Raw genomic sequence first — 130,000 nt, forward strand, 5'->3', positions numbered from 1 at the left:
TGGTGTTTGACTTTGGGTATACCTGCATACTGCCATGCTTTAGTGGACAATGGGAAGAAACTGAAAAACCTAGAGGACACTCAGAACACAGAAACAGTCATACTCCTCAGGAATACTCATCATTCCATTACTCACAAGCAAAGAATGCAGACATTTTCATTTGTCAGTTTATTTAAGATGAAAATAGATCTTTTCATATATTTGCTATAACAGGGAATTATATCTAACAATAACGGAAGAGAGGCACAAATGCTTTAGGCTTCCAACCCGTGATTTCAAAACGGAGCCCTCAACAAGAATAAAGACAAAAGATACTGAAGGTACAGGTTAGTAAGCAAGAACTTCAGTTCATGTATTTAAAGCCTAGTTGTCTTTGCGACAGATTAAAAATAAAGCTATTTTATTTTTGGTGGTTAATATGCAACAAATGGAAAAAAAAAAAAAAAAAAAATTCATAATAATTTGGTGACATTTGAATTTGCAGCTTAATACCTCATTGAAATACCTTACGGAATGAGAGACAGCGAGACCATCTGTCCCTCCCCAGATTGTCCTCAGAAGTATTACAACATAAAAATGTATGCATGCTTCCACAAGGCACTTTGTTACAAGGAAGAAAAAAAAGAACTAATTTTCTCTGTGCTGAATAAACACCCACTAAAAAAAAAAAAACCCACTAAAAGGTGGTAGAGTGAACTCAGGAAGAGAAATGGCTCGGGAATAATGTCTCTGTTATAGAAATGGAGCCGGTTTAATTAAAGCTGAATAATAAAAAGTTATCTAATGAGAAAAAAATCAAAAGAACAACATAAAAGGTTTGCTACAGAAGTTTGATCCTGATATGAAGCCAGTCTTGTAGTGTCTCGTATAAAATGCAGACAAGCAAAGATAATACTAGATACAGCCCAGACGTGGAACTTGTATATAAACCCAGATTCATGCTCTGGCTTTAAACGAGGCACTTGTATGTTTGAAGAAAGTGCAGGTGAAAAACCCTGAAACAAATTCATGCACACTTTTCTGAACCATTTGTTGTACATTCTCACACACAAACACTTGCACAGCAGGAAACATTAAAAAAAAAAAAAGAATTGTATAATGTCATCAAATAGGTCAAACATTGGTCTACAGTTACAGCTTACACTGGCACTGACTCGTACCGCAAGCAGACAGGAAGAACCGAAAGTAACACAATGCGGCTCGAATTCAAAGAGGATGTTACAATAGATTGATTTCCCTTTACGAAAACATTATATACCTTACAAGTTTCATATTACAGAGATGGACAAATCAGTCACCTGTTATTTGTAGATGTTCAATGGACAAGAACAAAATAGAAAAGAAACAATTCTACTTCTTTACTGAAATCAGGTCTCCTCACACCTCACAAAAAAAGCGAACACATGCGACAACCAACCATCCTCATCTTTTCAAACCAACAGGACAGTGGAACAGAGCTATCCGCCCTCTTACACATACATGAGCTCACAGGTGCGAGACCAACTATGGCATCTCTCCCATTGAAACCGAACAATCACATTTGCTAACACGTCTCTGAAAAAACTCCACAGCATTGTAAAACTCTATACTGTTGCACCACTAGGGGGCCTGAGGTGTAACTATGTGTAAAAAATGCGCTGTATGATGGAATACATTATATGGACAAATGTATGGGGACACCTCACTTTTGAAGCCATATGTGGTTCCCCTCCCAAACTGTTACCACAAAACTAGAGCCAACCAATTGTCTAAGATGCCTTTGGATGCAAAAGCATGAAATCTTCCCCTCACTTGAACATGACTATGCCTTTGTGCACACAGCCAGGTCTATGAAAATGAGGTTTTGCAGTGGAAGATCATAAGTGGACTGATCTAAAGCTCTGACCTCACCCCTATTGAACACCTTTGGGACCCCAGGCCTCCTCAACCTGCATCATTACCTAACTTAACGAACACCCCTGCGACTGAATGAGAACAAATTGAGCACATTGTGGGCACGCCAATGTGTTTGAGTTGTCCACCTCTGTATCATTTTTTGCATAAAGGTTCTTGATAGACGAACGTTTAGAACAGAAGAAAAGCTACTAGGAGAGTTTTTATGCATACTGCAAAGACTAAGCTAAAAATGTTCTTACAACATTACACTCATTAACACTCCAAACACTTCTTCCAAATCAAGTGCGGTGTGCTGTAAACATTACCAAGAAGCAGAGTCACAATTTATGGATTAATTGTGAATGTTTTTTCCTAATCATTTCTCCTAACCGGCTAGAGAAATGCTCAAGTGTCATTAGTCAGGGTCGCAGAGCAAGTCTAGAAAACTACAGGAATGTCTGAACACCACATTTCTCGAATAAACACAATCTGTAGCCCGATAATAAAAGCTCACGATGTAAGTGAATCCTACTAAAATGCTACCGATTTGGTACAAATAAGAGCAGAAGAAATCAAAATCAGACTCAGACTGCTAGGAGAATGTTGCTGGTGTGGTACAATGGCACAGCCACTAGGGGGCAGAGAGCACAAAAAAATTATGAGGTCGTGTTGATTGAAAAAAAGGACAGACAGAAGAAACTGCAGATGTACATGATTAAAAAAAAAGAAGAAAAACACAGATAATGATCTCTCGTGGCTCAGTCGCTCCAATAGGAGGGAAGGGCAGGAAATTAGGGTATGATAGTGTTTTAGAGACCCACCTCTAATGGCTGACTGAAGGGACATACTGGAAAAAGTGCACAGGAAAGAACAGAATATTTTGCATCTCATGGCGTAGTTCATATTCATACACTGCTCCAAGTCTCAAGCTTTTGCTGCTTTAAAAAAAAAAAATCCCTAATCTCTTTCTCTCTTTATCTATTCATCGTTTCTCCAGTCAGTGTGCCTCAGCGAGAAAGTGGTACCACCACCTCCACGTAGTTGCAGGGGAAGTAGCCGGCTTGGCCATGCAGCGTGCCCTCGTACCAGTTCTCATCGATTTGGCTAGTCAGAGTGATGATGTCCCCCTCACGGAAAGCCAGCTCTCCCTCATTCTCTGGCTCAAAGTCATACAGGGCTTTGCAGCAAGGCTGCTCCATTGCTACAGGTGAGACGGAGAGGAAGTGAGACGCAGACATACAAACATGATCCGATACAGATAAAACAGACACACAGATTCATGAATACAGATGCAGATAAAACAGAGAGAGGAGAGACACACAGAAATAGACCAAAATAGAGAGAGGAGAGACATATTACAGATACAGAGACATACAGTAAAAAGAAAGAGAGAGGAGAGACATATAGAGATAAAGAGAGGCAGAGAGAGACGTACAGACAGAAGACATACAAATGCAGATATAACAGACATACAGAAAAAATACAGAGAAAGAGAAGAGAGACATACAAATAATGAGAGAGAGAGAGAGAGAGATACAGACAGACAAAGACATACAAAGGCAGACAAAACAGATAGATACACAGGAAAAGATATTGGGGGGTCAAATTCAAAAGCGAATGCATTTAAAGACGTTTCAGCATTACTGAATATATATATATATATATATATATATATATATATATATATATATATATATATATATATATATATATATATATATATATGTTTTTTTCCTCGCTACAATCAGGTTTTAAAAAACTCGATCAAAACAGTGCATTTATGTGACATCAGTGAGACTTTTGCTTTCTAATGTTTTCTCCTTTAATTTTTTCAACTATTAAAAGGATTAGGTTGATCATTATATTAAAAAGAGTCTCATAGCTTCAGCACAAAACTAATAAAAAATAAAAAAGTGTTGAACATACACGTTTTAGCAGATTAACTACAGTCAGTGTGCGTGTCGGAGACTGTACAGTTGTGTGTGTGTGTGTGTGTGTGTGTGTGTGTGTGTGTTAGAGACTCACACTGGCGTTTCTGGCGTACAGAGGTTCGGTTCGGCAGAGCAGGTGCTGCAAAAATAAAGAAAACAACATCGGTGCACTCAGTAAACACAATTATTAGTCTCGCCTTCACTCCTTTTTTCTCCCTCTTCTTCTTCAATATAACAATAAATAAAAGCAGCTTGTCATAATGTAAGTAATTAAGACATAGCATCTGACTGGAGAACTCAGGACAGCACTGAGCACTGTGGTATTAAATGTGATTGAGTCATTCTGAATTAGACCCATGATGAGACTCAGTGGAGGAGGGCAAAGGGACAAGTTCAGGAGGTAAAGTGAAGCTCACCTGCGTTAAAGTTTGCGGGAACTGCAGGAGGACTGAAACTCCCGTTAGAAGACTCTGAGCAGTCCGAGTCGAAGCTGGGCATCGGTTTGGGCATTCGCTTCTGACGTGGATGAGCCTGGGCACGGTTCACTCTGAGACATGTCCACAAACACACAGACACACACAGGCATGTAAGACAAAGAAAAGAGATTTAGGGGTCTAAAATTCTGGAGCAGTGAATAATTAAACATAATTCTTGCTTGCTGCCTTGTGTTCTTTATTTACTTTTATTATTCCTTTCTTTGCTTCATTCAAGATAGAAGAAGACAATAAAAAAAGAATGCAAAAAATCAAATGGGAAAAAAAAAAAAAGACAATTTGAAATGGTGGCAATGGAGAAAGAGAGATAGGTGATGAGGGAGGTGATGACCTAACAACAGAGAATAGGAGAGGACTGAAGAAGAGGGAAGGGATTCATACCGGTCTCTCATATTCTCGGCCAGTTCTTCCAGCACCTGCACTGACTGTTTGTGAAACTGCAGCTGAGACTCCACCAGAGCAGAAAGCTGGCTCACCTGTTCCACCTACACACACACACACACACACACACACACACACACACACACACACACACACACTTTTGTGATCAAAAGAAATTGAACCACACCTGTACTCTCTACCCAAGTTCTGAACATTACTAAATTTCAGTGCAGGCTTTAAATGCAAACAACGCTGTGTTTGAGTAAGCAGTAAATCCAGTGCTTTTTTGAGACTCAGAAGTTATAAACTTAGCAGTTTCCTCTAAAAACTATAGACAAATTAAAATAAGCACAGCACGCGTTATTGGCTGTGAAAAATCAAATGTGGTCACAGGTACAGATGTCCAGTCCAAATTATGGAGAGACGTATTTTACCAAAGAAACGGTAAATATCTTATGCAATACTAAATAAAGTGTAAAAAAAAATAACGTTATTGGCCATTTCATCACAGCATTAGTACTAAAATGACATATATACACATATATATACATATATATATACACACACACACACTTGGACGCAAGTATAGTATGTATGTATGAGCATTGCATTTCACATTTTGTCCCAATTCTCTCTTATCATTCCCTCCAATCTTCTGGGAACATGTTCCACTACATTTTTGGAGTGTGCTTGTAGACATTTGTGTTTATTAGCCACATGTGTATTGATAAAGGCAGGTATTGATGCAATTGAGGCCTTGGGTGCAGTCAGACTCCAATTCATTCCAAAAGGTTTAGTAGAGTTGAAATCAGAGCTTCATAGCAGGCCATTCAAGATCATCCACTCCAACCCATGGAATCTATTTCTTCATAGAGCTTGTGTTGTGCACTGGGGCATTGTCATGCTCAAACAGGTTTGAGTTTCATTGTTCAAGTGAAAGGAAAATTAAATGCTACTGCATCCAGACAGCATATTTAATTGTGTGCCTCCAACAGCTGGATAAGTGTTGCACTGTTACATGCTGTAGATGTGTGTATAGTGATTTATTTTTATTTGCTTTGTTCTTTCTCTCCTTTCCATCTTATTTTTTTTAAATAAAAGGTGTCATTTCTATTCATTTGATCATGTAGAATTGCTGCACCGAACAGGGATGCTGACATACCAAAAAAAGGTGGGGCTTCCAGGACTAAAGCACCGCCGCAGAAGAGGAAAGGGAGCGTTCTCTTATTGTCAATCCCTGTTTGTACATGTGATTTTTGTTCCATGCTGGGTGCTTATTACTGCTTTCTCAAGTATATTCCCCTCACCACTCGATACCACTGCCATTAGTCTGCTGTTCATACTGTTCCCAAATGAGCACAGGGAGTTTTGGCGTACCTCGACATTAATTCATACAGACACACTCAGGTTAGAGGAGAGCACCACCTGTGTATTTTTTGAGCGTCTAGCTTGTATATATTAGGCAGGAAATTTGTTTTGTTCTTTTCTTTGATTTGGCACCATTTTAGAGTCCACCTCCACTATTCACCTCTGTACTGCTCAAATTTCATTAATCCTAGTTGCTGATTGTTTCGTCCCCGTTTCTAATTCTATATAGACTTGATTCTTTTCATTTGTATAATACATGTGTGAAAGTAAATAGCATCTTAAACCACTACTGGGTTTCGTCTAGTTTCTTTTTATTAGTGGTTTTCTTCTAGATACCATCACAAATTCATATAGTCAAACACTGAGCCCTAAGTATTAGTATTGTACTATAAAAATGCACATCCCTTTTTTCCATTTTGTGCAATATGTGATTTTTGCATAAAACTACACTTCCTCTAGTCACACACATCATGCTCTGTAATTCTCATCCCATCTTCATCTCAGCTAGCAAAATGGCTCTGACTAAAGCATTGCTGTAAGCAAGCTATAGAGTCATGTAAAATAAAGAATAAATAAATACATTAAAAACTTCAGAAAGGAACATTTCATTGTGCTTGGTAGATTCTATCTGGATACATAAGCCATGCTTCCTCCTTATAATAAAGCAAGTGAGGAAATGACGCGTGGGTCAAATAATACATCTTAAGCTAAAATGTGAAATGTTGACATAGAAAAACAGACTGTAGAGGATGAATGTTCTATTAATACAGGTATAATACAAAAGAGACTACTTTTTTTGTGTGTGTGTGTTGGCACATTTTTGGTTATTTAATGTTTGTACACTTGTGCTTTTGATTTCCAGTAGCATTTTTGTTTTTGTTGCAATGATTTTTGTCTAGTATTCTCTTCTGTATCTCTGATTTTATAGCATTTTTGTACTCGGTTATATTTTTCACTCACTTATTAATGATTAATCACTTGGTCGATTTCACCTGGGGATTCTAATAAATCCGCTGGATTTAACTTACACCTACACTCTCACTCAAGCATGCTAAATACATATAACACGGGGAAAAAAAAGAGAGACTTATTTAAAGGGTGGAGTACGTCTACCCAAATTCCCTCCAGTGTCTGAAACATATGCTAATTACAAGCAGATGGAGAGGGCTGCTGGGTAATTGGCTGCGAGTGAAAATGTCCCTTGATATTTGCTTGAATCCCATGAGAGTCGTTATTTTAGAAAGGAGGGTGAGGAAAAGCCCATTGATCATTCAGCTGAATCTGCATTCCTGCCTTTAACAATTCAAACACACAGAGTTCAGTACTAAACGTTATATATCTTTATTGAGCCACTTTGGGGGAATTTTGTTCGATAATCATTTATACTCACGTCAGTTTCTAGGAGATTGTGCATGCTGATCTCTGCAGCCTCTTTGGACTCGTGGAACTTCTCCAGAGACATGCGCAGCTCCTCGTCTGGAATCTTTCCATGCCTTTTCTTCTTGTAGTCGTAATCCAACCTCCGGCCTTCCACCTTCTTCAACTGATGCTGTTGGGGGAAAAGAAAAAATTTAATGAAGAGACAAAGAGATGGATAAATGAGTTTGCTAGAGAAAAGGGTAAAACGGAGACTTAAATCTTTCCTCTAATGTGGGGTGGATTATCATAATGCCGATGAAATGCCAGCCCAAAAGAGAGGAAAAAAAACAACAAAAAATAAATAAATAAACTGTGCTTTACCTGTAAATGGAACAATTAAATCAGGGACAAAAAATATCCTCTTAAAATCCTACCTGGATGTCCTTGAGATCCTTGTCTACGATGGTCTGGAAAGGGTCGATGAAGTTCTGCTTCACGTCAATATCCAGGGAATCCTTGACTTCAGCCAGCCTCTTCATAGACTCCCCCATCTCAACAAGAGCGCCACCTACACAGAACACATTTTACTCAAGCAATGTTTTAGGTCATCTTAATTTTTTTAATTAAAATTTTTACCAACAAACATAGTAGAATAAAGCCCCTAATCTGGAATTTATTTGTACATGCTCATGAGAGAGCAAAAATTAAATTTAATGACAAACTTGCCAAAGGCAAGTGTTATTGCATCAGAAAAGATCACATTTTGTCGGCTGTACGTTTACAATTTGCAATTAAGTCAATCTAATTTCTTGATTAAGGTAAAAGTGTATTAGCAAAAAAAAAAAAATTAAATTTTGTATTAGAAAAGGCTTGGATATGTTGTTTTGGATACAAAATGTGGGTATTTATTCAGTTCTCACAAGTGAAATTTAAACTCATTCAGTCTACCATTCGACTGACATTTATTCATTGCAAAACAAGTTTCCCTTATTCACAATTTCAAAATCTTCCAGTACATGCCCATAGCTGTATTTTTGTGAGCCGTCACCTCTACTAATACATACACACCGAAAATCACACACACATACCGAAGTTGGTGTCTTCCCCCATCTCACGGCCATATCTGGCCATGCACTCCCCCAGAACTCCCTCTGCCTGTGGATAGCCGGTACTCTTGACCTGCCCACGAATCTTCGAAACAGAGTTCAACATGGACAGTTTGGCCCGAGAAGCTTAAAACATAAGAGCAGAAAACACACATTCAGTGAGGAAAAGATGCAAATTTGGGGTTGAAAATGTTTGATGCGTTTCCAGATACACAAACTAAAATCATCTGTAATGACTTTCAGCTATTCAAAGAAATTCTCCAACATGCTTTAATGTTTTCATGCCTGGGATTTTCCCACAGTTGACGAGAAACCTTGAATAAATAGCGAAACCCCCCCAAAGGTTGTAACACAAGTCTGGTCATGCTTGCCAGATTAGTTGCTTTTACTTTAGATCTAGTGATTTGGTCAAACAAAGTCTTTTCTGTGCTAATCTCAAAAGATTCAAAAAAATGTGAAAGGTCAGCAATTTCACTCTGAAGGTAGTCTGGCTATCACAGCTTTTCTCTTCATGCTACTTACCTGGGTTGGGCTGCAGATACTCTGATGTCCTGGATAACACTTCCACTATAGCCTTACTGGTGATATCAGCCTTCTGTAAAACACACAAAGGGAAATGGGAAGGGTGGTGTGAGAGACAGGACTTAAGAATTGTGGCTGGTGACACTCAGTATATCTGCACCTCACTCTATTAGACAACAATAGGCAGGAATTATAATTAGAGGTGTGCATTGGGACTGACTGGGATTCCATGGCAGCAGGAGGTCATATCTGAAGCTTGAGAGAAAAAAAGGTCATGTTCATTAAGAATAGAGCTTTGGATATGACTGGCTGGTGTGTTCATTTGTTCATTTTACATGAATGTTTTATTCGGGTCAGAATCACTGTGGTCTGATCATTAGTTTATATTTTAAAAAATGACTCAAACTAGAAAATATTGTCAGATACAAGCAAAAGTAACCACAGGAATGAAGAGGATGGTCAAAATGTTTAAGGAGGCAATGGGTTTGGTCAAACTTTGGTTGTTAAACTTTCTACAAGAGCAGGCAGGACTGAACAAAATGTTTGTTGTGAGGGAGAAATGGTCAAGCTTCATTCAGGAGCTAAAGGGATTGGTCAAAGTTCCTACAGATGCAGAAGGGATTGGCTGAAATGTTTGCATAAATGGGTGGGACTGGTGGAACCTTTTCCAGGAAGAAGTTTTTTTTTTCCTACACTTTCTGGGGGAGTAGGCAGAATGTTAGATTTTTGTTTTTTGTAGGAACAGACAGGATTGGTCATAATGTTTTGAGAAATGGGTGGGATTTGTTTAACTTTCTACAAGAGTGGGTGGAATTGGCTCCAAAATTTGTGTCAGTCGGTGGGATTGGGCAGGCAAGTTGGATTAGTCGAGATATTTGCAGGGAAAAGAAGGATTGGTAAAAAATGTGATAAATTTTCTGCTGGAGTTGAAGGGACTGATCAAACCTACTACAGGAGAGGGTGAGACCGATCTAGCCTCAATGTGGGAGCAGCAAGACTGGTGGGAATATTTGCAGTAGTGGGTGGGATTGGTCACATTTTATGCAGGAGTGGCTGAGATTTGTTCCAAGAAGCAAATGAAAGCTTTAGGAAGGAGTGAGCACACAACATTTCGGAAGTTTACAATTTATATACAGTGTGAATCGGAATTTCTTGATGAGGGTAAAGGCGTAGCGGTCTTGGAAATGGTAGTGGTAAAATCTTTTAAAGGACAGTGGATTTTTGAGCAAACTTGTAGGACCGAGAGGGCTTGAAATGTTCTACGTGGAATAAGGGAGATTGGTTTAATGTTTAAGACATGATGGAATTGTTTAAACTTGCAGCAGGACAAGTTGGAATTGACTATTTGTCTTTTTTTTAGCAGTCAGAACTGGTCAAATTTCTAAAGGACACATTTTTTAATTCAGAATATTACATCTCGACTCACGTTTGCTTAGACTGTCTTACAATAAATTGCTTTTGCTGCTTTGCTGTTTCGGTTTGTCAGCTATTTTATATGTGACATGTTCTGGAGCTCTTGGGTTTGAAAAGCCAAATAAATAAAACATATCCCGATTTACCCTTTCTAGATCCTTGAAGTCTTCATCCAGCTTAGTACCTTCTGCTCCTCCTACTTTCTCGCTCACCATCTAAAAAATAAATACACATGTAAGCATATACATAAATGCAGATATATTTTATGCATTTAAGACGCACACGTACACAATATGTTGAGTAGGGAAATTGGAAGACACTAAGAGAAAACAAAGCGAAGACAAAAGAGAGGCTGAGAGAAAGAGATATTCAATATACAGCATGATAATAATCTGTACAGGTCCTGTCCCTAATCCCATTTGCAGCACATGGGCTATTTATTACACTATACATCATGAACCAGACACCTTTATTATGCACTGTTTCCAGGATCTCCCGGAATGCATAAACACCAAACCTAACATGAAGGGACTCGTCCACTAAGGCAAAGCATATGAGGTTTTTATGATAAACAAAATTAACTTTACTGCAGGGACAAAATCAGAAATTGGGGCATGTTACAGTGAAAATGTCACTTGAGTAAAGACCTAATAAGTAACGGTAATGATAGGTTTGTGATGCTTTTGAGTGTGTAACATGTCAACATTGAGGCCTATGATGGCTTCAATGTTGACAAAAAAGAAAAATGAGTGTAGTGTTACAAGATTCCCATTTCCATGTCACTTTATCCTCCGGGCTTTAGTTTTTCAAGTGTATGTCCATAGTTTGCCAGAATGATTTACATGTGTAACCAAATTGTTAGATATGACATTTAAAAGTGATCATGACAGCATCTTGATAAAGTTTTAAACAAATGCATTTGCAGACTGAAACTGAATTGTACTTGAACTGCAAACAGCTTTATGAACAAAAAGGTTGCTTTACTTTGGACATCTGGTCCCCGAGTTGATGGTGGTTTGACAATTTTTCGATCTTATGAAGACGATACAACAAAATGTACAATTTGTCCAGCAGGCAAACGAAGCAGCTGACGCTCTGCCCTTCACTCAGTGAAATCTAAAATTCTGTCTCATAACAAAGTATATAAAGCACAGTTGCCTTTACAATGGTGCAAGCAATGGTTTGTGTCTCTCTCTCTCTCTCTCTCTCTCTCTCTCTCTCTCACACACACACACACACACACACACACACACACACACACACACACACCCCCCCTCCTTACAAACGAGTTACGTTCCGAACGACCATTTGTACTATGAATTTGTTCGTAAGTTGTTACTGTGTTCGTTATTGACTATGTATATCTCCTAATGATGTAAGAGCTATAAATACTATCAAATAAACTATAAAATATACTAAAACAAATCGAAATACTGTATACAATATTTTGTATTAAGTAATAAATACATAAAAAAAATAAAATAAAAAAAGATAAAATGTATATAAAAAAAAATTTCGCTCTAGTCCAGTGCGCATCATGTAGACTCGCTCCTCCGTTTTGAATTTTTGACTCCAAACAAATTTCACTTTGAGGACTGGTTTGTTCGTATCTGCAAAAGTTCGTAAAGTGGGGGGCATCTGTATATATTCAGATAGACAGACAGATAGACAAAGAGAGAGAGAGAGAGAGAGAGAGAGAGAGAGAGAGAGAGAGAGAGAGAGACACACTTACACACTATATAGTTTATACAGTATGGTACTAAAATTGCATCGTTTTGCTAAATTATGTAATGTAATTTGTTAAATTATTAACAAATCACAGTATACTACCCCAAACTAATCACCATTGTTCAAGACTTCTGAGTAAGTTAGGCCATGTCTCAACTTCCGATATATCAAGTTACGATAGGGTTATTGGAACGCATCTCCATTGTGAGTCGGTGACTACCTGTATATCATATATAAAATTTTTTTTCCAATTGTGTGTTTTGGCCGTCAAATGTGACTTGGAGGAATATAATATATACAGACATTGTTAAAATGTGCTGCAAACCTCTTCAAATGATTTAGAATGGAAATGGAAAAACAGACATTTCTCTACATTTCTTTGCTCTGACAACAAGGGCACTGTGGTGCACAGGTATTTCTTATCTATAGATATTCTTATTATGACCCTGAATAGTCTGAGATTCGATCCTGCAGTTTCGAAAGGAAGAGTCTGATTTAACTACTAATCTCATAGTGGAATCTTTGCAGAGGTGTTAAAATACCATTTAAGTTATATGAGGTGCTCAATGTTTAATCAGTTTTCTGTAAGTTAATATACAGCCCTTTATGATAATGCTGTAAATAAAAATGTGAAAAGAAAGAAGCTTTATGATTAAATCCACCCCCATGAGAGATTTAAGTTTCACTTTCTACGATCGACACGGGAGCATGTTCGCGGCAGGAATTTAAAAGTGTGACAATGTATAGGATATTCCGTGAAGGTATTTTCTGTTCTAATATAATTCTGTAAAATTATTTTGGATTGTTTTTGTACTTAGTGTGCGTCAATATGTTAAGATAAATTGTTTTACAACTACCTAGTGTCGTCATCGGCCACCCCCGCCCAACACACACACGCGAACAATGTGACCAAGTCAACTACATGCAAGACTCGAGAACACTGATTCGACTATTAAAATCCTTAGTTGGGGACACCACCAGATTTCATAATCACTCAATTCCTTTCTCAGTCCTTGCAGCCCATCATAAATACTCAGTGTGCATTAGTTTGTAGAAAAATCTTGCAATAAATGTAAAATATTTGCTATAAAAAAAATACAAAAAAAAGCTTAGAATGGAGCACTTTCCTATCCACTCAAAACATTCTTAAAGCAAACCCAAGGCAGCATGATACCTGCCCCAATGGGCCTGTTTTTAATGTAGTTCCCACTCTGTCTCACTGAGACCTGGATTAAACCAGGTGATTATATGGGTCTAAGCAGTCGACACCGTCAGGATATGTTTATAAGCATGAGCCCGTCAGACTGGTCGTGGGGGTGTAGGAACCATTTATACTGCTTCTCTTAATGTTAGTCAGATGTTAGGATTCAGCTTTAAATCATTTGAAGTGCTCGTTCTTAAAGTTGTACTTTCAGACATACATAGAAAACTCGCTCTGGTCACCGTGTACAGACCCCAGGACCCTACGCTGATTTTCTTCAAGAGTTTGCTTGTTTTCTATCAGATCTCTTGATCAATTTTGATAAAGTGCTGCTTGTAGGAGATTTTAATATTCATGTAGATGATGTAAACGATGCTCTAGGATTATCATTTGTTGACTTATTAAACTCTTTTGGGGTTAAACAAAACGTCACCAGACCAACTCATCGCTTTAACCACACACTAGACTTAATAATATCCCACGGAGCAGACGTCACTGATATAGATATTTTACCTCAGAGTGATGACATCACAGACCATTACCTCATACTGTACACACTACCGGTAGAGCAGATTAGCCGTGTTGCACCACGTTATCGACCTGGTAGGACTATTGTTCCAACCACTAAGGACAGATTCATAAATAACCTGCCTGATTTATCTCAATTTCTCACTAAACCCATAACTACTAATAATCTTGATGAGATAACTAAGAACATAGACCTTATCCTCACTAGCACATTAGACACCGTTGCCCCTATCCGGTTAAAAAAGGTTAGAGAACAAGCACCTGCATCTTGGTATAATAGTCATACACATGCCCTCAAGAGAACAGCCCGTAATCTGGAGAGAAAATGGAGGAAAACTAAATTGGAGGTATTTAGAATCGTATAAAGACAGTATGCTCAGCTACAGGCAGGCGCTAAAAGCTGCTAGAGCTGAACACCTGAGCAAACTTATAGAAAACAACAAAAACAATCCCAGGTTCCTTTTCAGTACAGTAGCTAAACTAACTACAAATCAGGGCTCTGAAAATTGTGTTCCATCACAGTTTAGTAGTGAGGACTTTATGATTTTCTTCACTGAAAAAATAGATAACATTAGAAAAACAATTGTGGCAGTTCAACCTCTGACAGCATCTCCTGAGACAGTGTTACCTTCAACTCCACAACTCCACTGTTTTACATGTATAGGACAGGAAGAGCTGTATAATGTTATTGCCAAAGCTAAATCGACAACATGTCAGTTAGATCCAATTCCTACTAAATTACTGAAGGAAGTGTTATATACAACTGGTGAACCTCTTCTAAATATTATTAACTCCTCACTATCTTTAGGTCACGTCCCTAAATCCCTCAAGTTAGCAGTTATTAAGCCCCTCATTAAAAACCTAATCTGGATCCAAACACGTTATCAAATTACAGACCAATTTCAAATCTCCCATTTATGTCTAAGATTTTAGAAAAGATTGTCGCTGCACAGTTATGTTCCTACCTGCAAGAGAACAATATCTTTGAAGAATTTCAGTCAGGTTTTAGGCCCCATCATAGCACAGAAACTGCTCTAGTTAAAATAACTAATGACCTGTTTTTAGCTTCAGACCAAGGCTTCATTTCGCTGTTGGTTTTACTAGATCTTAGTGCTGCATTCGACACTATAGACCATGATCTCCTCCTAGATCGCTTACAAAATTACATCGGCATTCAGGGACAGGCATTAAGCTGGTTTAAATCCTACCTGTCCGATCGTTACCATTTCGTAGATTTAAATGGAGAGCTATCCAGGCTAATGCAAGTAAATTATGGCGTGCCTCAAGGTTCAGTTCTAGGACCCCTGCTCTTCACAATATACATGCTTCCGTTAGGAAATATTATTAGAAGGCATGGAATTAGCTTCCATTGTTATGCTGATGATACTCAGCTATATATCTCATCTAAACCAGGCGATACAGCTCAATTAACCCGGATAACTGAGTGTGTTAAGGAAATAAGAGATTGGATGACCCATAACTTTCTACTTTTAAATTCTGATAAGACTGAGATTTTGCTCATCGCCCAAAAACTAGTATACAGACGCTCCAGCATCTCAACCTGCATTTAGACGGATGTTCTGTAACCACTAGTTCAACGGTAAAAGACCTGGGTGTTATTTTAGACAGCGACTTGTCTTTCAAAAATCACATCAATCAAGTTACAAAAACAGCCTTCTTTCACCTTAGAAATATTTCTAAGCTAAGAAATATGTTGTCTATATCCGATGCAGAGAAGCTCGTCCATGCGTTCATGACCTCCAGAATAGACTACTGTAATGCGTTACTAGGTGGATGTCCTGCATCATTAATAAACAAGCTTCAGTTAGTCCAGAATGCAGCAGCCAGAGTTCTTACAAGGTCAAAAAAATATGATCACATAACCCCGATCTTATCGTCCCTACATTGGCTTCCTGTTAAGTTTCGAATAGACTACAAACTATTACTTCTCACTTATAAAGCACTAAATGGTTTGGCTCCCATGTATCTATCCAGTCTTTTAACACGCTACAATCCGCCACGCTCCCTGAGATCTCAAAACTCTGGGCTTCTAGTAGTTCCTAGAATAGCAAAGTCCACTAAAGGTGGTAGAGCATTTTCACATTTAGCTCCTAAACTCTGGAATAGTCTTCCTGACGGTGTTCGGGGCTCAGATACACTCTCCCAGTTTAAGTGTAGATTAAAAACATATCTTTTTAGCAAAGCCTACACATAACATACGTCTCACATCATAACCTTGTGCTCCAGAACATCTGATCACATGCACATTATCAACTTGTGCTGTTAATATCATGAACAGCAGCTACGCTAATTCCTCTCCACTGCTTCTCTTTCTCTCCCATCCCGAGACACCCTGAGGTTTGGCCAGCTCCAGTCACCTCCCACCTCGTGATGATTACGGACCTTTGAAGAAGTAGATGCCGAACTCACAAACATCCCGAACCATCTAGAGACGTACCAGTGCCATTTGGATCCCGCTACATGTGTGGAGTTTTGACATTGGACCTCCTGGAGTGTTTAAAGGCTCTGGCATGGAGAAGCTGATGCTGGATCTGTGGTGATCACAAATGCTGAGCTCATAAAACTCGGAGCTACTAACCATATAGACTGTATAAGACTGCAGAAAGAACATCACTTATAATCTTATACTCCAGTAATCATGTTAGTTCTCACTGTCCAGTGTTCTTTATTGTTGAAAGATTTATGATCAAACTCTTGATGTCACCCAGATGAGGATGGGTTCCCTTTTTGAGTCTGGTTCCTCTCAAGGTTTCTTCCTCATAACATCTAAGGGAGTTTTTCCTTGCCACAGTCGCCACGGCTTGCTCATCAGGGACAAATTCACACCATTCACCATCACTGTTGATTTGTGTAAAGCTGCTTTGAGACAATGTCTGTTGTGAAAAGCGCTATACAAATAAACTTGACTTGACTTGACTATTTCCCATGTATTAGTAACTCTATAGAGCTGAGATTGGCAGTAAGACTTCTCCATGATTGTATGGCATCTAGTAAAGTTTACATAGGTCATCATTTTTAAAATCCAGAAACATTCAAAAGAAGGCATTTCAAATTTTAGTGGAATTTAAGAAGGGATAAAGTTGTGAATGAGGACTTTAAGAATGCTTGATCTATATGATGTCCCTATGGATGAAAAACCACTGACTGATGATCAAGATTCATGAACAAATAAGCAACAAACATAACCTACCTTTCAACCCTAGAGTTTATTTTTAATGTTTGCTAAAACAAAAAGGACAACGTTCTTGGCATAACAAACACGGCAAAGCAAATACATTCATTGTTTAAAAATGGCAAGAGTTACTTTTCCAATCACTGCCTTTATGATCTCTTGCATCTAAGAGCTTTAAGTCTTAGGTTTAAATGTTCTACATGTAAAGACCTGGTAGTCCATTATTTATTCATTCTAACCACAATTTTCTTTTTTTTTCTTTTTCTACAAGTACACTTTATGCAGGTGATGAAATGGTGACCTTTCAGTGCTGCTATTTATGGCTAATCATCTGCGGTGGTGTACATCAGGACATATGCTGACCTAAAAACCTTGCAAAGCCTGCACTCTGACATGCACACATTCAAGTCAGAAGGAGAGGTCTCTTGTTGAAGAACAGCACATCAGACAGTCTATAGTTCATAAAACAGTGCCACATTCAGACCCTGAAAATAACAAAGAATGTTTACTCAGTTCTGACACACCCAATTGAGCTCCTTACAGACTTTGTAGAGAAGATGAATAAGTTAGACTCCCGTTTCAACACTTGAGACAGCACTCCCATCTAACTGTTTTAGTTAACATACCGAGTCAGCACATTTATCCAACTGTCTGATCTAACCTCTGGATTCAGCACACCCAATACAACTATCAGAACTAATAATCGAAATCAGCAGTTCCAAATCAGCACTCTTATACAAATGTCTGATCCAACCTACTGATTTAGCACTACCATCCAAATGTCTGATCTAACCTCTCAATTCAGCATTCCCAACTTATCACAGATTTATTCTTGTCTGATCTAAGAATTTAGTTTAACAGTTCCAACTCAGCAGTTCTACCCAACTGTTTGATCCAACATCCAGGTTCTGCCTTTCCAACTCAGACTTCTTGTCCAACATAGCGATTAAAGTGCCATCCAACTGTCTGATTACCATCCAACTTACTGAGCCAACAACCTGATTCAGCACTTCCAACTCAGCACTGTTCTCCAACTTCTCAAACAAAAGGAACATGTTTGTGCATACAATATTGTCTCTTGCTATATTTGAGCTTTCCACATTCACAGAACACATTTTTCTACAAATTATTGTTAGAACAAAATTATTACTCAATTTTTTGCCGATTCAGGCTTGACCACTGGATAATGAAATGAATACAATGGTTATGGGAATAGAAAAAGCTTAAACCTCTGGATGAAAGTGCGTTTCAAGGACTTAATTTGACCACAATACCTCAGTAGTGCATTGTGGGATTTTGTGAGCACTCTGGGCATTAGACATCACAAGCCAAACTTTACTTATTTGCCATAGAAGCAGTGAAATGATGGCCTTTAATATGAACCTCAGGCGACCAACACAAGTGACGAGTGTCGCACGTCACAAATTCTCAGCTATGCCTGTCTGAATGTGTTTGGTTTGCTGCTAAACAATGGCTCAGCCATGTTTGCTTCCTCTGTGTTATTAGCATGAGTGACTAACGCTTATGTGTTTATCAAGAGTCTGCTTAACCCAGCTTCATCTGATTCAGCTGCTAAAACACTAACTGAGCTGGTCAGTCTGGTGTGTGTGTGTGTGTGTGTGTGTGTGTGTGTGTGTGTGTGTGTGTGTGCCAGCTGTTATTTTCAAGCTTCACCATAACTAAAATATTCCAGATTTTTTAACTGCTTCACTGATGTGTTGTCTTGTTAAAACACCGTATTAAAGCAGTACTTGTTATTCATTAACACCTTCATCATGCCAGCTTGTTTTTCCTGCAAAAGTCAAACTTGCTGAAGGTAAGCAAAGTCAACTCTCAACAACAGCAGCAGGTCTTTGAACGTTGGTTATGCAGTCTGACCGGCAGGGTGATTTTTCAGGTTAAATGCGATATGATGACGCATTGCTTTTGTTAGTAACGTTTTAATAGTGCTGCTGAATAGTATGCGAAGCTGGAGGCACACAAGAGTGTAAGATTTCTGAAGAAGTGAAAGCATGTTTTTCCTTCACTTGACTTCCACTAGAGGGGGAAGATCTTAAGTGACCTGCTATAAAGCACTGACCTCAACCCTATTGAACACCTTTTGGATGAATTGGAGAACTGACTGCACCCCAGACCTCTTAACTCAACATCAGTACCTGATTTTACTAACACACTTGTGGCTGAAGGAGCACAAATCTCCACAAGCACACTCCAAACATCTCCAGAAGAGTGGAGCTTATGTAAACAGCAAATGCAAACTAAATATGGAATGGGAAAGTTTGTGTACAGTCTGACCCCGACCAACGACCATTTGACTTACGACATTTCGGAGATACGACTATCACCTCCAATGTAACCCTTCCATTAGGGTTGCACAAGCCAGTGCACTCTTAGTGCCGGTCCCAAGCCCGGATAAATAGGGAGTGTTGCGTTAGGAAGGGCATCCAACGTAAAAAACATGTGCCAAATCGAACATGCTGATCACGAATACGAATAATCCGCTGTGGGAGAAGCCGAAAGAATGTTTATTTACTTCTTATTTTTTAATTTACTTTATTTGTACTATGTAAAAAAAAATTTACATATGTGTTTGCACTGCCTCTTTATGTCTGCGCTGGAACACATCGTAGAGTCTTCTCGAATTAAGACCTTATCTTCGTCGTAAGTTGGGGTCTACCTGTATAGTGTGTGTACATTTTTTTATATAAATGCTAGTGAGCTACTTTTTTAGAGTGCTGCTCAGAATACAGCCTTTAGACGCTGAGAGGAAATCAGCAATAAAGGAGTTTGATCCCGAGAATGAACACTGAAGAGCTGTCCATACTGCATGATCTTAAATTGTCCCAAAAGTGGGACCAGTTTTGCCTTTATATTATATGGCTAATTCTAACTGGTCCTGCTCACTCAAGCTCTTTACAATCATTAGGTGTCCTTCCATCCTTTCAGATTAATAATTGCCTTATATGTTTACATTTGCTCATGTATGGAACCCACATTTCTGCAAATAAATAAATAAATAAATAAGAAGAATGGCAGGCAGAAAAGAGAGAGTTTTTTTTTTAATCTATTAAACCATTATAATACAAGTACATATGCAGAAAGATTCACTGGCTCTCAGGAAGCCAGAGCTACGCACAACTGACACAAGTGAACACAACATTAAGACGTTTCATCACAATGAAAAAAAAAAAAATGACAGAGCCTCGTGTTATATTAAAGACCATGCATTTTCTGGGTGGCTGAGTTGGTTGCTGAGTAAGGCATGTTACAAAAAGTGTTCAGATGTTTTGGATCCGCGTTGCACTCTGACATTTGGCTGTCAAAAATAACGTCATATATTGTGGTTAAAGGTTAAACCACGTCCGCCGCGTGGCCGAGCGCCGAGTGATCCGACAGAGCGTGTAGCTTTGTCATACCCGCCTAAACACACACAATAAAATGATTCATCGCGGTGATTCATCGGACTACATTCGACGAGAACGAGGGTGCGAAAGTGAGACACTGAGGGAGGAGATAAAAAATAAAAAAAAAATGAGGAGAGAAAATGATCCTGACCAGTCGAACTACATAACTCAGCCCGTTTTTTTCACAGCAGCCATGAACTACAATCAGACTGCTGTGCAACACAACACTTCAAATGCCACGTTTTGTGTAATAACGAAGCCCCTGGGTGTTGGCTCCAACAATATCTGCCAAGTCACACAAACTCACAGCATTTCATTGCTGGGGCCTGATTTATTGTCCAATTAATGACCTGCTTACAGAATCTGGGACTAACAGAAAACAGGATCCTGCTTAGAAATGCTATGTGCCATGGGAATGTTCAGCAAAGACGTTACACCAGAACTGAAGGTTTTACCATTATGATGGGAAGACATGCTTAATGCGTCAGCCTGCATAACAAATTCGTTAACTTATTTAAATAAACAAAAAAATATAATCTTTAAGTAGTATTTCAGGTAGAAGTTGGGCGATATGACAATATCATGTCGCTATTCCCAAATAAAAAAATGTTTTTTTTTTTATTAAAATGAATGTCCACATGGAGAAATCTGCAAAAACATGCTCATGTTGTACAAACCTAAAACGCTCCAAACGAATTATAAATGCAGTCATGCGACACATTCAACTCAAAACAAGATGGTGGTCAAGTTGTTGTGCACTAAAATGTAATGCTCTAATTTATCCAAAGATGTTCAAAGATCTCTATATAATCTTATTTTCCGGACTATAAGCCGCTACTTTTTTCCCACGCTTTGAACCCCGTGGCTTAAACAACGACGCTGCTAATTTATGGACTTTTTATGGAGTTTTTCCCGGTTTCACAAGCTTCAAAGCCAAAAAACTGAGACCCATTACATTAGACCAATGAAACTCTTTATATTAAATCAGATGCGCTCCCACCACATCATAAATATGGATGAGGTTCCTCTGACGTTTGACCTGCCGCTCACTCAGACTGTCAACAGGAAAGGCGAATCATTCGTGAATATACATCATTCGTCACGCTGAAAACAATCGGGCATGAAAAAACACACTTCACCTGTGTCCTGAGCTGCACAGCATCGGGAGAAAAGCTTCTCCGATGATGATTTTTAAACGCATGACGATGCCAAAAGATAAACTCTCGAGAGAAATAGTTGTGAAAGGAAGGAGGAAGACAGTGAACAATGACTTTCTTGGTAGGCTACTGTTTAGATACAAGTTGTGTAATAGAAGCCTACCAAGAAAGTCATTGTTTAGATACAAGTTGTGTAACAGACACTGTCTTTCGTTAAAGCCTGTGTAAAGTTCATTAATTTGCGGCTTATTTATGTTCAAAATAAAAATCTTTGTTAATTTTTCAGTGGGTGCGTCGTATATTTGGGTGCGCTTAATAGTCCGGAAATTACGGTATATAAATATAAAATCATGCAAATCCCATCAGCACTGTGAGATGATATTTTTGCATGATGTAGGGCATGTATATCCTGGAGTAGGGATTAGATAGACACATATAGATACCAAGCTCACACACACTGGTTTTTACCAAACACTCAAGACATAATAGCTACAACAAGAGGACAATGTTTTACAGGAACACAACGTGGAACAGCGAAACCATTATATCCGCATGGTCATGTGACTGCAAATTCATTCACAATTGTTCAACAAGGTCTGAATTTTTCAAGTGCAAAGGAGCAGGGTTGGTTCTTTCTGTTTTGTGGTCAGTGATTTCATTCATGAAATTCAGACATATTTTACGCTCGTGTTAATGTGAGGTTGGGGGACACGCCCCGATCCATGACCTTTTCCTCAGGAATTACAAGAATTCACCACCGGTCGTGTTGAACAGCCTTCGTTGGCACTTTGTGTTTTGTTGGGATTGAAACAAAACCTCAGATGGAAGTAGAACAAAAGGATGATAAGAGATTATCAGATGTTCTCGTTCCTTCCGTTGATCTGAAGTTCTGGTTTGGGCGAATGGTGCTAATGCTAATTTTTCTGGACCATGAAGATATCGGTTTTGCAATCAAGTGTCCAACAAACAACTGACAACCTCAACAATGAATGGGACTATAGCAAATAGACTTTCTGTGTCACATTAAAATGGGTCCTCTTTGGAGTCTGGTTCCTCCCAAAGTACCTTCGTCATAATCTCAGGGAGTTTTTTCCTTGAAGCCATCACCGCTTGCTTGCTTATCAGGGATAAATTTAGATGTTATAAATACATAGATGTGTCATTATATCCACAATCTTTATTTCTGTAAAGCTGTTTTGGGACAATGTCCATTATTAAAAGCGCAATACAAATCAAATTGAATTAGTTGTGACGCTTAAACCCTGTATTACATGTCAATCTTACATGCAACAGGTTTAAAATTTTAATACAGCAGGATCCTATTTGATGTGAAAATAAAAAAAATAATCCACATAGATATATCTATTTAAAATATGTATGAAAATAAGGCACTGAGAGCAGAACAAGCAGCACTTTGATTTGAATCTGTTTTAAGTAGGCAAAGTTACAATTCTGTGTACGTGTTGTTCTGAGAGTGCTAGTCAATGCTTAATAGTTAATAATCAATAGAATGGAAGGAACCAGACTACACTTCTTAACCACGCCCACTTCTCAGCTGCTCAGCTGCTCTCCTGTTGTACAACACTTCGCTCGAGTCTAGGCTTGCGCAAAATAATGAACCGATTGAGTACATTGTCCTTACATGATGGTACACTGTAACGTTACTCTGATTGGCACCAAAAAGAGCTGAATTTTTTTTCCCACCTTTTCCTATGAAATAGGAGTAAATCTGAAAAGCTTGACGTAGGTGGTTTTAAAACTACAGAAGGTGCCTGAAAGCCCCAACCTTCTCATGTACTCTTAAATGAACTCAAAGCTCCTGCATGAGACTTTATTTTTACACAATCAGTTTTAAAGCAATAGCCATTTTGTCAACTGCTGGATGCATTCGAAAACATTTTCTCAAATTCTCAACTGGTTCCTGAATCGATAGCTGGAAACAAGTAACAAACCAGAATTTCATGTTTACTAGCAAATAAAACTTGTCACAAGGCAGCTTTACATGAATATATACATTTCAGATATGAACATTTCTTTTATAATTGCATACTATACAGTCAATTGTTCTACCATGAACATATCAATGTATGAGCAACAAAATTATTTTGGAAGTCATTACAGATTTAATCTCCATTATACAGTAATTTACATTGAACTATGTGCACTAAAGCAAAACTCTTCTCAGCTACTTCAATCATCAGACTATCCAAAGAACAGCCATCTTCATTTTCTTTCCAGCACAAACAATATATGAACAAAAATAATGGGACACCTCACTATTCCAGCCTTTGTGGTTCTTTCGCAAAAACGTTCACCACAAAGTTGAAGTCACACAATTGTCTTTGGATGTGGTAGCATTACCTTTAACATTCATTCGAACCAGGGGGCCCCAAACCAAATGCCAGCTCCAGGAAGATATGGTTTACATGGTTTGGAGTGGAAGATCTTGAGTGGTGGCCTGCTATCATATCTTTAGGATGAACTGGAATGCTAATTGCACCCCAGGCGTTCTCACCTTACATCAGTGCCTGACATTACTAAAATCTCCACAAGCACACTACAAAATCTAGTGTAACATCTTCCCATCGGGAGTTTATTATGAGAGCAATTAGGGACTAAATGTGGAATGAGATGTTCAAAAAGCACATACAAATCTTATAATCAGGTGTCCACAAACATTTGTAATTTTAGTGTATACTCAGCCCAACTTAAATACCAACAACAGGAAAGATCCAATCTACACTTCTAAAAAATGTACTACGATCCCACATAATCTTTTGCCCACACTTTAATAAAATTCCAGCATTTACATGCTGGCACCAAACTACATCAAATATTTATTTAACATTATTTTTTTTTTAATTGATCTATTTTCACATTGATTAATATGAACGTAAGGAACAGGAACATGAGCTCCTGGAGTCACCTTCAGCAGAGCTTCATTCCTTTATTCCATCTGTTTCTCTTACCTCCTTATCTGTACACTTCATTTTAAAGACAACAGCATCACCCATGCCACCGGGATCATCGCTACCTAGCCAAGTTCCTGCCACAGTTTAATGCAAATATGTTGTGCAGCTGCAATGCATGTTGGATCTTTGACTCCACTGCATGCCGCCTCTGCCACTATACTGAATTTCTCATTAACGTGAATATACAGATTGAATGTTTGAAAATTGCAAAAATAAAAATAAAAACTATTTTAATAAAGTTTATTTGAATAGGTTTTTCCCCTCCTTTTTAACCCAATCGTTTCTCCCTGTGATGTCATCACGGCCCACAACAACTTGTTTCTCAAACAAGCAATGAAAATACAACACCAGGAAATAAATGTTTGCTTGGCCCCTTTACATTTAATGACTGGAATACAAATATATTAAATGTTGTTAAAGGTGGAGTTTTAAAGTGGCTAAGCAAAAGAAAAGACTAGAAAATTAAAATGAGAATCCTGGGCTGTGGTGTCAAACATGAAGGACGTAATTAAGCAAAACAAAGTCAGGCAGGTATATGGAAGCATCCAAACACACAGTCAAAGCCCAATCCTTAAATACCCATCTTTTTTATTTTCCAAATATTACCTAATCAGCCACCAATATCTCTGAATAACTACATTTTTTTCTCCAATTTAATAAAACAATGGTGGCAAAACACTTTTCTTTTTTTCCTTTAAGTAACATCCCAACTAACTCTAACAATTAACTAACACCCAACCACCTCAAATCCTGACCATCTCTTCTTCTGGCTCATTTATACCTCTTGACAAATCACCTGTTTAGAAGTTAAGAGCAACAGACTGTGCTCTCTGATGTTTCAAATATGCTGATTCTAATCTCACACGAATCACTTGCTTTGAATTTACTGATCTGTAATACATGATAGAAATATATAATAAAAACTAGTTAAAAAAAAAAAGCAGCAAAATATATTCCTTAAAAATTCAGGAAAAATGTGTTCCTCATTACTTGCCATTGAGCAGTAAGTGGTGAAGGTATGTGGTTTAATAATTTGTCCTCGATTTAAACCCTGGTCCATTCCACCAGCTGGACCAAGCTGAATTTCTAAGGACATCATTTCATCAGTTTTATTTCACATCTTTCGAAATAATATTTTTTTTCTGAAAACTGTTGCCCTTGCTTTATTTATGTATTTACTTAATTTTGTTTTCTTGCAAATGTGGGTTTCTTTACACGTTTCTGTAATGTTTTGGTGATAAAAAGTAATATTTGGAAATAAAAAACGACTTAATCATTCATATATATAGACACACATATCTTGGTCCAAAAGGTGCTGAAGATATGTTTTATATTTCAGCATTATCACTCATCCAAAGTGATTCTATTATAAACTGTAACTCAGAAAAAGAAACACTATTTCGTTTCTTAAAGCACATAATTTTGTTTTTCACATGTTGTTACAAAGAGATGAATTGTTATGAGATTCTAACCTTATTGTTATAAAAGGTCCACTAGATGTTTTCCAGCTTCCTCATTACCAACTCAACTCAACTCAACTCAACTCAACTCAACAATGTCGTTGCTACGGACCAAAGTTGCATAGACAGTGAACAGTAAGAGTAAACATTAGACATAAATAAAGAATAAACAAAATACATAGTGAAGTTAAATGCCATATCCAGTGTGTACTAGTATTTGAAGGGTTTTCTAATGAGTTTTATTACTTCTTAAGTTTTTATTTCGTTTATTTTAACAACTTATCTTCGATCTAAACCATGATCCAGTCCCCCATCTGGACCAGATCGACCTGGGCTGATCGAGCAGGCATTCCAGCAGGGGGTTGGTTGAAAGCTACAGTTCCAGGTTGGATCTCCCTGAACTTCGCGATCAAAACCATCATGACACGCTGAACACCAAGCCTTTCCCCCCTCACACTTATATCCTGTATCGTTAGGATCCATTTTAGATGCATTGTACAGAAACAGGGGTTCCTGCACCGCTGGAGTCCAGCTCGACAGCTCTACAGATTGTTCAGAGGAGTTGAAAAAGTTTCACACTCACCTGACTCGCTTTATAAAACTGTTTCTTCAAGCCAGCGACAGACATTTTTGCGTTGGCTGGTCACACGATACGCCAGGAGGAAACTCGAAATTCGTTTCTCTGTCTAAACAGGCGAAACCCTGCCAGCACTTCTTCCTGCACCACCACCTTTAAAAAAAAACCCACCCGCTGGCAGTTTTACCCTTTTTCTCCTATCCGTTTTCTAAAAATCCCACCCCTTGCATCCTGATTGGATAACTCTTCAGAGTGACAAGTAAAGTCACCAATGAAAGCGTGTGAAACGGAAATATTGATGGGAACGAAGCCAATAATAAAACAGAAGGCGGGATTTCTTGTTAAAATGAAGAACGCGGAGGCATTTCCTGTTCACGGAACATTACTTTATTTCCTTTTAATTTTTCCCTTTTTTTTAAAACAAACAAACAACCAAAAAAAAAAAAAAAACAGTTTGCCAAATGTTACACTATTTGCAACTATCGTTTAAACAGACATTTAAATATCACATGCCACATTTAAATGTATTTCAAAAAAAATATTTTACGTTTAAAGAAATCTGAAACGGTTTTAGGGATTTTGACAGTCAACAACAGAGTTATTTAAGTCTACAATTTAAATAAAGGTTCCTCTATGCTCTTATGCGCTGCATCCCTTATGAAGTGCACAATATTTACAAATGGGAGCAAACGTGGCAAAGCCAAGGCAACAGGTAACTTCCGGGATGTTTTAGAAGGCCACGTAGAGACCACGCCCGTCGCGCGACCACTCCCATTGCGTGCCCATTACATGACCACGCCCCCTGTCTTCCTTCTCCTGCATGTGAAATCTACAATTTTGTGTAATAACAAAGCATATAAAGCACAGGTGCCTTTATAATGGTGCAAGCATTATTAACTGTGCGATAATAACAATAACAAAGTATATATATATATATATATATATATATATATATATATATATATATAAAATTGTTATTATCGCACAGTTAAACAGTAATTACAGTGTGTATTATGGTGACTGGTTCACTGGGAGCAGCTTTGATTGTAAAGTCTAATAGCAGCAGGGAGAAAAGACCTTTTGTATCGCTCCTTCAGACACTTAGGATGTAACAGTCTGTCACTAAAGGAGCTGCTCAACGATGAAACTATTTCAGGGGGTGAGAGTCGTTCTCCAGCAATGATGATAGTTTTGCTACCATCCTCCTTTCTCCCACCTCCTGTGCAGTGTCCAGAGGAATCCCCAGAGCCTTCCTGATCAGGTTGTCTAGTCTCTTCCTGTCTGCAGTGAAAATTCACTCCAAAAGACCTTAGTCTCCTCAGCAGAAAGAGTCTGCTCTGTCCATTCTTATAAATTGCCTCAGTATTGCCTGTCCAGTCCAGTTTGCTGTTCAGATGAACACCCAGGTATTTGTAAGAGTCCACTCTCACAATGTCCTTTCCTGAATATATATATATATATATATATATATATATATATATATATATATATATATATATATATATATATATATATATATATATATATATAAGGGCTGTCCAAATTAACGCATTCATTACGTGTTAACGCAAAATTAATTTTAACTGCATTAATTTTTATTAGCACCAGATGATTGCATCGTGCAGTTCAGTTAGAAAAAAATAAATATATAAAAGAGGTGAAATCAAAGCCGTTAAAGCAACAAATTTTTCACAATGTCCTTTCTTTACTCAGATATAAAATAAACAAATAAATTCCTGATGCCTGTTTTACTGAAGTCTCAAATCAAGCACCAAAATCTGCGATGATGCACACATCCGGCAACTGAAATTGTAATTACTTTCATTTACAAAAATAATTTGTTTTCATGCTCTATATTGAGTACTGTTTCACTAATAATAAACATACTTTTGCATAAAGCATCTGCAACAACTCTGGCTGCAATACCACCGCTGCCACTCCAGAGGGAGACGTCACCCAAATTTTGAAGACTTTTGGGAAAAGGGACACTTCCGTTATTAGCCTTTATAAAAAATGTTAACGCTAGTAGCTCTGTGAAGAATTACAGTTTCCTTGCTTACCGAGCCGGCTTGTTATAGTTTTTTCTCTGTGCTATGATTTTTGCTACGTTTCTATGACTACGTCTTTTGTTCATTGTGTACCTTTGGCTTTGTTTGCACTGCTAATGGAACTTAACTCTTCTCAGTCCTCAAAGATTCGGGGGGCCGCCATAAATCTCAACTACCACCAAGTAATTAAACAGCTCAAGATTCCCACCATCCCATGAGTCACACCTCTAAGAATCACCACGGTGGATAATCGACCAATTGGGGACAGCTACATTACCAACCGAACTGTTCCAATAACTCTTCAAGTGGGACTATTCTATGTAGAAAAAATCTGTCATATATAATCTTTAAAATATAGAGCTATCATAATCCTTCACAAATATGTCATCTCTTACCTGGCTAACCCCATCATTTTAGGATTTCCATGGCCCCAAATCCACACACCAACGATTTCTTGGCAACACAAAGAGCTAAGTCAATGGTATTCAAACTGCCTAGAAACATGTATGAACAAATAAACTTAATCTATCCTCCGGGGCCACATTCAGTAAAAGTTCCTAAGGAATACCGTGACCTAAAGGAGGTTTTAAAAAAGAAGTACTACCCCCACAGTACTACCTGCACAGGAACCATGGGACCGCACCATAGAACTGTTTCTTAATGTGTATCCACCAAGATGCCTGCTGTATCCCCACTCAACACCTGAAACCAAGGCTATGGAGGAAAATGAATAGGAGACGCTCACAGCCGGGTTTATCTGCACCTCCCCAGCAGCAGCCAGATTCTTCTTTTTGGAGAAGAAAGACGGAAGACTAAGACCCTGTATCGATTACAGGGGCCTGAACGTTATCACGTTATTAATATGCTACCTCTACCCGCTCTCTTTGGTACCATCTGCCCTTGCTGCCCTTATTAACTTGTCCATAGACAATATCCTGATATATTCTAAGACACATAACCTTCATATACAGCATGTGCGCACGGTACTACTCCGCCTATGACAACACCAATTAGTTGTCGAAGCAGAGTTTGAATTTCACCAGGACTCGACTATCTTTCTGGGGTATGTCATCAGCCATCAGATGGATGGAGATGGATACTTAAATGATGAACACAGTGACATCATGGCCTACACCATCAACCATCAATGATTACAAAGGATTGTGTTTGCTAACTTTTACCATCACTTCATCAGAAACTATAGTGCGATTGTCTTCCCACTAACTGTCTTGCTACAAGGAAACCCCAAGAAAATCCAGTGGTCCAGGGATGCCCAGATCCTATGACAATATTCCCATTGTTGTAAAGGTGGACACCTCCAGTTGCGGGATAGGGGGGTACTCTTCCAGCGTCATGGCAACCTGGGCAAGCTCTTCCCCTATACCTAATTTCCAAGGAAGCTAACCCTACTGAAATAATTACGATGTGGCCAACTGGGAACTACTGTTCAAAAAGAAAGCATGGAGACACTGACTGGATGGAGCATACCACCCGTTTCCAAGTCATCACTGACCACCATTACCTATAATACATGAGGTATGCCATGCGCTTAAACCCCTGTCAGGCCATATGAGCTCTGTTTTTTAAGCGGTTTCATTTCACTGTCACCTACTAACCAGGCACCCAGAACAGCAAAGCTGACGCCCTCCTATGCTGCCATGATCCCACAGACAAACCCCTTTTGCCAGAACCTGTCCTAATACCATCCATCATCATATAGTCGTCATCCAGTTCGGTGGGACATAATGGAGGATATACAGCGAGCCCAAGCCAACAAGCCAATCACACCAGGAGTTCCACCAAACACAGTATGTTCCCACCATCTATGACCCAGAGTCATGGAGTGGGTCCACACTTCCTTTAGCACCAGAGCATTAACAAACTTGTCCAGCATGCATTCTGGTGGCCATCACTGATTAACATATTAAACAGTTCACTGAGGGTTGCATGGTATGAGCCCAAGTAAGAACCCCACATCAGCTCCCCTACGGGATGCTGGAACTTCTCCCCATACCACATTGACCCTGGGCACACATTGCAGTGGATTTCATCACCGATCTTCCAAACTCACAGGCTCACGCTAATGCTAGTAGCCATGCAAAATATTGCAGTTTCCTTGCTTACCGAGCCGTTCTTTTTATGGTTTTTCTCCGTGTCATGACCATTGCCACGTTTCTTTGACTACGTCTTTTGTTTATTGTGTACCTTTGGCTCTGCCCTTTTGGTTATTGGACTGCCTTGCCTGTTTCTTGACACTGCATTTGGATCACCCATTGCATTCTTGGAATTTTTTAACCTGTGCGCTTTTAATAAAATGCATATGGATTCCAAACATGATTTTGCCTTAATGTCACAGCATCCATATATGTCTATGCCCATGATGATTAGACCAATGGTTCCCAACCTTTTTTTCCATTGACCATCTTTAACACCCACATGTCCCCCAATTAAAAAACACTAGTAGACACATTTTGTTTAATGTAACAGTCAGATGTATACGTTGTTTAAAAAGAATGCAAAAACAACAGAATGCAAACAACTAACTATGCGTAAGTTTTTTTTTTTTCCTAAACATGATGAACAAATAACAGCAGCACATTTTGATCTGTTCAAGTAAATATCAAACAAATTATTTCACTTAAAATATAATATAAAGTAATAAATAAAAAAATAAAAAATCAAGAGTGCCATTGGTGACCCCTTACAAAATCTATTAGCGACTCTTAGTGGGGGTCAAGGCCCCTGGGTTGGGAACCACTGGAATAGAGTATTAAAAACTTGAAAAAAAAAAGAATTATTTTAAGATACAATTAGAACAGAACAAATAGACAATTAAGTTGCGATTAATTATGAGTTAAATTACTCTGAATATGTTGTGTGACAAATTAGAAGTCTCACATACAATTTAATCAATTTTTAGGGAAATAATTTTGTAAGATTTATTTCACATCTTTAAATAACTGCTATGGTTACGACTGTTGAACTTGCTTTTTTTCCTATTTGCATACGAAAACCCAGCAGACTTCATTAAGCTATAATGCATTATGCAATGTAGCTTTCCTTACACATTTCTGTGATGCTTTAGTTATTGAAAAGTATTATTTGGAAATAAATAATGATAATGCACATCATCTTTGTCTTATTTTAAAATAAGGTACCTAAGACCCAAAAGGTTTTTTTTTTTTCCCCCAATTGAAACTCATCAGTAGTAGAAAAAACACTTTATTACATTCCTTAAAGCACGTAATTTTTTATATGGTGTTACAACGAGTTAAGTTGTTATGAGATTTTAACCTTTTTGTTATAAAACATCCAATAGATGTGACAGGAACAAAAAGGAGTATAGCCATTTCTATTGTGTTGAAACAGACCATGAAACAAACAAGACAGGTTTGGTGGACACACAGTTATAAATGGACAAAACAGCTACAGTCCAAACAAACTAGCTCACATTAAAAAAAAAACATACATCAATCAATAAAATGTATTTATCTTCATTTTTCTTTTAACAAAAAAATAGTTTATAGACTAAACCTAATATAATTCCGACTGAAAAATCATATTGTTTAACATTAGAAGAAAGAGGAAAGGTCTCTGACACTTTGTGCTTGACATTCACAAAAATAGATATTGTATAATATATATATATATATATATATATATATATATATATATATATATATATATATATATATATATATATATATATAGCTACAGGACACAGTGATTGAGGATTCTAGTCTCTTGTTCGGTGCAAAAAAGTGGGGTGCCTTTATATACAGTATCTTACAAATGTGAGTACAACCCTTACATTTCAGCAACCATTTTATTATATATTCTCAAGGGACACTACTATAGAATTAAAAATTGGATATATTTGAGATGTGCACCTTGTATAGCAGTACAGATTTACTGTCCTCTAAAAACATACAGCCATTATTGTCTAAATAACTGGCAACAAAAATGAGTACACCCTAAGTGAACATGTCAATATTTTGTGCGAGCACCATTGTTATCTAGCACTGCCTTAATCCTCCTGGGTATGGAATTCACCAGAGCTGCACAGATTGTTACTGGGATCCTCTTCCACTCCTTCATAATGACATCACAGAGCTGTTGGCTGTTAGACGCATGGTGCTTTTCCACCTTGCGCTTGAGGATGCCCCACAGCTGTGCTTGTTGTCATTATCATGTTGAAAAATTGCAGTTCGGTCCAGTTTCTGAAGGGAGGGAATCAAGTTCTGCTTCAGAATGTCACAGTACATGTTGGAATCCATGTTTCAAATAGTTATTTGCCATGAGATTCCATGTTGAACATCCAGTGTTCAGTATGAGAGAATTGTACTCAAAGCACCAAATATTAACTGCTAATGCAAGATATACAAATTTCTATGGTCCTGTCAAGCAGACAAAAAATATGATGAATGGGACATGTGCCTTTGCATGGTTAAGCGACATACAGCTGTTATCACTTATGATGTACCCACTTTTGTTGCCAGTTATTTTGACAACAATGTCTGTATTTTAAGTTATTATCTGTACTGCTATACAAGCTGCACAGTGACTACTCTAAAACAGAGTGCTGAAATGTGAGGGGTGTACTCACTGTTGTGAGATACTGTATGTGCATAAGTGTGTATGTGTGTGTGTATTTTGTGTCCAGTTGGCAAAGCTAGGAGACTGGTTAAACACAGAGACCAGCTAGCTCCCTGAGTGATTTCTATAAAATGCTTGTTTTTGTAGATGGAAAACAAAATGTTTTTTTCTCTCTTGTGTTCAATAACCAGAGCAAACAAAGAACATGGAGAGAGATGAGTCTGCTTTGGGATGCACATGTAACTTTAAGATTATGACATAACACAAACCAAAAATTTTATGAATTTTATGGTATGAAGTTTGTTTATATTATATATATATATATATATATATATATATATATATATATATATATATATATATATATATATATATATATATAAACAAACTTCATACCCTAGCTTAAAGCTCTAGTTACTGTGTAAACCCTAGTTAGTGTCAATGACTCATTCATTTTTCATTAGGGAAAGACTTCTTGTATGCTTTAGACTGCTCAGCATTTGCAAAGACCAAGATCTAGGACAGAGATACCCAAACCAGCTTGCCATATATGAGTAGGGCAAATAAAGGAGGGGAAAAATGCCACTGTCTGCATTAGGCATTAATCTCTATAGTCTTTTATACATATAAGTTTACTGAATCAGAACTATGAAAATAAAACTGCATTAGTGAAGCAGATTGCAGAATAACATTTTCTGTCCATTTATTAATTAATTATTATTAAAGCATACATTTCCAATTTTAATAGAATGTTTGGTATGATGTATGATGCATTTATTTTTGGCCCATGGCCCTTAATCAAGTTGGATTTTTGGCCCTTCATAGTGGAAAGTTTGGTTTGGGCACCTCCGAACTAGGAGGTAGAGCCGGACTCGATACAACTCCTATATGCCAAAATTTAGGTTATTAAATACAAACAATAAAAACAATTTCCATTTAAATAGACTTAGGTCCAGCTGGATCTAGTCCGACTCCACCACCTTGATATATTTCCTCAGCGAAGGATGCTTGAAGATTAATGTGGAATTTTGAGCATAATTTTTTTTAAAGTAGTATCTAAGAATTATTTAAGTGTTTTTGAAAGGTAAAGACGACACTAATCCCTTGCTCAGGAGGAATGCTAAAAACTCTGCTTTGTCTTTCAGCATGCTGAAGTGCATAAACAGGAAGAGAGGTGCGGAGAAACAGGAAGTGGGACACTGAAACAGGTCAAAGAATGACACAATTTACAAAATAATACAGCGAACAAATCTGAACATGACCTGACCTCGGCCTGGCCCTGTATGTTTGTGCATGAATGTGGGCGTGTGTGTGTCATACACTGACAGTCATCTTTTTATCAGTAATAGTCTACGCATCGGCACTCAAAACAATTCATTCAGATACTTGTCAGACCATCAGCCACGAGAAAGGATTCTCGAATGTCCTGCAGGTCCCTGAATATGTCCTTTTGCACCGCAGGCTCAGAAAAAAACACATATTCCAGAGTGTCATCGTGAGAGCTTGTAATAAGAGTCCTTTCTTGTTGAGTGTTGTGAAGCAGTTCATGACGCGAGGCGCTCAAAAAATTCGGAAAGTACGTGGAATATCTGATTACAAATAGAAAGTTCCTTGTTTGCACCGTTTACTTCCTGTCTGCAGTTAATTGATCCTGGCCAAAAAGGAATACCCAAATCCAGGCTCTGCTGTTTCTTTAAAGCTCTCTTCTCTATTCCTCTTACTTCCTCTTGCCCCTCATGTCTCTCAGCTCATATACATATACAGTATATATCTATTTATACATATCCCTAAATATCTATGAACAAATGCAGGAATTGAAAAGAAACCTAAGATCCTCACACTATTTTTAAGTGCCGTTTACAAAGAAAGATGGACTTTTACTGAGGTTTTTTCATTGCATTTAATATAATAAACACAAAAAGTTAACTTAAGAGAAGCACCAAAATACTGTCTGAACACTAGTGCCTGAGGAAGTGTGAGCTTGTACAAGCCTTCTTTTCCAGATGTGCTACTTTTTTGTTTTTGTTATTGCACACTAGACTCTATGCCAGCTTGCAGGGTTGGGCGATTTGGCAAATGTATGATGCTTTAGCCGTATCACGATACACAATATGGCCAAAGGTTTTTGGACACCTGACCAAAGATTCATACTTGCTTTTTGAACATCCTATTCCACATTTAATCTGCATGTGCTGTTATGATAATCTTCGCTCTTCTGAGAATGTGTTCTGTTTGAATTTTGAGTGTGCTTGTGGAGATTTGCGGTCATTCAGCCACAAATAGTGTGAAGTGAGGAGCCCTAGGGTGCAGCCAGTGTTCCAATTCATCCCAAAGGTGTTCAGGAGGTTTGAGGTCAGAACTCTATAGCAGGCCATTCAAGTTCTTCAACCGCAACCTGTGTAAACTATATCTTCATGGAGCTGGCTTCCGGCACATTGTCATTCTAGAACAGGTTTGTCCTAGTCCTAGTGTTTCCTAGTTCAAATGAATGGAAACTTCAACACGATGCCATTTAAAGACATCCTATACAACTGTGTGCCTCTAACATTTGTGGTAACAGTGTGGGGAACAAACCAAATATGGCTGGAAAAGTCAAGTGTCCCAAAACTTTAGGTTATACAGTGTATTTAGAATTGCTAGATGGTGCTATACACAGCCTCCTAATGAAAACAATCGAATACGATGGTGTCATGATGAGATACATTTTCGATGCAGCAAAAACCGGCATTGTGTGTACATCTGCTTTAGGTTTTCATTCTGAGTTGATTCATGTGCTCGTCATTGTAAAAACATGATTACTATAATGATTATATAAAGATCACGATCAATAATGACGAGGGCAATTGTGTGAGTAGCAGCGTATATCCTCTCAGAATCAAGCAGTTCTCTGTAGCCCTAGATGTGTTGCCACTATTAAATATGAATTTACCAATTATCATTAAGTTTATTTTTAGCTTGGGTTAACTCAAAGATACAGTACCAGCCTAAAGTTAGTATGCCAGCATGTTAATGTGAGAAATCCAGCACACAACTCCAACAGGTTTGCAATAGAGAGGTAGTTACATTTCCAGTCAGAGTGTGAGCTTCATTTTTCATTATTACAGCTCATGTGATATACAGTAAGCAGACATTTATGATGAATAGTCTACTAAACTTGAATAATTTGAATGTAAAAATGTATTTAACTGAAATCGCATCGTGACACACTCGTAACCAAACTCTCAAACGATGTGTGCGACTAGAAAAATAAACGCTTTGTACCTTAATACAGTTCTGATATTCAGAACGCCATAATCAGACAGAATTCATCATGATATCAAACTTATATCATCATATCGCCCAGCCCTACCAGCACACGCATGAGTTAATATTGGAGGTTGGTCCTTTTACACTACTTAACATCTTCTTATTCTCGATTGTCACATCACGTGTAACCGACCTGGGTTTTGGTAACGCGTTTCTGCGAACCAAAGTGCAGTATGTACATTCGGTCAAATGGCAAGTGCTGTTCTAGGGACATACATTCATAATTCACATACATACTTCACAGAGTTTTGCGTAAAGGGGGGAAAGAACTTTGTTTTTGTTCCAGATGTTACCGCACCTGAGCTGGGTGATCACAATAATCTGGAGACATTGAGAAAACAATTAGAATTTAAAACTGCCAGAGGATCCCTGAGAACGGGATTATGAACCTCTGTCGTAGTAGATATTCCTAAGTAATACAAAAGTGCTTTCAGGTGTCATACTAATGGCCTTTTTTTTTTTTTAAAGGAGTGTGTCATGTGTGTAGAGAGGAGTAATTTGTGGTACTCTTTGTACACGTGTACTAAAAACTAAAAACGCCTGATTGTCTGGGCTGCTAAGAGCTCTTTTTTTTTTTTTTTTCAGGTTTCGATTTCTTTTTTACACTGTAAGGTTTTCACACCTCAGGCCTCCACTGCTCTTTAAATTCCTCCTCTCTTTCACACATCTTTTTTTTCTGCACCAGTCAGCTAGCTCTTCCTCTTTCGCAACATCTATACCCCCCTTTCTTTCTCTCTCTCTTTTTCTCCTCCTTTAACTGTCAGTGGAGTCCGGGAAATTGATCTCACTACCAAACACTTCCCTGTAAAGAGGAGGGAAGCTGTAGGCCGTTTCAGGGTGAACTATCCGAAAGAACTCCAGCTTGTCGACGTGGAGGTTACAGATTGACTTCATCTGTGGCAGCTTGGATGCCATCTACAAAAAAGAAAATAGAAAAATGCTTATGAAATATTTTGATCAAAGACATGATTCTATAAAGAGTTTTCATTATCAGGGTCTCAAAGATATTTATGTCCAGCAGGGGGTGCTAGTGAAAAACTGCACGACACTGGCACAATGCTAATTCAACTCTAACTTCTTTACATGTATGGCTCCGCCTACAACACTTTTATTCTCACTGGTATTTCCCTAAAGTAACCTGCTTAACAAATAGTTACATAACATTCCTAGCAAATGAACCGCTTTACATTTCAAACTCGGCCAAGATATTCACAAATAACCCACATTTTTTTCCCAAAGTGATCAAAAATGCTGATGATTACCACCATACATTACAATTAACCAATTCAATTTCAATTACCGTTGAATACTCTGCTGCTGCAGTTTTTCTACCAAACAATAATCTGTACACTGTAAATAACAAATTCTTGTTTTTGCAGTAAAACCGATAAATTTCCCACATTTTCATTATGAAACATCATGAATTTACCAAGACAGAAATTGTAAATTAATTTTATTAACATAATTTTTTTGAAATTATTAATTAACCTTGTCCAGTTTCTCTTGACCGCATCCTCCCATGTGCAGGCTCTGCTGCAGGGCCAAATAAACCTTCTCCTGCAGCTTTTGCACCTGCTGACTCTCTGTTAACCATGGACGATCTTAAAGAGAGAGAGAGAGAGAGAGAGAGAGAGAGAGAGAGAGAGAGAGAGAGAGAGAGGCGTAAAAGAAATAAGCAGAAAGAGAGATGAAGGTGAGAAAGGTGCAGGAATGTACGGTTTATGTGTATTTTGCTTTTGCGTTTTGATTTTGTTATTACATATTGATAACATGATGCAGTAATACAGTATGTTTAATACCTTATAAAAATTGATCCAAACCAAAATATGCTATTTTTATTTTAATTACCCCTAGCAACAATATGTATAAATGTCTAACATTTTACTGTGCTGTCACTAAGAATTTAGGCTCTGACAGTTCATCAACCTCAGCTACATCACTCTAATTCATAATTGATCTCAACTAGAGGTTTTATATTTTTATGAATTTTTTTGTTATTTTCTTTCCAAAATAAAAACAAATCTAATTTATCTGTCTGTAATTCTTACTGGGCAGTAACAAAAAGGTGTTTTAAGTGCATCCCATTGGCTATACATTTTGTTTGTCCCTTGAGACGTTTGATTTTTCTTTAGTACAAACAAACTAATAGTGCACATGTATTATTCCTATTTTGTTACATCCCTAATTACTTGTTTGTAGCTTACCAGGTGATAGCAAGATGGCGGCACTGAACAGGGCCATCTCTTCCTCACTCAGCTGCAGGCGACACAGACTCTTGGCCAACTCGAAGATGGCATTTACTAGGTCGTCACAGCCTACACACACGAACACACACACACACACACACACACACACTCCAAATTATTAGCCCACACACAAAACCGTAAAACTTAAACAGTTTATAAGGCTACAGTGTGTACACATTAGCATTGCTCCAAATTGGAGCATATATTATCTCTCACACAACAGCATTTTAAAACTAATACATAACTATTAAATCTCAGTGTGAATTATATACAGTAGACGCTGCTTAAAGTCATGTGACATCACATGGGCGAAACGGCAAAAATCCTGCATTAAGACCATGAGACATATCAGCAGGTGACTGCTGGTGATTAAATAATGAATAATGTAGTGATGTCATTGACCCAGTTTCTTTAGAAAATAATGCCAAACACCGGTGTGTGATACATCGAAACATTGCACATAAAAGAGAAAGGGTGTCCGGTGATGATTTTTGTAGTCAATCACCACTCATATTTTCATTCAGAAATAAAAAATGATGTAATGTGAATAAAAACAAATTCTCACTCACGCTGAGAATCGTCATTATTGAGCATCAACAGCCACATTACCGATGCGCTGTTCTATCTACACTAAAGGTATGTGATCACCAAAGACAAAAAAAATATCTTTAAGAAAAAAAGTGATTGATTTGATTTCTGAGCGACAGCAACCATTAGTGACTATAAATGGGTGTGTCCAGCAATGCAACAAAGCTTTAACTTTATGCAAATATGGAGCAATTTGAAAGACTACCAATAAGTAAAATCCATCTCCTAATTTGATGAATGTTGGTTGAGTGACATTGTGGTACAATAAAAAATGCTGCATGTCTGAATAACGCATTAGTCTATATACTTCCTTTTTTTTAAGATGGGGTTCTTGCTCATAGCAAAGAAGTAGGGTTTAAAGTAGGGTTTTTTTGGCGTTCTGGATCACACATTGGGATACATTTAAAAAAATAAAACTAATAGGAACAAAATAATTTAATTTTTATATGAATTTATTCATATCTATTGCTATACAACTAAAATGTAATTGAATTAAAAAGAATTCAACAAAAGATTTTAGACCTCTTTAAGTAAATGGATCGTTTGTTACCAAAATTGTTGTACATGGTAATCACATATACTCTGCACACGTAATGGATCTGGATTAAGTAGTTAAATACTGGAGTACTCCATTAACACCATTAACATCACATCAAATACTATCAATATCACAAGCACAAGTACCTATTGCTGGAGTTAGAATGAATAAATACAGAACAAGCTCCTATGATTCCCGGCGAATGCAGACACTCACCTAGCGCTTTAAAGAGCTGAGGGCTGGCAAACTTGCCGTCGAAAAACATCGTGTTGTTGGTGGAGTTGTACGCGCGGCACATGCGGATCAGCAGAACCTCTAAGCAGCCTGCAAGCGTCCACATTGAGACAGAAAGCCAAAGAGATAGAGAAGAGGAAAAGAGGGAAAAGAAGGAGACATGCTCCAACCATGCCAAAAAAGCAGGCAAATAAAAAATAAAAATAATAATAATAAAGATTTTTCCAGATAAGTTTAGATTTTTGGTATTTATTAAATGTTATATTTGAAGTTAATGTAAAGGTATAATAAATACACAAAGAAAGAATAGGGAAATAATGGTAACGTGTAATAATGTGAGATAGAATTGGGTAAAAAAACATTATTCATTTAATAGTTATATATAGAGAAATAGAAAGTTGGAGACAAAAAAACAAGAAAGGAAGAAATGTTAGCAAACAAAACATTTTTAAGGGTTGTAACAACGAAACAAAGAACTCTCTTTGGATTTCTTCAAACTTGTGCATATGTTACCACGAGCTGACTAATGTGCTTTATATCACAGTGCTCCTGAATTCTCACTTCTGATTGGACAATGTGGTGTTGACAGTGCTTTATTTCACAGCGCTCCTGAATTCTCACTTCTGATTGGACAAATCATTTTATAGTGGATTCTACAGATTTAGGTTTTATATTTAAATTGACAAGTAAAACACAAGGTCCATTTACCTTTACAGCATTCTGGCAGATGACTTTATCTAAAGCGACTTACAATTATCTTAACCGCTGAACTACTACTTCCCCCACATTTGTGAACTACTACTAACCCCGAGTCTCCAGTGTCAGCACTTGTAATGGTCAGATCTTTATTTCTTCAGAAACAGGAATTCTTGAGGTTTTATTTTGCCTAATTTACTTTAAATTAGATAAAAACAGAGGCTAATATCGTTACACTGTGAACAATAGCAGGAACTAACTTCTTCAACTTTTAAAGCAACTACAAACAGATAAGAACTATGATGTTGCACTTTTTTATTTAATAAACAATTGACTTTGAGCGATGTAAAAGTGCTGTATGTATAAGAAGGATTTAAAGACCTCGAGACGAGCTGTCATGATTACATCACCCTGTTGTTGTGTATTTATCTACAGCAACATGGCACCTGCATATTATTTATCGTATATATGATATTCTATGTAAATTTAAAATTCATTTTTTAAATGTGTTAATTAGCCTCCCTTCTTTGCTTATATAACTTACCAGGTCTTACACTTATCAACAAGTTTATATATTTTAATTGAATTCCCAAATCTGTAAACTGTACATGTATGTAATGGAAGTCCAGGGCTGCTTAACATACCATGTTTTATAGCACTGACCTGCTTTAAGGAGGATAATCTGATCGTTTTGGCAGAGGTCCATGAAGCCGCTGATTCGCTTGGCAAACTCCACCACATACTGGATGGCGTTGGTGATGTGCACGGCGCACTGCTGCCACATCCACTCAGCAGACTGCACAAGAAATGATCAATGTGTTAATCAGACAATCAATACTGTGTCAGGTCATGAGTGTGCACTCCAAAGATCAAGCGTACACACGTCAGGAAATTAAGCCCTTTGTCAATGCTTGTCTGGTGATGAGGATTAAAAAATTGTCAATCGAAGCATAATTAATAGATACAAATCATCAAAGTATAGACTTATCTCTATCTAGCCTGCATAGACATGTGTTCATCTACTTAAACATCCATGCATAGACACTTTTGGGGGAAGTAAAGCTAAAGCTCTTTAAAAAAAAAAAAATCACTAGAAGCTGCTGGATGATGTCATAGACTAATTTGGATATCCAATCATGTGAGATTCTTACAGCCCCATTTGCTGTAATAATAACCTCCAATCTACTGGGCAGATATTCCACTAGATTTTAGTGTGCATGTGGAAATGTGTGCTCATTCCACCACAGGGGACATTACTAAAGGTACTGATGCTTGGCGAAAAGTTCTGGGGTGCAGTCAATGTTCTAATTCATCCCAAAAGTGTTCAATAGGGCATTGTCGTGCTGGTCTCCTAGTTTTAAAGAAAATGCAATGCTACCTCACCCAAAGACATCCTATACAATTCTATACAATACAAAAAAAAAATCATCAAGGCTTATTATTTGCCTAGATGCTTAATTTAGTCCATTAAACTACACACAGAGGACTGTGTTTCCCCACGGACCATTATTACTGACGCACAATCCACTAAACACTGGATCGCTCTGAAGTGAGCACAGAAGATGCTGCAGGATGAAAAATGGAGGAACAGTCATTATGGTCTGTCTAAAGTGTGCCAAGATTTGTGACTCAAGTTAGCAAATTTAGTACCAAATTTGCAGAAACATTGTAATTATCTGTCTGTCCGTCCTTTGACCCCATTATGACACTACCAATGATCAAATATGAAAACCCAAAATTATCATAGAACATGTCAGAGTTTGTCAGTACAACTTAATAAGAAAAGCAAAAAGAAAGAATCCCACAGTAGTGTTACATGTACACAAGACTGGGCCTATGGTTAAGTCCTAGCTAATACAGGGATTATACATAAATCTGCTTCTATAATACTCACTTCTGGGTCAAAGGTCAATGAAAACAGTGCTTAGATAGGGACATAATATTATTTCTGTACTACTGTCTCATGTATGGACTTACTTATCTAGTAAATTTGCTTGACTATTCATCTAAAAAGGAAATCAGTGTTATTGTCAAGCTGAATAATGGCTGATTGTTGTGTGTACCTTGAGCTGGAAGGAGCGAGTCTCCTCAGGTGAATACAGGTTAAAAGTGAGTCGCTTGAGCTCCTCTGTGCTGTACTGACACGTCTCTAAATGCGACTTCACCACATTCTGAGTGATCCGCTCTGCACACAAAGATCGATACGTTAGTGTTACATCATTTGAGAATTTTGCATGATATACATAAAATCTATTTCAAAGAACACACTGTGATACTGTAGCTATTGTTAAAAACAAAAAAGTTTTTGTGGGATTTTTTTGTTAGAAATGTATTAGTATATGTTTATAAAAGAAACATTTTGAAATATAATGTTCATGAGCATTCATTTACGTTTATGTTCATATTACAATCCTGTATTAGTAATTTTAAATGTAAGGTTGTCATGTAGGAACTTTTGTAAAATATGTACAAAAAAAGAGAGAAAAAGAGAAACTGAGAGGAAGTAAATATAAAGAAGAAAAAGATTAATGGAGGGTTTTTTTTTTCTAACTGAACTGGTAAAATTAATGATACAAGTGTTTTTGTTTTTACATATCGAATATGTGTGTGCTTCATTATTTTATACTCTGGTGTGCAATTTAACTAGCTAAGACTAGCCACATGTGAGATAGATAGCTAGTGTTAGCAGGCAAGTTGCATCTATCAGCCTGGACCTGAATTATTTTGTTTAACCATTTTTGCTTTTTTTTGTGGCAATAACAAGTAACTGTATATTAGACCAAAGTTTTTTTGAGTTGTTTTATATGTTGGGAAGCGGGCTACTACACAAGACAAACAGAGAACAGCAGAAAATTACATTACATGGACAAAACATGTAGATATCTGACCCATATATGCTTTTTTTTTAACATCCAATTCAACCTTTATTTCCCATTTGTTTTGTGCTGTTATAATCACCTTCAATTTCACTAGGTTTTGTGCTTGTGATTTGTATTTGTATACACACACACACACACGCGCACTATATGGACAAACGTATTGGGACACCTGACCTTTACTGCCATATCTGGTTCTTCTCCAAACTGTAAACACAAAGCTGGAGGCACACAATTGTATGGGATGTATTTGGATACGGTATAATACAATTTCACATTCACTTGAACTTTGAAACCCAAACTTGTAGCATTACAATGCCACTGTGCACAAAGGCGAACTCCAAGAAGATATGGTTTACATGGTTTCGAGGCCAAGATCTTGAGAGGCCTGCTATAGAGCTCTGATCTCAACCCTACTGAACACCTTTGGGATGAACTAGAATGCTGACTGCACCCCAGGCCTCCTTATCTACATCAGTTCCTGACTTTACTAGCACCCTTGTGGCTAATGAACACAAATGTTTACAGGCACACTTCAAAATTTAGTGGATTTATATGAGCAAATTGGGACTAAATGTGGAATGCAATGCTCAAAAATCACATAACATGACTTAAGACAAGTGTCCACAAACCTTTGGCAATATAGTGTATGTGAAATGTACAGGAATTTCAAATGCAGGAACTTGTTCAGAAACTCTTATTGTCATTGAAAAATGTCACCCTTGCTTTAGTCTTGCAGTAATTACTTTCAGCGTGAACCCAACTATACTTGATATAGCTGACCTTTTAAACCAAATGACATGCAGTTTGCATCCCAGTCGCTGCTAATTAGGGCTACATCTACATTAGTTCGGATACGATCACCACACCAAAACATCTGATAATGCTTGAAACCCTAAGATGTGGCTTCAAGTTTGTATATTTTTATCCCTTGATGATAAACTGATGTAATTGCAAGAGAACGTTCCATCATTTTTTTTTTAATCTGGAGGTTGTACAACGTGACATAAATCCTGAACAATGCTATCAAACTGGACAGCGGTTAAAAAAAACAACAACTGCATTACAAAATCATCCAGTTTATTTTGAGTTTGAATCTGTCACATGACCATATCTTATGACAGAAAAGGGAATTTTATTTAATTCTAAATATCGTAATTTTCTCAGTCCACACTAAAATGTGAAAACGACATTTTCTAATTCATCCAGTTTGGATAGTGTTTTTGAAAAGCCCAGGTTTCGCTGGACTGAAAATGCTGTCTGTACGTTGATAGAAAACTGAAAATGTATTATTGGTATTATTGTATTATAATATTTTTTATAATTAAATGTTGAATTTATATATAATTTCTATATTCTTCAGATTTATCCGCATTGATGTAGACATAGCCCAGGAAATCGTTTAGGACCAGAGTAGTACTTATTAAAGACAGTTCTGAGAATCTGTAATCTATAATACCAAAAACTTGCCAAACACTCACCTATATCAAGCAGAGAGCAGTCATCTGATAGCGCCCCCAGCAGAGTGTGAGTAAGCAGACTGGGCTCAGGCAGCAGCTGGTATTCATGCTTCACCCGGCCTGCTTCCATCACATCCAGTATACTCGACTCTGGAGAGCTCTGATTGGATGAGCTGCTGCTCACTGCACTTCCTGTACCACTACTAGCCTCGCCTTCTAACAGCTCGAGAGCACAGTATTCCGCTGCTTCCCCTGGCGTGAGTGGCAAGTCAAAAAGCAAGCCGTCGGGCAGTGTTGTAATGTCGTCTAGATCGCTGAGGGTAGTGTTGGAGCCTGTGCTACTGTAGGAGCGGCTGTGTCCACCGTCCACACCTGCCTCCTCAGGCTCACGTGCCAGCTGCTGGTGTCGCTGTACCTCCGCGTACAGACTGTCACGCTGCTTTTTAGACATGCGGCCAAACTTCACCGCTATGGGACAACATACGTGAATTAAATATGGGTTTATTTAAAAACTATAGCAAGGAACTATTTATTGTAAGTTATTCTTCCAGATATTAGCATTAAACTATACAAGAGTGGGAAAAGAGACAATAAGAATGAAAGCTTTTGGATTACAACTTCATACAGTAGAGGTATTTATCAAATGGACAGGGGTTAATTTGTTAATTTAGAAAAAAAACAACTTTAATTAAGCTTAAAGTGCCATAGGACTAAACTTCCAAAGGATGTGCAGCTGCCAGTTGGTGGAAAGCACAGAATTCTGTTCAATTCAATTTCATCTGTATAAGAGAAAGACGAGGGCAACGTCTTACCATCCCGGCTCATGCCGAGTGCCAAACACTTCTGGAGGCGACAGTGCTGGCAGCGGTTGCGGTTGGTGCGATCGATCAGGCAGTTCCTCTGCCGAGAGCAAGAGTACATAGCATTGTTCTGCTGGCTGCGGCGGAAAAATCCCTGTACACAATAAAAAAGGGAACCATTATGACTATGCATGACGCTATGCATTATGCGATGAATGTTGCGTTGTTTATATGTTAATATTTAGAAGTATATAAACATATAAACTTTAATGAGCACTCTATTATTAAGCCCACACTAATGCTGAACTTTCCTGCCTGGACTGTTGGCACCAGACAGGTAGGGTCTCTGGATCGGCTATCAGCTATAGATTTCAGTTTGGGTGTTTACTGCAGCCTCAGCGTTCAGTTCTTGGCTGACAAAAGTGGAACCTGATGTAGTCTTCTGCTGTTGTAGCTCATCTGCCTCAAGGCTTGATTTGTTGTGCATTCTGAGCTGTTTCTTATTTTTTCTGTATATTATTCTCAGTGTTTATCATCAAGTTCGTCTTGCCTTTGTGTCAGTACGAACCAGTCTAACCATTCTCTTTTGAACTCTCTCATAAACAAGGTGTTTCTGCCTGCAGAACTTGATGTTATTTCTTTTCATTTGAATAAACTCTAAAAACTGTTTTATGTGAGATTCCCAGGAGATCATAAGTTATAGAAAAACTCAAGTCAGCCCTCCTTGCAACAACAATCATGCCAGGCAAAAATCAAATTTTTTGATCTATTCTAATGCTTTATGTGAGCATTACCTGAAGCTGCTTTTCTGTATCCGAACGATTTTATGCAGTGCACTGCTGACACGTTTGGCTAAGTGGATACTTCTGTGAATAAATATGTATGCAGAAATTCCTAATATAATACTTTGCTCTATGATTGCACAAGAAAATACGCCCTAGCTTGAGTGCTAAATAATATTTCCTGTCTTATACAAGCTTCTGTTCTGTGGGCGGTGAATTGAAATTCATGAAAATGATGGGTCTCAAAGGAAGTGCAAAATGAGATGGAAAATAATTTCTACCTTGCAGCCTTCACAGGTGATGACACCATAATGAATCCCAGAGGACTTATCGCCACAGATCTTACACGGAATCACCTCTATTTGAGCTGCAAAAACATAATGAATAGACAGACCAGGATCAGAGTCACACAGGAAGCCACACATACAATACACATAAATAATATGAGTTATATAAATCCGGTACTGTTGTTGAGACCTCTAATGGTACAACATAATGGCTTCATCTCTAAACCCACTCTAACTGTGCATTTGGGCCATTTTGCTAAACAAAATGAAAAGGTCATGAAAAAGAGAGCCATGAACTGCTGATGTAGCTTTTAAATATAAAATGACAAACATTTTTAAAGCTGCTACAATGGCGGAAGACCTTTTAGACAAAAACAAAAGGCCACAATGCATGGTGGTGTCTTTGCACAATTTTCTGACAGTAATCTATTGATGAACAGTAGAGAGTGAAGCAGCAAAGGTTAGCTGTGTAATAGCAGCTCATTAACAGGGCTGTTTTTGTGAAGCTGTTTTTGTAAAGCACATTCAAATGCTGCTATGAACAGCTGGGCCTTGCGATGCATTCACACTTGTGTCTTTGACCAAAGAGCCCTTACCAACTATACAAGTGTAAAAAGGAGTGGGGGGTAAAACTGGAAATGTATTGTTTCCTGGAAGACTGAAAAGTTACAGAGGAAAATATAATTAAAAAAAATCTCATTAAATACATATTGAATCGATCACTGCATTTGTTTAAAACCATTACAAATCGCCATACTGCTCATGCGAATACAAACAAACAAAAGATTTCTGAAGTACAAATACTTCGTTACTGTACTCAAGTAGATTTTTCTGGTATCATCAGTACTTTAATTCATTATTTATTTTTCTGACAAGTTTTTACTTTCACTCATTAAATTTTTGACACAAATATCTGTACTTTCTCCTTCTTACATTTTCAAAACAGGCTCGTTACTTTAGTTTGAATCTATTTGGTTAAATGTCAATATGTTTTTTTCTTCTCATTGCACGTCGTTTTCAGCCCATGAACCTATTTCCTGTCTCCGTGCATTTTTTTCAACCTACTATTGTTGTATCATTTCCTGGCTATCACGCTCCACAGATGTAGGCTAGACTATGAAGCTAACAACAAGCAAGTAGAAGTAAGAAGTATGGATAACGGGGATGAGACAGAGGGAGTCAGCGATGGAAACATGACTGAGAACAGAGACATTCCTGATCACCTGATCATCATCATTACCTTTTCCTGTTTGTGTTCTATATGGTGGTTGTTCAGCCTGGATAAATTCATTCGGTAACAACATTTGAAATTCATTTTGTATTAAAATATTTGCATGATGATGTGTGGTCCAGTTACAAGCATTACACTAAAACAGGTAGTAGTAATGGCTACTTTTTACTTAAGTACATGTTAGAGCCAGTAGTCAGTACTTCAACGTTTACCAGATTCTTTTGAAACATGAGTATCTGGACTTTTGCTTGAGTGAAGAATGTGTGTATTGCTAATCATTGTTGAATTATGGAATGGTATCCATGTTGGTTCATTTTTCCTTTCAACATATAACATTCATTTACCCTACACGTATATAATGAGTTAGAATGTTCTCCAAATATGAACAGAAACTTGTGAAGTGGAATGTGATGTAGCTACATGTAATTCATCCAAAACCTACTGTTATTGCCATATGATTAAAATGAATACTGGTCAATCACCTAGTTTGTTGCCTATAAACAAAAGGAGCATGAATGTATCTCTCAACAATGATAAAATTTGTTTCCAAACATTTGATAGGCACTGTATGTGTAATTAAATAACTATTTATTAACTATTCACTTTACTCCTCTTAGCTTCAGTATTTCAGTTGCATGGTTATTGGTGTGTAATTTTGGTTGAGAATAATCCCTCCTACAAAATACCCGGAAAAGCATTTTGTGTAAACATCGAGGGTGCATAAAAAAACTTGAGGTTTGACTCATGTGTATTTTTCTTTGATTATGTCTTATTTTTTATGCATCAGAAAAAAAAAATTCAATGCTCTTGCTGAGCAATTTCTAAATCATACTGGAACAAATGACTAGGGCGTTTGCAATATACAACATGAAATGGCATAAAATGCCGACATTGTGTCTCTCTCTGGATGCAGACCTATTTTACTGCTTGCACAAAGAACGATCATTACTTCAGAACTTTAATAATCTGAAGTACAATACAGAGGACTGTTTGTCCTCCATTTTCTATTCTTGTCTCTGACACATCAGACGGCTGGAGGCAAATGACCACGACATTGTATTCCGGGGCACGAAGCGGAAAAATCTGTAAAGCCCTGAGCTCCTCGGCCCCTCCCGCTCTGATGCTCACGGTTATATAACCGCCATCTGTGGGCAAATTGCTTTGATTTGTTTCTTCATCTTTTTCACGGATTTAAACCCATCCACATCAACAAACCTTTCCAGGCTGTAACTAGATATCTACAAACATAAAAGCAATTTTCTCCAGCCCAGTGTAATTATCCACAGTCTGCAGAGTCTCTCAAGGTACTCGCTCCAGACACACCAGTTCTGCCCACTTTGTGCTTCCTCTGGCTTATTGGTTTAGGCCAATACAGCCTCATCTGTGATTGGCTGGGCCAAATGTTACTCAGCAGCACTTGGCTGTCAGCCCATGTGTGCTTGATGTCCTACTGACACACTTTCTCATTTAAAAAAGCTGGAGAAAGCCTTGCACACTTCATTTGAATAGGCTTTTCCTATTTAAGGTGGAACCTATCTGCCATCTCAGACCTACTCTTAACCTTCTAATATAGGAAAACTTTTCAAGTATATGGCAAGTATAAAAAAAAAAAAAAAAACAACAACACATTAGACAACAAACATTTTATAAACAAAAAAATAAATAAATCAGATATGCCTAACCTAGGGCAAATTGATTTGACTTGCCATGCCATATATGAGAATCGGGAAAAAAGGGAAAAAAATACAATTTGGAAAAACTTTAGAAAAATAAGTACAAACTTCATGTCTCTCATTAAAGGTCACTGAATAGCTTTAATAGACATTGAACTCTATTGTACAATAAATTGCATTGTGTCTCAAGTTACACTAAACTAGAACTTTGAACATAGTAATGTTCTCTTTTTCTTTTTAATACTTGAAAGGAATGAGAGGAACCAGCGCAACTTTAATTTTAATATTATGATTGGTATTTTGCAACTTTTATTTTCAGCTCACAGCCCGAAGTCAAATTTGAAATTTAGCCCGCAGAGAAATAAATGCACCTCGGATCCAAATAGTTAGCATGGTCTCACAAAGACCAACTAAAACAAAATGACCAGAAAAAAATAATAAAAATAAATAAATAAATAGACTCTATTCAATAAAAGATAAGAAAATTGTGCAGTTGTGCAACCTGACTGGGTCACAGGTACTGCCTAGTGCTACAGGTAATGACAAGAAACCTAACAAAACAAGAAACAAACTATATGCAATCTATCAATATTCATTTGTGCACACCTGACCATCAAACTCATATAGTATGTGCTTTCTGAACATCCCTTTCCAAATTAAGTCCCTCTTTGCTATTATAATTATATATACACTTCTGGGAAACTTAACACTAGACACTTTTGGTCCATGGCTTTACCAAATTGGTAAAGCTACAGCATACACAGTTATCTTTTTTGTGCTTTCAAAGTTGTGGCAAAAGTTTGCGTTTGCCATAATCAGATGCCCGCAAACATTTGATCTTATTACATACCTGTTTCTGTTCCTCACCTGGCCAAAACTACACAAATTTAGTGTTCTAATGCTTGCTATAAATAAAAACCTGCTGTATTGCTATGCTCAACATGATCAGTCAACACTTACATTTTAAAGAATATTTATCGGGCATCTAAAATTCTTCAGGCTCATAGTGCTAAAACAAAACACAAATGAAAGTGGATGCTTAGTTTTGTTTAAACAATCAGGCAAAGCCTTTAAACTTCATAGATACATCCACAAGCAGCTAGCAGAGAAGCAGTAAAATACATATCGCATGTCATCTCGTAGCATGAGCGAACATTCTAGTAAGATTAGCGTTAGACAGGTTGATTTAAACAAACCTGACGAGGCTGGGGACTGTTTGACGATTGATTACCGATGTACTGCCACTGTTGTTAGTTTTCACAAAGACAATAAAGGAATCAACTAAGAAACTGAAAAACCTCAATGAACAGGTTAATCTGAGATGAATAACCCATTTTAAGATGAGCTAGATACGGCTCGTAATGGAAGGGTTGGTCAACTTTCTCTTAAGTGGCATTGTGTGAAATTGGACAAAATCCAACCGCATTAGCTTTGTACATTTATTAGCTATGTAAATCCTCTGAAGTGACCATTAGGTCTGCTGTAATGTGGGCAGGGTTAGCTGAGTCAAAACGATTATATCTTGTTCAATGTATACAGAGTGACGATTCCACATTGTACACCACACAACCAGAAGTACACCTCAGGAGATGCTGCCCTCTGTTAACAGCAAAAGGTATTGAGGTACTATTGTGGCCTTAAATAAATTCCTCAAGAAATTCAGCAGTTTTAGCCACAGAAATTTCCTAAATGCTAAAATGGAAACAAATCTGCTAGAAATTAAGAACATTTCCTAATATCTGACATACTTGTACAAAGTCTCCAAGCTATTTTTAGTGGTCAGTGGTTTCTGCAGAGCATGGTCTTGCTTACTAGAGGACTATAGCCATTCCAGTAATGCACTGCTAGCTGTCATTTATTTCCCTCTTGCACCTATGGTGCACTCATCCATACCATTATGTATTTGTTTACACGGTCACGTATTCGGTATAGAATCATGTTTGGTCTCCTCTCATGTCCTGTCACTGGTTGTCTCCCATATGTTTCAGATTACTTTTACTCTAAATATATATATAACCCTTATATTTTTGTTTAGTGTAAAGTATATGATTCATTTTTTTTGCTTGCCTGACATTACCAACCTGTTATTGCTGCTTTGGTTTGACTTTTTTTGTTGTTGTTACATGCTCTACTTTTGCCTAATACATTGTTTTTTTTTTCAAAAATCAAAAAAGGGCAATCAAGAAAAAAAAACAAGGCTTTGTACATCAGGTGTATATGTTGTGAATAAGTTTAGAGTCTCTTTTCATGTGTTATGTTTGACTGATACAGCTGGTGGCCATGTTTGTATGCTGTGATGCTTGCTTAGAATTAAAGTTGTGGCCTTGAAAAGTCAGGACAACCTGAATTAGTTGGCTAGTTCACAAATCTAACAAGTAACAGTGAAAGTGCAATGGGGCTGAAACAATTCCCTGAGTAATTTGATTACAAAAATTCATAGATTTTCGTTTAGTCATTTTAACAACACAAGGAGCACTTTGTTTTCCACGGACCATTATTACTGATGCACTACCTGCAAAACTCTGGAGCGCTCTAAACAGGTAAGACAGAAGATGCTGCAGAATGAAAAGTAGAAGAAACGGCGAGGAAACAGTGAGGGACGAGGAAAAGATTTAGACAGATGGTTTCCAAAGTTTGGGATAATTTCAAACTAAAACATTAAGAAAACACTGTACAGTGTGTTTATCGGTTTTTGAAGTAACTGAAACTGATTTTTATATTTTTATTTATATACAGTTACAAAAGTCCCTCTGCAGTCGTCGTATAAAGTAGGCAGTGGCGCACGTTTTTAAAGCTGCCGAAAAATACTTGGATTTAGTTTGTGAAAAATGTACTTTTGCACTTTTAGAATCTGGTCCCTTTTAGAGTTCTTGAGACACTACATTGCTGCTTGCTGCTACACTACACAATAGCTGAGAGATAACAGCTTGCACTAGTTGTTTCACACAACACTGTTCTGTTGTTGGTTGTTGTATTTATTTTAATACTAACTCACACTCTTGTGTAGCTGCACCTTATATAGTGTACTGTAATAGTGCTTCGTGTATCACTGCACTATGGCCCTGAAGCAACCACATTTCCTTTCAATGTATACAAAATATAGTGGAATGACATTTAAAACCCACTTGACATGATGAACCAAGCTTAAGACATCTTCAGATTTGTGAAACGGCATATTATATTTGAACTGGCCATCATAAAATGGGCAAATTGTGATGAAAGACAGAAGCAAGTGTCAGTAACAATACATTAGGCTTTTGTTTTCAATGCTGAACTGGTACTATGAGAAACCATTTCTCACACTGTTATACCACCACCAGCCTGAACTGTTGACACAAGGTGTGTTGGGTCAAAGAATTCATGCTGGTGATGACAAATTCTGAACCTACAATCTACATAAATCAAGAGTCATTAGACCAGATGATGTTTCTCCATCTTTAATTGTTTCTCCATCCACCTCAGGGGTTGACATTCTGAGATGCTTCTTTGTTCACTATAAAGTATAAAAGAGTTGTAAAGAATGCTAATTTTTGTCACCTCAAACCATTCTGGTTCTTCTCCTTTGATCTCTCATCAACAAGGCGTTTCCACCTCAAGTGTATTTTGGCACAGCTTTGTGTAAACTCAGACTGCTGTGTGTGAAAATACCAGGAGCTCAGAAGTTTCTAAAGAATACAAAGCAACCTAACCATGTCACTAAGGTCACATTTTGTTTGAATTCTATTGTTTAATTTAACCTTTAAAGCTATTGCATTGGTTCAAGCTGCTGCTAAATGTTTGCCTGTTTGTTTGAGCAATCAATCCTCTCTCTCTCTCTCTCTCTCTCTCTCTCTTTCTCACACTCTCATATATATATATATATATATATATATATATATATATATATATATATATATATATATATATATATATATATATATATATATATATATATATATATATGTGTGTGTGTGTGTGTGTGTGTGTGTGAGTATTTTTTATTTATTTATTTTTACACAATGGGGTCATCGTAACGTATCTTGTATTATATCGCAAGTAGAGGACTACCGGTATATATATCACATTTTTTTTCAGAAAAATTACTGACCATTAATTAGCATGCTACTTCCTTTTTAAGACCACCTCTCAGTGACAGTATCTATGTACACCATCCTTAAAATATCCTAAATAACACCAGAGTTTGGGATAGTGAGAGTACACCAGGAGCATCTCTAATAGGAATGCAACAACTAATCGATAAAATCAATAAAAATCAATAATGAAATTTGTTGTCAACCAATGACGCCATCAATTAGTTGGGCTTTCAGACCAGTGAATACAAACGGTACCACTGGCTTACAGCCTCTAAAGAGCAGTGCAAATTATGAGTATGCATCTCGTGAGTAGGTTGTATTTTATTTACAATTTTTAAAGTTTTTGTCATGTTATTAGACAAATATTGATTTTGAACTGCTCCAGATGATGTAGGTGCACAGTTGCGGTTATAGTGTAGAGGTTTGAAGTTGTTTTAACTGGGTTTCTTGCTTTAGTTTCACATGTGAAATTCCTCTCTCTCTGTAATGCCACGCATTGTTATATTGCGTTTTTTTTTGCCCAGATTCAATGGAAAATTCAAACTGCAAAGTGTTATTAAACAAACAGGTTTTGATTTATTGAGGCTTTATCTGATACACTGACTTATTTATCTGATCTACTGAGAATGAAAGTATTTTATTTACTTCATTGCACGTAAAATTTTAACCTGAACGTAAATGCAATATGGCATTAATTCTTGTAGCCGATACGGTCGGTGCTGTGCATATGAATATTTATTTTCCCCAGGGAAGATTATTGTTATTCTATTGTTGTTTCTTGTCATAACAGAAAAAAATTAACACATAGTTAAAATGATATTTCCAGACATAACAATTATCACAGAACACCACAATAATGGAAGAGGCAACTGCTATGTGAATTCTGTGCATACTTTTAAAGCTTATACAAACCACTTCCATGCTTCTATCACTGAACTTTTTGGTTAAAGAGAACATCTGCATTCAATGATGCTAATATTGTGAGAGTTGGGAAACACAAACAACAGTCAGTAACAACCTCCACAAATCATAGTGAAGGAATACCAATCACTCATCTATTCAAAGATGCAAATCGCTCATCCACATAAATAATTGGAAGGCCAGATTGTCATTTGCAAAGAAAAAAAGCCACACTGGATTAACCTCGTTCAAAGTGATGGAATGAACAAAGTGTGAAGAAAAAAAGGAATGGCTCATGATCCAAAACATTTGAGCTCATCAGTCAGTCACAGGGAATGTAGTGTCTTAGAGTGGGCCAGCATGGCTGTTTCAGGAACTGACCCACTAATGTTTATTGATGCTGGAACTCATGATAGTAGAAACAATCAACCAATCATGCAATCACAGACTTGGACATTTCTCAAAACTGAAATATAATATGACCTTTTATAAATATCAAACTGATAACCCTATATAGAATATCCAGGAAAGTACCTGCACATTATATCCTGTAATCTATTGTAACTATACTTATGAGATTACAGCATTAACTGGAAATGTTTGTGTTGTTCTTACTATTCTGTTACTACTACAGAGAAAATCTGTTCCCATTACTGCAGAACTGTCAAAAGCAGTTTGTGCGATAATTACCTAAATCTGTTCTCCTCGTTTTAAACGTATTCAACAGCTGTGATTCTTACATTACAATGAAGAGTACAAAAATAAATGTACTCAATGTACAAGTTACAAACTGTATGTATTTTTATATAATGTAAGACAAACACAGATGATGAATATGAGATGATAGAACAGAATTTCAGCTTTCAATTCCTGATATTTAAATACAGGTGTTCTCCAGGTGTGCCCTGTTGATTGTTTAAACATTTAATAGTTCTAGAAGTTTACTCTTGTTTTGAGACCTGGGCTTCACCTCTGAAAGTTGTATTTGTTTTAATTGTTTTTTTTTTTAAGATAATCATCATGAAGGCCAGAGAGCTATCAATTGGAGAAAAGCAAGTCATTTTAAGAACAAAGGGCAAATCAATAAGAAACAACAATGCTAGAAACAATGTCAGAGCTGTGAAGAAAAACACAAAAACAGACAGCGAAATCACCAACAACTTCAACAAATCAGGAGTCACAATCCACCATTCAAAGAAGACTTCAACAGAAGAAATATCGAGGTCATACCACAGAATGCAACCACTCATCCACATTAAGAAACTGAAGGCCGGATCGTTATTTGCAAAAAAATAAAGAGATGAGCAACCTGGGTTAACCTGTTTTCAAAGTGTGGAGAAAAAAAGGAATGACTCATGATCCAAAATATTTAAGCTCATCAGTAGTGTCATGGCTTGAGGCTGCATGGTAGTGATATACCAAAGTTCCCATGTTCCAAATTGTTTAGACCATAACCTTTTAGCAAATAAATGCTAAAAATGTGTTACAGATACTTCTGAAGAATATATCTGCAAGTCGATTGGATATCAAGTCAAGTCAAGTGGCTTTTATTGTTCATTTCTACTAAACACAGTGGTACACAGTACACAGTAAAAAACGAGACTCCAGAACCGTAGTGCTACACTAAACAACATAGGGCTACAACACAACGCAAAGCTACGTAAAGTGCCTCAAAAACCAGCACATTCATTAAAAAGTAAAGAGCATTTAAAAATTGTGCTATGGGAAACACAATTCAACAGATTTTACATCAAACGTTGTTGAACACTACACAGCCTGACTGGAAAATGCTAGTTATGCCATATTATGCACCACACCTAAAAATATTTCTGAAGCATTGTTTTTCCTGATAGAGCATAACTAAAATAGTGCCACCATTTCCTTATATAAAGACATAACATATCTGAATAAATGGCATCATCACACCCATTTACTCAACTCCTTATTTGAATAATATTATTTCAAACTATGCAGTATAAGTATGCATTAAAGAACATGTGAAAAAACTAGATTATTTACTTAAACAAAAGCATTTGTCATTTTAAAATCCCTAAAGTACATCTAAAACAGCCAGAATGACATTACTAAGCATTGTTCCACAAGCAATTGCATGTTTTTTTGTGATTTGTAATGGCTAAAAACAACAAACAAGACATGTTCACAATGGTCTGTGATTGAAATTAGGCATTAATATGATTAAATCATGAACACATTTTGCTGAAGTTTCATGACTGCTGGAATCTGGCTACTATGTAACTATGTGTGTAATCTTTGCTTTGGTATCCAGTCATTGCTTTTAGACAACAGAAACACCAGTAGACAACAATGTTTGCCTCATAAGGGGCACTAAGGGTTATAAAATTGCCCCATATTCCTTGCTTGTTGTGAAATCATATGCCGCAATTATCAGACCTAATGACACCTGAAGGTTTCTTCACCTCTATAGATACAACACTTTATGCAAGAAAGCTGTTTAACTGAAAGTGGCATTCGGCTTTTATCGTCTGGATCAGAGTTCATTGGTCATGTGATCAGCATCTTATTAAAAGTTTCATTGCTTGAATTCATGTCCTGCTTATTTAACTTTAATTACATATATCTTTTATTTATTCATACAGTTTTCTGGTCAAAACTACTGTGTTTCCTGAAGCATGTGCTCTTGAATTTAACAACAAAATCAAAAACAGAACAAAAACTTAAATCAGGTAAACAATGAACTCCTTTGTTTTTGTCAATCCATATGAGATTCATGATTAGATAAGATAAGATAAAATGAAATGAAAGCCAAAATATATGCAGTGTCTGCTTTGCACTACATTTTGAAATGTGGAATCTCTTTCAGCTTCTAGAGACTCTCACTTTGTGTGCAGTTCTATTAGTGTTCTGGAACAGGATTGAGGGGGAAAAAAAAAACATTTACTGTTGGTGTGTGGTCAGGTGTCCACATACTTTTAATTATATAGTATACACTGTATGTGTTTATCACACACATAGAACCCTGAGAATCAACACACTTCAACCTGGGCTGTGATTGGGGCTGTAATGATTCCTTGAGTAACTCGATTACACAGATTCACTGGAGCAAATTAATGTATTAATTTGCAGCAATTAAAATTAATAATTAAAATGTATAATTAATGAATATGCTTTGTTTAGTCCATTTAACAACACACAGAGCACTGTGTTTCCCACAGATCATAATTACTGACGCACCACCCGCTAAACTCTGGAGCGCACTGGACAGGTAATTCAGAAGACGCTGCAGAATGAAAATAGAGGAACGGAGAGAAAGCTGAGGGGCAAAGAGAAGATTCAGACCAAAGGAAATGCCAGACAGTTTCCGAAGTTTGGGATTATTTTAAACTAAAACATGAGGAAAACCACGTACAGTGCAGTTAACATTTTTTTAAATATTTTAAAACTGATTTTTATATTTGTATTTATATACAGTGCGTTTAAAAGTCCCCTCTGCAGTGACGGCATAGAGTAGAGGTAGTAGTAGTGGATTGCGTTTTTAAAGCTGGCAATAAATACACCGGTTTAGTGCATGGTAAATTTCAAACAGCTTTTCCTGAGACAAGAATAACACATCGCGATACTGTGCGATATTTAATGAATAAATTATGAGAATAATTATGAGTCTGATTAAACTAATAGTTTTTCATAACACAACTTTATTTGTATTTTGTTGTCATATGGCTATTAAATGCATTAAATGCGTCTAGTTTTCACCGATATTCTTTTATGCATTTACAGCGCTACAAATGTGAATCTTTCTAAAAAGAAAAACAAATCACTTGTTCATTTTATAAGACCTGTCTTATTTTCTCTCTCTAATTTAATATTGCTCTTTAATAAAGAAAAAGTACTTCTTACTTGATTATTCGATAGAACAATCGTTAGAATACTAGATTAGTAAAATAATCAATAGTAGCAGCCCTAGCGGTGATTAAAGGAAAATCACCAAAGGCCATAACTGCAATTATTTAATAACACATACATTCAGATTTCTCCCTGTGTTCAATTAATACAATTATAAATGGGCCCGTGACTGTGCAAATCCTGAACACCAAGCAGCTAATAAGGCATGTTATATCTGCTTTCCTTCCATTTGCATTTTACTTTTTTTTTTTCATAAAAGAAAAAAAAATTATATAGCAAGGTTATGCCGCCCTTCTGTTCAAGGCATTATTAGGGACAAAGCAACCAGATTTGTCCTGTACAACCTACAAATTATTTATCATTTTTTAATTATTTATTAATAATCACCATAATCACAAGGAAAGACGGTTTAAAAAAAAAAAGGTAAAATAAGGCACTTTGATATGATATGTCTTGATATAGCAGCCTCCGGTATCCTTTTTAAAATATTAAATTACAAGAAACACAATACAAGGAAGTGGAGCGTCAAAATCCATGTTAATTACCAAACGCACTCGGGCAGTAAAACAGGATATCGCAGCGGTAACGTGGCATTTAAAATGTGCCAAATTTTGAAAGAGATTTTTTTTTTTAAGTTAACAATGCCCCAACAACTACAACCTTGGTAACACACTACATTTAGAGCCCAAAATACAATATTTCCACAAAAAAAAAAAACATAATAAAAAAACCACAAAAACATAGATATGTGGAAATTTCTTTTTGACTCATTGTAAAAAAACAAACAAAAAAAAACAGCTGTCTTTATATATTTAATCATATAATTAAAAGCTAAATTAAATCCTCTTTCAAATCTACTTACAAGTACAAATGCTTAAATAAAAAAAGCCACTGTTCTCAGCTTGACATATTTTACACAAAATCCTTGAAAATGAAACAGATCTTGTTTAAAACCACAGTGCTTGTGTCGCAAAACCAATTCATTCCTGATTTGTCCTTGCTTCCATTTTCGTACATCCTCGTTATGTTTTTAATTAGTTCTCAAAAGATTATTACAAAAGTAGAAATGGTAAATATTACCAGTCTCTTTCATTTAGAATAAATCAATCCCTTCATATTATTTCCTTTTGCTACATGAACTTAAAATGCATTTGTATGACATAATAAAAAAAAAGGTTTTGGACTTTGGATCAGAAGGTCGTGATTTCAAATCGCAGCACTATTAAGCTGTCGGTGCTTGGGCCTTTACCCCTTTAACTGCTCAGTTATATAAATGAGATAACTGTAAGTCGCGCTGGATAAGAACATCTGCCAAATGCCCTAAAATGTATTTTCGAACTTATTGTATGATACACCTTGATCATTTTAACGACCGTGTTATCGTCCATTGTGTTTACATGCATTTTAACATAAGAAAGAATTGTCTCGTCCTATTTATAATAAAAATGCACATTTGGATACTTGCATGCAAGTGTAATGTGTGTAACAAGCACTAGGTTGAAATGTAATCGAATCACATTGTGGATAAAATAACATGGAAGGTTCAAACAATGCACTAGCACTGTTTTTAAAAGAAGAAACCAATAAAACCTAAAACCACTAGTTCCAGCATTTGATATAATCCAGTCGTGGTGCAATAATATTATGGACTGACCCACTTTAACAATGTAAACGAACACAAGCAAACTGAACTAGTGGGTTAATTATCTCACCCAAGCGCATGAATGAATGACTCTCCATACTTCTTTGCCAAATGTTTTACATTTAGTACCATTTTTAGAAACACAGTGTTTTTGTAGTCTTACAGAATACATTTTTTTTTCTACATTCCCAATCCCAATGGCTGACTATTCGTAAGAATTAGAATTACTCTTCGTAAAAGTGTAGGTGCATTATTATGCCATTATATTAAAATCATATCAGTATCATTAAAATAAAAATAGCATGGTTTATCACAATTATTTCTGAAAAATATATATTTTAATTTAAAATACTACTTGTCGTGACAGGACTACAGATACTATGCAACTACAACATGTCGGAAAACCGGTGTCAAAGGAATTGAGATATTAATTCAATCTGCAGGCTGTTTATATAGAGTAAATATTCATATGATTTTAAATTCGAACGTCCCAAACCATCTGGAAAATGTGTTTTTCTTCCCTTTTCTGCTGCACCTATCAACAACAACAACGTCGGTCACTGTTACTATTGCTTCAGAGTCACAATAATAATGAAATTGTAGCATTGACATATGTGGTTGTAAAAAAGATCAGAAGGTTGTGCGTGAAATGAAAAAGATGTCTTGCTGATTAAAGGATCGGTATTGTAAATTACATAATAAATGGATGAACAGACATGGAATACTCTGCAATTTTACCAAATTGGATCAGACTTATACCTATCATTAAAAAAAACTAATATTAATAAAATAAAAACAATAACAAATATAGTTTTAAATGCATGTTCTTTAATTCCTGGTCAATTCCGTACACATGGAACGGCTGATTAAACCAAAAAAAATAAATAAATGTGGAAACAGTGCGGAAGTGCTGAAGAACGTTGTAGTTTCGCAAACAAACCGCGTGGCTCTGCACGACTCTGGTGTAGGCCACGCCCCCATCTCCCCAGCCCCGCCCATTGGGCGTCTCCGTGTAATGCGAGCTGACGTAAGTGGGTCAGTGGAACAGCCGGCTCTTTTCTGCGTGTGATGGTAAATTCACTTTTAATCATATCTTCGATAGGATCCTGTGCTTCACTTTTGCTTAATGCCAATACATGAAAGACAACTGGAAGACAGAAGACATCCCATTCCACGTCATAACCCACACACCTTTATTTTCCTTTGAAGTGTCAAATCCAGTGCACCACTCTAGAAATCGCACGTGCTTTGCGACAGTCTACTGGAAACTCACAATTTCCACGTTAGTTGACGTTTGAAAACCAAATTCCCCACGCCTTTCAAAGCGATCTAATGCACACACGGTGTCACCTTGCTAACTCGAAAGTCACCACCGAACAGCAAACAGCTACAGAAGCAGCAATGCACGAATCACGAGTCACTTCCAGTGGACAAGACAAAAAAAATGCATGGTAAATAAGGCTCCTCAAATAATATTAATGGAAAGGAAAATTATTAAAATGTGAGGAAAGATTAGCTTGGAAGCCATTACTACGCACTTTGAAATACCGGCGCTCCAAACATGCGCACTGCACGTGAGGAGACGCGCACATGAACGCGCACATGAACGCGCCTAGAAACAAACAAGCGTCAATTCCAGCTGCGTGAATAGCAACTTATTTTATGCGTTTATACTACAAGGCGACCACAGCACTGAAACTGTGCAAAAAAAAATAAATAAAGAGAGAAAGAAGAAACTGGCTTACCTCTCATTTTTTTTTTTTTTCCTTTCCTCTATAGATTTCTGAAAGTCCACAAGATACCGGAAAATTGAATAAGCTGCAGATCTTCGTAGTTAGCCGACCCGATATAATGTTTCATCTCCGATGCAGAACATCATGCGAAAAGAAAAAATATGTATATATAAAATAAAACCGCATTAAAAACCCGCTCCACTTCTTCGACGTCTCTGGGCGGCTTGCAATAGAAATAACTAAACAGACCACCACGTTGAGTACACGTTTCTGCGTGCTCAGACCTACTGTTGTTGCTGAACGGTGAAAGTGCGTGTGTGTGTGTGTCTCCCTCCCTCTCAGTCCAGCCTGCTAACCTACTTTTCGAACGCGTGGACTCGCACATGATCTCGCACAAGTCCTCACGGGGACGCGCATCCCTGTTCCTGCTTAAGGTGGAACCGCCGGGTCAGCGCGCGCTCGCTTTTCTTGCGCACCCCAAACACACCATTAATAATAATAATAATAATAATAATAATAATAATAATAACAATGATGTGGAGCTTTTTTTTAATTTAATGCAAAAGACGGTATAATTGTGTTAGCTTTCAAGTATTTGTTCTCAGAATATATATTTATTCCAGGATATTGCACTTCCAATGCATTATATCTGACTTTTTACTTCACTGCTTGTAAGAAATACAGCATGCCTACACCTCGAAGTAAATGCATAGCTTGCGTTCAAAGTAACAATAATCTGTGAGTTTGTCTTGATACTGTAGGAACGAAGCACTGAATAGAATTGAAATGCATTCAAAATCGCTTTTGTACTTTTACTCAAGTAGAAGTAAAAAAGAAGCACCTTTGCTAAAGACACATTTAAGCATTTGTACTTCAGATTTGCACATTTACACAAGTGCAGGAATCCTGTTCTACTACGTGCACCATGTTCATGTTAACCATGGCATGCAATTATTATTTTCAGTGCTGTGGCCTATTTAATTGTGTAATAGCCAAGAGACTTTACAAGGAAAAGCAACTTTGAAAAACAGAATAAAAAAAAAGAGCCACCAATCAGGCTTTGAAGGTTTATAACTAGAAATGCATCTTGAAAGACTTGTTTACTTGTGTTCCAGGAAAGCATCAAGGCAGCACTTGTCACCTCTCAGGCATGTGCTGATTTATGTAATGAAAACCAAGTCATGCCACATGCATTTGAGCGAACATGCGACGATGATGACGCATCTATGTCATAACTGGCCACGATGCCAAGAGCAAAATACAGTTGGGGGTTCATGAAGGCAGAAAACAAGATGAGGCAGGAAGAAGTGCGTGTGTGTTTGTTTGCCAACTGGGGTGAGGTCTGGGGGTGTTTGTGGGACACAGTGTTGACGCAAGAATCTCTAACAATCTAGCACATGAAGGCTTTTGTTATAAGTCATGGCATAATTTTAGCTCAGTTTGATTATGTCACCAGCCTGCATTCAATTCTACATTCATTTGAATTCAGTAAATACTTGATTTTGGACAGGGTCACTATGGATCCTAAACCTACACCTGGAGAACACAGCACAAGGAGAAAATAAATATGTAGACCAACCAACCAACCAACCGACAGACCGATAGATAGATAGATAGATAGATAGATAGATAGATAGATAGATAGATAGATAGATAGATAGATAGATAGATAGATAGATAGATAGATAGGTAGGTAGGTAGGTATGGATAGTATATGAATGTCCACAGGCAACAGAAAAGGAGATGCAACACTCACCACTTTGTCAGCAATGATTTCATTAGTCAATGAAAACTCATATTATCACCACTTTACAAGAATGAGCAGCTCTCACTAAAACAGAGCTGTGTTTTAAAATGATCTAAATTATTCAAGTTATTTATCCCCATTAGCTGTGTAAATAAGCTAATCAATTGCAATATAGAAGTATAGTGTTTAAGATGTCACCTAAACTTTTTATCCATTTTCTTTTGTTATTTAATGTCCCCTGCTAAGAAAAATAGCACTATAAAACAATACCAGTGTTGACTAGTTCAAACCAGCTTAATCCAGTAAGCAGATAATGCCGATCTCACAATCCCCGTCCATGCACTTTTCCATGCTACTTACTCTACGCATGCCCTGTAGTTTCAAGTCTTCTTTATTATAAGCACAGTCACTCCAGCACAACACGAATCATCTCCACCCTCACAATTTCAGCGTTTCCATTCTGAGCTTGTATTACTGTTATGAAGAGATTCTCTACATGTTCTACTAGTGTGAGATTTCTCTGAGCTTTCTGGTTTTCTCCACCTTCTTTGCCCCAGTTCTGAATGTGGATGTTAATATGTGCCCTGTGATAAAATGGCATACAATTCCAGGCTCTCCAGGGTACTGAAAGCTGGGCCACATTTTGAATAGAATTAAAAAGTCACAGACGTATTAAATTAGGATTTCAAACTTGGTGAACGACTCCAGTGTGAGTGTCTGATTACAGTTGAATCAGATTTGGCTTGGATTACACTTCCCATTATTGTTACTGTCCTTATGTGCCCATGCTCAAACCTATTTAACCTGGATTGTCCTGTACCTTGGGTAAATATCACTGGCTCCCAAACAATTGTCACACAGTACAATTTTCTAAATGTTAAAATGTAAGAGTACCTCTTAGTTTCTTAAGCAGGTTAACATTTTTCTGGCAATCCATACTTACACTCAGAAACAAAGGAGGTGAGCTTTTTGTAGCTTCACAAGCTTAATAAGCACTGGATGTGAATACAACCAACAACAATATCACATGTCAGTTTTGCACCCTGCGCAATAAATATTTATCAGTTTTCCCTGGAGACTGCCATGATTTAATATTTAACATGCATATGAAACTTAAGAACGTGCTTCTTTGTGGCTCTTACTTCTGTCTTTTATTTAGGAAAGTCCGTGTTGGTTTGGAATTATCCTGACTGCATAAAAAACAACAAGGCATATAGAAAGCGCAGGTGATGCAATTCTCTGCCATTCTAAGTTATGAAACAGAGAAGAGATTACAGTAAGTAGGTTAGTGGATCAGCAGTGGAAGTGTGATTCCCACCCTCACTCACTGATTGGACCACCAAGCTTTTCATCACTGACTGAATTTTTAAGACTCAAATCAGCCTTACTTAATACTTGCTCAAAAATGACCACTGACTCAGGAACAGTTTCTGGTACAGGAATATTAACATAAAAGGTATCAAATAATGTACAAATAACAAAACATACCACCATTATAGAATAGCCTTTATTTGTTACATCTACATTTCAGCACAGTGAAATTCTTTTCTTCGCATATCCCAACTTCAGAAGCTGGTGTCAGAGCGCAGGGTCAGCCTTGATGCAGCGCCCACTGAGCACAGAGGGTTAAGGGCCTTGCTCAAGGGCACAAGAGTGGCTTGGGATACCAGCACCTTAACCACTGAGCTACCACTAAACTACCACTCCCCACACTGTAAAAAATGATGTGTTGGGTTTACTTAAAATATATATGAACCATTTTTGCATCATACTTTTTAATTAAATTTAACTTAAGTAGGTTTTAAGTAAAAATAGCAAGAAAATATTTGTCCCATAAACTCAAATGTTTGAGTTTACTCAATTTTAATACTTCAAAAAAATATGTAAGACCAATAATATTTGACAATTAATTACAAGCTGTTTCAATTTAAACTTTAAGCTTCTATGTAGCTCATTTAAATTAAAGCAACATAATTATTTATGTTAAAGCAACATAAAATATAACGCTTTAGACCTGAAACTATTAAATGAAATAAAACTGTTAACATTCAGTTATGTGCAACATGCAGTTAACATCCTAGCATCTAAATAAACACCTTAAATTATTTATAATTATAATTATATAATTATTATAATTTTCTTTAGAAATACACACTTCTTATTTGCTAATAAAACAGCACAGATAAGAGTAGACACATTAACATTTTACTTTAACAGTAATTATCAATGAAACTGGATTTTATTTCAAGTTTTACTGCTGAGAAAATAACACTTTCTTGCTCTCAAAAAAGATTGCAATGCAAGATCGCAATATGGCATTTCTATTTTTTCTTTGGCAACCACCTTTAAGTGCAAACTAACAACATAGTGTCTTTCATTTCTGTTGAAAAGAATGCAAAATAACAACACCTTTTAACCATGTCAATGATGCAGCTTTTTTTTACGCTGCATCGTATGCTTTTAAGTAAAAGTTGCATATCAAAATACGTCAATACGTTTAGACAGAAAAAAGCACAGCACAAATTTTAGTGTAGTTTCTATTTATCAATGAATCAACCTAGTGTTTGTCTTCTTCTTCTTCTTCTTCTACTAACAATTACTTTGTATTATGTATAAGAATTTCTATGCTCTTTTTGCTATAAGTAAAACATTTTATTTGAGACATTCAGTCATTAAATGGTAGCTCAATGCAAATGACATTGGGTTTCTGATTGGAAGGTTGTAAGTTCAGATCCCAGCACCATCAAGATACCCCCTTCCTTCATTCTTTTTTTCCCTTCCCTTCTTCTTTCCTTCTTTCCTTCCTTCCTTCCTTCCTTCCTTCCTTCCTTCCTTCCTTCCTTCCTTCCTTCCTTCCTTCCTTCCTTCCTTCCTTCCTTCCTTACTTCTTTCCTTCCTTCCTTCCTTCCTTCCTTCCTTCCTTCCGTCTGTCAGTCTGTCCCTTACTTAAAGTTATTGTATGGTGCATAAGCATTGCATTATTTTTAAATCTTTCTTCTTCTTTTACCTCTTTTTTTCAATGTCCGTCTTTAAATCATCACTATCAACGCACCTCTTTCCTGCACTTGTCCTTGTATCCTTCATACAGCAATATGAGCACTGCTTAGCCTTAAGTAATTCTGTAAACTTTACTCTTCTTGGAATAATTATCCAATCAGAAAGCACCTGTTGTTGTATGGATTAGGTCGAGCCATTATTTTTATTTCAGGTATTTGATATTAGGTGTGTAAGCTTTAGTATCACTGATTCTGGGCAGAGACGGCATATGTGAAGCATCTGATGCTTCAGTAAACAGTAAGACACACTGAGCTGTTGTTATGTGCATGCTGTTACTCTGGGGAATTGAGTGAATTCATCAATACCACAGCATAGCTATGAAGCATGAAAACATTCATCAGGGAGCTAATAAATGAACAAGTCAAGTGCATAAAGCATGACTGTATTAATGAGGATCTAATTTCTTCCCTGTTCTATTATTAGTTCCTTTTACATTGTATATAACATTTTTGTCTAGAATGTCAAAAAAAAAAAAATAGTGTCATGAATTCAAACTGTTAAAAAAATAATAGATTCCCTTTTCTCTTAAATTGTGCTTAATCTCAAATCTTAAGTCTTTTTTTTCTCTCTTCTTGTTTGCTTATTTTTTCTTTCTTCTTTCATGTTTCCCACTGAAAGCCCTGCTGTAACTAAGAGCTACAACCATGACCTTCTAACCCCGGGTCATTCATAACCACTTACTTGCTTAAAAGGTTCAGGGAAAGCAGCCACTTTAAAGATTCAATGACCAATCAATGAATTGCAGCTATTTGTGATGGAATAATAGAACCTTTGAAACCATGCTTCAAGGCCACACCAACTGAAATATACATTGCCGACCGCTGAACTATACATCATTATTATGTTTTTGCTGTCCATAAGTACCATTTGTCTGCATGAGTCTACAGTATACGACATGCTCCGATGACAAATAAAGCAAGCTATACTGCAGAAACAGAGATGTGTGTGAAAAGATACGTTTGTCAGATAGAACAAATTAAATAGGTCACAACACAATGATAAAAAATGAACAAAGCTGAAAACAAGTTGTTAAACAAGTGATGCTGATTGTTAGATTTAAATGTAATTTATTAGATCGAAATTAAATTTATTGGTATAATATATTTTATTTATAATGTCAGCAAAGTAATTTTTGGCCATACAAATCTACTCATGTCTGACACCTTGTCATTGTAACTGGTAGCCAGACCAAGTTTCCAGAATTACAGATATTTCTGTTAAAGATTCATGCTACACAAAGCCTATCACTCAAATTGACTCAAAAACTGAAATTCTGTTACTTCATTATTATTATAATTATTATTATTGTTGTTGTTGTTGTTGTTGTGCCTTTTGCATAAACCTCAGTTCAATTTCACCAACAGAGGTCAATGTCTAACTGTTAGCATCCTATTATTATATATCATTGCAAAGTCTTGCGTTTTGTGTTCTCAGCCATTTTTACCCTGATTACCTTGTCTATGTTTGCCTGATCACTATTTTCAACTATCCCTGTTTGTTTGACAGTTGAGTTTTAAATAATCTATAAAAAAAATGATGCACATGGGTCTTTCTTTACCCATATATCATTTACAGCAAATCATAGTATTGAAACTGCTGTTTTTTCCATATATAATATAATATAATATAATATAATATAATATAATATAATTATAATATAATATAATATAATATAATATAATCACAACCTACTGCAACCATTATAAAAGAAGAAAAGGCACAGTCACATGTATTGTGAGTGAAACATAAACCAGAAGGATACTGAGCTGTTTTCATTTGAATAATGCAATGAAAGACGCACCCTATTTCCCTTTCTTTAGTGAAACTGTACAAACAAATCATGTTTTGGTTACTGAATGTTTTAAAATTACAGTTCAAGGGTGCTTCATTTATATGATTTTGTAAGGTATTACATTTGTAGTGATTGAATGAAAGGCTTTTAACGTGATTGCTCTTTCTCTTACTCTCACTTTCTCTCTCTCTCTCTCTCTCTCTCTCTCTCTCTCTCTCTCTCTCACACACACACACACACACACACACACACACACACACACACACACACACACACACACACTCGTTTCTCAGAATTTCAGATATCCACAGGGATTACGTCTGAATCACACTCCTGCCTGGTGGTGTAATCCTCCTCCCCTTCTCCATTAATCCCTCTCATTTTTCCTCCATTGAAAGCCCTCTAAGCTGAGCTCACTTGGGCCTGGTAATCTGATGTGACCACACAACAGGGTCAGTGTGTCAGAAGAACATATAAAAACACAGATTTAACATAATGCCCTCTCCAGACTCCCTATCATCTATCATTTTTTTTCATTCCTTTTGTTCTCCTCACAAATCACAAAGTTAAATGGCTACATTATTACATTATTAGGTGCTCCCTGTGTGGTTTTGGACAGTGCCATATCTTCCAGTGGAGTAGTCTAGGCTTGCAAATGGCATGTTTTCAAAGTACTTTTTGCTCTCATTATTACCATTACTTAATGCTCATATTACCAGTACTTAATGCTCATATACTGCCAGACCTTTTACAATGGCTAGGTTGGAACCAATGGTTTTATTCAGGTGAGGTGAAAATCGAATGATTCCCACTGCACATGCTTAGGCAATTGTTAGCTTTTTATCATGCCCAAACAAAACTTAATTCTTGGAGAGGTTTTCAATACGAACTACGAAGCTCGTGGTGCCTTTTCTGATATGAGGGAAGAATTACACAGCACACAGAATGGAGCAAAGTTCTTCTTCATTTTATTGCAGGCAACAGACAAATATATATACACATTGGAAAGAAAGCCTGACCAAGTTATTTTATGAAGGATGCTAGTGTAATGAATTCAATATATTTAGTTAACAGTAGCTGATAATGTAGGGCTACTCGTAATAACTCTACAATTTCTATGTTATGAATCCAAATAATGAATATCATGAACATCCAAATGATTATTTGAGATTCTTTTTTTAAATATATTTTTCCATTCTAGCTAGCTAGATTTATCAATTGCTGTAGAACTTCTGAAGGATGAACGTTCAAAATTGCTAGAGATGTTGTTGTGGGTGTTTTAGTAATAGTACAAAGTACAAAGTACAAAGTTGTATAATAAACATTTGTAAAAACTTAACTTTCAGTGACTTCCTCAAAGATGGTCTGCTGTACCTCCTGTATGACTAATTAGATGTTCGTTTAGCTGGGTAGACAATACTAGAGCATTCAAATTAGGCTCCTTCAGGAACAGTTTGACAGGTTTTATGTAAGGTAATGTGACCGAACATTCCACTACAGACAGCTATGCCTCGTTCCTATTTAAAATTCTCGAAGACAGTAGAAACAATTGTGCAAGTTTTGACTGAAATAATATCTGGTGTTTTCTAATATAAAATATTTGCTATTTTCAGAAAGCTAGGCCATGATTAAAATAACCTCCTAAACATATAAAAACTAAATTTATTAGAGGAAATTTAGACATACAGGAAATATTTCAGCCTAGACAAATGGTGCAATAAGACAAGGCTTCACTGATCTCCTGTTTTCTTGATTCCTAACAGATACCTGGATGTGGATTTTCCATGCAGTAGACAAAAAAAATTAAGGCCATAATAAATTCTTTATGCTTCTTCTATGTTTGGTTCCACAGTACCAAGCTTAATATTTAAGACATCAGGCAATGATCATTCTTTGTTTTTACAACCTAAAATGCAGTAAAAATAGTCTTTCATTTCACACACACACACAACACACACACACACACACACAACACACACACACACACATCCTGGAGCCAATGTTGCATTGAACTCCATTTATTACTAGCTCCATGTGACAGCAAACCAATTAGCTCAGGGTGACAATGCAGAGTGTTTCACATTGGGTTTTTCTGTGATGTAGGTACCAAAGCTAAGTACCAAACCACACAAAATCCTACAAAGCTGTACATATTTAAAAAAACAACAACAACAAAAAAAGGTACTACTAAACTACTATTTTTTGTATAATGGTTTCTTAGGAACTGTTCAAGTTACTAAAATAAGTAACACCTTCACTTTCAGTATTATATTATACTATATGCATATAGTAACCAGAAAGTTACAAAGTTACAAAATGTCTGAGCGATGGTAGCGACATTAGTTTCTGAAAGAAAGAAGGTAAGCGCCGCAGGGATGCAGGGAGTATGGCCTGTTGACACAGCGTCTCGTTCCCTCAGGGAACTAGGGCTACATACATAACCTAGAGACATTCCCTTTTAGGAAAACGCTTTGGGAACATGCGTCCAATCGCCATACTGACCAGTCCCTGCCTAGTGTGTCTGAGCACCGCCAGTCTGCAGGACAGAGGAGTCAGGAGTGGCTCTGATGTTGAGGTTGTAAAACCTGACAAAGGTCAAAGGAGTGAACCAGCCTGCAGCATTTTATATGTCCTGTAGGGAAACTCCCGTGGACCAGGCTGCAGAGGCCTCTATAAACTGGGTGGAATGAGCCTTGACTCCGAAACGTGTGGGAAGACCAGAGGACTCATAAGATGAGGTAATGGCATCCAATAGTCATCTGCTAAGAGTCTGCTTATTGGCAGGAAAAACTTTCCTATTCAGGCCATAGCAGACAAACAGCTGCTCCGACTTTCTCCACGGACTTGTCCTGTGGAGATATGTATCCAGTGCTTGCACTGGACACAGTCGATTTTGCTTCTCCTGGTCTGGGGCTAGGAAAGGAGGAGGGCAGAATGCCTGCAGTACAGCAGGTTGTAAGGGAGCTGTAGGCACCTTAGGTACATTCCCAGGTTTAGGGTAGAGAAAGGCACTGACCATGCCAGGGGTAAACTCCAGCAGAGACGGGGCCACAGACAGAGCCTGTAGGTTCCCGACCCTCTTAATGGATGATATCGCCAAAAGAAAGACGGTCTTTACCGACAGGTACCTCGGCCAAAGTCTCGAAGGGGGGCTCAGATAGAGCTGCCAACACAAATCCAAATCCCACACAGGCATATCCAGACGCAATAGTGGACACGTAAACCTTTAGGGTGGATGGAGCCAACCCTGTGGCAAACTGTTCCTGCAAGAACTGAACCAACCGGGCAGTTGCCTGGGTCTAACTGGTAGTGCTCACACCACATAGTGAACAGATGCCATCTGGTGGCATATGACCTCCTCGTGGAGGGAGCTCTGAAATGGAGGATGGTCTCAACTACCTCAGTAGAGAGACCAGCTGCTGGAAACTGTGCCTCCTCAGGGGCCACAGCCATAGCTCTTATAACTCTGGGCGGGTGTGAAGGTGTACAGACATAGCCTCGGTCTGCACCATGGCGTCCAGCCCCAGTGGGGCTGGGTGAGAGAGTGAGAACCAGAGGGGACAGTGCGAAGTCTCCCAAGTTGCAAACATATCCACCTGGGCTCTGTAATAGCTCTGGCATATCTGCTTCACCACCTCAGGGTGGAGCCTCTATTCCCCGGGCCTCGGCCCTTGCGTCTGTTTTCAGATTCAACTGGCCCGGGAGGTAAACTGCTCTCAATGAGAGGAATTTCCCCTGGGACCACAGAAGGATCTGCCACGCCAGCCTGTACAGAGGGCGAGATTGGGGACCCCCCTGATGGTTAATGTATGAGACCACCGATGTGTTGTCTGTATGGACCATCACGTGGCGATCTCTCAGGTCTCGGAGGAAGTGTTTTAGTGCTATGAAGCATGGCCATCATGATCTCTTGGGCGGAGATGGAGGGAGACTCCGGCTGAGGGTAGGCTGTGCCCCTAAGCACATCCTGTGGCGGGGCTAACAACCTGGCCTCCTGTGCCAAGACACCTGATGGGGGACCAGCCTCGACACTGGTTTCTGATCCTCTCAGAACGGCTGGGGCAGTGCCCTGCAGCTGTTTAAGCCTCTGGAGAGGCATAGGGTCCCCTCCATCTGTAGCGATCTCTCAGGTGGAGATGGGGAGAAATCTGTCGGAGGGAGGCTGCACTCCAAGGCACATCCTGTGGTGGAGCTAACAGTCTGGCCTCCTGGTGGAGACTAGAAGGCACGGGCACCGTGCAATGAGGTGTACACCGCCCTCCTAGATGTAGAGTGCTCTGGTTGTCTGGGCTGCTTCACCACTGCCCGTTAGTACGAGGAGAGGACCACCCTGAGGTTGGCTGATTCCTTTAATCTCGGCCTAGAGCGTCGCCCCTACATCGCTTAGCCATTTTGTAGATTCCTGGTTTACACGACGTTACCCGCCGATGACATCACGACTTGCCTATTGGCCGGATTTCACACGTGATTCAGAGCGTGGATAACGCGAGGCATTCCCAAAGCGTTTCGACGCAGCTCAAGTTCCTGAAAGGATCATACAATCTTAAAACTTAAATTTTTATACAATCTTATACAACCTACATATAAATATCTAACTGAATTCACAAGATAAACACAAAGAAGTTTGCTTGTATTCTCCATGCCCATCTGCCCTTTTTGCGCAAATCCATCCCATTGCTGAATCATTTAGCTCAGTGACTAAGGCTCTGAGCATAATGCATGGCATAGGTCAACATAAGCCTGTAGAACAAAAGGTCAAGTGCTTATCATCTCCACATCTCCAGATTTCTATTTTTTCCCATAGATGAGGGGTCAGATCAGGTTTTGTGACACAAGTACAAGAAACAAAAAAGGCTAATACGTTTTCATACAATTCTTTTACTTCATGTTATTATTACTTTATTATTGCTCACATCCTGTTATACTTTAGAAAGTTTATAAAAACACCAAAATTGCACAGTATGGCACAACAAAAAAAAAATGGGGTCATTTTTATAAGCTGGTATTTTCACTTTAAGTGGTTTTAGCACACAGGATGCAAGAACAGATGCTCACAGGACAATGTGTGGCATGTAAAAGGGATGGACAACAATTTCAAGGTGGTGCTGCCATGGAAACGGGAGAATAGACATTCATGGGTGTGTGTATATATGTGTGCGTGTGTGCGTGTGTGTGTGTGTGTGTGTGTGTGTGTGTGTGTGTGTGTGTGTGTGTGTGTGTGTGTGTCATGGCTTAGATGAGTCAGCATCAGATGCCATGTCAGACTGACCTATTTACCTAGAAAGATAAGCAAACAGATAGATAGATAGATAGATAGATAGATAGATAGATAGATAGATAGATAGATAGATAGATAGATAGATAGATAGATAGATAGAAGCACATACACTGAAAAACATCATCTTTCACAACACATTAGGCATCCCTTTCCATTTCTCTTCCTCTCCCCTATAGAGACTGAATTATCTCTTTCTGGCCTGGTGGCCTACTTCTGCTGTCATCCTTACCTCCTCCTATTATTCTCCTCACCATAGGTCAGCCACTCTCTCATTTACTGTCATGCTCCCTACCTCCCCTTTTTGTGTCTATTTGGATGTCCTTTGCCATTTTTGTTTTCTCTTTCTCATAACTCTTTTTTCCTACTATCTGCTTATCTCTTCTACTTCACTCCTCTCTTAGAATGACCTCGCTCTCTGATTCTCTTCAGCATCTCCATCTGCTCTTCTCTCTATCCATGCTTTTTTATTACAAATACAAGCTCTCCAGTCTCTCCATCGCCATGGTTACCAATTTAATTATTTTATCTGTCTATCCAAATGAACAATACCTTTTTCCATGAAGCCTGTGTTAAATATATACTGCGCTAAGTTCTTGGATCATCTTTTACTGCGTTTTTAATAACTCTCCTCTCTCTCCAGTTCCCGCCACCTCCCCAGGGGTCAGTGAGAAGTCAGCATGAATACATGCTGTGAATAGTATTGGCAATCCAGAGTAATTATGCTCTGTTGATATTGCTGTCTCATTCAGTCTCACTGAGGGTATATTTAAGATGAGGAAGAGACAGAATACCAATAAAGCATGTATCATTTCTATCTCTCAGTAGCAATATATAAGGTGCTGAGTTTAATTAAAATGATAGAAAGAAAGAGACAAAATTCGCTTAAGAAAAAAAGTCACACTTTTGCAAAGAACAACATGCAGCAATCTACACTTTGCATACTGCTGCATGTATACATCTCTTATCTTTCATTGAACATGATCTGTATGTTATTATACTTTTCTAGTTATGGTCTAGATGATGCAGAAAGACCATAAATAGAAAAGTATAATAACATACAGATCATGACTGTATATACATACAGATCATGGTGTATTACATGATTGATGCTAATACACCATGTTCTGCAAAAAACGTACAAGATATGTCTGGGATCTTAATGTTGAAAGGTATCATTCAGGAGAGGAGTACAAAAGAATTTCCAAAACATTAGCCATACCATGGAATACCATGAAGGTAATAGGTGTAAGTGACATGACCAAGAACAGGATATCCCTTTATAATTAACAAAAAGACAAGATGAAATCATTATGGAAGATGCAAAGAGACCCAAAGCAGCATTCAAAGAGCTGCATAAATATCTGGCAAATACTGCAATGAAAAAAAAAAGAGACCAAGGTATATTTTTGGGGGGCAAATTCTAAAAGCTATGTTTGGTGCAAAAATGAGACAGCGTCTGCAGAAAAGAACACTATAACCAGTGTGAAACATGGTGGTGACAGCATCATGCTATGCCTTTACTTCACCTGCAGCTGGACTTCTAAACCCAAAACACCCAAAACACAAATCCCAGTAAAAAGCTTCAGAAAAAGATCAACACTTTGAAATGGCTTAATTATATCCCAGTTCTAAATTCTCTTAAATACCCATAGTCTTAAGAAAGTTGTTCACAAGAGATTCCCTTTGCAATTTAATAGATCTGGATCATTTATTGCATGTAATAAAATGTTCAAATCAGCAAATAGTGTTTTAACAAAGTATTAGATCTTTTTTTTTTTTTCTTCCTCAAAAAGGGAATTTCAATTCCCATTCAATTTAGTTGGTTTTACATTAAACATAGAAAATGTCTGCTATGATTTCTCTTTGCTACAGGTGTATAAAGACACTTTATGACCATTTTGTGTGCATTGTTAAAAGTATAATTAGATTCCTTATGTTCCCCAAATTCTCAGAATTTAGTTATATGACGGCCTAATTATATTTAACAATGAAGCCTTTGAATGCTTCCTCCATTTTCTGGGCCATTCTGCACAAATTCATCCAATAATGAGATGTTATTATCACTGAATCATTATTTCAGTGACTAAGTCTTTGAAGATGATGTATGATGTAGATAAAGAAAAAAAGCCAATATAACAAAATGCCAAATACTCATCTGACTAAATAAGCAGATTAAAATTATTTTTTCATAGAACACTGACCAGATTGTACCAAATCTGTAATTGGACTACTTTACATCTCATCTAGGTACACAAAATTCATGGTTCGGTATGCACCTCAGTTATTAAACCATGGTTCAGTACAATTTTGATATTGTTAGGGGGAGAAAATGCAAAACATAAAATTATTTGTCATTTTTTGTTAATGCAGTTTATTATTAACATTTGTGATCAACATTTGAAGAATTTACATTTGAAAAAGAATTTTAAATAAAATGCCTGCTTAGTTAAATAACATATAAAATAATATTTCATAATATTTTATAAAAGATAAAATAGAATAATTCAGATTAATGCTATATTTTCTTTTATTATCTTGATTAATTAAATTGAGTAATCAGTTTAACAGGTCCAAATTAAATAGAATAAATACATTAAAATAAATGGAAAAATGAGGCTAAATAGTTTACATTTGTTAGACCCTTTTTGGGTAATGCTGATGTGTGTGTGTGTGTGTGTGTGTGGGTGTGGGTGTGTGTGTGTGTGTGTGTTTTACATTTAATATTTAATTTCCTAACAAAATGATCTACTTACTTGTTTTACCTATTTCAGCATACTTACTTTTTTTAATGTTTCATTTCTTCTACCCTTCATTATTTACTCCCCCGATATGTGGAATTGTCAGGATTTTCTCCTTTTAAGAGAAATTCTTGAAGTTGGACATAAAATGCAAAAAAATCCATAGTACTAGTGTAAGCTGCTAACTACTTCCTAGCACCATGGATTCTTTAGCGTTTTCATGCATGCACAAAACACACAGTGACACTGCGCTACTTTAGTTAATTTTTTTATATCCCTGGCATTGTTGTGTATGTTTTTAAAGTGCGTTTAAAGTGTGAGGCGGAGACTTAACAAACTTGGGGTCCGCCACCTAACACCTTCCTGAGGGACCTCAGATTTTAACTATGTTCCGCACATAAAAAGGATTGCATTCAGCGCACATCTGTACTAAACTGAAAGCCCTATAACAAAAAAAAATAATATGTGTACTGTTACACCCCTAATCTCAACATATTAATTTAAATTAAAATGCTGTTATAATTAATTGATTAATTAATCTGATTAATTCTAACATACCATATCATATGTGCAATTAAGATTCAAATGCTGACTTGAAGACCTTATAAATATAATAAATAATGATGGCAAAAACTTTGTTGAATAAAGCTAAATAAGAGAGCCAAGGCAATTACAAAGCAATAGAGTAATAGAGGTGATAAACAGTGCCATCATGGCATGCTGGTTCACTCACCACAGCTGCAACGGTAGTTCTTTTAATCTACTGGAATTAAGGAACATTCATAAGTAGGTTAGTAGCCTTAAAACACCACAAACAAGACATGTCTTGAACTTAGTGAATGCAATATCTAGCGTAATCTTTAGCCTCTCCAGCACAGAGACAAGAAGAGGAAGATATTTTTTTTTCATAGGTCTGTCTGGAAGTAGTAAAAGAGAGAGATCGTCATTAACACATACGTGAATTTCCATCTGGGGTGAATAATGTGATCTATCTATCTATCTATCTATCTATCTATCTATCTATCTATCTATCTATCTATCTATCTATCTATCTATCTATCTATCTATCTATCTATCTATCTATCTATCTATCTATCTATCTATCTATCTAACTAACTAACTAACTAACTATCTATCCACTCATCTGCACTTTTCACACTGTGGCCAACAAGATCTTGTTTTCTGTTGCTGTTCTCACTTCCTGTTCAAAGCAATCTGTTACCCTGAAATGGCAGATAGATTTGGGATCTTGATCAGGTTAATTAAATGTAATGCCTTGTATCCAGGCCTTGAAGGCTCTTATTTGGAAACTGTTCCATGAATAGTGAACACCATCATCTAGATCCTGTTTCAAGTCCCAGATTCTAGCTCATCCCTTCATGCAGGTACTGCTAGACAGCTGAGTCTATTAACAGTATGTGTGCCTTCAGGGTTGGTCCCTTTGTTCCAGTGAAAGAAAATCGTAATTTTACACCATACAAAGACATCGTGTACGATTGTGTACTTCCAAATTTGTGAGAACAGTTTATCACAATGTAGCACTACTGGGTCACATCCATGTGGATTTCTTACAAGTTCTCAGATTTTCTTACACCTCTCAAAAGATGCCCATATATGTGCCATGAATGAATGAAAATTGTATGAATGAGTATGTGAATGCTTTGTGTGCATGCTAACACCATGACTGGTGTCATGCCCATACATCTAAAGAAAGAAATGTTAACCCTAACATTTGAGCAGACTTTACTTCAGCATTCAATCCGGCATTATCATTGTTCTACCTTGAAAACAAGGTTACTTTAACAAGCTGAGAAATGTAATTACAAATCAAAATTGCCTTCAGTGTCTTTTTTTAACAGCAGAGATTAATTGTTTCGTACAATGAGAGATACGAGGAAAAATATCCGACCCTGGGGAGGCATTCGAATACACACAAGGAACCATTTTTGAAACTGCAAAAAAAGGTAAACAATTTTTTTTTTATTGTCATGTCAGGGTTTTTGCTTTCTGTATTAACATTGCTTTTACTACTTTTTATTTAAAATGCAATAAATATGCATTAAAAAATAATCTTAGCTAAGACCTATATAAGTGTAAGAATGTTTACTTTGATAATTTTCCAGATTTTTTCTGTTACAAACATGAAATAACATAAAAATTGTGGTTAAAAATTTTTCTTGATCTAAATTGTCCTAAAATTTAACCATCCTGTGGTTTGAAAACTGATAATGAGATATTTTGTTATTGTGCTATGTCTATTATCTGTGTTTAGGCTCCTCAGTCCCTCCATCTTAATAATAACCTAATAATCTATGAGGGAGTGATGAGCCCATCTCACTATCCTTTTCTATTCTGCAGGAATACATCATTTTGGAAAAATGAAATAAATAAAGTAATCTTGCAATTACCTACACAGACACATACAAAGCTTTTTCTTTCTACAGATCTCTTAAAATGCTGCTATTCATCCTTCAGCTATTCAATCAATAGGTTGTGACCAAAAAAAGGTTTGGTGATAATGTATGAGATTACAGCTGGAGACCCCATAGACTTGATTTACAAAAGAGAAGGACAGCCATTCATATGAGAGTATACACTTTTAGGGGACTGAGTAACATTGGCTTCGGCATAAACTGTAGTCCAGTTAGAGAGATAGTGGGGTGCAAACCTACGCAAAATGCTTATGACATAATAGAAAGACAAAGATATTAGTTATATATCAACAAAACTAAATAGAAATGGTGTCACGTTTCAGAGAATGTGATTTCTAAAAGTAATACAGTCATGTTGTCTACACTTAAATATGAATATTTAAATTTTTTTTCCTATCTCAGTCATATGATGCCATTTTATGATCAGATCAGTCTGGCTAGATAATATGAAGGTCATGAAGAAACTCACATTATGGGTTTGTTGTTTTGTTAGTAAGTGCATTGGTTGTTATTTATTTATTTTTTTACATATTTCTGTTTTTATCTTTCTTTTATATTTCTGTCTTTATTGTGGAAATCTATCTTTGGATTCACCATACAGTATTAACAATGACATCGACACAATAAACTAAAACATTTGAAATAAACATTATTAGGAAATACAATAAACAGTAAAGAATATAAATGCATATAATTTTATTTTTATAATTCAACACACACGCACTCACACACACACACACACACACACACACACACACACACACACACACACACACACACATCTACAAAATATCCCCACACCTACTCATATACCCACATTACTGAGTCACCATTTAATATTCTAACAGCAGTTGGCAAAAATGCCACCCGAGACAGATTTTTCATTGCCTATTGTTGTTTAAAGCATCTAAATGAATAACCAAATATTTTTGCTTAACTTTTATTAAGAAATATTATTTTGCTGTCTCTGTGTCTTACCAATAATTGTGCTTACTACATTATCGCTGCTAGACAGTTTTGCTTTATTTTTCTATATAGTATAATACAACAACAGTTTCTTTCGGCTTCTCCCGTTAGGGGTCGCCACAGCGGATTATCTGCATGTTTGATTTGGCACATGTTTTTACGCTGGATGCCCTTCCTAACACAACCCTCCCCATTTATCCGGGCTTGGGACCAGCACTAAGAGTGGCTGGGGTTGGTTTCCTGACCGGGGATCGAACCCGGGCCGCAGCAGTGAGAGCGCCACAGCCTAACCACTAGACCACCAGGGGACCTTGACACTCATAGTTCTATAAAGCATAATTATTTTGAAATACATTTTTGTTGGAACTGGGATTAGGATTAAATACTTGTGTCCATTAAATAAAGATGTTTATTCCAAGAGAAAAAAACAAGGAAGCAAAGAAAGAAAAAAATGTGACTGTGGAAAAACTGTGGGCAATGTGGTTCATGTATGCAGAAGAGGAAAGCAATATCAATATCTTTTTTTTATACTTGAGCTCACAGATGCATGCGATTGCTAGTGTTCCTGTGACTGGATTTTTCACTTTTATAAAACTATACTTTTTAATAATACTTTCTGATGATTGAATAAGAATAAAACACTAGGACAATAGCACATGGTGTTATAAAATAGTTTATAACCAACCTCTATGAACCCACATTACCTTACAGTCCAACATAAAGTCTTTGACCACCAGTGAAAATTGATTTCCACCATGATTATGCATATTTCACCAGGCCAGTTCTGACAATAAAACCACAACCTTTAAACTTCTGTGCAAATTATTACTGAAAAAAGGTAAAATGTATGAACATGGATAGTAAATTATAAAAAATAGACCATTTATAGGACCATTTTTTCAACTAGAGCCACAAGTACTGACATACTGACACACTTATCAAATTGCTTTTTACCCAAAGCCGTCATGTCCTGAAACTGGCTGTTGTTTGTTCAGCGTCACTCTTTATTTATGCCATGTGTCACAGTGACCCACAAAAAGGGACATGGCACAGTCGGTCACCCAATAGTTCTGCCAATTTTGTACTTTATTTACCAAGGGTCCATGCGGTGACCTTTTGTTCAAACTGTGTGCTTTTCCTGTTTTTTTTTGTAGACATATATACAAGATGGAATAGAGTGCTATTGTGAAAGACAATGAGTAAGAGTTATTTGCTTCGTGGCAGAGAAGGTTATCAAGACACATATGTAGTACAATATGGAACATTGTGCAAAGAAAAAGGAAAGTAGGACAGAAAGATATAAACAAAGAAAAATTAGAAAGAGGCATTTTAAGCCTTAAATCTTGTTGATATGATGTTAATAGTCCAAATACTCTACATAATCCCTTGACTTTTTAAATAAATCAACTGACATGTAATCTGGACAACTGATTAGCTTATTAAGATGAAGTTTATATAATGTGAAAAGTTATTATAATCAAGAAATATTTTACACCTCTTTTAAGGCAATGGTGTTCCTTGATCTCTTTAGCAAAATAATGTATCCTACCATGCTGCAAATATTTTTCAAGAATGATTCGAGGAACATGAATTCAAGATGTTTACTTGGCCTTTAAATCCCCAGATCTTAATTCTTTCCAGCATCTGTGGGATTGGATGGTCAAACAAGTTGGATCAATGGTTTGATTAACATTTAAAAGATCTGCTGCCAAGCCTCTGGTTCCAGATACCACAGCACACCTTCAGAGGTCTTGTGTAGTCCATGCCTCAAGGAGTCAGAGCGGTTTTAATGGCACATATGTCACCCACACAATATTAGGCAGGTGGCTTAAATGTTATGGCTGATAGGTGTATAAAAATGTGCTCTTATTGTGGTTTAATCAATACCCATCCTTACACTCTCGACAGTGAACTTCTCAAGGCCAGGACGAGTTGCTAAGCAGAGTGGAAAAATGGTAGCATGACAATGTACAAAAGTCTACCACCAACAGAGGGAGCCTCATGCCTTCTCATTGTTAGCTTGAACAGAACTCAACATTAGGGCATTAAATTCCTGCTGTGTTATGGCAGTTCATTGAAACTTTGGGAACAGAAAACAGAAAACACTTAACACAAAAACCTTGTGTCAGAATGAAAGACAGCTTCTGGGAAGAAAAAAAAAAGATAAAACACAATCATATAAAAGCACAAAAATGGCCTCCCCTAAGTCTCTGTTGCCTAGAAACTATTGTCCCAATTAGGATTCACAAAATACTTGATTTTATGTTTATATCTTTGATGTTAGGGAGGAACAAATGCCCTTTTATTTAGGTTAGCTTCATAGGTAATATGGTTGTTCTACAAATGTATTTAAATAAAATGTATTTAAATGAATAATAAATGAATACATTGTTAGCTAGTAAGTACCAGATTTAACCATGACTAGCATTTGTCCTTGGTAGCATTTGTCCAACACAACAATCATTCAGTCTGTATTAACTAACACATGCTACAACTAGTACTCTACATCTAGTATAAAGGTATTTGCAAAACCAGTAATTCAAAAATACTCTTATTAATGTATGTAAGTTTCATATAATGCTTATAGCTAGAAACACTTTCATCTCCTGTTGCTATAAAGATTAGGATTAATTTTTGTACACTTGCATGTGTTATGCTTGCAAAAGACATCATTTGTTTAACTTAAGTAACACACTTATTGCAATAAAAAAGTGTGTATTATTTAATTATTAAGTATTATTATTATTATCATTATTTTAAATGAAATCCATCATACACATTTTATGTGAGAACTAATCTATCTAGTCTGATTTTTTTTTACTTTTTTGTACACTGCTTGACTTACTGTTTTAGTTGTAGCCATCTTATGTTAATGTTTTTCGGATTGCATTTACCTCATAACAAGCTTTTCTCATTTATTTCAGTTGTAGCCAGGTCTTTTTAATGTTTTAGTTTGAGCTAGATAATATTATAGCTAACTAGCTATCTTATAGTTTGTTCTACTGTTTAGGACGCAGCTTGTTCATATTACTTTTTGTTTATAGCTAGCCAGCTAAAACTTACATGCAAATACACATACACCTTCAGTTGAAAAGTTCAGTTGTAGTGAAAAACAATGAATCACAGTAACACTTAAAACCTTTAAATGTGACTGTAGCAACAAGTTGGTATTAGATTAGCCTTTGTTTTACCTTTTCTTTATTATTTTTTTTTTTACCACAATAGATTTTTTGACCCAATGGAATCTTTCTTGTTGTAGAATTCTGACTCAATACGTTCAATGTCCATGACCTGTAGAAGTTTGTAGGAGGGCTAAGAGAGAAATAAACAAGGAAGGAATCTGAATAAAACTCTCATTTGATCACAGCTAGGCCTCTTTATATAGAGTAAATACAAATTCATTGTATATGAAGTGTTAACATTATATTTGCCTAGATTGCAATAGCTTTTTTGGACTTTTAAACACTTTTGTCTAGTTTCCCAGGCTTGTAGATTTTTGATGGTAATCACTTGTTAGAACAGAGGAAGGAAAATGTTTCATACCTTTGCATATAGTACGTGCCTAGAGTCACCGTTACATCACAAACCACAAAACCTTAACCACACTGACTGGGACAGATGGTTTTGTTTCTGCTTTATAAAGAAGATTCCATGTGTCTATTTACACACGTATTCTTTTTTGACCAGTTGAGAAACTTTTCTGAACTTCTAAGCTGTGACAGAAAGAGAATCTTAGATGTTGGTAAGTCAAATTTCCTTTTGTATTTCAGAGTTGTTGTTGTTGTTTTTTTTTTATAAAAGAATGTTCATGTTCAAAAGCCTGTGTTCATCCAGGAAGTGATATTTAATAGTATACAAAATTATGACATTAAAGAACTTTTAAACAGACAAAGTTATCAGACAGTATCAGACTGTGTATGCAATGCTTCTGTCATAGGCAATCAAATCATTCACGAGTGTGTTAAAAGTGGCAGTCTTACAATGAGCATTTATTTCCTGTTTATTCACCTGAAATAAGTGAAGCAGTTTAAATTTAAAGTGCTTTTGCAGGCAATGAACGATACGCGCTGTGCAATTATTAAGTCATCATGACATCATAGTGGCACACATCTATAACAACGATGTGCAAGAAGTTGGTGCTCCAACTTCCTATCCATTACATGCGAACTTAAATGACAATTTTATTTCCATCCTATGCAAACATAGAGGGCTTAACTGCTACATGTTCTGTTAAACTGCTTAAGTACTAATCATTAACTAATGAGCTATGTAAGAATGTTTAGCTTTATATTGGCCACAAATTGGCTGTGGCCTGAGGAATTAAACATGATATTTTCTGCTGTTATTGGTAAATAAGCAGTATTGTAGACCCAGAATGCTTTATTCATAACATACACTCTTTTTTACATTTTAATGTTTTATGTTAAGAAATATCAAAAAAAAAAAAAAATTGGTTCCCATTACCATTGAATAGTACAATAGCTATATATCTTACCACCACTTTCTCTCATCTAACAAGCAAAGCATTGCTTGTACATAATAGTATCTCAGAAATAAAATGTGCACAAGTTTAAAAAGATGTCTTGATAAGCAAGTTGGTAAATGTCGTATCCTGTGTCACTCGACTAATCTTTTTGTGTGCAAATGCAGTCTTTAAAAAAATTACTTTTACTCCTTAATTACCACTGTTTAAATCAAAAACAAAAGTTTAAAGACAATGTAACACTGCACATCTAGGCTAATAGGTGAATTTGTATATGTACTCTAGATAAAATACTTATGAGTAAAATTAAATTTTACTTTTTAATCAAAAACTTGTGAAATTCTTTAAATAATTAAATTCCAAGAACTTATAAATATAAAGATGTTTCCAGATTAAACTTTATTGCTTAGGGAGCAGCAGCAATGTCTGAGACAGTTGAGCCAGATGAGCAGTCCAATATCAATTTATACAATAATCATCTGCAAACATTTTAGTCAGTGGGGACCATACAAACCTTAATTTAAGTCCAATGTTTTGCCTTTTGGCCATGCTACAGATAGGAAAGTTCATGCTAGGTAATAGGTGGATTTAGCCAAAATAAACTGAAAAAGAAATCTAAAGAAAACAAAGAATGGGGGGTAACCTTACTCTTTAAGTTGTTTCTCCTTGAAAACCAGTTATTGTTCATGCTAGTATTCTTTTTCTGATTCAGTACCTTGTTCCCATATGATGGTTATTTAGCTGACAGGTTCTTGTCTGCTTGACTGCTTTCATTTGTTTTATTTCTCTCCTGGATTCTTTTCCCAGGCGATGGAATTTGCGAACTGCAGTTTGGTGCCGCATGGGTCTGAAGCGGGCCTTATTATATTCCAGCGTGTGGCCTACACACCTGTGTTCATTGTAGGCCTCATCCTGAATACCTTAGTCTTGTGGCGCTTTACACGCATCCCCAAGTGGACGGAAACTCATATCTTCATGCTCAACCTCCTACTTGCAGACCTTCTACTGACCCTTTTCCTGCCCTTCCGCATATTCGAAACTTACTGCCCAATAAAACCGACGCGCTTCTGTACATTTCTGATATCTGTGCATTACATCAACATGTACGTCAGCATTTTTACAATCACAGCAATCAGCGTCCATCGTTACATAGCCATCAGGTTCCCCATGCACAGCAAATCTGGGACAGGAGCTTCAGAGGACAGGAGAAAGAAGATAACAAGTGGAGCATGTGCTTTCATCTGGGTCTTAGTCATAACTATCAACATTACATTCAGGGAAAATATGTATCCTGAATTTTTAAAGACATGTTATGAGCTCAAAGGATGGCGTAAGATGAGCCTGGGTTTCTTATTGGTTCTTGAGATCATTGGGTATCTTTTGCCGATAGTCACTATCACAATTTGTTCAACACAAACAATCTGGACAGTGCTGAACTCGGTAAAAGACATCCGTCAGCGCACAGAGGAGGACATTAGCGTCACAAGGAAAAGAGCTGTGGCCATAATCAAAGCGAACATGATTGTTTTTATTGTCTGCTTTACCCCCATCCATGTTGCTTATTTGCTAAGATACATTTTTGAAGAAAAATATATATACACCCATATATTTTATGATATTTCTGAGTGGTTAGCAACAACAAATTGCTGCCTGGATTCTGTGGGATATTACTTCTTGTTGAAAAAGGTTTTCAGAGACAAAAGATAGCATATGAGCTTAGTTTTCAGTGTTTCATTTATATAGCACCTTTCAACTCCTTCCATATACTAGTATATGACTATACTAGTTATAAAAAGCCTCGACATTCATCTAAGCATGAGATGATGAAACATGAAACAAGTTTTCAGTGTGTTACAATAAGTTTCAGATGATGGTGAGTAAGATATTGGATGATGATTTTTATTTTTATTTTTAATCAGATAACAAGGAAGGAAATTACAATTGAGTAATCATTTGACATATAATTTGACATTTACTTTTTAGAAAGTATATGGGACATACTGGTGCAAACACAAGTACAGACTACATGACCAGATATACATGAAATCCTAAAAAAGGATCCATGACTTTATTTGAAAATAAATGAATGTGTGTAAATGAATGTATAAAAGAAAATCCTGTGTAAAAATAAAACCTCATGAAAATCCTACATGTACAAAATATCAATTTTACATGTGAATCATATTGATTATTCACATGTGGCATTCATACAACAGTTTCCATAAAGGTTGACTACAGAACAAATATTGTTTGACTATATATTGTTAATTGCTATAGTGGGGATTAAAACTGTAAAAGTAACTGACAAAAACACATCAACCATTAAAACGTATTTTTATTAGCAAGTTCATACTAACCTGGTTTATATACAGTACCATATTGTATACAACTAAATACTAATGGGAATGGTTTGAACCAGGGCATATTAAAAGGAACTGTGAAGCATGTCACAATAGCTTTGCTAATCGAGCCTATGTGGTCTACATCTGTTTCTATTCTTGTACCACTTAGTGGCTTAGATGCCTTTTCTCGTATATGCACCTATTTCATGATAATATCAGCTGCATGACACGCTATTTAAAGTTATAGAGCTCTTCGGTATGACCCATTCTATTGCCAGTGGCTGACTATAGAGATTACACTTCCATTAGTCAGTGGTGGACACTACAAAGTAAATGTAATTTGTTTCTGTACTTAAGTAGCATTTTTGCGTATCTGTACTTAAATGAAGTATTTCCATTTGGGGAGATTTTAACTTCACTACATTTAAATAGTCAAATATCTTTCTACTTAACTACATTTTGCGAAATCAGTTGTTCCTTTTAATTTACGAGTGCATGAAAACTTAACTAGTCAAGCATGCAGAAAGACCTATCAGGAGAGAGCACATGCTCTGTTTTGAACTTGTTTTGATTGTCGCTTGGCGTTATCTACTTATCACTACCAGACAGTATCAGTTTAACAGCAAGCAGAACATTTTTAGAGTAATAAATGATGGAAATCTAACTTGTCACAACAACCATGACTTTATTTGCATGACTTTTGTTGAAGTAGTTGAATAGAATGTTTTGGGCTGATGAAAATTTGAATAGATATAATTCATTGTTTGACTAATAAATATCATTCTACTTATAGATAAGTGTGCTAAGAATAACATTAAAGTCTTTTTACATAAACTAAGTTGATTTAGTAAAAGTCCTGTGACACAAATGATAATAGGAACATTATAGCTATAATAAATCATAGTACTTTGGATACTTAAGTACATTTGAAGGCAAATACTTGTGTACTTTACTCAAGTGAAAGTCTTTTACTTTTACTGGAGTAATATTTTACCTTGTGTATCTCTAATTTAACTTAAGTACATGGTTTGTGTACTTCATAAAGCACTGTTATTTGCAATATTTTGTCTGTGAACAAATCTGTGATGAATAAACCTTTAAAGTGAATTAATCATTCTCGTTTACTTCCATGACTCGTTTTTTCCCCTCACTTAAGTTCTGATTGTCTGTAAAGAAGCATGTCATTAGTTGGAGCTATTGAAAGAACACCTTTCTGAGGGAGACTTGAGTGTTGTGTCTGAACGAGAGCAGTACTGATTCTGTACTATCTGAAAGAAACTGCTTGTAAATGAGTCGGTTCACATGTTGGTTAAAAAGAGTGGAAAGTTACAGAGCTATTCTCTAAAGGGAGAATTATTTCATTGATTTTGATCTTTGTAATCAAAATGACTGGAAATACTGAATCTTCATCTAACTAATTTTGTTCATTTGGTCTAATTAAGCGGAATAATATTATGAGTGCTTTGTATACTTTCTGAGTTGTGGGGATTTCTTTTTACACTCTGACAAACTGAACTTTTCATAGCTGAGACAGTTGCTTAGCAATGTGGAAAAAGAACAGCATGATGATATACAAAAGTCTACCACTAAAAGAGGGAGATTTATGCTTTTTTGTTTTCAGTTTAAAATGAACTGAATGTTAGAAATTAGTGCATTAGGATTCTTGCTGTTATGGCACTTCATATTTTTTCTATTAAAGCACATTACTGCTTTGCCTAGATCACAATTTTCTAGAAACCAGTTAGCTTCAAAGTTAGTATAATGATTGTCCTAAAGAAAATTGCATTAAAAATAAAGGCTAGTTGTTAACTACTAGAAAACATTACCCAGATGTATTTATAACATATATATAATTTATAGTACCTTACCTAACAATCATTAACTCTGTATCAAACACACACTACACCTAGTACACTTCATCTGGATTTAATATGATATTTTGTAACAACCACCAATTTCAAAAGAAACTACTGTTTAGATTCCTGGTAAGATACTTTTCTAAGACAGAGTGTCAGGAATATGGCCCCGGACTGCAATTCTCATTAACCACTGCACTGAGGACATTGCTCTGCTTTTCTGCCCAGCTAAGGACATCACTCTGCTTCCCTGCCCTGCTAAGGAGTTCACTCTGCTTCTTTGCCCTAACAATAATGTTGCTCTTTCCCCCTGCCCGGCTGAGGATATCAGTCTGCTTCACTGCCTTGATGATGACATCGCTGAGGACATTGCCCCACCTGCTGGCAATGCTGAGGAGATTGCACTGCCTACCTGCACTGCTGAGGACATCATGTTTCCTGCCTGCCTGCCCTGCTGAGCATTCCACTCTGCTTCTCTGCCCTGATAAAAACGTCACTCTGCTTCTGCGCCCTAATAAGGGTGCCACACCCCCGACTGATGGCTGACTTTATTGCTCTGACTGAACGCTCAGCTGGTATTGCTCCTCCCTTGCACTATGTGGAGAGTGTTGCTCATCCCCTGGGCTCTGCCTTGAACTTGAATTCTCTCAAGCTTTGCAATGGCTATTAATCATGTGGACCCACACAGAACAGGGGACTTTTTTGGCTGCCAAGGACCACCCCTCCAAAAGGTACTTTTTGCTTACATCAAAAGGGTTAGGGTCTGTCACGAATAAGGACCACAATTTCCAACAGCAACTGCACCATCACATGACTGCCACTTATTACTAATCACTCACTGAATTTGTCCTTTGTCACCTTTGATTAACACATGTATACATTTTTTTTTTACAGCACGCTTTGTCTCACCTTTGTTTTCCATGGTTTTCAGCGTTCTTGTTCTGGTTATGTTTTTCATGCTTATGTTTCATTGGTACTTTGGTTCTTTTTGTATTTGCTCTTTTATGTTGGTACAATGCATTAAAAGGAGTATCTGTACTTGCATCTGTTCTGCACTTACATGAAAAGAGGAAGTGTGATTGGAAATGTTTTGCACTTTAGCATTCGTGACTGGAGTGTTTGTTAAAACATCACAAACCACAAAACTTTAACCACACGTATGAAACAAGACATAGTAATGTTTTTTGGGTCTGCCTGTGTCTGTCACCATCATTTGAACTAGATTCCCTTTTTGACCTGTTCTGTTTCTGTTCTGATGTTCTAGTCGGTAAGAAAAGGAGAATCTTTTACAATGGTAAGTTTTTTTAGTACGCTACAGAAAGTTAATTCATTTTATTTTTTTAATACAAAAAGTACATTTTCAAATGACATGCATTAATCTAAAAACTGTTTTTAATACAATACAAAATTTGTTTGAAATGAAACAACTTTGTTAAACTTACCAGACAATATCAGACCGATATAATGACACTAACAATCTTTTTTTGCTTAAGCCAAGAATGATCCATATTCTAGACCAAGTTTTATGATTAGAGTTTTGACTGATCTTCTTAATGACATATTGTTGTCTAATAAGATTGAACGTTTATTAATATGTGACTGAAGTGCATGCAATGCTTCTGCCATACACCGTTAAATCATTAGACCAGGAATTTTTCAAATACGTATTTCAAGAATAAAAAAGGATTTTGTATTTTGTGTTTGATATGACTGATGAAAAAATGGCTATATATTTTGTATCAAAATACTTTAATATTTTGTATTTATGTAGTTTAAAAATACTGTAAAATACTTTGTAAGACGTCAACATGATGACATCATAAAATCTGTTTAAATCTAAAACTAAAACATAAAAAATGGAATAAAAAAACAATTTACAGTAATACTGCACATTCAGGCTAGTGAGTAAATTCGAATATGTGCTCTATTTACAATACTAATAATTTTTTTTATTTATTTCTTCATCACTGTTAGAGTATAAAAATATAACGCATGTAACAACGGCTCTAACAAATGAAATACAACATGCACATTTTTTTTATTAATTTAATTCCAAGAACCACACAAAATTAAAAATGCAGTAGCCATGTTTGATGGCAGATGAGCATTACTATATCAGTTCATGTGATAATCATCTGCAAACATTTTTGTCAGAGAGGACCATGTCCACCTTACTTTAAGTCCAATGTTTCACCCATTTGGCCATGCTACATCTTGGGAGTGGGTCATGCTAGGTTTTGGGTGGAATTAGCCAAATTTCCTAGGTGTCTTTGCTTTAAATTGTTACTTTTTAAAAACTTTTTTCAGTTACGCAAATGATCTTTTTCTGATGCAGTACCTTGTTCCCATATGATGGGTAATTAGCTGACAGGTTTTTGTCTGCTTGACTGCTTTCATTTGTTTTATTTCTCTCCTGGATTCTTTTCCCAGGCAATGGTGTTTAACTGCAGTTTGGTGCCGAATGGGCCTGAAGCGGGCCTTCTTATATTTCAGCGTGTGGCCTACACACCTGTGTTCATTTTAGGCCTTATCCTGAATACCTTAGTCTTGTGGCGCTTTACACGCATCCCCAAGTGGACGGAAACTCATATCTTCATGCTCAACCTCCTACTTGCAGACCTTCTACTGACCCTTTTCCTGCCTTTCCGCATATACGAACCTACTGTCCAATGGAACGGACGCATTTCTGTACATTTCTGATATCTGTGCATTACGTCAACATGTACGTCAGCATTTTTACAATCACAGCAATCAGCATCCATCGTTACATAGCCGTCAGGTTTTCCATGCACAGCAAATCTGGGACAGGAGCTTCAGAGGACAGGAGAAAGAAGATAACAAGTGGAGCATGTGCTTTCATCTGGGTCTTAGTCATAACTATCAACATAATATTCAGGGAAAATATGTATCCTATAGTTTTAAAGACATGTTATGAGCGTGATGGATGGCGTAAGATGAGCCTGGGTTTCTTATTGGTTCTTGAGATCATTGGGTATCTTTTGCCGATAGTCACTATCACAATTTGTTCAACACAAACAATCTGGACAGTGCTGAACTCGATAAAAGACATCCGTCAGCGCACAGAGGAGGACATTAGCGTCAAAAGGAAAAGAGCTGTGGCCATAATCACAGCAAATATGATTGTTTTTATTGTCTGCTTTACCCCCATCCATGTTGCTTATTTGCTTAGATACATTTTTGGAGAAATATCTAGATACACCAATATCTTTTATGATATTGCTGAGTGGTTAGCAACAACAAATTGCTGCCTGGATTCTGTGGGATATTACTTCTTGTTGAAAAAAGTTTTCAGAGACAAGACATAGCATATGAGCTTAGATTTCAGGGTTTTATTTATATAGCACCTTTCAACTCTTCCCAAAAAGCCTATACTAGTTAATAAAAGCCTCCACGTTAATCTAAGCATGAGATGATGAAACATGAACCATGTTTTCAGTTCCTTTCAATATAGGTTATAGTTGATGTTGAGTAAGATTTCACAAAATGTTGAAAGGATTTTATCATAAAGACAGAATTTAACGATTGTCTTTTGAAAAAACTCTAGGTAGGCAGAGTGCTAGAGCTAGCTGAAAGACTGAAATTGACCAAATGAAAGCTAAACTTCAGAATAGGGAGGATGGCATGTCAACATGTACTTACAAAGTAGATGAACTACAAACCACTGTAAATGTCTTAAAGGTAAAATGAGGGATCTACAAGATAAATGTGAGAACATGGTAGGCAGGATGCAGTGATATAATATTTTGATTGTAAGGGATGCACAGGGACCTGTAACAGCCTCAAATGAATCGGTTTCTATGCCGTTTGGCAGAAGCAATTAAACTTGGCAAGAACATTATATTGAATCACTCGCTGACCTATGTGTAATTGTAAAAATACTACACTACCACAGAGGTTACAATGAGCTCCCTTTTGATTCAATGGCAGTCCGATAGCAATCTTCTGGGACTGCACTGCCAGTGTCACCAAGGCACGTGCCACATTCACAGATATCAGGAAAATACTGCGAGAGCACCAAGGTAGTTGTTATGGCATACTGAGTCCTGCTTATTCGAGGAATACTCATAAAAAGAATAAACGGAATTTCTGAACCCAGCAAAGCCATGGCCTACAGTAAGTTAAAAAGCATCTTGTGGGGAAAACAGAACATACTTAATGATGCCAGCATTTTCTTCAGCACAAATCTGTTAAAAACAAAATATACACATTTGTATGGTCCTGTCAAGCAGACAAAAACATAAACATGATCAATAGGACATGTGGCTTTGCATGGGTAACAACATAGAGCTGTTATCTCTATGTTTAATTTGTACTGTCAATATCTGCCATACGCATCCATCCCCATCCATTTACATTGACATTTGTGGCATTTAGCAGACACCCTTGTCCAGAGCGACATACAAAAGTGCTTTAAATATCTATCAATGAATAAATATACACTGGTACGCTAGATTACAAACTTAATCTAAATATAACTCTTGAATTCTGCAAAGCAAACTTGGAAAGGGCTAATTTAAGTGTTTCAGGAAGAGGTAGGTCTTCAACCGTCGCTTGAAGCTAGCCAGGGACTCCGCTGTACTGACATCTAGGGGAAGTTCATTCCACCACCTTGGTGCCAGAACAGAGAAGAGCCTTGAAGTATACCATCCAGATTCATATATATATATATATATATATATATATATATATATATATATATATATATATATATATATATATATATATATTTCTTTTTATTTTCTATAGTTTATACTTTTTTTATTTATCTACTTATCTTTATTTTTAATATTTATTTTTTATATTATTAAATGTCGGATGGTCGTATGCTATGTCTGTATTTTAGATATACTGTATACTGTATACTGTATTTTAGATATTTTCAGACGACAGTAAATCTATTATATTATATCTGTTATACAAGCTAAACATTGACTAAATATTTACTATATTTTTAGTCAATATATAGTTTAGTTAGTTCAACCTGGAATGGTCTAGAAGTTACTTGTGCAAGCAGATAATGTGTGGATACATCTGTAAGGGGTTCTCGGGTTGATCATGTTCATGCCAATATAAGTGGAGAAAATGATTGATTAGTCTTTTTTCATATCCATGTATACAAATATCAAAGTATGCATGGATAATACTCAGATAATATACATGGTTAATATACATCACAAGATGTTAAAGTAACATGTCTGTGTTTTTAGCTCTATATGTTTAACATGAGTAGCTCATTTTAGGCAAACGGTTGTTTGGGTAAGTCAGTGAGTTGAAATCTCTTAATCACCCCTTAAACGCAAAAAGATATTTATGAATTTGAAATACCTTTGGATTAATATTCATTCAGGAGACTCATCTGCCTGTTTCAGATCACTGCAAACATTGGAATCTATAGGTGGGGCAGGTTTCTTAATATCTATAAAGGCAGCTATAATAAAACACAGTTTGTTGCCAATAGGGAAGGAGTATATATCTGTGATATGTGATGCACAAGCTGTAAAGCATGGAGCCAGTGTTTTCTCCATGTTTTCATAAATTTGATCTATCTTTATATTCCTTGGGTCCACTTTTATTTTATTAACGCTTGATGATTAAAATAAATGCTCCATTTGAAGACTTAAATTGTATAAAGCTGATGACATGGATTTATCAATTATAATCCCAGAGATATATTTAGTAATCAGGGGTATGCAAACTAGCAAAGATCTTCCCTAGAGGATATCTGTCAGAGTTCTTAAAAAAATATATATAAACTTCCCCCTTTATTACTAACCATCTGTGAAGAATCAATTCAATTCAATTTTATTTGTAAAGTGCTTTTAGCAATATCGATTGTTCCAAAGCAGCTTAACAGAATCAAATAGATTATGAATATAACTTTTACATTTCTAAATCAGTCTCTATAAGTTTATCCCTAACGAGCGAGCCAGTGGTGACAGTGGCAAGAAAAACTCCCTGAAAGATGGTATGCGGAATCCTTGAGTGCAACCAGACTCAAAAGGAAATCCATTCTCTTCCAGGTGACACCGAACGTCAATTCATTATAGTTCCATCATAGTTGAGGTTATAAACTGTTCACAGAAGGACACTTAAAAGCAAAAACTGTTAACAGCAACTGTAGTCCTAAACCATTGCAGCAGAGTTTTTTTAAGCGAGTTGCCATTCTATATCAAGTCTTCACTGAATCTTAATGATTTCATGCCTTAAAACATATTTACTTGTTTTAGCTTATGACTCAATATTAAGATTATATTTCATCTTTTTTTTTTTTATCTGTTTGTATGCTCTGTATAGCACTTTGGTCTACAGTCGCTGTTTGCATAATGTGCTTTATAAAAAAAAATGTGTAATTATTAATTATTATCCAAGTGATATTATCAACATGAGCTTTAAAGGAAAGACTGGAGTCAACAATTACACTAATGTCTCATCTAGAGATAGCATGTAATCAGAATCTTTGCCCTGCACCAATAATCAGGCAGTCATTTTGTTCGTTCTAAAGAGGACAAAGATCCTAACGTAGCTTATATCCTCTAATCTAATTTTTTTGTATTAATGCGAAAATTTTAGAAAAGGTTCTAGCTTTATCCTATCAACGATCAAACAAAATGTTTTAATATCACACTCTTTCATAAATATTAGATGTCCAATAGATATTTTCTTTGGATCATTTGTATCTAAAACCTCAGAATCACTACAGGGAGTGCAGAATTATTAGGCAAGTTGTATTTTTGAGGATTAATTTTATTTGAGGATTTAATTTGAACAACAACCATGTTCTCAATGAACACAAAAAACTCATTAATATCAAAGCTGAATATTTTTGGAAGTAGTTTTTAGTTTTAGCTATTTTAGGGGGATATCTGTGTGTGCAGGTGACTATTACTGTGCATAATTATTAGGCAACTTAACAAAAAACAAATTCATACCCATTTCAATTATTTATTTTTACCAGTGAAACCAATATAACATCTCAACATTCACAAATATACATTTCTGACATTCAAAACCAAACAAAACAAATCAGTGACCAATATAGCCACCTTTCTTTGCAAGGACACTCAAAAGCCTGCCATCCATGGATTCTGTCAGTGTTTTGATCTGTTCACCATCAACATTGCGTGCAGCAGCAACCACAGCCTCCCAGACACTGTTCAGAGAGGTGTACTGTTTTCCCTCCTTGTAAATCGCACATTTGATGATGGACCACAGGTTCTCAATGGGGTTCAGATCAGGTGAACAAGGAGGCCATATCATTAGATTTTCTTCTTTTATACCCTTTCTTGCCAGCCACGCTGTGGAGTACTTGGGCGTGTGTGATGGAGCATTGTCCTGCATGAAAATCATGTTTTTCTTGAAGGATGCAGACTTCTTCCTGTACCACTGCTTGAAGAAGGTGTCTTCCAGAAACTGGCAGTAGGACTGGGAGTTCAGCTTGACTCCATCCTCAACCCGAAAAGGCCCCACAAGCTCATCTTTGATGATACCAGCCCAAACCAGTACTCCACCTCCACCTTGCTGGCGTCTGAGTCGGACTGGAGCTCTCTGCCCTTTACCAATCCAGCCACGGGCCCATCCATCTGGCCCATCAAGACTCACTCTCATTTCATCAGTCCATAAAACCTTAGAAAAATCAGTCTTGAGATATTTCTTGGCCCAGTCTTGACGTTTCAGCTTGTGTGTCTTGTTCAGTGGTGGTCGACTTTCTGCCTTTCTTACCTTGGCCATGTCTCTGAGTATTGCACACCTTGTGCTTTTGGGCACTCAGTGATGTTGCAGCTCTGAAATATGGCCAAACTGGTGGCAAGTGGCATCTTGGCAGCTGCACGCTTGACTTTTCTCAGTTCACGGGCAGTTATTTTGCGCCTTGGTTTTCCACACGCTTCTTGCGACCCTGTCGACTATTTTGAATGAAACGCTTGATTGTTCGATGATCACGCTTCAGAAGCTTGGCTATTTTAAGACTGCTGCATCCCTCTGCAATATATCTCACTATTTTTGACTTTTCTGAGCCTGTCAAGTCCTTCTTTTGACCCATTTTGCCAAAGGAAAGGAAGTTGCCTAATAATTATGCACACCTGATATAGGGTGTTGATGTCATTAGACCACACCCCTTCTCATTACAGAGATGCACATCACCTAATATGCTTAATTGGTAGTAGGCTTTCCAGCCTATACAGCTTGGAGTAAGACAACATGCATAACGAGGATGATGTGGTCAAAATACTCATTTGCCTAATAATTCTGCACTCCCTGTAGATGCTAAAAAAGCATTTGACTGGTTGAGATTCTTTATATATTAAATTCATATGAATTCATATTCAAATTAGTTTCTAAATTCATATCATGGATTAAAATGATCTATTCGTTCCCTGTTAGCAGCTGTGAGTATCGATAATAACATATTGAGCGACTTGCTATTTCCTTGAGGGCCTCCATAAGTATCAAGGGTGTATGGGGGTGAAACTCACTATATGACGTCAATATGCTTCAGTCTTTCGAAGGCTTTTTTTTACAAAACCTACTCCCAGACCAACAAAACCTACACTGTAAATTATTTGACTGTAAATTCACAGTAAATTACTGGCAACCAGTTGCATTACTTTCACAGGAAGGTACTGTATGTAACTTCACAGTAAATTACTGTCAAGTTGTTACTGTACTTTCACAGTATGTTAGTGTCATTTTTACAGTAAAGACTTGTGAAATGACAGCTGCTTACTGTAACCTCACAGTAGTTAGGCCTTCGTATTACTGTGAATTAGCAGTATGCTCCTGTAGTAATATGTGAAATTACAAGTAATGTCTTTTAGATTACTGTGATATAGCAGCATTATTCCATATAATAATTGCATTTAGCTGTTAAGTTACAGTTAATGTAATGCAATTTAGCATTAGTCTGCTGTAGATTTACAGTGTACACTGTAATAGTCCTGGCTATACCAATAACAACATTAAAACAATGTTAAATTTAAATAAACACAATCAAAAATTTCATAAGTTTATTTCATACATTTATTACATACATACATTTATTTATTATTCAATGACTATCTCGAAAACGATTTTCCAGAACTGCTTATACTTATACTTTACTTTGAAGTTACTATTAAATTTCACCTTCTTGACCAATGAGGAGTTGCTATAAATTATAAAAATGAATTTTAATTAGCTTAAGTTATTTTAAGTTTATTTTTATAATTAATAGCAGCTCCTCACCTGTCAAAAAGGTTTAAGTGAATTGTAATTTCAAGTTGCTTCAACTTCATTAAAATGTAATTGCAACAAGGCTTTTTACAGCGTAGTGTTTCTTTATTGAACAAAGAGACAATATAGAACATAGTAATTAGTAAAGTGCATAACTGCCTAGCTAAACAAAGAACAAAATTTTGGATCACACTAGACTGACATCCATTCAAAATCAATAAGTTTTCTTATGAGTGTACAGACTTGCTGGTTGATGAGTTCTTTCTGCTTCTTTGACTTTGTGCCTGTCTCCGGATTAATGCCCAAAAAGCGCCTATAAACAAAAAGGCAGAAATAAAAACTGTTAGTTTCTTTCAAGTGGGATGAAAAAGTAGCCTTCAGTTGGTCAATGCTTTTGCAGTACAAAGCAAAACTAAATTTTGCTCAGTTCGAACAAGGTGACATTACCTTGGCCCAGTATTATTTATAACATTTAAATAAATAATTTTTTTAATGGATTTTCTCCTCAATAAAATTTTATCAATTTGCTTGAATTTGCTCCACCCAACAGGAATAATGTGCCAATGACATGGATCACAGAGTGCCTCCTAATGTATGCTTCAGTTTTGTCATTTTTACATTCTGACTTTCATAATTTGCAATGTGTCAAGTTGCATCTTTATATGGGATGTAACAGTATCAAAAATTCACAGTACAATAGTATTTCAGTATGATGAACTCGGTATGGTATTTATTGGACCATTTACAGGAAGGAAGACCATTTACATCCTTATATGCTAACAGCTTTTTATAACCTTTCTTACAGCTGTTGCAGTACTACATTGCACAAACAAAACTCTCAAAAAGCTCTTTCTTTTTTGGTCTGTGCTCAAAATGTCCCTGTTACCCATCTTAAGAAGATCTGCCCTGCTAATTTCATCAATGATGTTGCTTATGGTGGCCTCTTGGATTCCAAGTTCTTTTAGTTTCTGACTTAAAATCATATAGGAATGAGACAGGCCGATTTCATGGGCATTTTGAAAGTCCTCAATGATTGTCTGTATTGTACTGGATGGTAGCAACAACTTGCCTTGTAATTTAAGATACAGAAGGGCAAGGTTTTGTAAATAGAGAGTTTCATCCACAGCAAATTCCCTTTCTGGCTCAGTATCTTCCACAAGGAAAGTATCAGAACATGGCTGACTACACGGACTACTAGGCTCAGTAGGATCAGAGACACATAACAAGGCGTGATCTAGATCTCTATGTTTCCTTGAAAAATGCGAGGCTAAAGAGGATGCAACGGTAAAGCTGCAATCACAACCTCTGACTGGGCATTTTATTTCTAAACCTTCTTGTATGTGTGACTTTAAATGTTTAATGAGGGACCTTAAGGTGTCACATGTAAATGTACAAAACTGAGCCACACATTTGAGGGGAGTTGCAAACCGCTTACGATGATCACAGATGATCTACGCCCTGTATGCTCTCTATACATATGAGATTTTAAAGCATTTGATTTGAGACATATCCGAGAGCATTCAGGTACACCGCAATAGTACATAAAGTCGGGAGCGTTACTATGCAGTTTTGAGTGTTGAATAAACTCAATAACTGTCTGAGACACATGTTCACACAAACTAAATTTACAGTTGAACATTGTGTTCGATTCAGTTTGAGAAAAAAAAAAAATACAGGGCTAACCAGATTTAAAACTGATCTTGTTACTTAGGATATAGATAACAGACTGCCCTAATAACTCAAAGTTAATATATTTGGTTCCTACACATGAAAGTTACTAAACTGAACAACCTAAAAGTAAAAAAAAAAATCTTAAACACATTAGTGAAAATATAAAACTAAGGGACAAGACAACTAGGGTGTCAACACTAAAATGAACGATGTGTGTAACTTAGTTAGAAAGCTCACCACCCCACTACTGCTCATAAATACAAACAAGATTATTAAAAGCCAATAATTATAAACATATAAATTAAGTTCAGCTAAAGATCACAGTAGGCTAACGTTCGTGTGCTTGCAAACACAAGAGGTTAGCTTAGTGTAACAGTGAGAACACTGCCGCGCAGGCGCACATTTGTCAGTGGAATAAAAAAAAAAAACATTTGGCAGTGGAATTTATCTGAGACAAACGAATTATTATTCTTTCTTTCTTTCTTTTTTTTTTTTTTATATTTAAACATTGACATGCGCACTTCATTTTTCATTCGACGAGACAGATAGCGGCTGCTCTGTACCGCTCTCACACACAGCTAAAGGCACAAGTCTGAAATGAATTTACTTTTGCCCTAATCCACGACACTACAACCTGGTTTCACTGAAACCGGGCATATAACGTTCATTTTTCTAGCTGATAACAGCCGCCATAATGTCTAATTTATATACATTCAGGCCACAGAATAACGTTACCTCACAACTTTATTCCCCAGTGGTTAGCTTACCGCTGTGAGATGCTGTGGGAAGAACCTACAGTAAAGAAAGAGTGAACGTTGTAAGCACCAAGAAAAGCTTCAGTTAACAGATAATGTTATTTTTTTAAATAAGGCTTAAAATCTCACAGTACAGCACACTCAACACTTAACACTTAACACAGGACACTCAACACTACCAACGTCTGTTCATTTCTTTCTTATTTAAATTCCGCGGTCCTACACGAGTGTGTTAATCACTAACAGCGCAACAACAAAACCTACAACAACGAAATTTGGCTGATACTTCATGCACTATCACATATATAAAAATAAAAATAAAAAATCAGTCATTTAATTGACAAATTTGGACATTTTAAAACTTACCACTGAATCCGCAGAGATGAGAGAACTCAAAGATAGCGCCAGCGCGGGAGGAAAGTCACAGCCGCTTCCTGTAATTTCGCTGATGGCATTCTTTTTACAATAAAAGTCTCAACACTGTACTATATTGTGAAATATCACAGTTAATGCCTGTGAAATGCTAATAATGTAAGTTACTGTGAAATATTACTGTTACATCTTGTGAAATCCCGGAAATTTTTTACAGTGTACAAATGATTGTACACACTTTCTCCTTCAGCGTTTTTTCTTTTTTTTTTTATTATTTTCAACATGGTACATTAATATTGAAGACATCCAAACTGTGAAAGAACATGTATAGAATTATGTATCAAGTACACAATGTGTTAAACAACCCAGAATGTTTTATATTTTAGATCCAATGAAGCTACAATTAGCTTTGATAACTAGCTTGATTAGCTTGGCAAACTCTTGGCATTCTCTGAAAGATTATGTATTAGGTATTAGGTAGTCATCTAGAATCAGTTCACAGGTGTGCCTAGAATTAATTTGTGACATTTCTTGCCTTCTTAACGTGCTTTAGACCTTCGGTTATCTTGTGCCGAGGAATGGGTGAGAACCGAGTAAATAGCCCTATTAGTGCTACTACAACTACCGTACAAATCCATATTATAATAAGAAACACTCAGTTAAGTGAAGAGAAAAGACAGTAATCAGTACTTTAATAAAAAAAACATCAGTCAATCCAAAAAAAGTGTGTTCTCCGAAACCATTAGATGCTATGAAATACATAATAATTTTATTAGAATTACCAACCTCAGAAAAAAAAAACAATTTACATAAATGCTTCTCAGGGTTTAAGGAGCAGACACAGAAGAAATTGTGTAAGTCAGGCCTTCATGGCGAAATTGTAGCAAAGAATTAGTTACTTCAGAAGAACAATAAGCAGAAGAGAATTTCTTGAGCAAAGAAACACAAACGCACAAGAAATATATATATATATATATATATATATATATATATATATATATATATATATATATATATATATATATGTGTGTGTGTGTGTGTGTGTGTGTGTGTGTGTGTGTGTGTGTGTGTGTGTGTGGAATGTGGGAACAAGCAGGTAAACCCGGAGCAAACCCCCCCACACAACCTCCATGTCTGGACTCATCAGACATTATGTTTGTAATTAGATTTATAAACTGAACATCTGTCAAATCTACAACCTTATTGTCGTTTCACAAATTATTGTTATTTTCAATTATTAGCATCTGTATAGCCCAATCCTATAGCTCTACAGTCAAGTCAAGTCAAGTCAAGTTTATTTCTATAGCGCTTTTGACAACAGACATTGTCTCAAAGCAGCTTTGCAGAAATCAACAGTCAAAGTAAATGGTGTGCATTTATCCCTGATGAGCAGCATGTGCAGACTGTGGCAAGGAAAAACTCCCTTAGATGTTATGAGGAAGAAACCTTGAGAGGAACCAGACTCAAAAGGGGAACCCATCCTCATTTGGGTGACATCAAGAGTGTGATCATAAATCTTTCACCAATACAGAACACTGGAGAGTGAGAACTAACATGAGTACTGGAGTATAAGATTATAAGTAATGTTCTTTCTACAGTCTTATACAGTCTTTATGGTTATAAAACTATGAGCTACTGAGCAACTCATAAAATAGCTCAACTTTTAAGATCATCACAGATCCAGCACCAGCTTCTCTATGTTGTGTTTGGCTAGATTATAAAAACCTTGCATATTTTTTATATAATACATTAACATAATCACTCATGAAAATTAATTGAATCCTGGATCATTTATATAATAGAAAACAAAAAACAAACACATGATGAAATTATATAGGTGACGAAATAAACTAACAAAAATTAAAAATAAAAATAATATTTGATAACAGTCTGCCCTCTTGTGGTCATTTGATTTGTTACACCTATGTAGGCAATTATGATGACAGGACAATGGTTGCATGGGGACGTGTTGAAAAAAGTAAACCAAATAAATAAATAACAGACACAAATGTGCCCATCTCAAAACATTAGGTTACATACATGTGCTACTGTTTCCACTTTATTCTTAAGTTATTACTGCAAGGAATAATTGCACTCAGTTTACAGCCTCCTAATGGACTTAATGTATTTTTGGTCACTGCACAAAAGTAAAATTCTTAGTCATGCTACATGCCTACATAATTCATTTTAGCACTTGCACTTAATGCACACTCAGTGTTCACAGAATATGTACAAATTGTTTATTTATGTTTTTCATATTGCTTATTTATGTTTAAATGTATAAAATTCACCAACTCACTTTTATAGGAAGAAAGGCACAAATGGTTTCTTCATTTACGCATTTTTCCGATTGTGTTGCATCTGTGCAATCGATTCAATCCTGAAGAGACAGGCCAAGAGCTTCAGTTAATATTCATATTGAACATCATTAAGGAGAAATATGTGATCTCAGACTCAGATTTTGGTTCATGCTGACTTTGCAAGTCTGAGTCTAATGGGAACTCTATCCAACCATGCTAAGCAGAAAGTCATCTAAGGTGGATGAGCGACCAATAGCAAAAGACCCCAAGATATTATCAACCAAGACAAGGAATCTGGGGCTACAATGGGTACAAGTCTACTAAAGTTGCTGTAAGGACTGGAAGAAAACCCGATTTGACGTGATATGTTAAGCATTTGAGTTTTCTCTCTTTTTTTTTTTTTTTGCGTGCCACAGATTAGTCATATTTGAGAGAGTGAACAAAAGCTTTACTTAGACTATTCTACTTTAAACTGTATAACTGTAATGCATTGTGTTACAGATAAAGTTGCCAGCAAGCATATTGTAGCACCTATCTGGCCTTCTGTTTGGACTTCTTAACCCTCAACTGCTCAATTGTATAAATAAAATAAGAAATTACTCTGGATAAGGGTGCCCTTTTAATGTAAATGCTATATTGTACCATGCTTTGTAATAAATAAATGTCAACTAAGCAAGTGTGCGATTATACTATATATAATTTGGTACGGGTTGTTGAAAATTGAACCTTTAAGAAAGCCATTTTCTTGACTACCCTTACAACATTTTTAGTCAAAGCAAAGGCTTTATCTGGTTTACTTAAGATTTTAACAAGTGGGTGGACCCGAAATGTCTTGCAGTGTATATATTATCACTTCCACCAGAGATATTTCCTCATGGTAGCCTCACAGCTCCAGCGTCCCCAGTACAAACTCGATCTCCAGTTTCCCGGCTCCAAAAATTCCAACTCAATTTGGGTATATACCAGATGACAAAAACACAGACACCATCGTTTTCAGCTGATAAATACTGGTGGAAAAGAAACAACTGCTACTAATCCATCATCACTCACAAGACAATTAGGAAATGTCAAACACTTATTGATCAGTTTATTCAGGAATAAGGTAAGTGAAAAATATCTTCAGTCTACCAGCTGTAGTGAGTCTGTGGTCAGAACAAGATGGATTTTTCAAAACAGTTGCTGTTTGTGTGGAGTTTCACAAATTCTTTCAGATTAGATTTCCTTCAGGTTCTTCATTTTTCTTCTAAATTCCCCAAACATGATAATAAGTCATTTGCTTCGCTAAATAGCCAATAGATATAAATGCAAATGTAAATGAAATGAGTGTCCATTGTGTCCTATGATGTACGGTGTTCTCATCCATGGTGTATTCCCGCTTTAGGATTTCCCACAATTCTTACCACACTCAGGTTATTAAAGATCAATAAATGTATATTTGGTAACTGAGACCATACCCTATTTTGATCTACATGCTTTTAAAAAGTGAAGTACAGTTTGAATTAACTTTATTAATGTGAATTTGGTATCCTAATTTATTTTGGTAGTTTTGGTAGATTGCTTTTAAATATGGAGTGTGCAGAGAGATTTTTTGTGTAAAACAAAGGCTTACAATCAATCCAAACCTATCTGTGTTATTAGTTCATACAATATTTATTAGAATTCATTTATCTAAACTATTTTCTGTATGAATAGAAGTGAAAAATTTACTATTGAAGGCCAAACGTTTTGTCCTAATGCACTTAATAATGAGGTCTATTATATGCATAATGGATATGCATATGAAGAAATGTTAAAACATGACCGATTTTTCTTTGTGTGATTAATGAGAGATGAAGGAATGGGCTGATGATAGAGTTCGCCTGGTGAAAAGAGTGTGTGCTGAATGGACCGATAGAACATTGTGATTTAAAGTTGTCGTTGAACAAAGGTTTAATCTGCAAAAAAACCCAAAACAAAACAAAACAAAAAAACAAAACAGCAGCAACAAGGAGTTAAAATGCAGTCGGCATTACGCAGAATCGTACAAGTCGACTACTGTTTGTGTTAATTGCTCGTTTGCGTTGGGTAACATCAATCTAATTAGCTTAGATATGACAATCTTTTAAAAACAGTTCAAACCGCTTTCTATTCTTTGACAATCACAGTCACGCTGCTATGGTGCACGCTGCTATCTCCATAGCAACAGAGATGCTCAATCTTGTCCTGTAGTGGCCTTCGCTCACCACCCAGTGTCAAACTGATGCACGCCGAGTCAGTATTTTTGATGTACTATTATGCTGAAGTGTGAACAAAATAAATCTAAATTTCAGAAATCATTCCCACAGGACACTCACACAAACGAACAATCCGTTGTGTTTATTAGAATGATAAAATATCCATGTCGATTTTACAGAACAAAATAAGTCTGTGATTGTTTGTGTCTATGTAATGTGTGTGTGTGTGTGTGTGTGTGTGTGTGTGTATGTATGTGTAAGAGAGAGGTGTATACGTGGGTGTTTTTTAATACAAAAAAATTGCCTTGTACACTTTGCATACATGTATCTTCTGTACATATGGATGAGAAAACAAGATGTTGCTTCAAATGTCACTATTTCATCTATGTACAATTCTTTGAGTCACCATACGGATCGTTTTTTTTTTTCGTCCCTTCAGTCTGAAATGCCACTCAATTCTGAGTCATCTGAAATTACTGCAAAGAGAACAAAAAGTTTGTTCAGGAAATTTTTGTTCACGATTCCTCAGTTCGATCGACATTTAAAGATAAAAAAAAAAATCCTTCTGTCATGGTTGAGTAAATTAAGCAGTCATTTCAGATCCCAAAAATAAAACGCTCTTGTGCTTATATATATACAGTAGTGTTATTGATTAATAATCAGGGTTCGTTGCTGTGCCTTTTTCCCGGAGAGTGTAGTACAGTGCCTCGAGTTGAGGTAACGGTATGGCAGTTGTGGTAAAGGCCCGGCTGAACAGATTTACCAAACAACAGCACTTCCAACTTCAATGTAGCAGGCATGCTACACAAACGGAAATAAAGACACTGGTTACATGATAACAGAAATACACACACGACTTGCAAGAAGGAACGGAAAGAATTGTCTAAATTTAAAAAAAAAAACTAAATAAAAGCAAAACAGCACGACAATAATGACAAAGTTGATGCCTTTTGATACAAACAGCATCCAGTTGAATACAAAGTTACATTTTGGCACTTCAAGTGTGTCATGTTGCAGAACTGATCCACAGAATCTTAGATTACACAACAGAAAATGTTCAATTATCTTTTGCTAAAGTTTTTTTATTTGCATTGCAATGGCACAGAATTATATGCATGAGTGTGAAAAATGGTACAACCCAATCAAATATTGTTTTATATATGTATATAGGGCAACTAAATACTTTCGTCATTTCTGTTTAGTAAATAGTTGCTAGAATAGTTGAAATCTGACTTGCTAAAGGTACAGTATGTGTTTTTTTTTGGGACCAAAGAAATGTAAACTAAAGGCTGAAAGAAAAGCAAAACTTTGCCAATCAATTGCATGGCAGTATCGCAAATCACAGTAACTTTTTCCTCTCTATGGTTTAATTTATTTTTTATAAATTCTAGAAACAATTTACATGCTGCACCTTTAGGAAGACAGTCATTTGACAGTATTTTGGCAAATATTATTCTTAAAAAAATATGTTTAAAGTAAGACTTAGCTTGCAAGGTGGGCGGAGCATATTTCTGGGTTTGAAATTAATAAACAGAAGCCTGAACTGAAAAACCTAGCCAGATCAATTACATGGCAGTTTTTTGAATCACAGTTTTTTTTTCTAAAACGATATCAATATGGATATTATATGATCATTTCAGGTCTAGAAAACACTTCAAATTAAAATTCAAAGTATTCGAAGTGAACCATTAAGAGGATCATTTTGAGACTTCAGCAGCTTATAAATACTGACTGATCAGATTTTCTTCATAAAAAAATGAGTCAAGTTTAAAAAAACATTTTTAAACTTAAAAGATTTTCCTCATGCAATGTCATTATCAGTACCATTTCAACCACAACAGCAACGGAATAGTCATTTGCTTATCGCAGAATACTGAACAGCTGTATATTCTCACATCTGCATTCACTAGTGTTGCACTATGTGACTAGTTTCATGAAAGCATGGAAAGCAACTGTGGTGCAAATGCAGCATTGTGAAAGAAACTGCAGGTCCCTGAACTTCTGACCTATGATTAAAGGGGTCATGGACCTGCATTTCTCAACTACTAGGTTATTTTTCTGTATTTTAAGTCTGGGTTTATTATTGTTGCTTGGGGCAATCATACACATATGAAAGTTGTTCAAGTTGAATTTATAAATGTATAATGTGCTCCCTTAATCAAGTTCGGTCATGCTGCACGTGTGTGTGTGTGTGTGTGTGTGTGTGTGTGTGTGTGTGTGTGTGTGTGTGTGTGTGCGCGATGGGATTGGAGTGTCAAGCTGCAATCGTTCCAAATGCATGTGATCTGGAACTAAAATTGATGTGTGTGAGAGCATAAGTTGTACTTTCACAGGTGTAGCATATGACAATTTGTATTTGTGTGTTCCTCCTGTATGTGCTTGTGCATGTGTGTGGTCGCACTCTCTTTAACCGTAGCCATATGGTGCCAATATTGCACATCTTTAAAGAATTAACCCTTAAAGACTGGAACTAAGCATGAATGCAGCAGTGTGAATCTTCTCCCAAAAAGCAAGACACTGAAAATGCAGGTGTTCTCCGTGTGTGAGCATTTGTGTTTGTGTGCGTGCGTTTTTATCTTGCAGCACGTGCATTACATATACATTATGCAGATTGCCCATATGTTCAAAAATCTCTTGCTCGCTTGTACGAGTGTGCACCAGGAATTTAACTCCATCGTTTTTTTTCAACTATTTTTATCGTAATCTACTGCATATGTTTGTAGCATATGTGCAATTACCACAGAGAACAGTTTCTGAAATCACTTCCTGGAAAAAAAAATTAAATAAAAAACACTAACAAAACAATTTACTCCAAACTGACTTATTATACAAGTGTAATGGCAGTTGTTGAACTTGTCTTGATAGCTGTTTAAACTAAGCACCTACTCATATTATGCAAATTTAAAACAACAACCAATACTCTCACAATGTAAATATAAAAAAAGATAGACATGAGAGATCATACTAATAATACCAATCAAAATATCCGACCCAAGCCATTCTTATGTAGTTTTAACTTCCTACACTGGAGCTTAAAAGGTAAAGGGCATTCGTGCACCATCAGGCTGAAACTGAGGCACTTCTGTGTATAATATGAGCCTCAGTGGTTTAACACAGAAGAAATCTAATTTTTTTGCCTCAACAACTACCCTTAGACCACCATTACAAGTGAGTTTTGAGTAAAATGATTGTCTGTTTCTTTCTTACTTTCTAAGTACTTGCACATATGCAATATGTATCTATAAGGGTCATTTTTTTTTACGGATTATCGTGTTAATCTTTATTGAACTCTGTAGTAATCTTGTCAATGTCTCCTTTCTGCTCCCAAGCTGCTAAACCATACATATGAGGAAAGTTTTTAAATCCAAAATACTTTTAAAACAGGTTCTTCTTATGATGAACGAAAAACGCAGATCCTAATAATGAGACAAAACACGGAAGCAACGAAGCAACCGAAAAAATGGGTTATATAATACAGTACAGGCCAAAGTGTCTCTGGAACACTCAATATTTAATGACATCTCACGCCGGGTTAATCCAATCAGTTTTCCTCATTTGGCACAGTTTTGCTCAGCTCTGTTGTTCATCAGTCCCTTTCTTCCCCTGAGGAGATGAAGACAGGCTCATTTTGGGTCTCTCCTTCTCTTAACTGGGATAAAAAAAATAAAAACGAAAAAAAAAACTTGGTGAATACGTCTATGTAGCCTATACACTGTCCATATGAACATTCAGTTAAAGGTCAACACTGCTTTTCTCTTCTGTTTTCGTTTCTGTCCAGTTTCGAGCACGTAATTCACTGTACAACTGTACACAAAAATACAAATGTAAAACATTCGGGAGTCCAAAACACCTCATTCACTTTCAAAACATTCCTTTTCTCTACTTGAGAAGAATCGCTATAAATCGCTGCACATTTTTGTTTAACCCTTTCTGTCTTTAATCTTGCTCTTTCATTCTCTCTTTCTGGCCCTCTGTAGCACAGACTCATAGAGAATCTGAGTTAGTGGATAAGTCGTGTTCGTCCTCTTTCAGGTATTTTCCGCTCTGCAAACAAGCATTGTCCAGTCAAGGAGATGCACTGCTCCCATCTTATTCTATATGTCCTGCCAGCATGAATACTGCTGATGTGTGGCACTGCATCGTCGGTCAGGAGCGGTGATGCTACTTAAGTGAGTTCAACACTGTAAAACAAAAAGCAATTTATAAAACCAAAAGAAAAATGGGATGGGCTGAGGTATACGCCGCGGCTAGACTGCAGTGGGAATCGATGCCTTCGTGCTGTCTCTGCCGACCCTCGCTGAAAGTGTTTTATTACAAGCAGCTCAGAAATCCCCAGTGAACGAGAACACGCCAGCACATTCTCTAAATGATGAGCGAGAGAGCGAGAAAGAGAGAGAAAGGAGAGAGAGAGAGAGAGAGAGAGAGAGAGAGAGAGAGAGAGAGAGAGAGAGAGAGAAAGAAAGGGAGAGTGCGTGTGTGCTTGGGAATTGATATGGACGTCATTAGCCCTGCTGCAGTCACAAATGCTGCAGTTTGTTGCTGTACTTCTGCTTCTGATGAAGGACCAGCGAGGTGTGTTAAGACACATAGCAAGACTTTGAGGGTGGACTGAAAAAGCTGTAGGTATATATACATGTGTTTGTTAGCTTGCACTCGTCTGCAGGAACTTGAGCTATGAGGCAGAGAGGAGGCCATTTCCATTTCCAGTGATTGATCATTGCATGACAGAGGGATCTAGATCGAAAAGGAGCTCTGAAAGTAAGAAAGAGGGGAGAGAGAGACAGCTAGAAAAAAAAAGAAATTGGAGAAAAACAGAAAGATGTTGGCCAGATCCTGCTGGCACTGCAGTAGCTCTGAAGCTTTACGCTCTGCACGTTTTCTCCTTCGCCGCTTCCTTCCTTTTTTCACAGATCTTTTATTTTCTGTTTTAATTCACTGGCCTGAAGGAGCACGCTCATTGCCTCCCTTGCCCAGCAGGTGGCCGAATTCCGCCAAGTCCATGAGGCCACGAGAGCCGTGCAGAACAGTACGTGCAAGGCTTGCTGGATGCCCTGTGCCTGCAGCGTAACGGTGTCCAGGGGTCGGCACGGCGTGGAAGATGTAGTTCTCGTGGGTCCAGCGCAGAGCCTCGCCAGTGTACTCCATCTGTGTGCTGGGTGCTGACACCACCCGCCTCCTGTCAGGCGAGTCCTGAGGTGTAATTGGGTAGTTGTAGTCGCCTGCCGATTTGCGCAACAGTGTGCCCGGGCGCGTTCCATGTTCACGATACTTGGAGAGAGAAACGTAACGCTGGCGCTCGAGGACATCTTCATGCCGCCTGTCACCTAGGAGCTTAGAGCTGAGGAAGATGGCTGATGGTGGTGGGGGAGGACATTGGGTACCTACAGAGTTCAGGTAGGTCTGGCTCTGGTCCCAGCCGGAGCCTGAGTCAGAGAGTCGGAGAGAGGGCGCTGGGCGTTTCTGCTGCAGAGGAGTCTGCTCAGGTGTGGGTAGCAGACCCGGGTCCAGATCCCCTGCCTTCGTCCAACCATTAGGCATTACAAACAGTGTTTCACCCTGTGGGCGTGGCCGATCTGTCACGCTCAGCACTGAGCCACTGGTGCTGGGCCCCAGAATGCTGCGCTCCTTTTCACTCTTCCGCTGGCTGCCTGAGGAGGAAGATTCACTTCGAGAGCAATGGCGGTGCTTTTGACTCATAATCCAGCATACAGCCAAGCCAGAGAGCGCCGCCCCAGTGGAGAACGCTGAAACAGCGGCCACCACCAGCAGGTTCAGAGTCACTAGGCTCTCTGGTTCATCTGTAAAACTCTCATGGAGCAGACCTGCAGAGCAGAAAGCAGACAAGAGAACAAATGCATTAAACTTTATGCTTAATGTCAAAATAAACCATCTTAAATTATTCATTTGATTGTTCGTTTGTTTTTATGAAAAAGAAGGAACAGCAGAAAATCTACTTTTCAAAATAGAGGCTCAAAAACTGTATTTTACTCCATGACATGTGTCCTCCATTTGCATTAAAAAGCACACAGGAGTTTTTTCATGAACATTAGGCACATTTGCAGCCTCATAATCTGTTACAAATTCAACTAATAAATAACAATTTTATATTGAAGTAATAGATTAGAATAAATGTGGTAATCTGTTTAATAATGCATTAAGTTGAAGAATAATTTCAGTGCAAGTGGTCTTGTGAAAGAACTAAGTTGGTTTTGCACATTATAATTTTTTTTTTTAATCGTTGCTAGATTTATTGGAAGTGGAATCATTATCCAAATAATATCGCAAGATATCAGTTAGCATAATGTCAGGCACAAATTCTTTTACAATGTTTTCTTAAACTGACATTTAAACTTAAATCATAAGTGAGGGGAACTGCAATGCAATGGTTCATATATAGCAGGATTTTGAGCTTTACTTGTACATTAATGTGAACACTAAATGCAGCAAACGTGCATAGATTTAAGTTACATTTAGCTTGTATATACAACATACAAATTTAGATTTGGATGTAAAATGATAATGCAGAGATGTTATTATATATATATATATATATATATATATATATATATATATATATATATATATATATATATATATATATATATATATATATAATTTATTGTATATCGGGATTACATCTTTGCTTTTGGATATACTTTATTAGAAAGACCTGTACCCCTGCTTAGTCATACATGTATGCATCAGCCAGTCACAGAGTAATAAATAAAATCATGCAGACACAGGTCAAGCACTTCTGCTAATGTTCACATCAAACATCAGAACAGGGGAAAATGTAATGTTTATGATTTATACTGTGGGATGGCTGTTGGTGCACATGTTGATCTAAGTATTTCAAAAACTGGAGATCTTCTCAGGATTTTACACACAACAATCTCTAGAGTTTGAACAGAATGTGGTGAAAAACAAAAACAAAAAATCGCATCCAGTGAGTGGGGTAGTCTGTAGGTGGAAACATCGTGTTGAGAGGTCAGCTGAGAGAATGGCTAGACAGGAAGAAATCAGTAACTCAAATTATCCCTTTTTATTACCATAGTGAGCAAAAAAAAGCATTTCAAAAGACTCTTCACGCCTAAAATTGAGGTGTATTGTAATTTAAACTCTTAAAACTCTTTGTATTGTAATTTAAACTCCTCAATATGGTACAAATGTATTAATATCTTGAACTCTAGTATGACCTGTATTGACGTTATATAACAATAACGCTGTTCCCTAGGAATTACAATTTGAGAGTATACATAAGTATTGATGAACAGAGTTCATAGAGAGGTAAGTGTAGGTTTTTTAGAAATTTTATGAAAATGCCAGCGTTATTAGGAGCTCCAGCAAAATACTGACTTACTTAACCTTTGGAAGATTACCAATTAAAAAGCAATCAACCATAAGAACTATTGACTTAGCAATCAGACAATGCTTCATTAAGACAGCAAGCAGTGCAAACTCCATCTATCAAGTGACTTGAAAAGTCTGTGCAAATGATCAGCTGTATAGAGACAAGAAATATGCATGAGCATGTCAGTATGCTCACAAGTGTGGATTAAAGCTTTGAAAAACAAGGTGCTAGAACTTATATTTTTTAATCAGTCTGCATGTAAACACTGAAATTCTTGTGCAGTAAAGAAAATTCTTATCATTAACTGATATTTATTGGATCCGTTTTTAAATAAATGGAAAAAGACGAACGTGTGTATGCAATAGAATGAAATGTAATACTGTATTCTGAAAATTATGCAAAGTTTTTTTTTCTTCCATCCTAGCACCTTCTTTATATACTCTCTTTCTCTCTCTCTCTCTCTCTCTCTCTCTCTCCCTCTCTCTCTCCATCTCTCTCTCTTTTTCTCTCTCTCTGGCATTTCCTGTAATCTTTTCTCTCTGCAATCCTGTGGGACGTCCTTGATTTTCTGCCACCATTTTCTCGATCCCAGATCCCAGATCTCTTATCTCTTCTCCTCCCCTTGCTCAGTCCTGCTTCTGCTATACCTTACGTGTATGTGTGTGTGTGTGTGTGTGTGTGTGTGTGTGTGTGTGTGGGCTCTCTGAGCTGACCGCCTTAGAAACCAGAAGCTGTACGGCATGGCTAAGTTTCTATTCTGAATCACATTATCATACGTCTTGCCTGCCGATGGTTTTTTGACTTCTGCCCTGCCGCAGTATGCGCCTGTTATCGACTCAGAGGACACACAATACCAATAAACTTTTTACGAAATGGTATTTTGTGAGAAATATATAAAAATGTAAACATTGTAAGAAATTGTCACAGAGTTAGCGAGATGAACGTACCCACAGACATGCGCTCTCTGACATGGATGGAAAGAAGGAAAAGATGTGCTTATGACGAATAGCAGGGTCATGTATGATTGTACAAAATAATGTTGGCTGTTGAAACGAACTCTAAATTTACTCTAGCCGGCCATAAACGCTTTCATTCAACAGTAGAGAGTGTATCTGTGCATGATTCTGGGTTTATATTGTCTCTTTACACTCCAGTCTCTTTGTTGCTGTCTCTCACCACTCTCAAGTACCTTCAACCATCATCACCCTCCTCTTCACCTCAGTCGGAGGCCTCACTTCACAATATAGCTCTTTAGGGAGCAGCTGAAGCACACTAAGAGACAACAGAGTATTACATAAAAACTCACTCAGATGCTCTTATTGTCATTCTGTCCTGCTGCACGCCTCTCTCTATCTCCGCACCCGCTAGTGCGTCACTTGGTTATCAAAGGATGAAAGGACAGAAGATTTTGAAGAACCTCAAAGAGTTTTTTTTCCTTCTCACTTAGACAAAACGAACAAAAGAGGAAAAGAAACAGGTCTGAAAACTGGTAAGACACATTCCGCTCATGATAACAGTCGGTACTGGAAGCTGAAACCTCTTTCTCGCCACATCTGTTCTTAAAGCCTAGCCCCTATCCGTCCCCCCTACAACACCCTTTTTAAACATCAGACAACATCAAGAACCACACTCGAGAGAATTACATCTCGATCTTCAGTCCACATTCGAGGTCACAGACACAGTGATTCTTTGAAGTGAGGGTGCTCTTTGATGTTCGGGGGCCATAAGGAAAGCTCTGCAGGCTGAGACGCCACTGTATCTTCTATATTACGACGCTTTAATGGCAGTTTAGGCTCCACACCGTCCCTATAAATCAGACTATATGGAGAGTAAGGTGGCCATTTTTAGGCCGCAACATTTCTTTGGCTGTCGAGCCTCCAGGACAGAAGCGAGGCTGCTATGCGTCGGCTCTGGGTCATGGACAGAAAGCTCGGTACTCCAGCTTTGCTTACACTTGTGCAGAAGTGAAAAATGTTCTTGCTAGCAGCAGTTTAAGATAAATCTTTCATTTTCATGTAAGATGTTGTTTGTTGCATGTCCTTTTCTTTCACAGTGTCAAGATTTATTATGAAGTACAAGGTTCTTCTCACTCTTAACAGATACGCTCCTGCCATTATGCAGACACAATCGCTTTGGGCTTTACAGCACCAGGCCCCCTCAAAGTAATAACATGTGCTGTCCAATTATATATTTTTTTACATTTTAAATGAAAATGACTTCTGGAGAAAACTGCATTATGTTCTAAAAAATAATGGCTTTTCATCCCTGGCTTCTTTTACTTTATGAACACTGGACTATTAGATCTAATATTATTTTAGTGCAATATTGGTCTATTATTTTTCTTTCTGTCTAAGCAGTGTAGCCGAGGTAGCAGCTGTCTGGAAAAATTAAGAGGGTTATACGAATGGCACAAGGCAAAGGAAACGCAAGAAAATAAAACGAAGGACATTTGTTAAATGCTAGAGTGAGCTCGCAATACACATCTTGTGTTTAACATTTAGTGTGGATAAGCCTGCACTTTATTGGTTTGTTTATTCTAATATAATGTTTAATTCTAGACCTGCTGCATCTTGCACAGCTCAGTTGTTTCCAAATGGATCTCACTGTGTTTATAAAAATAAAAAAAACCTATATATATATATATATATATATATATATATATATATATATATATATATATATATATACACAGTGGAACCGGGTTATCTCGACCTCAGTTACCTCGACAACCCTATTAAGTCGACGCTTTTTCTAAGCATTTTTTATCGGTTATGTCGACTTTTTTTAAGTCGCCGAACCCTAATATCTCGAGCACAAGTTGGGAAAAATTTGCCATTTAACGTCGGTTATCTCGGTGCAGCCACAGAAGAACTCGCGGAAGTGGCGGAAAAATCAAGGCTTACAGCTGCTACAGGTGTTGTATTGTATACTGGTGAATCTCTGCTGTTAGTTAGTGCACATATGCCTTTTGTTGTTAAATGTTATGCGATGAACGGGAGGCGAAAGCTGCGCTTGGCGGCGCGGAACGTGGGATGACCATCCAAAAGCATAGAATGAACACCGGCAGGATCAGGGGGGGAATCCGCGGTGCGCTTTGGGAAGAAAAGAGCAGCCGTTGAGAGAGTGCCGGTGGAAAGGCACGTACCGGGATACGCATGCGCGATAACAACGACCGCCGTGAACCAACATATACCAACAATAACGGATAGTGAGAGTGTGGAAGTTTAAATAGGAGCTGGTGATGATGATAAACGAGCACCATATGTGCGCGATTGAAGCCCGGGAGCTTCAGAAAGCGGCGGCACCTGACACGCTGAAGGGGGCCGAAGGGGGCGTGGCAGGTGGATTCCTGACAGATAAACATGTACTGTATGTATTTTTATAGCATGCCTTCATCAAACAAATTGTGGCAACGCTGTTGTGTAAAAAACCCCTTCAAAAACACGTGCATGCACATTCTCATTTATTAACGCACATCATGTACATAAAGAAATTTCAAGCACGTTAATATATTGCCGCCATTTTGATTTTCGTTTATCTCGATCATCGGTTATCTCGATGCTTTTTGGCGACCTCCTAGGACATCGACATAACCGGGTTCCACTGTATATAGGTTTATATATACATACACACACACACACACACACACACACACACACACACACATACAATTAAGGTGCGATTAATGCAGCACGCATTTCTGACCATTTTTCTTTTTCTTTGTCTTCTTTTTTCGCCTTCTCCCATTAGGAGTCACCACAGCTAATCATCAGTCTCCATACCCCCCTGTCCTCTTTCAAACCAATTACCTGCATGTCTTCCCTCACCACATCCATAAACCTCCTCTTGGCCTTCCTTTTTTTCTCCTTACTGGTGGCTCCATCCTCAGCATTCTTCTACCCCATGTACCCCATGTCCCTCCTCTGTACATGTCCAAACCATCTCAATTTGCGCCTCCCTCACCTTGTCTTTAAAACGTGCTACATGCGTGGTCCCTTTAAAAAACTAGTTTCCTGTCCATCCTCTTCACTTCTAATGAAAATCTCAACATCTTTAGCTCAGCTACCTCCGGCTCCACCGCCTGTCTTTTACTCTATGCCACTGTCTCTAAAACATACAACATCGCAGGTCTCACCACAGTCCTATAAACTTTCCCTTTCACTTTTGCAGATACCCAGGTACCTAAACTCCTTCACCTTCTTCACCTCTTCTCCCTGCAACCGCACCAATCCATAGCCCTCCCTCTCATTCACACACAAGTACTCTGTCTTACTCCTACTGACTTTCATTCCTCTTCTCCCCAGCACGTACCTCTACCTCTACAGGCTCTTCTGAACCTGCTTCATGCTTTCACCACAAATAACAATATCATCCACAAACATTATAGTCCACAGAGATTTCTGTCTGACTTCGTCTATCAACCTGTCCATCACCACTGCAAACAGAACAGGGTTTAGAGCCGATCCTTGATGCAATCCCACCTCCACCTTAAACCAGTGTGTATACAATATTGAGTGTATATATGTATGTATGTATGTATGTATGTATATATATATATATATATATATATATATATATATATATATATATATATATATATATATACATACATACATACATAGAGAGAGAGAGAGAGAGAGAGAGAGAGAGAGAGAGAGAGAGAGAGAGAGAGATGACAAACAATAACAAGTATACATGACAAATATTTAATATAACTTATAAAGTTATCATTTGTAAGATATAAATATAAGTTGTGAACGGCAAGTCTATATACAAGTGCTAATTATACTGTGAATGTGAATCAGATGTACAAACATTCACATGACAATGCGGCACAGTGGCTGATCCTGTGGCTCTAGGCATATTTCTGACCTTACCCATGTCCAGTTTGTCAAATGAGGCCCAACTTTGTGGCACCCCTATGACACAAGTTCATGTTATTACTTATTTTAAAACCGCTACAAACTTTTTTCCCTTTTCAGCCTATGTTCTCTCATCAAGTTTTCTGTGCTCATGATAAACTAAAAAAGACCTCCATCCTGAAGACTTTTCTGTACCGGAAACCTTAAAAGAACACCTTCTCTCCTTGCTGTTACAATCTGCTGACTCCTTGCATAAATGCCAAAAAAAACATTTCCTCACAGAAAACTTCTGCATATCAACAACTGTACACATTTTTAATCCGTTTATGTTTGAGCGTCTGTCAACTAAGTTGCTCTGCAAGTTGTAATTATTATAGAAATTATATTAAAATCAGTACATTCATATAAACCCAGTGCTTGCATTAATAATATTATGAATTTTATATACTATATTAATATTATGAATAAACACCAGCTGATCAATCAGATTTATTTAGTTTATTTAGTTTATTTATGATAACATAAATAAACAATAAAAAAGGAACCAAATCAATTCATAAAATACCCAGAATGTGACAGAATGCGAAAATGCTGCAAGTAGGAAAGAAGTCAAATTTTCTGCTTTATTTAACTTTTGGGATGCTCAAAAAACCTACGTACATACTTGTAAAACTTAACGTGAAACATAAGCTTCCTTTTATTGAGAGCTTTATGAATCTGGTGTTCTATTATGATCGATAGGTCGCATTTCTTTTAATCAATTCTATTTAAAGAAGCTCTAAAAAAAGGAGCTCATAAGCATGGAGGTTGCTCCTTGTTCATCATGCTTCTATAACTCATTAATAAAAACAAAAACAACACATTTATGGTTGTGTATAAAACGGCATTCATTAAAGAATTGAAAAAATGGAAGCATAGTCTATAGCCTTAATACCCTGGTCAATTTATTTAATTTATTTTGACATTGCTTATCTTAAACTCTGCAAACAGTGCTCACAGGAGTGCATAATGCGCTGATACGAGTCTGCGCTTAATTATAATTAATGACACTTTAATTACTTGGTTTTTGCTTTACTATCACTTTTAGAATTTGTCATTATCACTTAAACCACATGACTCAAGCTGTGTACAAATAATCTCTTCAACTCTATAGGTAGATGTTTGTTCTTCAATTTATTTTTTTTAGAAGCAGTATAGGTTTTATTGCCGTGTGCTCACAAACACATCAGGAATTTATCTTTGGTGACAGCAGCTTCTAGATACAACCATAAAAAAGATCTTATATACAGGTATGTGCAAGTGGGAATTCGCAATTGAGGCTGTGAATGCAATGTAATAAAAAATATAAAAATATATCATAAGCTTCATCTACTCTTATATACCATATATAATTTTATATATTTATGCAATGTAATACATTGTAAATAAAAAAGAATAAAGGCTTTTATTTAATTCATGTGTTTTCATATTGCACATGAATGTTAAACAATTCTAATGCATACAAATTTCTTTAGCGCTACCAATCACCTGAGTCAGTGTAAATGCTCATGGGGTAGATGGCCTAGAGGAAAAACTGCACTTATGCCTTGATGTTCTAGCGCTCAGTTGCACTGTCCAGAAGGCAGCAGTTCACAGAGGTGGTGGGCTTGGTGTGTGATGCCAATGGTAATTTTGAATGCTTGTCTGGCACACACATGATTCGTTTAAAATTTTATTTTTATATATTTATTTAATTTTTTTACATTACCTTTTTACCTGAAGGGAAAATGCTTTTGTTTTCAAATGACCATAATATGGGGGAAAAAAATATCAGCTACATCTAAAATATTACCAAATTTCATGCTGAACGGCATTTAACTCACATTTGCACTACTGCACTACTGTATATTCCACACATATTTATACTATATATACTGTATCATATATACATTCATACTTGTACATAACCATATCATGTCATTTGAGTATATTATCTTTTGACATGTCTGTATGCATAATCTTTGCACAGTATATTGTATATTACTATATATACCATATAATATTACCTACTGCACCTTCTGTACATTATTCCCTGTAAATTTGGACCTCATACCTTATTTATCGGCTGCTATCTATTGTAAATAGCCCACTTATGCACTTCTGGTTAGATGCTAACTGCATTTCATTGGCTCTGTACATGTACCTTGCACAATGACATAAAAATTCAATCTAATTTAATCTAATCTAATATGATTGGATGTGAAATGTATGATTTTTCTGTAAGGATCATATCAAAATTGCACACAAAAAGCTTTTGATGAAATGCTTACATACATTTACCCAAATTCATCACTCTTTTATCCTACAATTGTTTTATGTTTATTTTTATGTTTCAATCTGAGGTTTAAAAAAAACTGTACAGTGTACAATATGGCATTTCATTAGCATTTGCCATTACTCAAAATGTCAGCTGCAGTAATAAAGATTCTAAGGTTTACATTATAACCTTTAAGGGCAGATGATTTAGTTCACAACAATAAAGCAGGAACGTTTCTGTCTTTTGCAGCTCGCATGAGTTGCCCCAACTGCTGGGAAGATTTCCTCAGCTCTATAATCACCTCGGCAGGGCTAGCATGATAACCAGTTACTCCTTTCTGCTCGAGTGCCCTCAAAGCTCTGGATAGGAAACCCCCTGCTGCTGTTCTACTTCTAGAACTCATTTCAGAATGCTGAGACAATTCAGAAAGCTGCGACGGATTTGGAATTCACACTTCTGGAACTCAGACAAGGCCTGACAGAGAGAAGCTTTTGTGCAGTATGTATTGTTGCATATTTGGATGGAAGTTTAGTCTTTTGATGCATTCTTCTGTATTCTTCCTACATATAGTGTAACACAGGGTTCCCCAATCACCGGGCCTCGGACCAGCACTGGGCAGCAGATCATTTAGTACCAGGCTGCACAGAATAAAACCTTTTTTAATGTTCATGTCAGTTTAATTTTAATGACTTTTGCAGTCTGCAGGGTGTTTTATTTAAAAAAATTACCACTTTTGCCTATGTCAATTTCTTGTTCCATTTGCAGTATTTGTCTATGCATTAATACATTAAGCTATATATATATATATATGATGCACTGTTGAAAAGTACAAGTAAATACGTAGTTATAAGGCTATGGCAGTGAAAAATGTGCAGACACTGTTGTAATGGTACAACAAGTAGAAGGTTATAAGGCTACGGCATTGAAATAAAATGTGCAGAAGTTGAATAAGCATGTACACTAAATATATGTATACGTAAATGTGAAATATTAGGCAGGATGTACAGTAAGGTACAGTAGATATACAAATAAAATAGTAGTATATATACAGTACATTATATATCATAGTAAATAAGTAATTTAATTATAAGATATATAAAATAGTAATATTATATTTTTGTAGCTTTGTGTTGTGTTCCAGATCTGTTATTTAGTGTTGCACCAGGGTTCTAGAGGAACGTTGTCTCGTTTTTACTGTGTACTGTGTACCACTGTGTATAGTAGAAATGACAATAAAAGCCACTTGACTTGACTTGACTTGACTTGATGTGGATTTGTGTTTAGTTATGTGCGGGACCCCTTGGCTATAGAAAAATTGTGTGTCTTGTGTTAAACTGGTCCGTGATGCAAAAAAGTTTGGAGACCACTGGTGTACCAGAACACCACTATTTGTATCTCTTTAGTACTGAAAATATTAATTGGCCATGGTGTGTTAATCATGGGTCAGGAAAACAAGTGCATCTAGATATTTAGGGTTCAGATTTTTTTATCTAGCTTGCTCACATCTGACTACTCTCCTGTGCTTGCATGAAAATAAAACCCTCCCACTCACATCCTGATGCATACCTCTTGTCTCAACAAGATGCCCTTGTGAACTTTTCCAGCAAGCATTCTATAAAAAAAAACCCACATTATCTCTATTCTAAATAATGTATGAATCATCTACTGTTACGTTTCTTACACAGTCACATATACAGTTACAGTAAGCAGGTTTGAATAAACAGGTGCTGAACATTACTATGGTGTTTTTTAAATTGACACCGAAGAATGCTGCCATGGAAACAGCATTCAGGTCTTACAGCTGTAATGCTTATTTGTTGGGAACTCTTTTCAGCTACATCTAAACAACACTTTTCCCCCCTGGATTTTTCATTTAACACTTAGCTTTCTATTTTTATTAACACAATATTAGTGCCATTATTTATAAAAGAAAAACTACGAATGACCTAGAAAGCAAAGAATGGCTTATCCAGAGGATTAGAGAATTCTATTATAAACATAATAGACTTCTGTTTAAATTCAATTATGATGCACTACATCCTGCCTCGAACAAAAGGTGCAGGTTCTTTTTTAGTACCTAGAATAATCTAAGCCACAGAAAGAGCTGTTTCCAGTTTTGTTACACAGGCTTCCACCTGGCTAGAAAAACCTTTTAGCACAGTCTCAGTCTTTAAATAAACGTAAAAACCTTTTTGTTTGGACACATTTTGGACACTATTTTTTTTCTTAAAAATGTGCAGATATAGGCAGAAGACGTGGGGTTGGGTGTGTACATAAATAGAGTTATTGTAAACTGTATGTAATAAAAAGTATGGTTTGTTCCTTTAAGCGTCATTGCTTTCCCATGCCTCAAAAGTCTTTTAATTTTTTTTATAATAGATCACTGGGTTTCGAATACGAGCCACTGAGCATGTATGCTTCCTAAAAGAGTTAGCAGCTGGTTTAATCCATCACTATGCCATGACAGTAAAAGTTGAGAAGAAAACTTGTAAGAGAACATTCTGCTAGGCTTTGCAGAATGCTACTTTTGCTGCTGGCAGTGGTCCAGCTTTCTGTGGCTGCCTCACTAAAAAACATGTAATATCCTTGTCCTGTCTACAATCATAATGTCAACGATTGGCATTTTCTTAAGCAAAGAAGAGGGCAGAGGCAATATAATATTTCATTTGATTTTTGTGCATGCAAGGATGCTTCAAATTGCTGATATTAAACTGGATTTTACATTTTTTTCATTACCATAAACTGCAGCATCTTAAACTCACATTCACAGTAAAATTCTTTGCAACACACCCACACACAGACACACACACACACACACACACACACACACACACACACACTTGACAACAACTCTATTACCTCACTGCACATTTTTTATGTAAACATTTTTTTTATTATTAATAATTTTTAAAGATTAAAACAAATTTCTAATTAATTGTGACTTGAATGTTTACTTAATTTCACTAGTTTTCTTGGTCATTTTTCACAGTTTCACACTTCTCTCACTGTCACTGAACTTTTATTCAGCAGCAAAAAATGTTGTTCTCTTACTCTCCTTTCTAACGCTCTGTCACTTTTTATCTCTATCTGTCTGTCCCTCTCTCTTTAAATTGCTCTATTCCCTGAAGAGTGGTTAATCTATCTTACTGCAGACTGCTGTCAATGCTAAAAAGAATTGTGCAGGGCAGCTTCATCGAGCAAAGGGCACACGGGGTGAACAAGGGCAAAGTAAAAGCGCACGTGTGTGTGTGTATGTTTTAGTCTGAAAAAAGATCATAAAACTTTTATACATTATGCTATTTTTGTACCAGACCTACAAATATGCAAAGATAAGTGAGAAATGAAACATGATATGGTGCGCGATTACAGAAAAGAAATCGATGAATTATGATGAGATGTGTAACTGTTTGCACTATTGATTATTTTCCTTAAATAGCACATCTCCTTATTATTCCTCTTGGGAACCACAGCCAGCAGTACCAATTTTCTAATGATCAAATAATGAATGAGAATACATTTTACCCATTTGTAATTACAAATAATGTCCTGTAATGTCTAACTTCTGGTTCACAACAGAACTAAACAGATCTTTATTAAATATTACTGTCTTGGTATTAAAATGTATTGATTAGTATACTTACATTTTGTGAAATAAGTTGTTACTATGAAAAACGGATTACTCAACTATATTAAAACATGCAAATTTTATAAACCTTTATTTTGCACTATAGCCAACAGCAGTAATGTCATGATTATGCTGCTTTGTGTGTCACCTGCAGACCCTCAAAGCCATAATGTGGTATGAACAGTCCAACACACTGGATAAAATGCACCGCCCAGTTTTATATACTATAGCAAACTATAACAACTCACCCTCACAGTCTCCAAGATGTGTGGTGTTCCCATACTCAACATCCTGCACAAATGGTAGTCTGCATAAAAAAGACAAGTCAAATAAGAACTAAAATTATGATGACAGCTTCATATGTATAATATGTTTGGTACTCACCTGGTACCAGGTCTGAGGAGAGAGCAAGTGCTTCCTCTGGTCCAGCCACAGTAAGGATCTCTAGAGGAGATACAGTTCCTACACACACACACACACACACACACACACACACACACACACACACAAACACCATTGTAACCTCTAAAGTATTAACCATCATCTGCAATTACGACATAATAGCAAATGAATGAAACACAAACAAATGCCAATGAGAAATGCCATAGACACACACACACACACACACACACACACACACACACACACACACACACACACACACACACATTGTCTTACTATCCTTTGGCCTCATATACTATATATATTTTTTGTAAAGATTTTTATTGTCCTTGCAAGTTTGTCATGTGTGTCCCAGACACAGCATATACAGTGGAACCTCGGGTTACGAATTTAATTCGTTCCGGTACTTTATTCGTAACCTGAAAAGTTCGTATCCCGATACAAATTTCCCCATAATAATGAACAGAAACTTCGGTAATTCGTTCTGGACAACCAAAAATATTACTTAAATAAAAATAAAGCCAATATTCACTAATATTATTTACTTTTAACGTTATATTAAAATCATACCACATAAAAGTACCGGGTACTTTCCCTTTGAGAAGACTCGCTGCAGGAGACGACGTTCGTAGAAGGGGGAGGAGGGAGAGTTATTGTTTGGAAGGAGAATCTTATTATATTATATTATTTATATATTATTATATATTATATTATAGAATATTAAAGACAGTGTTATTAACACGAACGCTGAGACAATTGTTGCATTAGAGGGAAAATGAGAGCTGTTTCTTTAAGGCTACTATCAGTTGGTATTGAAGTCCAGAGTGAAATTCATTATGGGTATTGTACTTCGGAAAAGACTGTAACCCTGCTAATCTATCTTCATAAAAACAAGTAAAGTGGTTATGCATCGGCTAATGTTGTCCATCTCATCATTCCACGAGCATCAACTAACGAGTTGTTACGCTGCTGCCGGGAAAAGTTCAAGCGGATAAGTAACACGATGCTCTCGCTAGGGACACAGGACGCTAACTGATGTGACGAGCTGCGTGGATAGAGCAAAAACAACCAACTTGCCTGCGATTTTTTGGTGAGCGACGTTCGTATCCCGATATATTGTTCGTAACCAGGGGCAAAAATTTTGATGAACTGCGATTCGTAACCTGAATTATACGTATGCCGGGGCGTTCGTAACCCGAGGTTCCACTGTATTCTTTTAGAGGCACCCTCAAAATGCCATAAAAGCACTCATATTTTGAAGCACATAATTATTAAAACAGTGAAAGAGAAGGCAGAAAGACAACGTGAAGGTAATTTCAACACTTCTATGCCAAATAATTAGCAGTGTAAAAGCACCTGAAAAGGTTCAAATTAAATCTAAATGAAGTGAAGTGACATAATGAGACATGAAAGAGTGTAGAAAGAAAAGGTCTATGCTGTGCCCAGGTGACAGGGTGCAGTAATCAGACCTTAAGTTTTAAGTGTGATGGCTGACAACCTGGAAGTGTTGCACAGTGTTTAACAGAGATGCCATGGCAATTTATTTTTCAAAGCCAGCTTTCATCCTGGCGTGCTCTAAATCTTACTTCAGCTGTCATTTGTCTATGGTTTGTTTCTGACAGACAGAGCAACCAATCCTCCATTTATACACTATCATTTAACTTCTTATAACTAAATCAATTTTATTTTGCCTTAATTAATAAGTTTATGTTAATGCCTTCCTTATTTTTAATATTCTTTATTTAATGCCAATAATATACAACTGGGTTTCACACAATGTTCTTTATAATACTCTTGATTTTTAATCTAATGAATAAGCATGATGATGCGTTTGTGATCAAGAATCCAAAGCTCTTCTGTATGGTGCTCTGGATATAGGCATCTGCTAAATGTAATTAAAAATTAACTGCTTATATAACCAGACAGTATATGGTTATATACATGCACTCCTGACCAAATTTTCTTTGGAGGTGACTTCTGTCAAAACTGCCTTCTACAAGGAAAAGCTTGAGGCCTCTGCACAAGATCCTCGTAAACTCCACAACATCTTCTCTTCACTAATCAACCCCCCTGCTACACCTGCTCCATTCTCCCTGACTGCTAATGACTTTGCCTCCTTTCATGATGAGAAGATTAAGAAAATCTGCCAGACCTTCACTTCCTCCCCAACAATGACTAAACAACACAGCCGACAATCCACTACGTCTCTGTCAAGCTTCTCAACCTTAACAGAAGATGAGATACTGCAAGTCATCCAATCTTGCAATCCCACCACCTGGCCTCTGCATCCAATCCCTTCAACTATGCTTCAGACTATCACACAAGATCTCCTGCCCTTCATCTCCACAATCATCAACGGGTCATTAACATCTGGTTATGTACCAACTACCTTCAAGCAAGCAAGTATCATTCCCATCTTGAAGAAACCTGCTCTGGATCCATCAGATATCAACAACTACAGACGGTATCACTTCTCTCCTTTCCTTCTAAATCTCTGGAACTCACTGTTTTTAACCAACTGTCTGTCTATCTCTCACAGAACAACCTCCATGATCCTAACCAGTCTGGGTTCAAAGCGGCACATTCCACGGCCCTTTTGGCTGTTTCTGAGAAACTTAATGCTGCTCAGTCAGCCAAAATGTCATCTGTACTTATCTTCCTGGACCTTTCAGGAGCATTTGACACAGTCAAACACAAGACTCTTTTGTCAACTCTCAAGAGCCTCAGTATCTACAGAACAGCATGGGAATGGTTTGCTTCCTACCTGGAAGGTCACTCATACCAGGTAACATGGAGATGATCCACATCTGCCCCATGCAGACTCACCACTGGTGTCCCACAAGGCTCGCTACTTGGTCTTCTCCTTTTCTCTCTCTATACCCACTCAATTGGTGAGGTCATATCCTCACATGGGTTTTCTTACCACTGCTATGCAGATGACATTCAACTAATCTTTTCTTTTCCTCCATCAGATACCACAGCTTCCGTTCAGATCTCGGCAGGCTTGACAGACATATCTTTATGGATGAGTGCTCACCAACTAAAACTCAACCCCAGCAAAACAGAACTGCTGGTCATCCCAGGTGATTCATCTCCAGGTCAAGCTCTCCAAATAACACTTCATGACTCTCTGCTCAACCCTTCAGCCACTGCTCGTAACCTTGGGGTAACTATGGAAAATGAACTGTCCCACATGTCACTAATGTGGCTCGTTCCTGTCAATTTCTTCTCTATAACATCCGAAGGATTCAACCATTTCTGTTCACACAGGCTGCCCAGGTGCTTGTTCAGTCTCTTGTCATTTCAAAACTCGACTACTGCAACGCTCTGCTGGCAGGTCTTCCCCTGAATGCTATTCGTCCACTGCAAATGATCCAAAACGCAGCTGCATGGCTTGTGTTCAATCAGCCTAAGTTCTCCTAAACCACCCCACTGCTGCGCTCCCTTCACTGGCTTCCAGTAGCTACAAGGCCAAAAATGAACCAGCGCCATCTTACCTCAGAGACCTCATCACATCTCGCACTGCACCACGCTGTCTGAGATCCTCCAGCACTGCTTGACTGGTACCACCTTCTCTCAGAATGAGAGGTAAGTACACATCAAGGCTCTTCTCTGTTCTGACACCGAGGTGGTAGAATGAACTTCCCCTAGATGTCCGTACAGCGGAGTCCCTGACTATCTTCAAGCGACGATTAAAGACCTACCTCTTCCTTAAACACTTAAATTAGCACTTTTCAAGTTTGCCTTGTGGAATTCAAGAGTAATATTTATATTAAGGTTGTAATCTATCGTACCAGTGTAGATTTATTCATTGCTAGAGACTCAAAGCACTTTTGTACGTCTCTCTGGATAAGGGCGTCTGTTAAATGTCACAAATATAATCTAATATAGAAGTTCAGAAATCAATGCAAAGTGGACCAAGTCATGGTTTACAAATTAGTATTGCATGTAAATTAATACATGGATAGGATAGAAGAATTTTTACTCACCAAATTTCTCATATAACACTCCTGCTTGGCAAATGATGAACCATATGGATATGCTTCACTCCTCTAAACATATTCAAGCAGCTAGTTATTGCTATGCTTACATCTATATCTAACTCTAAGTTTCATCTCAGCAAGAGAACCTTTTTATATTAAAGCCATCAGATTTCTGGGACTCTATTTCCCAGAAATCACTGCAGACTACTCTTCTAACTAAGTAACAGCAACTCTCAGAACACGCACACACACTTGATTCTCTGTGCTACACACAATTAAACACTCACACACCTTTATTCACATAAAATACTGTAAAACACTCATTGTGACTCTGCTCCATTGACTTAACCAAGCCTTTTTCTAATTTGTTTGATACTCTGTCGAACCTTATTTGTCTTATGATTTTTAATGTTGTGTTTCCCTTTGGAGTACTGTTTGCAAATCGCATGAACGTTGCCTGTTTTTGACTACGCTCTTGCCTCAAGATCTGAATTTGTTTGCTGTTATAAATAATCCCGACCTGCAATTGTATCTGCCTGTCCATGTATTTACATGACAAAAGCTTATTTATAAAAACTCAATGTTCCAACAAAGTATTAAAGATAATTAAAAACATGCACACACACACACACACACACACACACACACACACACACACACACACACACACGACCATTCTGCAGCAAGATGTATTTAAGACTTATCTAAAGGTTGCACTAGATACATTCAAGGATGTATGTGCATGTGTGCCTATGTATACTACTGCAAAATAAAGAATTACTACTGGATCTGTGATCGCCCAACATGCTGTGCAGACACACCAGTGTAACAGGGGGCTAAAAAGCGATTAACCAGCATGGAACTTATTAATAATGTGGATTAAATACACTAGTTCAGGTCTGTGCCAAAAGCTATTATGCAGGGACATGCTAGAGAAAGTTGTGTATGTGTGTTTGTGTGCCTGTGATGGGGTCAAATCAGTAGTAATTCAGACGCTGATAAAGCAGAAGCTATTTCGGTAAAACATTGACAAATTGGAACATTACAAATGGTGGTTGGAGTGTGTGTGTCTGTGTGTAGAAGGGACAAGCAGAGTGCATACAGTATGTGTGTATACTTACTTCATACAGCGGGAATGCAGTTGGCAGCGGGCTACAGGCAGTCTCACCACACAAGAGTGGAAAGATAACAAAAGAGTATGACTCTGTCTGTCCAGTATGAGAGACAGTGGCTGGCGTGCCTGAACAGAATCATCACCACACCTACACACACACACACACACACACACACACACACACACACACACACACACACACACACACACACACAACAAACAAACATTGATAAAAAAAACAGTTAAACAAGTCACATATTACTAACTATGCTAAGCAAGAGTTTGTTGATATTTAACATTAATACAGCCAAGAATTTATTATCACTGATAAAAACCTAGCCCTAAATCTTTCCTGAACACTCAGTCAATCCAGTAAGCACTTTATCCAGGTCGAGGTCCCAGTGGGTCTGGAAGCATATTCCATGAACAATGAGCACAAGGTGGGATGGTTCAGCCCCAATTGGAAGCCAGTTCATCACCATTCTCCCATTCACTACATTTATGGATTTGTCCATATCTATTCCTACTACCACCATATTTTTTAAAGTGAAAAGAAGCGTTAAAAACCCTGAGAAAACCAATGCAGACAGAAGGAGAAACCAGATTAAAACAAGAAACCCTGAAATTGTATTGTTTGCAATAAGCTTATTGTATATACTAATAATACTTATTGTTGACTTCAATTTATATAGACCTTAAAACATCTGTTTCATATCTACTTGATAATGTTCTATAACATCTCCCATTCTAATGGCTTAACTATATTTTCCAAGAAGGCATAAAAAAGCTCTTCTGGCCTGTCATAGATTTAATTTAAGAGGGCTAGGCAGAAACTATATTAAAAGGTTTTGTAATTTCGGATGCAAGTGATCCCCCC

The 130,000-nt window shown here is 37.0% G+C and overlaps 4 protein-coding genes and 2 long non-coding RNA genes across 7 annotated transcripts in view; 2 read left to right on the forward strand and 4 right to left on the reverse strand.

The window, feature by feature from the left end:
• Window positions 1-2,397: 2,397 nt before the first annotated feature.
• On the reverse strand, window positions 2,398-26,863 carry sh3gl1a (SH3-domain GRB2-like 1a). Its single transcript, XM_046876719.1, has 10 exons — window positions 26,676-26,863; window positions 10,596-10,664; window positions 9,037-9,109; window positions 8,497-8,640; window positions 7,843-7,976; window positions 7,440-7,598; window positions 4,682-4,785; window positions 4,223-4,353; window positions 3,901-3,945; window positions 2,398-3,076 (listed from the first exon to the last, which is right to left on the reverse strand). Exons 1-10 carry the CDS (start codon window positions 26,718-26,720, stop codon window positions 2,883-2,885), a joined length of 1,098 nt encoding a protein of 365 aa, XP_046732675.1. The 5' UTR covers window positions 26,721-26,863; the 3' UTR covers window positions 2,398-2,882.
• LOC124403119 lies at window positions 24,976-26,661 on the forward strand. The gene is made up of 3 exons (XR_006928843.1): window positions 24,976-25,163; window positions 26,121-26,227; window positions 26,399-26,661. It is a non-coding gene; the product is annotated as an uncharacterized LOC124403119 (long non-coding RNA).
• Window positions 26,864-35,194: 8,331 nt separating the features above from the next.
• On the reverse strand, window positions 35,195-62,641 carry rorcb (RAR-related orphan receptor C b). The gene is made up of 10 exons (XM_046876678.1): window positions 62,273-62,641; window positions 47,121-47,206; window positions 46,070-46,211; window positions 45,279-45,725; window positions 42,985-43,106; window positions 41,585-41,717; window positions 40,208-40,315; window positions 38,824-38,934; window positions 38,108-38,220; window positions 35,195-37,534 (listed from the first exon to the last, which is right to left on the reverse strand). The coding sequence occupies exons 1-10, from the start codon at window positions 62,277-62,279 to the stop codon at window positions 37,373-37,375; spliced, it is 1,431 nt and encodes a 476-aa protein (XP_046732634.1). The 5' UTR covers window positions 62,280-62,641; the 3' UTR covers window positions 35,195-37,372.
• Window positions 62,642-83,908: 21,267 nt separating this feature from the next.
• Window positions 83,909-88,050, forward strand: gpr35b (G-protein coupled receptor 35 b). The gene is made up of 2 exons (XM_046876839.1): window positions 83,909-84,012; window positions 85,561-88,050. Exons 1-2 carry the CDS (start codon window positions 84,007-84,009, stop codon window positions 86,458-86,460), a joined length of 906 nt encoding a protein of 301 aa, XP_046732795.1. The 5' UTR covers window positions 83,909-84,006; the 3' UTR covers window positions 86,461-88,050.
• Window positions 88,051-98,283: 10,233 nt separating this feature from the next.
• LOC124403170 lies at window positions 98,284-101,738 on the reverse strand. Its single transcript, XR_006928849.1, has 3 exons — window positions 100,972-101,738; window positions 100,586-100,642; window positions 98,284-98,492 (listed from the first exon to the last, which is right to left on the reverse strand). It is a non-coding gene; the product is annotated as an uncharacterized LOC124403170 (long non-coding RNA).
• Window positions 101,739-105,611: 3,873 nt separating this feature from the next.
• Window positions 105,612-130,000, reverse strand: part of sema6ba (sema domain, transmembrane domain (TM), and cytoplasmic domain, (semaphorin) 6Ba) — a 150,200-nt gene continuing 125,811 nt past the window's right edge. For both annotated transcript variants that reach the window (XM_046876946.1, XM_046876945.1), the window contains exons 14-17: window positions 129,131-129,271; window positions 124,009-124,086; window positions 123,873-123,931; window positions 105,612-111,312 (exon numbers count right to left, since the gene is read on the reverse strand). In XM_046876946.1, the coding sequence (XP_046732902.1) occupies window positions 110,423-111,312; window positions 123,873-123,931; window positions 124,009-124,086; window positions 129,131-129,271 (1,168 nt within the window). In that variant the 3' untranslated portion in view covers window positions 105,612-110,422. The remainder of the gene's footprint in view (window positions 111,313-123,872; window positions 123,932-124,008; window positions 124,087-129,130; window positions 129,272-130,000) is intronic.

Source organism: Silurus meridionalis, chromosome 20 (assembly GCF_014805685.1).
Source record: "Silurus meridionalis isolate SWU-2019-XX chromosome 20, ASM1480568v1, whole genome shotgun sequence".
NCBI lineage: Eukaryota > Metazoa > Chordata > Actinopteri > Siluriformes > Siluridae > Silurus > Silurus meridionalis.

Excerpts from the sequence above, each read along its gene's own strand:
- sh3gl1a (XM_046876719.1), bottom strand. The coding sequence starts at position 26,720 with ATGTCTGTCGCTGGCTTGAAGAAACAGTTTTATAAAGCGAGTCAG. Across the intron at positions 8,641-9,036 it reads GTATCTGCAGCCCAACCCAG|CTTCTCGGGCCAAACTGTCC; the intron begins GTAAGTAGCATG and ends TTATGTTTTAAG. Across the intron at positions 7,599-7,842 it reads AGGATCTCAAGGACATCCAG|CATCAGTTGAAGAAGGTGGA; the intron begins GTAGGATTTTAA and ends TTCCCCCAACAG.
- rorcb (XM_046876678.1), bottom strand. Across the intron at positions 38,935-40,207 it reads TCAGCTCTTTAAAGCGCTAG|GCTGTGACGACCTAGTAAAT; the intron begins GTGAGTGTCTGC and ends TCGTGTGTGTAG. Across the intron at positions 38,221-38,823 it reads CGCCATCTTGCTATCACCTG|ATCGTCCATGGTTAACAGAG; the intron begins GTAAGCTACAAA and ends TCTCTCTTTAAG.